General features: G+C 45.3%; 4 protein-coding genes across 12 annotated transcripts in view; 3 read left to right on the top strand and 1 right to left on the bottom strand.

Annotated features, from left to right (window-relative positions):
- LOC127585678 (cytidine deaminase-like) overlaps positions 1–1,055 on the top strand; it is a 19,031-nt gene extending 17,976 nt beyond the window's left edge. For all 6 annotated transcript variants that reach the window (XM_052043345.1, XM_052043344.1, XM_052043346.1 and 3 more), the window contains one exon: positions 1–1,055. This exon is cut by the window's left edge and continues 206 nt beyond it. The gene's annotated coding sequence lies outside the window, so the exon portion shown is untranslated.
- A 6,333-nt stretch (positions 1,056–7,388) lies between these two features.
- LOC127585673 (uncharacterized) lies at positions 7,389–44,997 on the top strand. Of its 4 annotated transcripts, XR_007958551.1 has the most exons (11): positions 7,389–7,643; positions 20,483–20,634; positions 22,006–22,116; positions 23,405–23,439; positions 26,208–26,322; positions 26,687–26,981; positions 30,713–30,874; positions 34,977–35,118; positions 36,539–36,634; positions 38,719–39,010; positions 44,898–44,997. XR_007958551.1 is itself a non-coding variant. In XM_052043326.1 (10 exons), exons 1-10 carry the CDS (start codon positions 7,588–7,590, stop codon positions 38,805–38,807), a joined length of 1,194 nt encoding a protein of 397 aa, XP_051899286.1. In that variant the 5' UTR covers positions 7,389–7,587; the 3' UTR covers positions 38,808–44,973. The 4 variants fall into 4 exon arrangements, 3 of the variants coding, with proteins under 3 accessions (XP_051899286.1, XP_051899285.1, XP_051899288.1); XM_052043326.1 differs by having other exon boundaries at positions 30,713–30,815; positions 38,719–44,973; XM_052043325.1 differs by having other exon boundaries at positions 38,719–44,973.
- A 26,039-nt stretch (positions 44,998–71,036) lies between these two features.
- LOC127585564 (branched-chain-amino-acid aminotransferase, cytosolic-like) lies at positions 71,037–100,523 on the bottom strand. Its single transcript, XM_052043129.1, is given in 14 exon segments — positions 71,037–73,268; positions 75,092–75,111; positions 75,114–75,165; positions 79,625–79,723; positions 79,725–79,766; positions 80,724–80,785; positions 80,788–80,808; positions 81,520–81,662; positions 82,415–82,578; positions 83,370–83,489; positions 84,024–84,134; positions 86,905–87,105; positions 88,894–88,968; positions 100,143–100,523. Coding segments are annotated over 14 exon segments (1,299 nt in total). The 5' UTR covers positions 100,290–100,523; the 3' UTR covers positions 71,037–73,226.
- Positions 100,524–112,507: 11,984 nt separating this feature from the next.
- Positions 112,508–142,749, top strand: LOC127585614 (sacsin-like). The gene is made up of 9 exons (XM_052043216.1): positions 112,508–112,716; positions 113,915–114,006; positions 115,483–115,518; positions 125,419–125,508; positions 130,784–130,871; positions 131,097–131,208; positions 132,959–133,105; positions 133,444–134,914; positions 141,982–142,749. The coding sequence occupies exons 3-9, from the start codon at positions 115,502–115,504 to the stop codon at positions 142,091–142,093; spliced, it is 2,037 nt and encodes a 678-aa protein (XP_051899176.1). The 5' UTR covers positions 112,508–112,716; positions 113,915–114,006; positions 115,483–115,501; the 3' UTR covers positions 142,094–142,749.
- The last annotated feature ends 1,430 nt before the right edge of the window (positions 142,750–144,179 follow it).

The following is a 144,179-nucleotide window of genomic DNA, read 5'->3' as shown; positions in this document are numbered from 1 at the left end:
TTTGTATAATTTTAAATTGCCATTTCTTACAGAATTAAATACAATGTATTTGTGAAATGAAAGTTGTATGAAGTTCTAGACACATAAAAGATGTTGAATTAATGTTATTTCATTTAATGTAATGAATAGATTTCACTAATGACTCAGTCTGATTTAGAGAACATTATGTCAACAGCTGGAGTGAAATCACTGCACCACACATGGTGCTTTTATGGAAACTTTACATATAATCCATGCCATGCCGACACTGGGAGGGTCTGATGGGGGAAGTGTTGAGGCACCTTTATTCTGTATTTAACCTGTGCAGTATGTACACCAGAAGTGCCTGATGTAGACAGTATAGGGGGAGCTTCACATTGTATTCAATATGTGCTGTACCTGCCCTGGGAGTTTAATGACCGTACAGAGTTCTTCTTACTCTATCTAATAATCTGAACTGGGAATGTCTGAGGAAATTTTGTTCTGTATCCGACCAGTGCTGTACCCACATTTGAAATGTCTGATGGGTTCATGTGGAGGAAGTGTTACTCTGTGCCTGTTTTCTTCCTGTCCACTTATTCTAGACTTCACGACCCTTGCTGTTCCTGCCTTGGGAATGTTTAATGGAAAAGAGAAGGAACTTTTTCTAACCTGTTTTATTTTCATGTGTGGGGAATAGTGTAGAGGGAGCCTCACTCTGTGTCTTCTGTCTGCACTGGGAGTATCTGATGGGGAGATGTACTAAATTGTTTTATGGCATAATGTAGTGGGAGCTCTCCTCTTTATCTAAGCTGTGCTATACCTGCCCTGGGAGTGTATCATCGGGACAGTGTGGAGGGAGCTTTACTCTGTGCCTGGTCTTCCTGTCCATTCATCTCCAGACCTCCAGGCTTTGATCCAAAGAAACTTAAAGCAAACTGAACTCTAGAGCAAGGTGACAGTCACTTTAGTCAAGGCAGCGTCTGACAGAGTGTGGCATCAAGGAAACTGAAGGGATGAGATTCAAGGGGAATCAGAATCAGGTTATTTATCACTGTCTTGAAATGTGTTTTTTAATGGCAGCAGGACAGTGCAAAGACATAAAATTACTAATAAATTACAAAATAAATAAATAGTGCAAAAAAAAAGGAACAACGAGGTGGTGTTCATGGGTTCATGGGCCGTTCAGAAATCTGATGGCGGAGGGGAAGAAGCTGTTCCTGGATCGTTGAGTGTGGGTCTTCAGGCTCCTGTACCTCCTCCCTGATGGTAGTAATGAGAAGAGGGCATGTCCCGGATAGCGAGGATCCTTTGTGACGGAGGCTGCCTTCTTGAGGCACCGCGTCTTGAAGATGTCCTCGATGGCGGGCAGGGTTGTGCCTGTGATGGAGCTGGCTGAGCCTACAACCCTCTGCAGCCTCTTGTGATCCTGTGCATTGGAGGCTCCATACCGGGCGGTGATGCAACCAGTCAGAATGCTCTCCACCGTACATCTATAGAAACTTGGTGACATACCAAATCTCCTCAAACTCCCAACGAAGTAGAGCCGCTGGTTTGCCTTATTCGTGATGGCATCAATGTGTTGGGCCCAGAATAGATTCTCTGAGATGTCGATGCCCAGGAACTTGAAGCTGCTCACCCTTTCCACTGCCGACCCCTCAATGAGGACTGGTGTGTGTTCTCCCAACTTCCCCTTCCTGAAGTCCACAATCAGTTCCTTGGTCTTGCTGACATTGAGTTGGAGTTTGTTGCGACACCACTCAACCAGCCGATCTATCTCACTCCTGGAAAAGTCTTCACTGACCAGATCACAACCGATGCAGGGGACGGAGGCTGTTATTGTTGGAGGTGAATTATCTCCAGGATTTTCAATCTCCTACACCCGAACATCTTCAGCTGCTCCATCAATGGCTTTCCTTTCAGGAAAAGAAAGGGATCTTCACTGGTGACTGCCCAATATCCCCTTCCATTCACAACTCCTTGGATGGCAATGCATCAGTCTCCATTGGCCAGGAACGTGCAGCTGCATAAATAATAGTCCCTTTGGCCCAACCCACCCGTGCCGACCTAGTTACCCACCTGAGCTAGTTAAACGTTGCAATTGTACCCACCTCTACAGCTTCCTCTGGCAGCTCGTTCCATGTACCCACCACCCTCTGTGTGAAAAACTTGCCCCGCAGGTCTCCTTTAAGTCTCTCCCCTCTCACCTTAAACCTATGCCCTCTGGTTTTAGACTCCCCTACCCTGGGGAAAAGACATCCACCTTATCTATGCCCCTCATGATTTTATAAACCTCTACAATGTCACCCCTCAGCCTCCGATGCTTCAGACTATAACAGTGGTTCAGAGAGGCAGACATCCCACAGCTAGCGTCTCCTCAATGTCATTCCAACATCTTTGAGGAACGTTAATATAACGAACAGATTTCACCAATCACTCTGGCTGATTTAGAGTACATTATGCCAACAGCAGGATTGAAATCAGTGCACCATACATGGTGTTTTTCTGGAAACTTGACATCTGAACCCATGCCGTGCCGACACTGGGAGGGTCTGATGGGGGAAATGCAGAGGGAACTTTACTCTGTACTTAACCTGTGTCCCTCAGGTCCCTCCTCTTCCCTTGCTGGATGAGTGAACAGCGGTCTAAATACTCAACACAACTGAAGACAAAACAGCTCAGAAGATTCACTCCCTGCACCACCAGAGAGTTGAGACGGAGTATGTGCCATCTCTGAAAAGTATTGCAACTATGGACCTAGGCTAATCCAACATCCTCTCACAAACCTGCAACTTATTCACCAAGATCGACAAAGGCAGCAGGCACAAGGGAACACCACCACCTGAATGCTTCCTTGGTCACGCGCCATCCTGGCTTGGAAACATTGCCGTGGCTCTGTAATTTCTGGATCTGAATCTGTTGATAGTTCTGTGGAGGTACCTTCACCAGGAGGGTAGCATGGGTTCAAGAATGTGGATCACTGGCACCACCTCATGGGCAGTTGGGGATGTGCAATCCCATTTCCAATACAGGCTGTCGTCGGGTTACGAACGCCTGACTTTTGGACACCTCTACATACGAACGAGCTCCCATAATATTATTAAATTCGAAAATACAACGTACGTAGTTACATTTATTCCTATGAATGACAGAATTAGTTTCCGGTCTCTCTCTACATTTAGTAATTGTTCTTTCTTATCAGTCTTCTGTGCTTTTGATGCCATTCAGTACAATATTCTGGAGGTACGGTTACCATACTGAGTGATTTTTGTGCATTTTCCGACTTACGGACAAGATCAACTTACGGACATCTGTACAAACGAACACGTCCATTACACAGTGATGGTCTGTAACTAAATAGTAGAAATAAAACCTGTTCTGTTCTCGGCCTGGAACTGTGAAATGGAAGCTGTACTTTGCATCGAACCCATGCAGGACCTGCCCTCAAAGGGCTCGGAATGGTTATGTTATAATTAGTTATTTAACATGATTAACACATCACACATTATGTACATATTGGATGTGTTTCCAAAGGGCAAGATAAAATATCATCTGAACAGCACGTGGATTTTGGGGCAGGGATGGTGCAGAAGCTCTCGTTAGTTTGGGTGTTGGACGCTACTCCAATTACAGCCTGTGCCCAGCTCATCAATCTGAGTGTGCATCATCTGAGAAAATATCAAGGGCAGAAGGTATCAGGTGGGGCATCAGATGAATCATTGGGTGGGCATCAAGTGAAGCATCAAATGGGGCATCATGTGAAGCAACAGGAGGGTATCAGGTGTGTTACGGACTCAGTGAAAGTCCCTTTAAGATAGAGAGTGTGTGTGTATGTGTGTGTGGGGCGTGCTTACGTCAATAGAAGATAAAGGACGTAATGACGTTGTTGAAGAGGTCAGAAGAAGAAGAAAGAAGGAGAGAGAGAGAGAAGGGAGAGAGACACCAGCCTGCTTGTTTTCTCTATCGATGGATGAGAAACAATAACTGTGTTTGCCATAGAAATCCATGTATGGAAGTTGGAAGTAATCCGGTGGAGTTCACTTTGTTGCTGACCTGTAGAAGGAAACAGGTATTTGTGTGTGGACGACCACGGTTCGGATGCTTTTCGGGGTGAGGAAGTCACTACCGAGTAAACACTGGTGTCGTTTGGGTTCCATCGTGGAACATTTGGATTTCGTATTTACTCTCTCTATGTTTCTCTACGTCTACGTCTTATCTTCAGACAACGGTGGTTGTTGAAGAAGCCCTTGCTCATGTTTCACCTTATGGCTTGCGGAACTGAACTTTAAGAACCATTCCGGAACTGGGAGTTTTGGACTTTGTCACACACACACACGACGAGTTTAGTTTTGGGGTTAACGTTCGAGGTTTAACATTTTTGAATTCTAACATACTACCATTTTTACTTTTATTTTACGTATTATCATAAGTAGTGATTAATAAAATAGTTTTTAACACTGAATCATGCTCAGTGTGTTTCTTTTGTTGCTGGTTCGTGACAGGTGGGCATCGTGGGCATCAGCTGAAGCATCAGGTGGGTATCATGGGGTATCAGATGGGTATCAGGCACATACGGAAAGAATAGAGAGGGAGTAAAACTGAAACAAGGGCAAAGAGCAAATATGCACGTTGGACACAGAAGGAGGGAATCCAGAGTCTTCTGTAGTTTACTTAAGCAATGAATGGCTGTACGAGGAACTGTGTGGCCAAATACGGACCCGAAAGAAAATCCAAGTATCTGTCTTTACCAAGGAGGAAGCTGCTTCCAAAGACCCTGTGGCTCCTTCAGATACCAGGTGGTTTAACATTGATACGGGGATAATAGAGAAGCTGGCTCTACTTCAGATAAATGTGACTAGGTCTGGTGGTGGGGGTGGGGGGGGTGGGGGAGGGTCAAATTTACACAACTACTGGCCATTATTTCCAATCCTCCTTGGACATGTTGGTAACCCAGATTTTACACCCTCATTCAAAAAGGAACAGAAACATGTTTAAAAACAAAGGAAAGGAAAAACCTATAAATAAACTCAAAAAGCTGAGAAAAGTTGGCAGTGGGAGACACAAGAGACTTCAGAGGCTGGAATCTGGAGCAACACACAAAACACTAGAGGAACTCAACAGGTCAGGCCGCATCTATGGAGGGAAATGGACAGTCGATGTTTTGGGTTGAGACCCTTCATCTGGACTGAAAGATTGAGGGAAGATAGCCAGTATAGAGGCGTGCCGACCCTCTCCCCTCACCTGGATCCACCAGCTTCATCCCTTGTCTCCAACATTTTATATTGGCTAGCTCCCCTCTATCTTTCAGACCAGGTGAAGACTGGCAGTGGTGTCGTTACTCGGAGCATGGTGTTTCCTGATCTGGTGCACTAGTTGCCATTTTAAAATTTGTGGAAACTTGTAACTGTGGCAATGACGAAGAGGATTGTGAAAGAGCTCGAGAGGACACATACAGGCTGTTGGATCGGGCACTTGCAACAAAGAACTGTGAAGGGATATGTTTTACTAGGAAGAACAAGGCAACAGGACATAAAGGGTAGAATTCTAAACAGGGTGCAGAAACAAAAATATTGTCCATGTGCACAAATTTTTCACAGTGGCAGAAGGGATTGAGAAAGTGTTTAAAAAACATGCAGGAGTAGCAGTCAGAGAGATATCAAGTATCCCATCAGGCTCTGAAAGGTCACTCAGCTGGTTAAAAAAAGAGGCTGGGAACCTGCCTTGGTGAAGCAGCCAGCGTAATCAAAGACCCCACCCACCTGGGTCATTCTCTCTTCTCTCCTCTTCCATCAGGTAGAAGATGCAGGAGCCTGAGGGCACGTACCACCAGGCTCAAGGACAGCTTCTATCCCACTGTGATAAGACTATTGAACCATTCCCTTATACGATGTGATGGACTCTGACCTCACGATCTACCTTGTGTGACTTTGCACCTTATTGCACTGCACTTTCTCTGTAGCTGTGACACTTTGCTCTGTACTGTTATTGTTTTTACCTGTACTACCTCAATGGACTCTGTACTAACGCAATGTAACTGCACTGTGTAATGAATTGACCTGTACGATCACTATGCAAGACAAGTTTTTCACTGTACCTCGGTACAAGTGACAATAATAAACCAATACCAATACCAAAGGGGGAAGGAAGATCACATGTTTGACACCTGGTCAGTATCAACGTGAGAACATGGGTGAGATAACATTGTGTCCCACTGTGAACCATCCGGAGAACAGAAGAAGCAAATGGGGATGTTTTGGGAACTGACATCTTGTGAAAGGGACTATCTGATAAACAGCAAATAGACAGTCTGATAAGGAACCAGTGGTTGAGGTAATTGTGGAATGATGCCAGCAGGGATTTGAAGGGGTTAAAAAAACACATACTGGTATGGATAAGGACTGGTCTTATAGCTGTGTAATTGGCACTAAAGAACTGAGCAATATCGCTAAGTTATGCAAAGAAATGTATAAAAAGGAGTCTTATGAGATAACTGACAGCAGGTGAGCAGCTTTAAGTTCCTGGGCATCAACATCTCAGGGGATCTAGCCTGGGCCTAACACATTGATGCAATCACGAAGAAGGCACGCCAGCAGCTCTACTTCATTAGGAGTTTGAGGAGATTTGGTACGTCACCAAAGACTCTTGCAAATTGTACAGTGGAGAGCATTCTGACTGGTTCAATCACCGCCTGGTATGGAGGCTCCAATGCACAGGATCGAAAGAGGCAGCAGAGGGTTGTAGATTCAGCCAGCTCCATCACGGGCACAACCCTCCCCACCACTGAGGACACCTTTAAGAGGCAGAGCCTTAAGATCCTTAATCTATCATTAAGCACCTTCATCATCCAGGACATGCCCTCTTCTCGTTATTACCATCGGGGAGGAGGTACAGGAGCCTGAAGACCCACACACAACGATTCAGGAACAGCTTCTTCCCCTCCACCATCAGATTTCTGAACAGTCCATGAACACTACCTCGTTATTCCTCTTTCGCACTATTTATTTATTTACTTTTGGGGTAACTTCTAGTAATTTTTATGTCTTGCACTGTCCTGTTACTGCAAAACAACAAATTTCACACATATCACGGGCACAGCCCTCCCCACCACTGACAGCATCTCCAGGAGGTGCTGCCTCAAAAAGGATCCCCAAAATACCCTCTTCTCAGTGCTACTGTCCAGGCAGGAGGTACAGAAGCCTGAAGTCCCACACCACCAGGTCCAGGAACAGCTACTTCCCTTCAACCATCAGGTTCTTGAACCAACCTGCAGAAACCCAACCCCACCTCAGCAACAGAACACTACGGCCCACCTCTTGCATTACCAATTTTTTTAATGCACTAAGGTCTTGAATTGCACGATCTTCCTCCTCTCTGCAGAATTGATGTTCCGTGTGTTTGAATCCATGATGCAGCTGCAAGGAGGTTTTTTATTTGCACCTGTACCTCACTGTACTTGTGCCCACGACAACAAACCTGACCAGGTCCCAGACTCTGTGAGGACTGAGGGAACAGGCGGGCACGTCCCTCAGAGAGGGGCATCTGCTGACGGGACCCCGCAGAGGAGGTTCACTGGGGGCAGTCAGGGCGCCGTCCCGTCCCGGGTAATGGGTGTGGCCGCCCGCGGGCCCGATGCCTGAGCTCCGCCCGCCGACTGTCCCAGGAGAAGGAGAAAGAAGCGGCGGAGGGTGAGTGGGGCTGCTCGGCGGGTCGGGGCCGGGGGGCCGAGGCCGAGGGAGCGGGAGGGGGGCCCCGGGGAGATTGAGCTGAGGCCCCCGGTTGCCAGGCCGGAGTCTCGGGCTTTCGGCGCCGGCGGTTCTGGCTTCTCGGTCGCTAATTGCCGGCGGGTTGCGGGACTTTAGCCCGCTGGAGAATAATGAGAGCGCTCCCCCAGGCCCGGGCGCCCCCTCCCCTCAGTACCCTGCACCTCTCTCACCCTCCCTATGCACTCTCCTCCTGACCCCTCACCGTCCTCTGCCTGCCCCCCTTCAGTACCCTTCGTCTTCCCCCTCTCCCCCCTTCCACTCCTCTGCCCCTCCCCTCTCCCCCGCCCCTCCCCCCTCCTCCTCCCCCCTCCCCTCCCCCCCTCCTCCTCCCCCTCCCCCTCCTCCCCCTCCCCCTCCCCCTCCCCCCCTCCTCCCCCTCCTCCCCCTCCCCCCTCCTCCCCCTCCCCCTCCCCCCCTCCCCCCCCTCCCCCCCTCCCCCCCCTCCCCCTCCCCCCCTCCCCCCCCTCCCCCTCCCCTCCCTCCCCCTCCCCTCCTCCCCCTCCCCCCCTCCTCCTCCCCCTCCCCCTCCCCCCCCTCCTCCCCCCCTCCCCCTCCCCCCCCTCCTCCCCCCCTCCCCCTCCCCCTCCTCCCCCCCTCCCCCTCCCCCTCCTCCCCCCCTCCCCCTCCCCCTCCCCCTCCTCCTCCCCCCCCTCCTCCCCCCCTCCCCCTCCCCCTCCTCCCCCCCTCCCCCTCCCCCTCCCCCTCCCCCTCCTCCCCCCTCCCCCTCCCCCTCCTCCCCCCTCCCCCTCCCCCTCCTCCCCCCTCCCCCTCCCCCTCCCCCTCCCCCTCCCTCCCCCTCCCCCTCCCCCTCCCCCTCCCCCTCTCCCCCCCCTCCCCCCCCTCCCCCCCCCCCCCCCCCCTCCCCCCCTCCTCCCCCCCTCCTTCCCCCCTCCTTCCCCCCTCCTTCCCCCCTCCTTCCCCCCTCCTTCCCCCCTCCACCCACCCTCTTCCTGACTCCTCAGCCTCCTCTGCCTGCCCCCCTTCCTCAACATCCTCATGCCCCTCCCTCAGTGCCCTTCACCTGTCCCCCTCAACACCCTTCGAATGCCCCTCCCTCAGCTCTGCACGTCCCCTTCCCTCAGCACAATGTGCCTGCCCTCCTCCCTCAGCACCCCCTGGTAACTCTCGAAGTGTTTGTCACTGGGTGTGACCTTTCCATTGCATGGTATAACAGTGCTTATGAGGTAAACTGGTGTAATTACCTGTTTACTGGAAATCCATAATTTATCTTTAGAGTGTAATCAAATATTTACTGTGCTCCCACCTTGTTTCAGGCACGGTGATAACCATGAACTCTGGATAGAGCACCTCAAGCCAGTGGGATTGGGGGGAAGTGGGAATCCCTGGTGAAATTGATCCCTCTGCGGAGAAGCCCACTTAACCAGTGGGACCATTTGTAAATAGTTCCCCATCTTCTGGACCTGTGTGGGGGGAGACTGGTGTCTCCCTGCCTCGAGGGCTCCACCTGGATTTCAGGTCAGGAATGGTGAGGCCGCCCTTTAGTCTGAAGCCTGGGATAAGGAGGGATTCTGGCCCATTGCCCGGATTCCTCAGTACAATTCCGGGTGGGCTTCTCTGCAATTGACCCTTGGGGTGGGAATGTGATGGAGATGGGGTCTGTTGGTGCATTTAGGACAATTGCCACACAATGTAGTGGGGGTGGGGGTGGGGGTGGGGGGAGGATGTGGACTGGTGGTAGTGATTATACAGAGGTGATGCGGTCAATATGGATTTAGAGACCCAATCAGTGGTAGATTCCACTGTGCACCCACTGAAATTCACCTTTTCCACACTGAAGAATTATAGGACCTGTTTGGGGGAATATATAAAAAAAATCAGGGGTTGCTGTAATAAAGTCCAGCTCGCTGTTGACCTGTGCTTGCAGCTGGTGCTGTTTGTGGGGCTATCCATGCTCTCAAGAAGACGGTGAACCATGCAGATGTGACCTCCAATTAAGCAGTGTTGGTTTAAGGTGTCCCTCACTGGGCTGATGAGTAACTCAGCTCTCTCCCCACAAAGGGGTGTTGGTGATGGGATTTAAGGTACTTTTTGACATGAAGGTAACCATCGCTAGCCTCAGCATTATCGATCCACAGGTTTAGCAATCTCTTGGCCCTCCAGGAAGGGAGATGTGCAGTGAGACTTCTGCAGGAGGCTGTCACTGTTCTGACACCAGACGGCTTCTGGTTAGGTGGGCTAATACATGGGTTATCTCAGCTTCCAGTTGGTGGCTGTTTTATTGACTCTGATTTTTCGGTTGGAGAGCAGAAAACTGCAGATGCTGGAATTCTGAAATCAAAATAAAGAGCTGGAAATACTCAGCAAGTTGAGCAGCCTCTGATGGTGACAGAAATTGTTAACATTTCAAATCTGATGAAAGGTCAGTGACTGAAATGTCATCTCTGTTTCTACTCCACAGATGCTGCCAGACCTGAATGTTTGGAGCATTTTCTGTTTTTATTTTTAGCTGGAGAGCCTGTGCCAGAACACTTGCACCACATAGTTTGCTTGGGTGATGTGCCTTTGCTGTTTGTGAATGTGTACACACCCAGATTTGGTATATCTACTATTGAATGGTTCCTTTATGCAATGAGATGGACTATGACCTCACGATCTACCTTGTTGTGACCTTGCACCTTATTGCATTGCACTGCACTTTCTCTGTAGCTGTGACTTTACTCTGTACTGTTATTGTTTTTGGCCGTACTAGGGCGGCACGGTAGTGTAGTGGTTAGCACGACACTATTACAGTGCCAGCGATCGGGGTTCGATTCCCGTCGCTGTTTGTAAGGAGTTTGTACGTTCTCCCATGTCTGCGTGGGTTTCCTCCGGGTGCTCCGGTTTCCTCCCACATTCCAAAGATGTACGGGTAGGTTAATTTGGGTTTAAAATGGGCGGCGCGGACTCACTGGGCCGGAAGGGCCTGTTACCACGCTGTAAGTAAAATTTAAATTTACATTAAGGCACTCTGTACTAAGTCAATGTAACTGCACTGTGTAATGAATTGACCTGTACGATCGGTTTGTAAGACAAGCTTTTCACTGTACCTCGGTACAAGTGACAATAATAAACCAATACCAATACCATATCTAAGCATGCTTTAACAAAGCGTCTGCTCTCCTGAGCTCCATCAATGGTAGAGGTGTGCATCTGGTATTACAGATCCATACCTTGGACCTTCAAGCTTTGGCTTCCCCTTCATGGATCTGAAGGGCCACACCTGACAAGGGGCTCTGTTCCCTCCGAATCCATCCAGTAAGAATGCATGGATATTTGTGGGAGGAATTACCAAAGGTTGGCCCATAGGTCCGTGGCCAGAGCTGACCAGTGCCCACCACTCACTCCCAGGATGAAAGTCCCCAGGGTTGGACTATGGAGTTCCTGGGATTTCTAGCACGTCCTGCCAGAAAATTATGGCTAGGTCCTAGGGAAAAGTCTGGAGACTGGGGACGTGTCCCTCTCATGGCAAGGAGTAGACAACATCTGCTGCCTGAAACAGGAACCCAGTCGCCCTCCTCAGCATAAGGATCATAAAATCTTTGCCATGGCCACATCCACCAACCTAGCCACATGATCCATCCCAACCAATCTTGTACTGTCCTGGGCCAGTCCATTCAGGGTCATATCCTATACTATCCAGGTGCAGGGCCTGATCCATCAATCCCAGAGGTCTTGGTCTTTCTGTCAACATTCTCCTCCTCTAGGACATGCTAGATAACAAATATATTTCTGGGCTGTGATCTGATTTTGACTTCAGTACTTTGGAGCAGTAGGTTTGGTTAAAGTTGATGACTCCCTTTATAGCGCCCACTTTGTTTGCACCAGGGATGTTCCCATATCTGCCATCTATATTCCATCTGCGTGCAGACACTGTTTGCCTTTGGAGAAACGGGTTGGTGAGTTTATATTGTTGAGACTCCAATCAGATCGGCTATGATCCTTGGAATGGCAGAGGAGGGTTAAGGGGTGAAATGACCTACCTGCTGTTCGTCCATATGTATGTGTGTTGGACTCTACATGGGCTAGGTATGGAGGTCATCTTCTCTGCTCCCACAGTTGGTGTGTTCTGCACGGTCACAGATCTCACTGACCTATGCAAGATGTATCTGTGCCAGCAAGTCTTTATTTTGTTCTGTCTTCTGCAAGGATCAACTATCTCACACTCTTGGTAGATTAGTGGCGGGTGGACTTGCTGCCAGAGGAGATGAGACTCTGGCAGCGAGTCCACCAGCCATTAATGGAGCATCATGATCTCTTTCTGGAGTTCTGCCTGCCAAAGAAGTATTGCGGTTATGTTTGTGCCTGGGTGTCCCTGGAGAGGGACCCGTGGTGTTTGCTGGCTTCCAGGACTGAGAACACTGCAGGGGCTGGAGTGTCTAGTCAAAGAAACGAAACCACACAAGATGGAGCCCTGGGGATAAGGGTAAAATTAATTTGGTATAGTGTTCCATATATACATTCCCATCAAATATTGCCAGAACAGGTAGTGCATGGTTGGATGCAGAGTAAAGTGCTCTGTCTTTCTCTGTTTCTTTCTGTCTGTTTCTGTTTCTCTGTGTTTTTCTCTCTCTGTTTTTCACTCTGTTTCTGTTTTTGTTTCTCTCTTTTTCTGTTTTCCTTTCTCTCTGTCTGTTTCTCTCTCTCCCTCTCTACTGTCTGATCAAACAGCTGCAAGATGGGTAGAGGTTGAGTTAGCTGGAGAACAAGTCACCAACAATACGTTAATGTAAACACCCATAACGATGCAGGCATTTCATTCTGAGGCCTTTTGCCTTCTGATTCCGATTTGTTCATCAGCTTGAGCTAAATAATTTCGACAACTTGCGGTGTATAAATGTATATTGAAGTTTCTGGGCAATGGTACAATGTTGTGTCAGTAGCACACCACCATTTCCTGCAGAATTAAATGCAATTGAAAAAAATCCCAAATGCCGTACTAAATTCCTTCTTATCCAGACGACGTTCCCGACCTAAACAAATCAACTCAGGATCCACTTGGCATTTGGTCCGCTATCTGGCGTTACTTCGCCACGCCTCCTGAAGACATCGGCAGGAGCTCGGCAATCGTCATGGTCTTGCGACTGCCATCCTGCATGGTCATGTGGATCTCAGTCTTGTCTCCAAACTGCCACAAGAGAGATAGAGAGGGTCAGCGAAAAGTAGTGTTGCATTCTCTGTCAAGCACTTGCATTCTCTATAGCAGGACTGTCACTATCCAATTCCCTCACTCAGGTGTAGGGAGCTGACCCCAGGCTTGGCTGGGGTGAGGAGAAGTTGCCTTCCTGGGGGTGGAGGGGTTTACCCCCTGTTGGGGGTGGAGGGTGACCCAGGGTGTCCCTGACCCATCACTGGCAGACCCAGAACAAAATTAGAGAATGCTGGAAGTGCTCAGTAGGTCAAGCAGCATCAAGTATGTAACAGTCAATAGAGGGGGGATCTGTGGATGTGGTATATTTAGATTTTCACAAGGCATATGACAAGGTGCCACATAAAAGGTTGGCGCACGATAGCTTATGGTAATGGCATGGATTGAAGATTGGTTATAGCTTAGAAAACAGAGTTGGAATTAACAGGTCTTTTTCAGACTGGGAAGATGTAACTAGAAGTGCTCCAAAGATCAGTTCTTGCCCTCAGTTGTTTATGATTTTATGCTAATGACCCGGAGAAAGGGGCGGATGTCAGGTATGCAAGTTTGCGAAGATCATTTGGGAGGTCATGTTGCAATGAGGATGTTTGGACTGTCCAACACGATATAGATAGGTTGAGTGAGTGAGTGTGAAGTCAGGCACTTTGGTAAGAGGAATCTGAAGGCAGACTGTGCTCTAACTGGAGAATGGTTGCGTGTGAGCGAGGTACAGAGGCATCTGTGTGTCCTTGTGCACGAATCACAAAGGGTTAGTGGGCCGATGCAGCCGGTGGTTGGAAAGGCAAGTGGCAGATTGGACCTTAGAACATAGAACAGTACAGCACAGTACGGGCCCTTCGGCCCACAATGTTGTGCCAACCTATATAAACCTACTCCATGATCAATCTAACCCTTCCCTCTTACACAGCCCATAACCCTCCATTTTTCTTACATCCATGTGCCTATCTAAGAGTCTCTTAAATGTCCCTTTTGTATCAGCCTCCTCCACAATCCCCAGCAGTGCGTTCCAGGCACCCACCACTCTCTGAAACCAAAACCTACCTCTGACATCTCCCCTTAACTTTCCTCTACTCACCTTAAACGGATGTCCTCTGGTATTGGCCATTGCCACCCTGGGGAAAAAGGTGCTGACTGTCCACACTATCTGTGCCTCTCATAATCTTGTACATCTCTATCAAGTCGCCTCCCATCCTCCATTGCTCCAAAGAGGAAAGCCCTAGCTCGCCAACCTTTCCTCATAAGACATGTTCTCTAATCCAGGCAGCATCCTTGTAAATCTCCTCTGGACCCTCTCTAAAGCTTCCACATCCTTCCTATAATGAGGCGACCAGAACTGAACACAATACTCTAAGTGTGGTCTGACCAGAGTTTTATAGAGCTTTATTGCAAGAGGGTTGGAATTAGAAATAATACAGTTGTGCAGGGTGTTGGTGAGGCCACACCCAGAGCACTGTGCACAACTCTGGTCCCCTTATTTAAGGAAGGATATACTAGCGTTTGAGTCAGTTCAAAAGAGATTCACTAGGAGAGGGTTTGTCCAATCACAAGCGGCTAAGAAATTAGGTCTATATTCATTGGAGTTTAAAAGAAGGAGGGGTGACCTTGCATCATCTAAAATCCTGAGGGGGTATGAGATGTTTCCACTAGTGGGAGAATCTTGAATGAGGAGACATAGTTACAAGATTAGAGGGTAGTTATTTATAGTTGAGGTGTGTAGGAACTTCCCTCAGGGCGGGGAGCGAATCTCTGGAATTCCTGGTCCCAGAGGGTTGTGGAGGCTGGACTATTGAGGGTATTTAAAGAGGAAATTATTGAAAGATCAGGGAATTGAGGGCGATGGGGAGCTGGCACAGAAGAGGAGATGCAGCCGGGGGAAGGTCAGCCATGGACATACTGAACGATGAGGCAGAGTGGCTGACTGGTCAAAGATAACACTTCAGGTGCAAGACCATTGTCGGTGGGTCTTTCTCCCTCTCTCCACAGATGCTGCCTGATCTGCTGAGTGTTTCCAGCATTTTCCATGTTTATTTCAGATTCCCAGCGTCTGCAGTTTATTGGTTTTCACTGGGATTCCGAGTTTTATACCGAGATTATCCAGCACATTAATGGAACCTGCCAATATATTCAAACTGTGGCCTTACCTCTCTCAGGACCTGCCGGCAACCACCACAGGGAGTGTAGTCCTTTTTATCGCTGCAAGGGAGCAGAATGTGGTCAGGATCTTGCTGTTAAAAGGCTGACTGTGTTAGTTTGTTTTCTGTGTGTGTGTGTGTATGTTGATTCCATGCCTTCTCTCTACTCGCACCACGCCCTGACTCCCAGCAAACATTCCTGTCACAGTATGCAGAATTCCCAAGGACTCTGATCCTCTTGCATTGAATTCCACTGGCTGTCCCATCCTGGTGCACAGAGTACCCTCTCCCCCCACTGCACCTCGCCTATCCTGGTGCATGGAGACCCCCCCCCAGTCCCCCTCTAAGCCAAACATTGCTCTGGGAGGCAGCACGTTCCAGACGGGAAAGCCGGAGAGTGGGGCAGTCTCCCCTGTCTCGATCGCCTGCTCCCTCCCTGTCTCTCCAAACCTCCCGCGGAGTCAGCACCCTGTGTATAAAGCACAGGAGTCTAATCTTCCTTCTGGAACCAGTGTTTGTTACTGCAGGAAGCTACAAGACTTGAAGATACCTTTATTAGTCACATGTACATCGAAACACACATCTTTTTGCGTAGAGTGTTCTGGGGGTAGCCCACAAGTGTCACCACACTTCTGGCGCCAACATATCATGCCCACAACTTCCTAACCTGTACGTCTTTGGAATGTGGGAGGAAGCCAGAGCGCCCGGAGGAAACCCACGCAGACACGGGGAGCACATACAAACTCCTTACAGACAGCGGCGGGAATTGAACCCGGGTCGCTGGTACTGTAATAGTGTTACGCTAACCACTACACTACCGTGCAGGTCCACATACAACTACAATATCACAGGATAGCAAACGCTGAGTTAGTACCTGCAGACCGCTAGCGACTTGAACTTGGTGCAGCCTTCGGAGACAGCTTTGTAAATGGCAACGCACTCGGCACATGCCGACAGACTCGGGCTGGAGTTCTCGATGCTGCAGCCTGGGGAGTGAGGACGAGGCAGGGGAATGTGTTAGAATTCTGCTTTGTGCCCCAGGATTTCCCCCCTCCCTCACCCACCGGGACCTTCCTTGGATTCTGCCCCTTCCTCACCCACGGGGACTGCTCCCCACTGAGGTTCAGCCCCTGGGAGGATGATCAGTGTCAGTTTTCTCGTGGGGTAACCGGCAGCCCGGTCTCCCAATGTTCATTCACAACCGCTCTCCCTCAGGAAGGGCTGGGGCCGGTACACCAGGGAGCAGGATCCCCAAATCATCCCCACCTTCACCCCTCCCATGGGACCTCCTGCCGGGAGCAAGCCACAGGGTTAGGCAAAGATGTTCCCCGTACTCACCACTCACCACTCACCAGTCATTGGGAATGAGCTCTATAACTAATGAAGGTTAGTGCCACACAGCCTGACCTTGCACACCTGTCACGCTGTTAAGCAGCAATAGACACGGACCTCTGTTCTGTTCCTCCTACAACCCCTGTGCATTTTCTTGCTAGGACCCTGCTCTTCCCTCCTCCCATTTATACCATGACTGTACGTCAGATGCACCAAATACTCATTGATTGCAAAGGGAGAGTCAAGGAGGGGTGAAAGAGACCAGAGGGGTGAAAGAGACCAGAGTGGTACAGGGCTGGAGGAAAGCATTGGGTGTAGAAATAAGAGCAGGTGTTCCACAATTCAATAAGATAATGGCTGATCCTTAACTCGTCCTCCCTGCACTATCCCCAAGTGCTTCAATTCCCAGTGCTCAAATATCAATCAGTCTCTGCTTTAGCAGGCAGTGGATACAACACAGGGCCATACAGGTTCTGTAACCCAAACAGTTCACAAGTCAGAAATAGGGCCGCAAACCGAGTGCCCACCGGGCAGAAGATGCCTTCAGTTCCGCAACAGCCGGCAAATCCACCCCCATCCTTCCCACTCGTCTCCCAGACACTTGTTCGTGTGTATGGGGTGTTCATAAGATGGGGAGGACCCGTATTGAGTTATTCAAGACAGAGATTTACAATCCATCTCAATCCCGTATGGTCAGGTCCTTATCCTGAGATTCCAGGTTCCAGACATTGCAGGTGGGGGAAACTGCCTCTCAGGATCTGCCCCAAAAGCCCTGTTAGAATTTTATTCACTTCAATAGACCATTCCCTGTTCTTCTAAACTCCAGAAGATATAAATCACTGGACTTAATCTACTAGTTAAACAACTCCCATGTCCCATGGTTCAACACAGTGAACATTTGCTGGCTCTCCCTAATGCTAGTAGGTAAGGAATCAAAACTGTACACTGTTCTCAAGGTATGGTTTTACGAAACTGACCCTAATGGGTCTATAATCTGTTTGCAGTCTCTTTGCAACCTTCACCCAACCTACCTACCCACCTGGTGAATTGTCTTGGCTCCATTACATTCAATCTCCTCTCCTGTCACTGGAGCTGGGTGCGCAGTGTGTGGGCTGTATTGAAGGTAAAGTGCTGGTCAGATTACTCACCTGTGAATGTCTTTCCATCCTCCGTCAGCAGAGCAACACCCACTGAACACTTGGTGTAAGGAGAATATGCACATCCCTTGGCCTCTTGGCTTTTCTTGATCAGTTTTTCTACCTCCTCTGATTTCTGGTCTGCGGGAGTACACATCTTGCTCTGTCTCACACACAAACGTCAGAGTCTTAGAAAGTGTTGATTTGGCCAAGGGAGCCCACTGCCACCATCGGGCTGGAGGCACAGAAGCCTGAAGTCCCACACCACCAGGTTCGGGAACAGCTACTTCCCTGCAACCATCAGGTTCTTGAACCGACCTGCACACCCCTAACCCTACCTCAGCAACAGAACACTACGGATCACCTCTTGCACTGCGGTGGACTTGTCTCTTTAGTGTTGTGTTTTGCACAGTCTTATTTCTTCACTGTCTTGTATACTTTAGGTGTAACTTATGTTCTGTGTGTTTTCTGAATCTATGTGTCTGTGATGCTGCTGCAAGTTTTTCACTGTACCCGTAACTCCCTGTACTTGTGCATATGACGATAAACTCGACTTGACTTGAGGATCTTAGAGTGACACTGCGGTTGTTGTGCTGGAAACAGCCGGCTTTACCTGTTTCTTATAATGTGGCTGCTTAACTGCTCTTTAAACAGGGCCCTCACCATCTTCATCAAGTAGGACCTGCACTGGGGGTGGCAGGAGAGGGGTGGGGAAGTGTTTGGTGGGGGTGGGGGGGTTGCTGCAATTTAGAGCCCACCTCCACCGCATCGCCGTCAGAAGAAAGAACCATATTGTGCGAGGGATCAGCACCATCCCAGACGCTAACTGTGACATCACAGAAGCTTTAGACCAGTGTCAGTCAAGCGAGAAAAAGGTCGGGTCTTGGGGTTCCCTGCATTGTTGGGGAGTGATGGGACACATTTGTCCATCAGTTATTGAGTATCATTAGACTATCACCTCCAGGGGAATCCAGATTTAGTTCTCCAACTCGCAGCCATTGATACTATCACACTTGAAATAAGATTGGCATTTGCTGCCAATATTTAACCATTAAAGTGTGGACCGTATGTGATTTTAGTTGAGTCACCCCTTTGAAGATTTTTCCAAATTCCACTTACAGTAAAGGTCCTGTTGAGTGATTCAAATCAAATCAGTGTTAACCTTTTCTGGGCCTGAGTCCAACTGACCCCAAGCAGTAGAACAATGATGATTTGGCTGTCAAGGCAACGGGTTCAATATGGAGAGGTTGACCATATAAGGAGGGCAAATAATTACGCGACAGAGGATGACTATATGTGGAGGCTGATGATGTATGACCACCAAATATGGCCATCCCCTCCATATATGAAGAGTATGCTTACAACTCCCACGAAGCAGTTGCTGATTGGACAGGAGCTGTGATGCCTTACCAATCACAATGCAGTCTTGATGAAGGTCTCAACCTAAAACTGTCCATTTCCCTCCACAGGTGCTGCCTGACCAGCTGAGTTCCTCCAACGTTTTGTTTGCTGCATTAATGGTCTTGTTCATCCACAGGGCTCTGTAATTTGGGAGAGACAAGCAATTTTAGGAGTACAAAATAAAATCACGAATATTCCTCTCTAATCTCGTTTAGTGGTCAGTACTGGTTCAGGATGTCACATCAGCTCTCGTTTATATTAAAGGAAAACAACTCCCCTGTTCCAGCTGATCTTTGCGGAGAAACAGGTCCGGTACTTGCCTGACTATCCCCACTGGTTTTTAGCCCGCACTCATTTTCTTGCACTCTGTGTTCTCTTGGAGGAGAGCCCTCCACAATATTTAACAGTTCAACCATATCCCATAATCTATTCATCTGAAATAATTCCTGCATCTTGGCACAATCCGATTCCTGAAACGGAATAACAAATGGTGCACCTTTTCCCGTCAGTTAAGACTGCCCTCTAATGGCACACGTTTTCCTCCAGCACTTTATAATGCAGGAGCCCAGAACTAGAGAGCTATTATCCACCACTTGCTGTACAAACAATGTACGGTTGTGATTGTGTGTTTTGATATCTGGTTTCAGCTGCCTTTAAGAGGCAGGAGATAGCAGCAGAGGGGGTCCAGAGAATATTCCCAGGATTGGAGAATGTTAGTTATGGGGTTAGGGTAGAGATCGATGAGTGATGTACTTGGGATTTATAATATTCTAAGAGAGCTGGCTAGAGTGATTTTGGGCCTTGAATTGTATTGAGGGACATAATTGTTTCAGTGGGGAATCAGATTTATTATCACTAACTTAAATGATGTGAAGTGATGTTGTTTTGCGGCAGCAGTACAGTGCAAAGACGTAAAATACCATGAAGTACAAAAATAAATAAAGAGTGCAAAAAGAAGGAATAACAAGGTCTTGTTCATGGACCTTTCAGAAATCTGATGGCGGAGGGGAAGAAGTTGTTCCTGAATCATTGAATGTGGGTCTTTGGGCTCCTGTACCTCCTCCCCGATGGTAGTAACAAGAGGGCATGTCCCAGATGGTAATGGATGCCGCCTTCTTGAGGCACCGCCTCTTGAAGATGTCCTCGATGGTGGGGAGTTAATAATTAGGGGATTACACTTAAAAATAGTAAGTCTTGCAGGCATACGAGGAGAGTGCTCAAAGAGTGTTAGAGCTCTGGAACTTAAGGCACTGGAGGCAGAAACCCTTGTCATGTTTACAACGGAGCCATGGGGCATTTGGATGAGTAGTGGGATGGGTGTGAGCTGCTCTTTTTTTATAACCAGTGTGACACAATGGGCTAAATGGCTTCCCCCTGTGACATTAATGTCTGTGATTCCATGTGTGGAGATAAAACCTGTGAGTCTGTATGTCACTTGTTCTTTATGAAAGTGACAGTCTGTAAGTATTCCAAATATATTGATTGGTGTGAATGGTTATAGAGTCACGGATCATACTGCACGCAAGCAGGCCCTTTAGCCCACCGTCAGTGCTGACCGTCAACTGCCTGTTTTTAACACTAACCCTACACTAATTCCACTTTATTCTTCTCCAGATTCTGCTACTCACCTACACCAGGGGCAACTCACAGCGGCCTCTCAGCTTTCCAACCTGCACGTCTTTGGGACGTGGGAGGAAACCGGAGCATCGGGAAGAAATCCACGGTTACTGGGAGAACGCGCAAACTCCACACAGACAGCACTGGAGGTGGGGATCGAACTTGGGTCATTGGAGCTGGGAGGCAGCAGCCCTACTCGCTGTGCCATTGTGCCATCCCTTTGTTGAGGGTGATGTCTGAGTCAGCCTCCCAACTGCTGGGCAACAGCTCATTTCTTTTCAGAAGGCCTAAGCCATACACTGCACACAGAGCAAGTGTGCATGTAAACCCTTCACACTTATCCTGCCTCTCCTCTTTGGAGCTTGTCGCTCACTCATCTTTGTCCTTGAGAATAAGCCACTGAATGCTCAGTTGCATCAGCTGGACTGGAATAAGAAGCCACTTCACAGCCCCTGATTCCACACTGAGGCAGTACCTCTGAATCCAATTTAATCTGTCACTAGGGGGAGAGAAAGAGAGAGCATTCAGCTCAGCTTCCTGCACAACTAACAATGAGATGATTGTTGCTGGGAACCAGTCACAAAAAGTGGGGCTGTCTATTCAGTCAGAGATTCACCAGTCAGGATGGCTTCAGAGTGAAACCCACCAGCTGGGGAGAGGGAGTGACCCACTGGTCAGAGGCTTCGGGGGAATTTACTGACGAGAAAGATCAAAGTCATATGTACAAGTACATGTATGCACAAGTGCAATGAAAAACACAGCGGCATCACAGGCACAGAACATAAGCAGCATTCACAAGAAAAACAAATTATACACAATTTTACAAGAAAGAACACAATCACAACAAAACAAAAGTCTATTGTAGTGCAAATTGATCATAGTGTTGCTCTACTGAGGTAGTGATTAGATTTGTGCAGGTTGGTTTAAGAACTGAATGGTTGAAGGGAAGTAGCTGTTCTTGAACCTGGTGGTGTGGGACTTCAGGCTTCTGTACCTCCTGCTGATTGGTAGTTGCAAGAAGATGGTGTGGGTTGGATGGTGGGAATCATTGATGACAGATGCTGCCTTCTTGAGGCAGCACCTCAAGTAGATACTACCGATAGTTGGGAGGTATGTGCCTATGATGTATTGGGCTGAGTCTACTACTCTCTGCAGCTTCAGTTGCGGCTTCTGCGCATTTGAATTGCCGTACCAGACCATGATGCAACCAGTCAGGATACTTTCAACAGTACATCTGTAGAAGATGTATAGAAAATCTGTATAGATGTAGCTAGCAGACATGAAATGATATACTGACTAGAGATGGATTCATTACAAATCCAAAGACTAGGTGGGTAGGGAGGCTTCAGAGAGAGCAATCCACTGATTGGAGAGAGGGGAATCTTATTTACAACTGGAGAGATCCATTGGACAGGGAAGAACCAGTAAGACACCCAATGGTAGATAGGTTAAATGAAAATGAAAGCCTTGTTGTTCTGTATGAGTTTAGGAGATTAACGTCGCCCATTTTATCCCAACAGGGGATCTCTCATACATGAAGATGGAGTGCCCACTCTGCGGCCATGAGTTTCCCATCACCTTAATTGATTACCATGCATGGCAGTGCAATGGACATAAAGTACCCAATGAAGGTAAGGATGAAAGGCAGTGAAACATGCAAACCACACAGTTACAGGACGCGATGGGTCCAAATAGTCTCTCTCTTAAGGTCAGACCATCTCCCTACAACCCTTTCCTTCCCAATCACAGTAGCCCACCCCAACCTTTCCCCCACTGCCCATCTGGGATCAGAGCAACCTCCCCTATCCATCCCTTTCTGGGATCAGAAACCCATCTTCACCCTTCCCATCCCAGAAACAGACCTACCCCATCCCTCCTCCCTGCATCAGACAACACTCCCTCCCCAAACTGTAAGAATATTGTTTTTCTATTCTTCCTGACAGGACCTTGCATCTTTCCACCTACCATCTTCTTGCCCATTCACTGTACCCGTCCACTCTCCTTTGCACTTTAGGTGCCCTCCTCACAACTGCGCTACTTGGCTTTGTGTCAGTAGCGGCCTCTACTGTCTTTGCATTGAGGTCGCCCTCCCTACCTGTTATTGGGATTGAGAGGGTGAAAGCCCACCTTATCTCTTGTTCCCCAGAATGAGAGGCTGTTCTTGCCCTACCCAGACCCCACCACCACCCTCTATGTCACTGGCATCAGAGGCACATCCACCATGTTGACTTACCAATTGCCAGTGGCAATATTCCTTCCAATACCAACATCGTGCACACAGCAAAACTACTCAGTAGTTTGTTGAACCTTGTTTTGCACCAAACGGCTCCTGATTGTGACTCAATAATGGAATAAATAGGAAATAATTGAATGATTAGTCTGTTCTTCTTAGAAGGTCCCTCGGGGTCAAGGATGACCTGTTCCCACTCTGTGGCTGATGAGTCCAATGTGGGACTCGCAGACTCTGCCATCGGTGAGGCAGAGGAAGCCTGACGGGGCAGGGGGTGGGGTGGGAGGGGTGGGATGGAGGGGGCTTGGGAGGTGGTGCACTCTGTCCACCATTTTATACTGGACGCTGTGTGCTCCCAACAAGCGGACATGAGGTTCTCAGTGCCATCCTGAAGGTCGTGGACCAGGGATTCCCAGGAGTCAGTCAGATGTTGCACTATTTTAAGGACACTTTGAGGATATCCTTGAGTCATTTCTTCCGTCCACCAGTGACGGGGCTCTGACTGCAGTGTCTGATTTGGGATGTCTGGCACACAAACGATGAATGATGAGGGCCTCACTGATGAGGCATTAACCTGGACAGGACACAGCTGTTGGTTTGCTCATCCTGTCAGTGTATTTGGAGGATTTTGTAGATGCAGGGTTGGTGGTAATTATGCTCCAATCATTGATTTTTGTTTTGTTTTTGAGGTGCATCAACCCAGGAAAAAGCAGCGTCAAGTGATGTAAGTTCATTTGATACACTTTCCTCCTTTGTTTTGTTAATGAGGCCTCTTGAAAATACAGGCTCTGGGGACTTGGAAGGTACCCCAAGGACCTCTTTATGCTGACAAATTCCACGGGGTGATGTGCCCATTCAATCAAACTTCACTTAACACACCTCTAATACAGTAAAGATGAACTCTTGATCTCTCCATTTACCTTGTCATGGCCCTTGCACCTTATTTGTTCACCCGCACTGCACTTTCCTTGCTGTGCTTCTAACTTCAACCTGATTAATGCTTGCAACTTACATTAAAAACTGAAGACTGGTTCTTGTTTGAATTAATGTCTGCTACCCACAATTTCAGAGAGTAGCCTGTACCCTTACTGGGTCAACAATAAAATGTCTAGGTAAATTGAATGTCAATTTGATTAGTCCAAGCTATGAGAATTTCACAGGATTACATAGGAAATATGGTTCCAAAACAGGCCATTCAGCCTGATCAGTCCATGCTGGCACTTATGCTCTACTCAAGCCTCCTCCTTGCTCTTAGCTAAATAAGATATCTTTATTAGTCACATGTACATTGAAACACACGATAAAATGCATCTTTTGTGTAGAGTGTTCTGGGGACAGCCCGCAAGTGTCGCCACGCTTCCGGCGCCAACGTAGCATGCCCACAACTTCCTAACCCGTACGTCTTTTGGAATGTGGGAGGAGCACCCGGAGGAAACCCACGCAGACACGGGGAGAACGTACAAGCTCCTTGCAGACAGCGGCCAGAATTGAACCTGGGTCGCTGGCGCTGTAATAGCGTTACGCTAATCACTACACTACCGTGCCTGCCTATCAGTGTCACCTCCTAATCTCTAATCTGTTCAACCACTCCCTGTGGGAGGGAGTTCCACAGTCACCCACTATTTCTTCGAAATTCCATATTGAATTTCTTTGTGGTTATCCTATAGCTTCTAGTTATGCTGTTTCCCATAAATGGAAACATTTGCTTGATTTCTACTTGAGTGAAACCTTTTGTAGTTGTAAAACCTTGAGTAAGTCCTCAGACTTCCTTTCTCTTGGATACAAGTGTAGCATAACTTAATTTTAATTCATTTCACTGAAAGTAAACTTGGTACTTGGGTTTTTCTTCTATATATTGACTTGCCAACCTGTGCTGCAACATTTAGTCATCAGAATATTTGTGCTCCAAGTTTGTAGCATTCACCTGGACTTCTGTCTTCTAAAAGGCACTACCTTGTACTTATCTGTGTTGTCCTTCATTTGCCAATTATTTGCACAATCAGTATTAAGTATTGACTAACCCTGACAGTTTGGCAAATTTAGATACAGTGTTTTTGATTCCAGAGTCTAAATTGTTAGTGTAAGTTGTGAAGAGCAATGGGGCCAGCATTGATTCTGGGTTGTTGAACACCTTCAGAACATTAGAACTCAAGAAAATAGGAGCAGTAGTAGGCCACTCGGCCCCTCAAGCCTGCGCCACCATTTAGTATGATCATGGATGATTTGCCCCATGACTCAACCATCTAGCCACCTTCATCCACTGTGAATAAGATAAGATTTCTTTATTAGTCACATGTACATCAAAACACACAGTGAAATGCTTCTTTTGTGTAGAGTGTTCTGGGGGACAGCCTGCAAGTGTCGCCACGCTTCCGGCGCCAACGTAGCATGCCCACAGCTTCCTAACCTGTACATCTTTGGAATGTGGGAGGAAACCGGAGCACCGGGAGGAAACCCACGCAGACACGGGGAGAACGTACAAACTCCCTACAGACAGCGGCAGGAGTTGAACCCGGGTCGCTGGCGCTGTAATACTGTTACGCTAACCACTACTCTACCAACCTTCCAACCTTTTACTCCTACCCTGCTCTCTATCCAACCAGCCAGCAATCCTTTCTCAGCACAACAAATAAAGCTGCCACTTCACAGCTCCAGTGACCCAGCTTCGATCGTGACCTCTTGGTGCTGTCTGTGTGGAGTTTGCACATTCTCCCTGTGTCTGCATGGGCTCTCCTGGGTGCTCCAGTTTCCTCCCACATCCCAAAGATGTGCAAATTGGCTACTCTAAATTGTCCTTAATGTGTAAATGAGTGGTAAATTCTGGGGGGGAGTTGATGGGAGTGTGGGGAGAATAAAACCAGGATTAGTGTAAATGGGTGCTTAATAGTCAAGCCAAAGGGCTTGTTTCTGTGCTGTACGATCCAGTGACTTTTCTGCTGTTTACCCTCAACTGTGATAAGATAAGATATCTTTATTAGTCATATGTACATTGAAACACACAGTGAAATACATCATTTTGCATAGTGTTCTGGGGGCAGCCAGTGCCAACATATTCCATACCCTGTGCATTCTGTTGTTTTTTCTCTCTGGTATTTGCTCAAAGAAATCAATTAAGTTTGGTCAAACAAGATCTTCATTTTTGAAATCCACATTGGATTTCTGATTTTTCACACACTATTGCCTTGACCTTTCCTTTTCAACTCTCAATTTCCCTCATTCCAAACCTTCTCCCCTCCCTCACAATCCACTGTCTGGTTTAAAGCACCACCGACTTACCACTCACATACGTGTCAGTAAAGTGGCTGCCGTACGTGAGCTGTCATGACTGAAACAATTCTAACCCAAATGATACTTCTGTGGTGGAGGCTTTCCCAGTGAATGCAAGTGACAGTAAAGTTGCCGGGTTTACTGTGCAGGCTGCTGAGGATTGCATCATGGGAAGAGTTTGTCTCCTGAAACATTATTTGAAGGTTAATGTTTCTTCTCTTTCAGCAAATCCAAGCTACTAATAATCAGCGGGCAGCCTGTACCCCCGACCTCTGGCACTCTGGTGAAGAAGGATCTGCTTTCTCATCAGAAACATCGGTAGTTCCATACTCTGGTACAGGTAACACCAGCAGCTGTTAGTTTTTCCCCTGATGTTCCATTGCCCAAGTCCCCCCTCCTGTCCTGAAGGTTCAGATAGTCACAAAGGAATAATTCAACAGGACTGCCCCTCACTGGGGTGCATATCTCCCACCGATAGTGGGTGTACATCTGTGCCAGCGCTGGGGCGCACGTCACCTGCTGACAGCGGGGCACGTTTCTCTGTCGACGGTGGGGCACATGTCCCAGCCAACGTTGAATCTCACTGGAGTGTGTGCTTCGTAGACCCCAAGGCTAATGGTTGCATTGATCCCAAGACTCGTAGGTGACCAAGATTGCCCAGTCCAAGCCATTAATGTTACTCTTATCTGTGTTTTTTAATTCAGAAAGGTCCCAGGAAGCAGAAGAGTGCCCCTTGTGCTTTTGTTCTTTCCCTGCTGATCTAATACTAGAACATGCAGCATTCTGCAATGGTCCCAGCTGCAGTGAGCCCTGGCGGCGAGGGATCTATGGATACACTGAGCCCCGGGAGCAAGGCATCTGCGGATACACTGAGCCCCGGGAGCGAGGGATCTGCGGATACACTGAGCCCCGGGAGAAAGCGATTCCTAGCTGCAGTCAAGATCAAGGCAGAGGTGTCCTGAGTGAGGTTACCAGCAACATCATGCAAGCATTTCATAGGTACAAATTGTTTATTCTTCCTTGCAGTTCCCAAACCATTTGCCACATCTGGCCTGCGATCTGCATCACACTCGTGCTGTTCCCTGTCTCTCTTCTGAAACAGTTTTAAGTCAAGTCGAGTTTATTTTCATATGCACAAGGACGGTGAGGTACAGGTACAATTTAAAATCTTGCTTATATCACAGGCATGTAGGTTCAGACAACATACAGAACATAAATTATACAAGATAGTGAAGACGAAAAAAAAGTGTGCAAAAACAAGACATTAGTGCAAGAAAACCATAATCAGAGACAAGTCCACGGCAGTGCAAGAGGTGGTCCGCAGTGTTCCGTTGCTGGGCTAGGGTTAGGGGTGTGCAGGTCGCTTCAAGAACCTGGTGGTTGTAGGAAAGTAGCTGTTCCTGGACCTGGTGGTGTGGAACTTCAGGCTTCTGTACTTCCTGCTTAACACTGGAGAGTCCCTGGGAGGGGGTTGGTATCTGGGGGGTGCACCCGAGAGTGGCTCAGTCTTTGCAGAGTGCTGCCCCGGGAGCATTATGAACCCACAGTTCCCAGGAGTACACATCCTCCAGAACCTGCCTCATCTTTTGACCTGATTGTAACCTCACTCTGCATTCCCAACTACCCTTAGTAACCTTTCACCCTTTGAATGGTAAAGAATCCATCTATCTCAGTCTTAAAAGTATTCCAAGGCTCTGCTTTCACAGCCCTTGAGGAAGAGAGATCCAAAGGCTCACATCAGTACACTGGGTGTCCTTGGGAATTCCTACAGTGATTCCCTGGTGTGTGTCTGTACTAGAAGGGGTTCCTGATGGTTTTCCAGTTTACGGGCTTCCCTAGGTGTGCTTCAGAATTTTTTCCTGGGATCCAGTGCAGTTTTTCTGGCACTTAGTGGGTTGGGAATGGATGATGGAGAGACATACAGATTGTTACAGAAAAAGTCACTTCAGGAAGTGGTGACCGGGTCACCGAGGAGAGTCCCAATATTCCCAGAATCAGAGAAAGTTTACAAAACAGAAGGAGGCCATTCGAGCCATCGTGTCTGGGCCAGTCCAAAAAGAGCCAAGCAACCTAATCCTGCCTTCTAGCACATCTCTCCCCCTCCACAGATCTCAGCTCTTCAAGTACACCCCAAGTTCTTTTTGGCAACAGGTTTCCAGTCAACCATCAACCATTACACTGAACCAACTTCGACAATATGCCCCTTTCCCTTGGATCACCTGAGCTTTTTTAACCAGGCAGCTGTGTGGGACTTCATTAAAAGCCTTGCTAAAATCTGTGTATACTACATCAAATACACCGCCCTGTGCACCCCTCTTTGTTTCCTGCTCAAACAAAATCAGTCATTTGTCAGACACATAACAAAGCCATGCTGACTAACCCTGATTAATCTTTGCCTTTCCAAATAAAGGTTAATTCTATTCTTTGGAATCTCATCCAGTAATTTTCCCAACACAAAGTTGAACAACTTGGCCAGTAATTGCTCAATTTGCCCCTTCCTGCCTTTCTAAAACAACGGCACAATGTTAGCAGTCCTCCAATCCTCTGGCAGTGCTCCTGCAGACAGGGAGGATTGAAAAATTGTAGCCAAAGTCTCTGCAAATCCACTCTCCCACTCCCCAGCCTCCACCAATTTGTTTCTGTTAAGAGCCGAGGATGTTTATCATATAAAACAGAAAAGGCTGGAAATACTCAACAGGTCAGGCAGCAGCTGTGGAAAGAGAAACAAGAATCGATGTCTCAGATTGGAGACCCTTCCTCAGAACTGTTGAAGGGTCTCTGACCTGAATCGTTAACTCTGTTCCTCTCACCACAGATGCTGCCTGACCTGCTAAGTATTTCTAGCATTTTCTGTTTTTATTTAAGGTTTCCAGAATCTGTGATTTTTTTCTTTTTGATTTTCATGAGATATATTTCATCCACAACGTATCCATTTTCACAGATGATAACCCCTTTAACATGTCCTTTTTAGTATGCTTATCCCATCTACTGTTTCACAATCTTGTGCCTTAACTACAGCATTATTGATAAATACAATCCCCATCTTTTGTGAAGACAGTTACAACATCCATCTCCTCACAGAGGTTACACTTTGGTTCCCAATAGGCCCTACTCTTCCCCATCTTCTTGCTTTTCATGTGCTTACAAATATCTTTGGATTTTCTTTGATTTTACTTTTTTTTAAACTCTGTCTTTGCCTCCTTTAATACCACTCGTACACTCTTTAGACCTTGCCTGCCGTATTAGTCTCTCAGTGTCCAATATAGTTTCTCTTTTTTGCATATCCTGCCCTCTGTAAACCTTGTCCTCCATGTTTCTCTGGATATAACAGTCCCACACTCTGCTCTGTAGGAATATTTACTCTGAGCTCCTTTATGCTTCTGCTTAAATACCTCTGATCATTTTGAGGCTAATTTAACTGCACAGCTGTTTCCAATCTCTTCTCTGTAGAAAAAAGTAGGCCTCACCCTAATTTAGGATCTTTTCTCCTATTTAATGTTTGTCCTGTTCCAAAACTGCGCTAAGATTAACTAAATTGTAGAGAAACAAAGGACTGCAGATGCTGGAATCTAGACGAAAAACACGATGACGCTGGAGGAACTCAGCAGGCCAGGCAGCATCCGTGGAGAAAAGCAGGCGGTCAACGTTTCGGGTCAGGGCCCTTCTTCAGGACTGAAGATAGGAAAAGGGGAAGCCTGATATATAGGAGGGAAAAGCAGAGCAGTGATAGGTGGACAAAAGAGGGGAGGCGGGGTGGGCATAAGGTGGTGGTATGTTGATGCAGATAAGAGATAGTGATGGGCAGGCGCTGGGGAGGAGGGGAGAGCAGATCCACCGGGGGATGGGGCAAAGGTAAGGAGAGAGAGGAACAAAAAAGGTAGAAAAAAAGAGATGGGCTGGGAAAGGGAAGAAGAGAAGAAGCGTGCTTTCCTACCGATTCTCCCTCCCCTGCCCTGCCTCATTCCCCAAAACTAAACATAAGATTTGCCCCACTTATGGGGCCTGCTGTAAACAAAGTTCTCCTGAATGCAGTCAGGGAATTCCATTGTCTTTACACTGGATCCCTGTTGGCCTCAGTAACTGAAATCTCCCACTATTAATGTCCTAGCAATTCTGCACTTGTCAAAGAACTGTAATAGATTTGTTATTCCATCACTCATGGAGTGTTTGGAAGGCTGTAGGTATAGAAATGCTTCTGTCAGTGTTTACAAGTGGGTCTAGTGGGGGGAAGGCTGGAGCACAGAGAATTTACAGGAGGCTTTCCCAATCTGACATATTGTCCACACCACCCACGCTCTTGAGGACTCCAACCTTCGACAGAACGTAAATGAAAATAAAAACAGAACTGCAGATGCTAGAAATCCAACTTGAAGGCAGAAAATGCTGGAAAACCTCAGCAGGTCAGGCAGCATCTTGGGAAAGAGAAACAGAGTTAACATTTTGGTGAGCTGAAATGTTAACTGTGTTTCGCTTCCCAGTGATGCTTGCTGCCTTAGTGTTTTCATGTGTCAACTAGTGAATTAAAGGCAGCTTAGTGCTTTAGACCCCATGAGAAGTGGACAAGTGACCCTCAGCCGGACTACCATCCACCTTCTGGGGTAAAAGGCAAGTGTTCAACCCATTGTCCTAGGCAGTTCATGAATCAGTAGTGTGACAGTGAAATTCATCGCGTGGAAAGAGCACATCTGGTTCCATAAATCATTGTAAATCCCCATCATTCTCCTTCTCAGCTACATCGATGGAAAAGACTCAGTGGTTCCGAGAGCAGCGACTTGTAGTGTGGAGTCCGGGAGCAGACGGGAAGAGAATGAAACTTCACAGAACGTACAAAAGGTGTTACAATATTTTAAGACAGTGGAGAAGCAGTTAGACAAGGATGCTGAATTTAATAAGTAAGTTAATGGACATCAGTAGTACAAAAGCATAGCCATTCCTTTTTGTTTCTTTTTGAACTTCCTTCACTGAGGTCACACCCAATGGTGTGCGCCTCCCTCCCAAGCCAAGAGTTCCAGGTAGGTTTATGGTGATGGGCAAAGGAAATAACATCCGGCATTTGCATTCTTTTTAGTCTGTGAGAGCAGCAACTCCTGTCATCAGGGCTCATTTTAAATTGAAAAATATTCAAAATTTGCAAACAGATGAACAAGCCAATTAATAATCCAAAAGCAAAAAAAAAACTGCAGTTGAATGAAATCTGAAATAAGAACAGAAAATATTAAAAATAGCGTATGTTAAAAGGCTGTCGACATGAAATGTTTTTGTTTCTCTCCCCACAGACGCTGCCTGGTGTTTCAAGCATTTTTACATCAAGCTAACAATTTAGAGGCCAGAAATCTGAAATAAGTCAGTGTTCTGTGACGTGTCCTCTGTGACATGACATTTATTTTTTCTGTCCTTCCTCTTCTAGTGTCGTCCCGAAATCAATTTTCCCCTTCTGTCCGCTATAAGTAACACAGTGCTACGAGGTCAATTCGAACAACTACCTTTATTAGCAGTGCACTGCTAGGAGAATTCTCTTCAGCACTCACTGAGAGTCGCTTCCTGAGTTCTCCCCACACAAAGGGCAGACAGACATTTATACAGGAATTGTCACGCACATCCCATGCAAACGGCGCCACGAGTTTCGGTCAAGCTATAGAGATCCCGAGACAGCTAACACACCTCTTGTCTTAGTATAATTGAGTTATAATCAAGGCTTTCAAAGGCAGGTATCACCCTTCATTGTTCAGACCAAGCCTTCACCTCCGATGTTAATTACACTCAGTATCGCCACCGTCTGACATATCGGACTGGTCCGTTACCCGAAACAAAGGCAGTTAACATACTTAACATTCCAACCTAACTAGTGGGTCAGCAGCTTGCTAGTCCTTGCTAAAGAAGTATAAATGCATATATATATATATATTTTTTTGTTTACCAGTTATAGGTATGGTTGCAATTCTTAACCCTTCACTTCCTCACTAGTACTTTAGGTTTAATTTGTCCCCACCTACCTGCCCCTCCTCAGACACTTTCAGTTACTCACCACCCTCTTTCATTTACGTTGTCTCATTCCCTCTCTCCCGGTCTCCCTCCTATCTCGTGTTTTCTTCCACCATTTTCTCTGCAGCATAGCTTATTTCCCACTTCTGCTGAAAGATCATTAATTCAAAATGTTAACCCTGTCTCTCACTCCACAGATCCTGCCTGGCTGGCTGAGTATTGACTGCATGTTCTGCATTTGGTTAAGCAAATAAATAACAATGTTTACATTTAAACATTTACAGAAAATGTAATTTTTCCAACTCTTTGAAGTCAAAACTCTTTATTTGTTAACAATGTATCACCGCTGAATCAGCATATGGAATCTCTGCCCCCTTGCCTTCTTGTGTCTGAATCTCTGGTAAAAAAAAACACTTTTATTTTACGTGCTGTGAAAGTTCAAGAGAAAGCCTCTTACCCTTGAATACAAATTGAATCAATTATTTAGCACTGTTGAAAAACCTTTCTCCGGCTTTTAAGTAGGACTATTTTTAAATAGCTTGCACAATGTGACTAAACTAAACAGAACAGCAGCTAAGTCAAATCTAGACATGTATCCTGTATGTTATATGGATATATGTTGTTGTCATACTTGAATCTCATTCACGACATCAATGCCATCTATGTAGGACGACGTTTTTTGCATCCTACTGTTAAGGTTGGTGATGGAGAAGAGAGAATCTGGGCGAGGAGGGGATCAGGCTAAGATTGGCAAGTAAAAGTGTGATAGAGTAATGTGAGATCTTTAAAGAGATGTTTGAAGTGTGCTCTGAGGAGAAGATAGGGGGTCCAAAGGCAGCACTCCCTGGATGATAAAGGATGTAGAGATGTGGTTAAGGCACAAAATGGGGTGTGTGATGCATGTCAGATGAACCATTGAAGAACCAGGCTAAGTTCTATAACCTGGGAGGGGAGGTGAAAAGGAAAATAAATCAGGCGAAGGAAGAGTAAGAGAAAAGAAAGGCAGTGAACGCATAAAAGCACCCTCAGATCCTGTACAGGCACACGAGTAGTAAGCAGAGGGCTGATTTGGGACCAAAAATGGAGGGCAGGACCATAACATTAGATTGGTAAATTGGTTTATTATTATCATATGGACCAAGCTACAGTGAAGACTTTGTTTTGCATAACGTCCATACAGATCATTTCATCAGATCAGTACATTGAAGAAGTAATGGATAGATCTGCAGACAGCAGCTTGCAATGAGTCGCTACACTCTGGCACCAGTAATAAAGTATAACAGCACAGAAACGGGCCCTTCAGCCCATCACGTCCGTGCCGACCTTTTTTGCTCATCTTCACAAATGCCATTTGCCTGCATTAAACCCAATCCTTCTATTGCTTATTTAAGTGTCTGGACTATTTCTCCGCTCTTTGTCTTTCATAATCTTATATGCTTCTATCAGCTTCCTTCACTACATGGAAAACAAGCTCACCCTCTCCAATCTCTCCCCATAACTGAAGTCCTTTAATCCTGGCAGCTTCCTGGAGAACCTCCTCTGCATTCTTTCTCACACAACTGCAAGCTTCCTATGGAACGTTGAGCACCTTTACCAGTCCTTTCCAAGAAAGCGGATGCAGCTAACATCTGGGCAAAATTGAAGATAATGGATTGTGCAAAGATAGACAAGAAAGAACAGGGTTCGCTTTAAGTAAATAAGTTGCCTGGCCTGGGTGGGTTGTGTCCTGGGTGGCTGAGGAAAGGTGGAGACTTCACAAGGGTTTGCCCACCTCCGGAGGTACAGTGGAGATGCCAGAGGACTAGAAGTTGTCAGAAGGTTCAAAAAGGATGTAAGGACATGTTGGGAATTAAAGGCCGGTTCGTTTATGATGGGGAAGAATTTTGAAACAGGGTAAAAAATGGTGCCTAGAAAAGTTTGCATCTCAGAAAACGAAGCAGTTCGTGCTTGAAGGCAGCAGGATGTAGACAAATTCAGGTATGGAATAATAAGTAGGAAGTTATCTTCAAGTCCCATAGAGATCAAGCATTAAGAGGCTCCAACAAGAGAGAGAGTCTAACTACCCTAGACATTCAACTACAACCCTCGTTATCATCAGAGAGATGCCTACCATCCATAGCAGCATCCAATTTGGGAGCAAGAGTAGGCCATTCAAGCCTGCTCCACCATTCAATAAGATTGTGGCTGATCTGATTTTTGGGCTCAACTCCACTTTCCTACCTGTTCCTCAGAACTCTCAACTTCCCTGTAGTCCTGGAATATGTCCACCACAGCCTTGAATCCACTCAATGACTCAACCTCCACAACCCTCAGAGGCGGACAATTCCAAAGATTCATGACCCTCTGATGGAAGAAATTCTTCTGTTTGGTGACTTCTCATTCCAAAATTCTGCCTTGTAATTCTAGCTTCCTCCACAAATGGATGCAGCCTGTCAAGCCTCCTCATAACCTAGCATTTCCCTCCATCAATGCTGGCTGACCCGCTGAGTTCCTCCATCTTTTTGTGTGTTGCTCCAAATTTCCAGCATCTGCAGTCTCTTGTGTCTCCTCATAATCTTGTATTTAAATAAGACCACCTCTCATTCTTCTAAATTCCATTCAGTTCGGGTCCGGTCTGGTCAAATCATTCCTCATAAGGCAACCGCTACAACTCTGGAATTCACCTCATGGACCTTCTCTGAATTGCCTCCAATGCAAGTACACCCTCGGATAAGGAAACTAAAACTACGCAAAACTCTATTGTCATCACTCCATCACCCTGAACAAATGTAGGAAGCCTACCGTCTTTTTTTGTGACAAAGACCAACATTTCATTTGCTTTCCTACTTGGTGTACCTGCATTCTAACTTTCTGTTCCAAGTACAAGGACCCTCAGATCTTTCGGTACAGTAGTGGTCCAGGAAATGCATGGTGTGGTTACCTCATCCTTCTATTTGCCATGTGCCAGAATAAAGAGCTGACTAATGTGATCCTTGGAGGTAGAGATCTCATTGTTTCTTTGTTATTTTTCAGATTGTTACTCCCTCTCCTAAAGGACAGCAAGCCGCTGGAAATTCTGCAGTCGTTGGTGAAAGGCTTATTCAGCAAAGAAAACCTCACAGGCGTTACCCCATTCGCCCTTTTCTTCTACCTGTCAAAACTATTTTTGCCGAGAGTGAGTACTCATATCATTAAGTCATCAACTCTGCCTTGAGAAATGGGTGGATGTCATTCCCAAGGTAGTGGCTTGGGAGCACTGGGAGTCAGTATAGAAAGATAATGCCAAAGGAAGGAAGTTAGGACGTTGTGGGCATGCTATGTCGGCGCCGGAAGCGTGGCGACACGTGCGGGCATCCCCCAGAACACTCTACACAAAAGGTGCATTTCACTGTGTGTTTCGATGTACATGTGACTAATAAAGAGATCTTATCTTAAATGTGGATCTAACTTTTGCTGCGTCTGCCCTGGAGATTTTTGATGGCACGGTTCAGAGGCAGCTTTACCCAACTTGCCCAATATTTGATGGGACACTACAGAGGGAGTGGACGATCAGAGAAACTAAAGGGAGCTCTGTTGTTGTTGGACTAGTGGTAGACCATGTGTTGCTGCACAAAGAGGCAGACATCCAGAAGTAAAGGTATGATGGGGTTGAAAGAACGCTGCAGGATTCGATGTGGAGACGGTGATTGGTGGAGGAAGGTGATGGATGGCTGATGCTGAGGAGGTGGAAGCAGGCAGGATATGTGGTTGGAATCTCCTTCTTAGATGTTCCCATGGGATTGAGGTTGACTTGCATCCACTCCAGTTCTGTGAAGTTCTGAGGTCACTGATGGGGCTAATTTAAGGCACAGACGGGGGGAATGTGGAGGGAGGTTGTTTGGGTCATGGTGCACTCCTTCCACTGTTTGTGCTGGACTTCTGTGTGCTGCCAACACATGGGCTCAAGGTTGTCAATCACATCCCAACAATACCTTCTCCGTTTTGAGCGATCACATTCCCTGGAGCTGGAATCTAAGCTCAGAGTCAAGTAAAACGCCAAACAGCAAAGATTCTGATTCAGCCTGGGACCAGCCCAGTTTCGGGGAATCCTAATTTCCAGCAAGGATATGTAATGGGGCCAAATGTAATGGTTTTTGTCTTCTCAACATTGGAGAAAACTGTGGCGCATGGTTGTTGGGCAAGTAGTCTGACGAATCGGACAACAAAGAGTATACAGTAAGTGGCAGGACTCTTAGGGACACTAATGTACAGAGGGATCTTGGGGTGCAAGTTCATAGCTCCTTGAAAGTGGCAACACAAGGAGGTAGGGTGGTAAAGAAGGCAAACGACATACTTGCCTTTATTGATCGGGGTGTTGAGTATAAAAGTCGGGAAGTCATGTTGCAGCTTTATAAAACTTTTTTTAGGCCACATCTGTAGAGTAGAGACATCGAGGATGGAGGGAAGACCCAGCACTTCACAAGGAGGGTGGCACTTGTAACTTTGGTTAAATCTCCTTCAGTGTCTCAACAGGCCGTGAATTTAATTCTGGAGATAGAAACAAGCAGCCACAATATTGTCCACAGCAGACTAATTGGTCTAGTTCTGTTTTTAAGATCTTGGAAGTGGAATCTTTGGCTGCTTTAATGAAATGGTTGGAAGTATTTATCCCCGAGGTGGTGGTTCCATGGATCTCCAAGATGGGCGGTTGGGTGAGTAACTGTGCCGGGCCTTTGGCTGGTGGTCAGATGTTAACTTGCTTTGATCTGCAAACACTTGAGGCGTATTCCAAAGCTGTAGATATATCTTATGTGTCACGTTCATCATTCTTTAATGGTTTGGTGTCTCAATACAGAGACACCCACCTCCTCTCCTGAAAGTGTTGCCTCTTGCTGAGGTACATGTGCAAGGGCACTGCCCCTTGCTAGGGTACAGTTCCACGGGACTGCCCCTTGCTGGGGTACAGTTCCACAGGACTACCCCTTGCCGCGGTACAGTTCCATGGGCACTGCCCCTTGCTGGGGTACAGTTCCATGGGCACTGCCCCTTGCTGGGGTACAGTTCCATGGGCACTGCCCCTTGCTGGGGTACAGTTCCACAGGACTGCCCCTTGCTGGGGTACAGTTCCATGGGACTGCCCCTTGATGGGGTACAGTTCCATAGGCACTGCCCCTTGCTGGGGTACAGTTCCATAGGCACTGCTCCTTGCTGGGGTACAGCCCCATGGGCACTGCCCCTTGCTGGGGTACAGTTCCACAGGACTGCCCCTTGCTGGGGTACAGTTCCATGGGCACTGCCCCTTGCTGGGGTACAGTCCCATGTGCACTGATCCTCTCCAGTAATGCACTCCTGGCCTTTCTTTCTGTGAGATCTTAGAAGAGGAAGCATTCAATGTGCTCCAAATGGGTGGCAGCTCAGCCAAGCAAGTGGTCTTTGGACTCCATCCTGAGGAAAAAATGGCATTGAACTTGAATGGATCTGTGTCACTTAAATGTTCTTGGCATGCATGTTCCCCTTTTCTGGAGGTGGAAAAATTTCAACTATTCACATTTTGAGAGAAGAAATTCCTCCTCATCTCAGTCCATTATCCCGTGGATATGCCCACTAGTTCTCAGTTCCCTCACTGTGGTAACATCCTCACTGATACCCAACAAGACCTTCTATGTTTTAATAAGGTCATCCCCCATTTTTCTAAACTCCATGGTGATAGAGACCAGTCCGTTAATCTATCCTCCTATAACGATATTTCGACTCAATCTAGCTCCCTTAAATAAGGAGATCACAATTATACATAGTAGCCCAGGTATTGTACTCCAAACCCCAGTACTATGGCAGTAAGTCTTCCCAATTTTTGTGCCCCATATCCCTTGCGGTAAATAATTACTTACTGTAGGTGATCCTAATTCTGTGTTTCTTGTACGAGGACACCGGGATTTTCTGATCACCAGCATTCGATAATCTCACACCATTTAAACTCCCAAGAGTAGACCTGGTTCAGCCGGGCAGCCTGCTTGCCATCTTAGAGGTGGGAGTTGAGATTCAGCCTTGATATCATGACAATCCCAATGTCAGATACTGGCTACCTGTTAGTTAGATACATAATGTGAGTTGGATTTCTTCCTCAAGGTCTCAGCAAGTTATAGAACCATGGAACGGTGCAGTACACTAGAGCAAGGAGCAACCTTCACTGCATATCCATAAGTCACAGGTATTCCTTGAATTCAGGTGCTGAATCCTTATCCCAGGAAGCTTTGTTAAAATGTAGCTGCTACACCTGTACCAAATCAGGGTGTACTGGGGCTTAAATGAAGCCTTGTGATTATGCCCTTGGTTCTCCCAGTCACAAGTGCATGTACACAAGGGCCATACAGTGGCAGCCAGCCTGAACAATGGACTGTGCCACTGGGGGCTGAGGTGCAAGGCACTCTTCCAAATTTCCTTAAAATTTTCCAATTTCATCTTCAAAGAAAGTAGATTCCTTCAAGTGAAGGACACATAAAGCAGTGCACAGCCAAGGACCTAGATACAGGGTAAACTCACGTGAATTGGACCTCAGCAATTCCAGATTAGGCTGACAGACATTGATGGTATGGTGTACAGGAAGTTTATCCTGTACCTACCCCGTCCTGTGTGTTCGGTAGGACTCTGTAGAGGGAGCTTTTGTCTAAGCCATGTTGTACTTGCCCTGAGAGTGTTTGGTGGGACTGTGTAGAAGGAGCTTTACTGTATTTTACAGTACCTGTCCTGCAGTACAAACTCCTGAGAGTAATGGTGACGTGTCTTTTACTGTTCACAGGGAGTTGTACTTTGTGCTCTTGGTGCTCTCCTAGCGAGTGGTCTGCTGGTGGGTTTCACAATGCTACTTATGAAATCCAAATCAAATAAATAAATGAGCCCCCATGAACATCCCCGAGCCATTGATGACTGATGCCCAGTCCAACACCCAAAGTTCAGAAACGACTTTCAAGGAAATCTTCATCAGGAAGGATTCTCGATGGCCATCGTCTGTGCAATGGACAACAGATTTTCAGATGTAGGCCACCAAGTGATACTTCCGCACGTCTGCTGGTCAGAATACTTTCCAACTTGTGAGGAACTAGCTTGTTTTTTCCCGTCGTGGTCAGTAAGAACTCTGCAGATAAAATGGTTGGGGTGGGGGAGACGGTAATGGGTTAGAGCTGGGATGTAGGATGGGCGAGGGAGGAGGGAAAAGGCTGGGGCAGAAATGAGCAGGAGAAAGGAAAGAGATGGAGGGGGGGGGGTCAGTGTTGAGTGGGGGTTGAGGTGAAGGTGAGGAGGAAGAGCAGGAACAGCCAGTGGATGCTGCTCTGCCACTATACCGATCCATTTGTCAGCCTCAAACCCCTCTTCCCTCCAATCTCCATGATCCCCAATTCCGCTATCATCCAGGAACATCTCACACAGAGCGTACCCACAGTGCCCGGTGTCCCTGGCTCTCTGGACCACAGCATTCCAAATATTAAAGTGCCTGCAGACTCCTGACCCCCTATTCTGAGATTCTGCCCCTTATTTCTAGATTCCCCACCAGGGGAAATATCAGCCCAACAGCTCCCATGTCAAACCCCTCAGCGTCTGGTCTTGTCACCTCCTGTTCTAAACTGCAGAGAGTGCAAGCCCTGTTTACTCGATCCATCCTCGTGAGACAATCCCTTCGTGACAGGACTCAACATAGTGAACCTTCAGAGAGCAAAACCAAGTGTAGTCTCACTAAAGTGGTAACAATATTCCCCTACTTTTGTGCTCCATCCTTTACCCAGCGAAGGCTAACTTTCCGCTTGCCTTACCGATTACTTGCTGCATCTACGTTCTTTCACAATTTCTTATACACAGACTTCCAGATCTCTCTGGGCACATCATTTATTAGTCCCACACCCTTTAAGTGGCATTAAGTGACTCACTCAACCTGTCTGCCTGCTTTTGCAGAATCCTTGCATTGTCATCTCAATTTAACTTTCCAGCTGTCTGTGTATCCTCTGTGACTTCGGATGCAATGTACTCAGTCCCTTTAGATAAGCTGCTAAGATAAACCATAAGTAGCTGAGATTGCATCACTATCATATCACACTTTACCAGTCTAAAAATGACCCATTTATCCCTATCTTCTGTTAGTGAGCCAATCCTCTATATACTCGAATATTAGCCTCAATATGATGAGCCCCTATCATGTGGAGGAATCTTTTATCAAATCCTGTTTGGAAATCCAAATAGGAAGCATCACTGATGACACAAAAGTGATGAATGATGGCAGTTTCTTAGGTATGAAGAGAGATTAGCTAACATGGGTTGTGAAATTAGGTTAACAGATATAACAGTAGGTAAAACAGTGGCTGATAATTAAGAAAATACTTCATTATTAAATGACACATGCCATTGCGGGATAAAGACTCCACAGGAACATGGATCTGTCGGTCTCTAACTAAAGCAGTTAATGAAGATTGATAAAAGGATAAAGGTTCCTATTTTCTCCATCTTTATCATTTTATTTTGCTGATTTCCAAGATTCTCCCAGTCCTCAGGCCTATCACTGTTCTTCATAACATAGCATTCATTTCTTACCATCTAACACCACTGCACCCTAAGTTAAGAAGAGACATAATTGGATTGATGGGATTGCTGTGAGAGCTGGCATAGACTCAATGAGTGGAATGTTTTCCTTCTACGTCACAAGAAACTACGAGAAAATAACTGCTTTAGTTAACCATTGATAGATCCACTTCCGCATGAAGTTTTTATTCCTCAATGGTATGCCTTTCTCGGGAATAATAAAACATTTATTTAATTCTTCACAAGTAATAAATTGCCCTTATCTTTGTTATAATGCTCCTTGATTACACTCTCTACAACAGTAGAGATGCTATTGGTCGGCTGATAGCCAGCTTCCACCAATGATTTATTTGTTGTTCTCTATCTCCTCTTGAACTAATTCTGCTTTCTGAACCAAGATCATTTGCCACTACTGTCCTAACATCATCCTTTATAATCAGGGCACTTTTCGATTCTGCATATCCCCGGAATGTCCTAACATTGGTCACTTTGCAACCGTGTCTCTGTGATGGTTGCCTCTTCTACCTCTGCTTACACAACCAATTCACCTATCTTGTTATGAATGCTTCATACACTTATATAAAGAACTTTTACTTCTGACTTTTACCACCTTGGCTGCCTTGGGTTACAAATCATATGCTCCAACCTTTCCTGTAACTCTGTGCTTATCATTAGCCCTAATGCCATACTGCACTGTCACTTCTCTTTAACTCTCCCCTTGCCCGAATCCTTCCTTCCCACCTCCCCATTATTTAGTTTAATACTCCATGTGTGGCCACTTTGCTAGGACATTGATCACAGCATGATCCAGTAGAACAGCTCCCTCTTTCCCCAGTGTGACTACCAATGAATTAGGCAACTAACTCCCTCAGCAGTCTTTGAATCAGGGACTAAACCCTCTATTTAACCCTCTGCCAGTTTACAAGTGGCTCATCCTTGTGGTTTTGCTTGTTAATTTAACCTTAGCAGACCTTCTTCCTTAATCCTACCTAATGAGGACCACGTCAGCTCAATCCTTCCCCTGCTTCCTCTCCAGTCCTGAGACGATGTCTTTAACCTTGTCACAGGGCAGGCAAAACAGCCTACAGGGCTTACATTTCCATTGCAGAGATCTATCCCCCTGAGTATATTGTCCTGTGGTGTCTTGATTCGTCAATGGTACGTGCCTTATTACTTCTTTCATAGGATGGCCCCCGTGCTGTAATCACTTCGCTCTCTCTGTTCTCATTCACACGAGAGCCTCATACCTATTCAACAAGTACACAGGCTAAGGCTCCTCCAACACCATCTGCTGGGTCCCCATTCTGACCCTTCCAGATCCTCCTGCCTCTGACCACTGCCCAACTGCTACCTAACCCACGGAAGGTGATTCAGGACTTTCCAACACCTGAAGCACCACAAAACCCACGACTCAAGACTCCAGCTCAACGACCCTGAGCCAAAGATGCCGATACTCACTAATCATGTCAATGGGATTAGTGGAGATGGGTGCAACAGTCAGTACGGACTTGATGGGCCGAAGGGCCTGTTTCTGTGCTGAACAATTCTGCTGAGGAACTCTTTGATCTCCATCAACTCCCACAGGTTGGAGCGACATCGGCTGCCCTGCGCTCCGCATCCTGATGTACATATTCAATCGGCTTTCATTTACTTGATATCCAGTTTGTTTCACAGCTAATTAAACAACATTAAATAATTCACTCCACGTTTATCTACCTCTAGGTAAAACACCTTGCCTTATATCATGCCCTGGAGAAAATTTAAATACTTTCTGCCTTAAATTGATGTGAAACACTACAAGCAAAGCAATAGCACCCTCCCACCACCACTTCACCAATATTCCTGTGCTCCTTAGGTTCTGTTGCCAAGATGGTATTCCAACGACAGGGGACGGGTTATGGATGGTCCTTGCTGCAGGCAGTGTCTTTGTGTGGAGGTTGTGACCAGGACCACCATATGGCCTCCTGTACAACAGGAGGTCCCGGGAGCAGCACATGGCCAACTTGGACAATCTGTCTCTTGTAATGGTGGACATTCATAAAGTCATTCAGCCCTTCGGCCCATTGGCTCTGTGTTCACCATCAACATCTATCTACACTAATCCTCTGGTAATCCCAGTTTTGTTTTATTTTCTCCTTACATTCTCATCAACTCCCCCTCCGATTCTACCACTCACCAACAGACTAGGGTCAGTTTACAGCAGCCAGTTAACCTGCCAGCCTGCACACCTTTGGGATGTGGGAGGAAACTGGAGCACCTGGGGGAAACCCACGCAGCCACAGGGAGAACAGACCGCACCGGAGGTCAGGATTGAACCCAGGTCTCTGGGACTGCAAGGCAGTGGCTCTGCCACTATGCTGCCTGTCGTATGAAGTGAAGTTCGCTGGTGAAAGCAGTACATAAAATACATGCGCTCTGGCAATGACCCATTCCTGAAACCTGGTTCATGTTTGAAAGCACCGTCCTCAAAGTGTGTTTGGAAGTAATTCTGAAGATTGCACTTAAGGTCACTCAGACAAATCAATCAGAGATAAAGTTTGTTTTTACAAAGCTAGCTGATCACATTTTCTTCTTGGAGAATAAGCATTTCCCATTCCTGTAGGTCAGGAAGCAGAGCACGTTCCTTCCTTGTCCACCCTCGATGACCATGGGGGAACCCCTCAAGCTCACGTGCACCCACTTCCATCTCCCAAACAAGAATAAGGAGGGCAGTTCAACGAATTTTCCCCTTGTGGCTGCATCAGGTCCGTAAAAGAGTTCTGAAATTGCAGTCGGTGTCAGCAGGAGCCCCATCCTCACCAGCAGCATATCCACGTTGCATTGTAAAACAAACTGTACAGTGACAACCCCACCAAAACTGTACCCCACTGATATAGCAGCAGAGCTGTGCTCACTCCATGCTACTGCCCATCTGAATGTGGACATGGATCTGAAGTCTGGGAAATCAGTTCAACTCAGGCCTGATACAGTCCTTTGGGTGTCAGGTCCAGTTTGATTCCTGTCCTGATGCAGGGTTTTGACCCGAAATGTTGACGGTTCCTTCCCCCTGCACCCCCCAACACACACACACACATTGTTCGTTCCTCCAGCAGATTGTCTGTTGTTGTTCTATCCGGTTGTAGTTGTTCACATAATTAACTGTCAATTGATAGGCAGATGGTTTACAATAGATTTCAACTGCTAGATTCTTTTCTAGTATTAGTTTAGTTCTAAATATGAATTTAAGTCGTTTTGGAATGGGATCAGTTCCTCACTAATTTTCCCGCATTCTTCAAACTCCTGCCTCTGTTGAATTTGCACATCTTCGAGTAAGTGGCAGAACATTTGTTCTGCAGAAGTATCAGGCAGTGACTATCTCCAACCACCTACCCTTGGCGTTACCATCACCAAGCCCCCCACCACCAACCCCGTCAGAAATTCAACTTGAACCAACTACAGGAGCAGGCCAGAGGCTGGGTGTCCTGCAGCTGGCGACTCTTCTCTTAACACCCCAAAGGCTTTCCCCTATCTACAAGGCACAGGAGGATGTCGGAACATTCTCCACCTGCGTGGATAACGAGCAAGATTACGCCCTTGTGTAGGAACAATGGAGACCATATTGTGGTGGTGGTGGGAGGGAAATGGGGGTGAGGTGGACAAGAGCCAGGGAGGGCGAGTAGAATCGCGAGGAGGGACAAAGACTCTGGTCTCGAACTTTCCCTCTAATAATGATTGATTGTAAACTGAGTGATTATAGTTCTCATTCTTGGGAATTAATTTAAAAATGTGTAATTTTGATGTCTGGTGAATATTTATGAAATTTCTGGAAATGTAGCTTCAGGATGATCCTGTATTTAATTATTTAATTTCTGGGATGTGGGCAGTACTGGCAGGTTCCCATCCCCACTTCGATAGAACCAGTTGGGCAGACAGGTTGTTCCAGACTCTAGTGGGTCTGGAGTCACATATTGTCTGGGCAAGGGGAGGAAGGGAGGGTTCCCTCCCACAACAGGATGTTGGTGATAATCCGATGGCCTCGCCTCTACTGAGACCAGCTTTCTCTTTCCAGTCTTACTTTGAAACCAAATTCAAGTTCAAGGTAGAATCCTGGACTGTGGTTCTGATGCCTGGATTACCCACCTACGACATCATTACTGTACCTGTACTACTGTACCAGTGCTGCCAGGAACAGAATACCAGGGAGGGTGTCTCTGTGTACGAGGCTGTGGGAGCAGCATGGATGAGAAATATCTAATGTTTTATTGAGAGCACTTCACCTGCCCAAGGTTTGTGGCAGGTTTGTTGGGCAGTGAGGAATGCAGGGTCCATACATAACTGTGCAACTTCACTGGTGAGTTAGTGAAGGACGGTATTGGCCACCCCCAGGTAACACCACTGTGCCAAAACAAGTGTTTCTTTCTCTTCCACAAGGGCCAGCATTAACCGTAGTGTTGGAGCCTCTGGTATCTTCATAAAGACTGGAACACGAAAGTGCCTTGTCTAGGACTGTGGAAACAGCTGTCTGTTAAAATAATTCCATGATTAATAAATCCTGTCTTGGGTTTAATATTTTACTTACTTGTTTGGTTTCTCTGCTGATGGTGGAGTCTGATGATGCAATGGGATTTAACAAACAGGATGATTTGCTGGGACACTGTACAGGAAATGTGATCTGTACATTGTTTCCACAAACAGGTGAGGCACACACACACACACACACACACACCAGGGGAGCGGCACAGACTGGACCTTCACACGGAGACGATGGGAACCACACCAACAGGACAAGGGAATATGAAACACATTAAGTTAAGGGGTAGAGCACCGAGCACCTCATTATTATCAAACCCGCTGTGATGGACCGGGCAAGAATAACATCAGATGGCCCATCACCCCTCAACCCAAGCACCAGATTTATACAGGCAATGGTACCTCCAGCCCAATCCCCGCCACATAAGCCTGTGAGTAACTTTGCCAAGACGAGACGGACATCCCGTGGATGAGGCAGGCAACAGCCCTTTCACAGGGTCCTGCAGTCCAGTCTCCAATGTCACCACCCCTGATGATGTTCAATCCAACTGGCAGGATAGACCCACCAGAGGTGGTGCCACCGTGATATCCAGGTGGGAGACAGTAGCCCTGGGATTCCTGGACATCGTCACACACCAATTCCCTCCAGCTCCTGAAGACCAGATGATGGGTCGATTGGTCCTGGATAGACTTCCTGTTTATGTCCCAAGCACTCGGAGCCCTTCTCTGACCACTGCCTCCTGCTTGCCCAGTGTCACCTAGCAGGGGGCATGATACGTGAGACTGGTGCCCCCAGTGAGGGGCTTAAAAGGGATTTCACAGGTTACATGATGACGAAACCCCTTTTTGATTCCATGATGTACTAGTGGGAACTGATCAAGGGAACATCGAGAGATTCTTCATCCTCAGGGGTGGTTCAGGAAGCAAAGGAGAGTGGGGGAAATGTTCCAACTCCAGGACAACAGACAGGATCTGCTCCTGCTGGGGGTGATGGAGATCCAGAAGCCAGCAAGCCTCACTCTGCACCTCAGAATCCTCCCAGCTGCAGCCTGGATGAGGTGCCCTTGCGTTTCTTCTTCCAGGAGGTTCACACGGGGATCTGTGACGGTGCTTCAAGAAACAGGACGGTTCGGTAATGCCCTCATGGCTGGGCATACTAATGATCGACAAATATTACTGGGCTACACAATACAAAGGCTGCAGACAGCACTGCCTCCCAGAACTTCCTGTCCTCTATCTCAGAGGTTTTAGATCACAGCAAGCAGGAGAGTCTGGACCAGCTACTGACTCTGGAGGAGCTGACTATGTCTAACCATTCCTTTGAGATGAATAAAACTCCTGAAAGTGACGGCTTAAGATATTTATTTATTAGTCACATGTACATCAAAACACACAGTGAAATGCGTCTTTTTGTGTTACTGAGAATGTGCTGGGGGCAGCCCGCAAGTGTCGCCACGCTTCTGGTGCCAACACAGCATGCCCACAGCTCCTAACCTGTACATCTTTGGAATATGGGAGGAAACCGGAGCACCCGGAGGAAACCCACGCAGACATGGGGAGAACGTACAAATTCCTTACAGAGAGCAGCCGGAATTGAACCCGGGTCGCTGGCGCTGTAATAGTGTCACACTAACTGCCACACTACCAGGTGAGGTACTCAGCTCTGTGGGACTGGATGGGTCGAGACCTGCTGGAAGTGCTCAATGCTGTGCTTTTAGCTGGTAGCAAGTCAGAATCCATGAGGAAGGGCAGGAGAGGGAGGACATCAGGAATTGGTGAGGCACCTCACTGTAGATTACAGATTGCAACGTGTTGTCTGAGGCTATCAAGCCGTCTGCTCTGGGACAGGTGTTCCACCCAGACCAAACCTGCATTGTTCCCTTCAGGAAAATCTCTAACAGTCTCACATGGGTCAGGGTGGAGAGTGGACACCTGCCTGGTCAGCTTGAACCAGGAGAAGACCTTCAGGACAGAACATCAGGCGCGTGCATGATGGACGTGCTCTCCAAAATGGGCTTTGGGAAGGGAATCAGGAATTGGATGCAGCTGCTCTACACAGACACCGGTGGTGCAGTTCAAATTAACAGGTCAGAAACAGGAAGCTTCCCCATCGAACTGAGTCGGCAGCTGCCTACTCACCTCCGTCTCATTTGCATCTTATATCGAAGCTTTTGCCAAATCCATCAGGAAGGAAGTGTGCATTGGAGGGCTGGTGATTCCAGGCAATGGGAGTATTCCGATCAAAGCCAGCTGACACACGGATGAGGGCACTGTCTCCTAGCGCAAGAAACAAAATGCCGGAGAGACTCAGTGGGTCAGGCAGCATCCGTGGAGAGAAATGGAGAGTCGATGTTTCAGGTCAACCCCCTTTTTCAGACTGAAAGACAACAGGGGAGCTGGCCAGTATAGAGAGGAGGGGGAAGGGGTGGAGCAAGAGCTGGCAGGTGATGGGTGGATCCAGGTGAGGAGGGGGGCGATAGGTAGGTGGAGGAGGGGAGAGTGGAGACAGTGACAGAGGCCGGGAGGTGAGAGGTGGAGGCAACAAAGGGCCGCAGGGGCAGGCATGCTAGTGCAGCGGTTAGCATGACGCTATTACTGCACCAGTGACCCAGGTTCAATTTCGGCTGCTGTCTGTAAGGAGTTTGTACGCTCTCCCCGTCTCTGCGCGGGTTTCCTCCGGGTGCTCCGGTTTCCTCCCACATTCCAAAGACGTACGGGTTCGGAAGTTGTGGGTGTGCTATGTTGGCGACGGAAGTGTGGCGACACTTGCGGTCTGCCCCCAGAACACTCTACGCAAAAAGATGCATTTCACTGTGTGTTTCGATGTACGTGTGACTAATAAAGATATCTTAGATAGTGGAATCAGATAGGAGAGGAAGGCGGAGCCTGGAACCAAATAAGGGAGGTGGGGAGGGCAGATGGGAAGAGGGAGGGGAGGGGAGGGGAGGGGACCCAGTGGGAGGAGTGTCTGGGTGATGGGCAGACAGAGTGAGTCCACTGCCCGTCCGCGGAATGATCAGCAGCCGCAAGCAGTTAGAATTGGCCTCGGGGGCCAGAGTCAGTCGCAGCAAGAGCGAAGCTGTTGGCAACTGGCCCGACCAATCCTCTGTTCCCTTCGCCAGTGGGTCGGATCGCCTGAAGGTGCTGGGAATGCGGGTAGGAGGAACCGAGGCTTGTGGCAACAATTAGCCAGAGCTGACAGCCTAGGGAATGAGAAGTTGGGAACAGCGTGGAACTCAAAGTCAAGTTTACTGTCACATGCACAAGTACATGTAGGCACGGGTGCAATGAAAAACTTACTTGCAGCAGCATCACAGGCACATAGCATCAAATAAGCAGCATTCACAAGAAAAATATAAACCTAAATTATACACAAATTTTACAAGAAAGAACACAATTATAACAAAAAAACCTCCCTTTTAGGACCCAGTCATCAGATGCTGGGTGCTCTCAGTGGGCTTTTGTTCTTTTTCAAGAAAGGTTTATTAATATATTTACACTCTCAGGTCATATTTACAACGCGTACATCAAATTAAAACCTTGCCATCCTTGTCCAAGATGCACTCCAGCCCCCTCGGTGCCCACCAGTCCCAGAAGGCCTCCAAAGAGCCAACAAGAACTTGAGGAGCAGCCCCTTCACACTCAATGTGTGCATGGAACAGACTCCTCCAGGCTGCAGAGATGGCAGATGGCCTGGGAATGTGCTTTCGGTGTTGCTGTAGTTGGTGCATGCGTGGCCCTACACCTCTCTGCAATGCAGCAGTCACCCGAACTGTCTTCCAGTCCATTGGAAGATCCAAAAGGACTGTGTCTGAAAGGATGTGATGTACAGGACTCCAGAGAAAGGGTAACACCATACACAATGTAGCCCTCAACCTGATGGCCACCTCTGCATCCAGCTGTGCGTAGAGCCTGAAAATGCAAACACCTTGTGCTGAGGTTCTGGACGTCCCTGGTGTTACGAAGGACGATTGCTGCACAATGGTCCATTCAGTTGGATCCTGACACACGCCTGTCCCTCCCAGAGATGTTTATTCAGAAAAAGACCTTTGACCACAAGTCCATCAGGCAGTGGTCACAAGTAGTGCCCTGCCAGCCCTGTGGGAGAAGGACACGGTGCTTTCTGTGGGATGGTTCCCGAGCAGGATGTTGGGAGAAAGCCTCACCACCAGAACCCTCAAACAAGCACCAAGACCCCGTTTGGGTGGCGATGAGGGGCCCTCCCTCCCTCTTGGGTCCTTCATGCTCAATCCCATCACATGCCTGCCCTCGAGGTGACTGCAGTGCAGATGAGATGGTTGTCGACCTTCTTCGGGTCTCTTGTTTTTGCCAAGTACAGAGATGCGGTGGCCTTTGATAAGGTTTATCCCAAGGAGCCGCGTAACACAGGACTCTGAGATCTATGAGCTGTTCCTGGGGATGCAGACTGAGACAAACATCGACCGCTACTGGAAGATCGTCAACGCGGCGCACTATGGTCCGCCCAAAACTCGTTGGTCTTCCAGTGTAAGATGATGTCCATAAGTGAATGCTGCTGACTGGCACGTTGCAGTGCGCAGGAGGACGTGTTGATGGCTGTGCTGAAGCTCAGTGCGGCCAATACAAGAGCTCTGTGAATCAGAAACAGGCCCTTCGGCCTAACGTGTCCATGCCGACCAAGCTCATCCCATTTGCCCGCATTTGGCCCATATCCCTCTAAACCTTTCCCATCCATGTGCCTATCCAAGTGTCTTTTAAATGTAATTGTACCTGCCTCAACCACTTCCTCGACCCATATACGCACCACCCTCTGCGTGAAGAAGTTGCCCCTCAGCTCCCTCTTAATTCTTTTCCCTCTCACCTTAAACCTGTGCTCCCTAGTTTCCCTTTCCCTGTGAAGACAACTGTGTGCATTCTCCCTATCTATGCCTCTGTCAGGTCACCCCTTCAGTCCCCTGTGCTCCAAGGAATAGAGTCCAAGCCTGCCCAACCTCTCCTTACAACTCAGGCCCTCAAGTCCTGGCAACATTCTCATAAATCTTCTCTGCATCCTTTCCAGCTCAATGACGTCTTCCCTATAACAGGGTAACCAAAACTGTACACAATACGCCAGCTGTGGTCTCACCAATATCTTGTAAAGCTGCAACATAATGTCTCAGTTCTTATACTCAATGCCCGAACTGATGAAGGCCAGCTTGCCAAACACCTTCCTCACCACCCCATCTACCTGTGGAGAAGAACAGTCTAAGGTCCTGTCTCCACTGGACACTATGGGCCCCGTGTATCAGCCTCTCAAACATCTCCAAGATGTTGAACGACACAACACAGCAAGGGCAGGATGCACTCTGGGAGGGGACTTCAATGTCCACAATCAAGGGTGCCTCAGTACTAAGGCCACAGACCGAGTTGGCCCAGTCCTAAAGGTGCCAGACTGGGTCTGTGTGTGGAGGGGACGGGGAGAGCCAAAACAACATCTCATGAAGACATCCTCACCACACCACATGTTCCAGTCTAGGTGACAGTACCACACAGTCCTTGTGGAGAGAAGTTCAGTGTTCACACCAATCCACTGTTATGCCGTACGGCACGACTATGGTCATAAGACCATAAGACATAGGAGCAGAATTAGGCCATTCAGCCCATCGAGTCTGATCCAGCATTCGATCATGGCTGATTTGTTTTCCCCTCTCAATCCCATTCTCCTGCCTTCTCCCCATAACCTTACTGATCAAGAAGCTATCAACCTCAGTTTTAAATACACCCAATGACTTGGCCTCCACAGCCGTCTGTGGCAATGAATTCCACAGATTCACCACCCTCTGGCTGAAGAAATTCCTCCTCATCTCTGTTCTAAAGGGACGTCCTTTTATTCTGAGGCTGTGCCCTCTGGTCCAAGACTCTCCCACTACTGGAAACATCTTCTCCACGTCCACTCTATCCAGGCCTTTCAATATTCGGTAGGTTTCAATAAGATCCCCCCTCATCCTTCTAAACTCCATCGAGTACAGGCCCAGAGCCATCAAATGGTCCTCATGTTAACCTTTCATGCCCAGGATCATTCTTATAAATCTCCTCTGGACGCTCTCCAATGCCAGCACATCCTTCCTTAGACATGGGGCCCAAAAACACTCACAATACTCCATAAGATAGTCAAAAATGGGAGGTCAAAGCCATCCAGCTTTTAAGATTTAAGATCTCTTTATTAGTCACATGTACATCGAAACACACAGTGAAATGCATCTTTTGCTTAGAGTGTTCTGGGGGCAGCCCGCAAGTGTCACCACACTTCCGGTGCCAACATAGCATGCCCACAACTTCCTAACCCGTATGTCTTTGGAATGTGGGAGGAAACCGGAGCACCCGGAGGAAACCCACGCAGACACGGGGAGAACGTACAAACTCCTTACAGACAGCGGCCAGAATTGAACCTGGGTCGCTGGCACCGTAAAGCGTTATGCTAACCGCCACACTACCGTGCCTGCCATGCGTGCTTGAGTGATAAGGAGAGGCTGGATAGGCTGGGACTGATTTCCCTGGAGCAAGGGAGGTTGAGGGGTGACCTTATAGAGGTTTATAAAATCACGAGGGGCATTGATAGGGTAGGTTGTCACAGTCTTATTCCCAGGATAGGGGAGTCTAAAACTAGAAGGCATAGGTTTAAGATGAGAGGGGAAAGATTTAAAGGGTACCCGAGATGATTTTTCACACAGAGAGTGGTGTGTATATGGAATGAACTGCCCGAGGAAGTGGTAGAGGTGGCTACAATAACAACATTTAAAAGACATTTGAACAGGCACAAGGATAGAAAAGGGGTCCGAGATACATTTTATCCAAGCCATTCATCCACTTCTAACTATGCTAGATGGGGTAATAGTTCCTCTTTATTGCCGGGAGTACCTCGTACCCGTCTTCCGTAACATCTCACGCAAGGGCAGATGAAGAATAGTCATTGAAAATCATAGTGATGGCTTCTCTTTGTGATTCCCCTCTCCCCTGGGACTGAGGTGTGAACGGTGGATGTAAGACGGGAGCCGAGCTGATGTGTGGCTGCAGAAATACCGAGACGAGGGTGGGTCACTGGCTGAAGAGTAGGCCTTTGGAAGTTAGTGACACAGGGATGACACCCCAGGAAATGTCCTGGGGTTTCAGGATCAGCGTGTGCACCAATACAATCAACTGACATGTCATAGAGAGTCACAGAATTGTACAGCACAGAAGCAGGCCCTTCGGCCCACTGCGTCCATGATGACCCTTTTGTCCATCCACACAAATCCCATTTGCCTGCATTAGGACAGTATCCTTCTATTCCTCACCTATTCAAGTATCTGTCTCAATGTCTGTAAAACGTGGAGCTTCTATCTGATTCCACAACCTCCTCTGGCAGCACATTCCGGGTATCAACCCCTCTCCGCCCCCTCTGTTCCCCTGTAAATCTCCTCCCTCTCACTTTAAACCAATGCCATCTTGTTTTTGACACACTCTATCATGAGAAAAAGATTCTGGCTATCTGCCCTATCTATAATTTTATGTACATCTGTCAGGATACCCCTCAGCCTTCTAAGATCCAGCAAAAACAGCCTGTCCAATCTCTCCTGATAACGAATCCATGCAACGTCCTGGTGTATCTCCTCGGTACCAGTGCAATCGCATCCTTCCGAGAGTGTGGCGACCAGAACTGCACACGGTACTCCAGGTGCGGTATAACCAGTGGTTTGTAAAGTTGCAACATGATGTCCCAACTCTTATAGTCTATACCTTGAAGGCAATACTTCTCGATAAAGGCGAGCAGGCCATGTGCCTTCTTCACCACCCTATCTATCTGTGAAACCACTTTCAGTGAACTATGGACTTGCACCCCAAGGTGCAACATTCTTGATGGCTTTACTATTTGCTGTATACGTCCTATCCTTACTTGACTTCCCAAAGTGCATCACCTTGCACTAGTCAGGATTCCACTCAAGTTCCTATCTGATCCATACCCTGCGGCAGCCTTAGACAACCTTCCTCACTGTCCACAACACCACCGCGTCATCTGCCAACTTACTAAACATACGTCCTGCATTCACATCCAAGTTAATATACCTCACAAACAACAGAGGGCCCAGCACCCATCCCCGCAGTACATCACCGGTCCAGTCAGAATAACGTGAAATGAATCACGAGTTTAATATAATCATCACATACTCCAGTTAGAACGTGTGATGATTATATTAAACTGACCATTCATTTCGGAGACTATATTATCTACATTTTTAGTGAGGAGAATTGAGATTCAGTGCCCAGTGTGAACAAGCATTGGTGGAATTTTACCATGGGACAAGGCAAGAGATCAGAACCGGTGCTTGTCTGCAGCATAGCAACCGGTCCTTTTGCCCACTGCGTCCGTGCCAATCAACAGCAGTCACTCGGTTCGCACTAATCCCATTTCATTTCCTCCACATTCCCATCAACTCTCCCCAGACTCTATCGCTCACCCACTCACTGGGGACAATTTAAAGTAGCCAATTAACTTACCATGTCTTTGGGACGTGGGAGGAAACCGGAGCACCTGGAGGAAATGCATGCGGTTACAGGGAGAATATGCAAGCTTCAGACCGACAGCAGCCGAGGTCGGGAACAAAGCCAGGCTACCAGAGACCTGAGGCAGCTGCTGCACTGACTGCACCGCCCGTCTCAAATTAATGCAAGGAAATTGGTGATTATAACTTATCTAAATAATGTAACAAATGAATTCATCTTTCCACAGAAAAGTTACGTTATTTTATGACATAAAAAACATTAAGTAATCTGTTATTGAGAAACAGCAAGGAAGGCAGGTCAAGATATCACTTGTTTACTGAATCAACCATCTACCAATCCCTCACTGAGTTCCCTTATTTGCATAAAGTGATTGGGTGCCTTTGTTAAACAGAATTGAGAGGAGTGCTGAAGATATTGAGGAAGTCATATACACGGGAAGGGTTATCATTGCTGATCTTGGCAACATTATGAAATGCATGTTAATAAATAAGTGTGTGTTTGTCTCCATCTCACTGACACCATTTATGTTTGAAACTGATTAATGCTAATATTTATAGAGTCATGGATCAATACAGCATGGATACAGGCCCTTCGGCCCAACCAGTCCATGCCGACCATGTCGTCCACACGGCTAGTCCCAGTGAGGATGTGTTAGCATCTGTGAGTGTATGCACACCTCTATTGAAAGCTTATGAGTGAGAGACACACACAGAAGACTAATATGCATGAAAGTCACAAAAACACAAGAATCCAGTGCAGAATTTCCTCAGCTGCCGGATGTGTGTAGAGGTTCTAGGAAGGAGAGAACTGACAGAGAAATAAGCTACCGAGAAATAGCCTACAGACAGGTATTGAGGAGTTTACCTGTAATGATCTCACGGGAAGTGGAAAATTACACATCTTTAAAGCTAACATCAGGCCAGTTAATCATATTAAACGGAGAGTTTGCTCTCTGAAGCGATAAGATGTACATTAACAGGATGTAGAAGGGAGATTCATAATTTCAGAATATCCCAGGGTGGTTCATATTGAATTGTACTTCAAATGCTGTTACTATGGTAAGAAAACACAGAAGGAAACTCCCGAAGAGTGAGGTCCCACAATTAGCAAATGGCCGACTAATCTGTTTGTGTTGTGAGGGGATGTTAGCCAAGTCGCCAGAGAAGTGTCCTTTTCTTCCAGTCGTGAGACAGAACTACATTGGACCAAACAACAATGGCTTAGATTAATTCCCTCTTCAAGGGACAGCATTTCCAACAATGCATTGCTCTAGTGTCAGCCCAGATCATGTAAGCCAGGCCAGAGAAACCAATTAATCAAAGAGGATAAAAAATTGGTTAAGGATCTAACAGCAGAACAGCCATAAGGTCATGCAGCATAGAAACAGGCCCTTTGGCCCACTGTATCTACGCCAACCATCATACCATCAGCCATTTATACTAATCTCATTTACCAGCACATGGTCTGTCCCCTTCTATACCTTGTGATTCAAGTGCACGTCTAGATACTTCATAATAGGGTCGACTTAAATAGAAACTTCTCCCTTTAAAACCAGGGTAAGTTCTTCAGAAAAATGCAGTGAGTGGAGAATAGTTACCCAGACGCTGGGGCTTATCTTGAAGTGGCCCACCAGCACTTATTCCTGTTACAGCTATTGTCATCAGAAGAAAGACGAACGAATGTGGGTGTCCCAACAAGCTCTTGCAAAACACATGTCAGCAGAGGCCAACCATCCAACACTGGCCTCACTAACCTCCTTACTGTTAAGGATAGGCAGCACACCTGTACCATCTGGTCATCGGACACAGGCTTTCCCCAGAGTCCAGTAATCAGCTACAAGAGCAGTTACAGAGTCATAGAGTCATACAGCACAGAAACAGGCCCTTCAGACCAATTGATCCTTGTCAACCAAGATGCCCATCTAAGCTAGCCTCATTTGTCCATATCCCTCTAAACCTTTCCTATCCATGTACCTGTCCAAGGACCTTTTAAACATTGTTAATGTACCTGCCTCGACCACTTCCTTTGGCAGCTCATTCCATATACTGACCACCCTCTGGCTGAAAAAGTTGCCCCTCAGGTTCATATTAAATCTCTCCCGTCTCACCTTAAACCTACGCCCTCTAATTCTTGATTCACCAACCCTGGGAAAAAGACTCACCCTGCGTATTCACCCTATCGATGCACCTCATGGTTTTATACACCTCTATAAGATCACCCCTCATTCTCCTACGCTCCAATGAAAACTGTCCCAACCTGCCCAACCTCTCTCCATGGCACACCAAGTGCCACACTGCACCACATTGGGACATTACGGGCTAACTCGGAGCAGATTGGGACTCACCATGGGCCACAAGCAGGTCAGACCTGAAAGCAGTTGGAGAGATCCCAGACCGTGTGGTTAACTGAGTACAAACCATGCAGGCTTTACACACCAACTACAAGTTCAAACATTATTGCAGGAGGTTCAATCAATAAAAACTGATTTGTGAAGAAGAGTCAGGCGGAGTGATTGGATGGAGCAGTCTACCCAACAGCCAAAGAACTGGAAGAGGGGGCGAGCCCTCCTCTTTAAAGCCATTAAGGGGCAGGGCTCACCAGCTATAGAGCCACACAGTACAGAAATAGGCCCTTCAGCCCACCATGTCGATGCCATCAAATACCTACCTATATTAATCACATTTACTAGCACTTGGTCTGGTCAAGTCCTGGGAAGATTTGCACCGTGTTAAATTCAACTCACAGTGGTTTGGGCACCCAGCTTGATTGACAGGAGAATGGCCCAATCACCTCCACCCAACCACCATTCGCTGCCCCTAATTGGTTGGGTGATTGAATTTACCCTGTCCAGTTTGTATGCTGGGATTTGAATTCTTATCTTCTGATTGGGGTTGCCAATCCTCCCAGATTGCCTGCTGCACCCCAGGAATTAAAAGGGAGATGTAACCAAGCACTGATTACACATGTAGCAGTGAAGCTAGATGTTGCCTGTGTGCGGTGAACTTTGACCCGAAGTGAAGCACCACAATGGTCCGTATGGAGACTGAGTTGCAACTCCTCGTGCTCCAGAGTATGGCGGTTCCTGTTCCTTCCTCTTCCTCGTGGTTACGCAGTGAATTGAAGCAGAGCCAAGGCAAGGATTGTAGCAACAACACAAAGCTTCGGTGCAGGGTGGGGGGTTGGTGAAGCCACCACTGAGTGTGGCCGATCACACCATCGATCTGAAGTTAGTCCAGGGACAGCGGCTTCAGCTCCCACCCCCTGCCACAGAGTATGGAGACGGGCCATTTGACCCACCGAGTCCGCACCAACCACCAAACATTAGATGGATTAAGTAAATAGGTCAGTGCGCCGAATGGCCTGTTTCCATTCTGTATCTGTCCATAACTATCTCCAACAGAGGTTGGGCACTGCAGTGAATGATGAGTGCCTTCAACTCTAAGAAGGGCTTCGGCAACAGGACCTCCCAGGAAGTATTCCCAAAACGTAGGAGTATTTCTTTCCATGGTCATTCTTCCCACCACCCTCCCATCTTCCCTCTGAGAGCAATAGTTGCCCCAGTCTTCCAATGGTGCCAAACAACGTCTATCTTAGCTCCCAGTCCTGATGCAGGGTTTCGACCTGAAATGTCGATAATTCCTTTCCCCCCCACAGATGCTGCTCGACCCGCTGAGTTCCCCCAGCAGATTGTTTGATGCTACCTTAGCTGCCTGGTTGAGAACCTACACTGGAGAATTGGGCCAGGGTCATCAGCAAGCGACTTAGTAGGTACATGAAGTTAGGCACCATTTTGCTGGCATCTGAAAACTGTGGCTTATGACATCATTTAAAAGAGGGCAGCCATTGCATAACAATAGGAATATGAAAGGATATGAAGACATTGCAGGTAAACATCACATCCCGATCAAGAATGAAACCTTTGGGGTGTAATTACTTCCTCCTAATCCATAAATATCATCTGTAATTCCACTGCATTTATTCAATGTCTTTATAATACTGCAAATGATTTTAATGCATGACAGCTATATAATTTATCTTTTAGCATATTTTACATTTTCGGATCTTCTCCAGAATTATTGCACTTAATAATTCCTTGTAATTGGTTCTATTTAATGTTACATTTATTTTATCAATTGATTTACTATAATTTGTTAGTTTATCTTTATTATACATGTTCTGTTCACACTTGTAAAATCAATTTAGATTATGGCGTAGAAAGATGTAGATAAGATAACATCTTAATTTTTATTGATGGGGAGGGTTGCGGTCTGGATGCAATATAAAGCACACCACCATCTGACCAGCTTCAGATCTTTGAAAGGAAGATTGAAGGCTTCAACAGACAGAAGGTCCTGCGTAGCATTCCTGGTCAGTCTATGATTTACGCTCCATGTCTGTTTTAAATGTCGTATTACCGTTTGCTTTGAGGTTCCAGCAGTCGCTCTGTATTTATATGTATTTTGGGGATATATGATCACTGCATTATTAGAAATGTAATTCAATGCTGAAATTTCTTTTGAAATAGTGGGAGTGAAGTTACTGTTGACTTTACTTGACCAATGCTCAGAAGAAGCAAGTTACTTAGCTATTTGCTTTAAGCTGCAAGATTTTCCACACTTCCAAAAGCGGATGGTGAATTCAAAAGAAAGTGTTAGATCTACTCCACAGGCTAGTCAGCATCTGTGGAGAAAGTAGCCGAGTTAATATTTCAGGTCCCTTTATCAGATCCGGAAAAGTGAGACGTGCGTTTTAAGTTGCAGAGAAGAGGAAGGATGGAAAGAACTGAGGGGATGCCTGTGATAGGATGGAGGTGAAGGTGTCCAGGCGACACAATGTTCTCAGTAGCTGCTGGTTAATGGAGGGTAGTTTGAGAGAAAACTGCCTACTAGAACTGTGAGATGTAGAAGAACAGTTGTTGGGAAGTTAAAACAAAACAGAATGCTGGAAATACTCAGCGGGTCAGTCAGCATCTGTGGAAGGAGAATGTTACTGAGTTAATGTTGCAGATTATTGCAGATATGTTATGTTGGTGCCAGAAACGTGGCGACACTTGTGGGCTGCCCCCAGAACACTACGCAAAAGATGCATTTCTCTGTGTGTTTTGATGTACATGTGACTAATAAAGATATCTTATCTCATCTTATAAAAAAACTGGCCAGTTCTGGCACAAACAGGCAAGGCAGGTAATTTGAAATTGATGAATTAAATACTGAGTCCCAAGGGCTGCGACATACTCAGACAGAAGATGAGGTGCTGCTCCTCGAGCTCATCTTCCATTCAGGTACTGAGAAATATAGAAGACAGAATGACCTTAGCAGAGAGTTCAGTAACCAGAGATATAGATATTAGTTACCTGTAAAGGATTAGAGGGAAATTGAGGAAAGGATTTTCACCCAAGGGCATTGGTATTGGTTTATTATTGTCACTTGTACCGAGGTACAGTGATAAACTTGTCTTGCATACCGATAGTACAGGTCAATTCATTACACAGTGCAGTTACATTGAGTTAGCACAGAGTGCATTGAGGAATTAGTACAGAGTGCATTGAGGTGCTGGTTGCAGGAAAGGATGTCATAGAGTCAGGAGCACAGAAGCAGGCACTTCGGCCTACAAGTGTGTCTGCTGACCACCAAGTACTTGTTAAATAGTGGTGAACACTTAGTCCACTACGGGGCAATGAACTAGGAGATGAAGTGTGGTAAAGGTCTTGGCAGTTGTGCTGTGGCTGGCTTGGACTTGAGCCAAATGGCCTCCTTCCTCACAGTGATTCTGTTTCTCAGAGACAATTTAAATCCCAACGTTAATAACTTTTTGTTTCGAACAGATACGTCTGCCATGTCCCACTTCACATCTCCCTGGGCCTTCTGCTAATTCTGGCATTGTCCTCGACAAGACTGATTGAGGCAAGACCAGTGGAGCGGTCCCACCAGGGCAATCACGGCCGAGGACCCATCCCCAACCCTGGCCAAGGGCACGAGCACCGACCCTCGCATCGGCATGCCATCCTGTACGTACAGATCAGTGACGACGGGCAAGTCAGCAAGTCAGAGCATCGGAATGATTACAGTAAGGGAACGATCCTTCCAACTCTTCCGCGAAGCTTGGTTGTTTTGTTGTTGATTGATTGCCTATGTTAGAACACAGGAAAATCAGAAATAGAAGCAGATGTAGGCCATTCGGCCCTTAGTGCCTGATCAGACACTCATGGCAGATCATAGCTGACCTTTAACCTCATTGCTACCTTCCCCCACTGACCCCATATCCATGAATTACCTCGATATCCAAAAAAACCTCTCGATCCCTGTCTTGAATATACGCAATGATCGACTCTTGAACCGAGAATTCCAAAGATTGACTACCTCGCTGTGAAGAAATTTCTTCTCATCTCTGTCCTGAATGACCAATTTTGAAGGAATGACCCCTGGTTCTAGTCACCCATGACGGGGGAAACATCCTCCCTGTATCCACCCTGGTGAGCCCAGGAGAAGTCTGTATGCTTCTATGAGATCACCTCCTAACCTTCAAAACTCTTCTCTCCTCAGTTGTTGGTTGAGTGGAGTTTCAGCTGGGTGGATCTGGGAAGTCTGAGGTTTTGTTCCCAAGTCTAATGATGCAGCGGATAGTAGGCAAGCATTCATTAGGCAGCCTGTGGGTAGTACTACTGCCTCACAGCTCCAACAACCCCAGTTCGATCCTGGTCTCCTGTGCTGCCCGTGGCTTTCTCCCAGGTGCTCTGGTTTCTTCCCACATCCCAAAGACATGTGGGTCGGTAGATTAGTCCAGTCGCCCTGCTATGGGAAGGATGTCATTGAAGTGAAAGGGGTACAAGTGAGGTTTACAAGGATGTTACCAGGACTGGAGGGTTTGAGTTATAAGGAGAGGCTGGGACTTTGTCCCCTGGAGTGAAGGAGGCTTGAGGGGTGAGGTATATAAGATCAAGAGGGGCATAGATTAGGTGGATGGTCACAATTTTTTTCCCAGGGTAGGGGAGTCTAAAACTAGATGACATTGGTTTAAGGTGAGAGGGGAAAGATTTAAAGGGGACCTGAGGGGTGTGTGGAACAAGCTGCCAGAGGAAGTGGTAGAGGCATGTAAAATTGCAGCATTTAAAAGACACTTGGACAGGTACGTGGCTAGGATAGGTTTAGAGGGAGATGGGCCAAATGCGGGCAAATGGGACCGGCTCAGTTAGGCAACTAGGTCGGCAGGGATGAATTGAGCCGAAGTGTCTGTTTTCCATGCTGTTTAGCTCTATGACTCTAATTGCCCCTAGTGTAGGTAGTGGCAGGACAGTGTGTGTGTGTGTGTGTGTGTGTGTGTGTGTGTGGTGGGGGGGGTGGTTGGGGGTGGGGGGAGGTTGCTGATGGGCATGTTAGAGAGAACAGGTGAGAATAGGTTTCGGGGAAACAAGCGGGGGACTGGGGCTGATGGGATTGCTCTGTGAGCTAGCATAGACACAGTGAACCGAATGGCCTCCTATGCTGTAAGGAAATGTACTGAAAAAGTGACATGTGCTGCACCAAACCTTGCACACCCATTGTGTCAGGATTCCTGCAGCTCATCACTGCCCAGTAACTGCCCAATAACTCCTACAGAGAAAAACCTTCATCACAGTTCTCTGGGATTCCATCCAAATTTAAATGAGCCTCTGGTATTCACCCTCTCGTATTTCACCGAGCTGACTAGTTAAAGAGAGGTGAAATATGCAGCAGCTTCAGGAAACCATTGGCCAGATTTGCTCCTATTTCCCCAGACCTTCCTTTTGATCAACTGGAAAGTCAGATGCAGATCGTGAACCACTTAAATGTGGTGTCTGCGAAGGAGAAAGGTTGTGAGCCCAGCCTGAAATGGAGGCTCATGAACCAACCAACATGTCATTGGGATGTGGGAGGAAGACAGAGCACCCAAAGGAAACCCACGTGATCACAGGAAGAACATGCAAACTCCACACATACAGTGCTGTAGGTCAGAATCAAATCCAGATCTCTGGAGCTGTGAGGCAACTGTTGTACCACAGTGCTACACTTAAAACAGACTCCATGCTCCAGAAGTCCTACATTAGTACTTTGGAATCTCCTGAAGTTGCCAAAAGTGCCTTCTGTTGTGTAGGATTGGACTGGGATTGGAAACATAGAATCTTTTCACTTCTCTTCTGCAGAAAGAAAAGTAGAACTACCAAAACAGGGAATTTATTTTGACTTTAACTATTAATTAGAAATAAAGTAAGAATAGGTTTATGAGACACAGGCCTTGTGTTGAGAAGTTTCCGTCGAGGCCCCATTCTGGGATTGACTCACCTCAGTAATTCAACTGAAATAGTATCACGTTGTGGGGGGAAGGCTGAAGCAATTTGCCATGAGCTCTTTGCTCCCCTCCTTGATGACTTGCCATAGATACTTTCTGGTTGTAGGCTGTGAAGTCAGTGTGATGGAGAATGTTACTAACGCTCCCTGTTGCTTGCAGCTCTGATGGATATTCAGTTCACCAACACCGGCATCCTGATTAAAGGAAGAAAGAGTGCCCGGTATCTATGCTCACACACCAACAGCACCCTGTACAGCACGGTGAGTGACAGGTCATGCAAATCACCCTTCTTTTGGGGAACTGGAGAATCTCATTGGCTCTTGTTTGATGGTCATATTATGCCCGGTCCTATTATATGAAAATAATCTAACCTAAGTCTATTAATACATGGTTAACCAGCAGTCTGGTTAAATATGTCTGGTTAACCAGTCCTATTAACTAAGTATTAATTGGTTTGATTGGAACATTGGATCCTCAAGCTTCAATCCATGACAGCACCTGTTTCCACGCTCACTATGCTGATACCCATCTTTCCAGCCCATCACCATCTCTCAGATTTGCCTCTACTTCCTCAGGAGGCTAAAGCAATTCGGCGTGTCCCCGTTGACCCTCAACAATTTTTTATCGATGCACTGTAGAAAGCATCCTATCCTGAGGCGTCACAGCTTGGTATAGCAACCGCTCTGCCCGAGACCACAAGAAACTGCAGAGTGTTGTGGACCCAGTTCAGCACATCACAGAAACCAGCTTCCCCTCCATGGACTCTGTCTACACTTCTCGCTGCCTCGGTAAATCAGCAAACATAATCAAAGACCCCACTCCCCCTGAACATTCTCTCTTCTCCCCCCTCCCATCAGGCAGAAGATACAAATGCCTGAAAGCACGTACCACCAGGCTCAAGGACAGCTTCTATCCTGCTATTATAAGACTATTGAACAATAAGATGGACTCTTGACCTCACAATCTACCTCAATATGGCCTTGCACCTTATTGTCTGTCTGCAGTGCACTTTCTCTGTAACTGTAACACTTTATTCTGCACTCTGTTATTGTTTTCCCTTGTACTATCTTAATGCACTGTTGTAATGAAATGATCTGTATGGATGGAGAATCAGGTTTATTACCACTGACATACGTTGTGAAATGTGTAGGTTTGCAGCAGCAGTGCAGTGCAAAACAGAAAAATTACTATAAGTTACAATAAATAAATAAATAGATAGAAAGTGCGAAAGAGAAATAAAGAGGTAGTGTTCACTGGTTCGTGGACCATTCGGAAATCTGATGGCGGAGGGGAAGAAGCTGTTCCTGAATCGTTGAGTGTGGGTCTTCAGGCTCCTGCACCTCCAACAATAATAAACCAATTTACCAGTTTACCATATTCCATTTCCTCAGGGTTTCAATGGCAATGGATGGGTAGAAATTTCTTCCAACTAAACCATTGTCTTTGGTTCCCACGACATGCTCCATTCCCCAACCACTGTCTCCACCCTTCTCTTAGCCTAGGCATCCCACCTCTGACCTCTGACCCACTCCATCATCAAGGTGAGCTACTGTACTTTAACCTGCAGGTAGTAGAGTCACTGCCTCATCGCTCCAGAGACCCGGGTTTAATCCTGACCTCAGACGCTGTCTGCGTGGAGTTTGCACATTCTCCCTGTGACAACTCGTTTTCCCCCAGGTGCTCCGGTTTCCTTCCACATCCCAAAGTTGTGCGGGTTGGTAGGCTAAATCGCTGCCGTAAATTACCCATAGTGTTTAGGTGAGTGGTAGAATCTGGGGGGAAAGTTGATGAAAATTAGTGTAGGATCAGTGTAAATGCATTGATGGTCGGCACAGACCTTATGGGCTGAAGGGTCTGTTTCTGTGCTGTATCTCTCTATGACCCTCCAGTCTTTTCAGTACAGTGGCTTCTGAAGCCTTGATTCATGCTCTTGATCTGTTCAGATTGGTATTGGTATTGGTTTATTATTGTCACTTGTACCAAGGTACAGTGAAAAACTTGTCTTGCATACCGATCGTACAGATCAATTCATTACACAGTGCACTGAGGTTGTACAGGGTAAAAACAATAACAGAATACAGAGTAAAGTGTCACAGCTACAGGGAAGTGCATTGCAGGTAGACAATAAGGTGCAAGGTCATAACAAGGTAGATTGTGGGGTCAAGAGTCCATCTCATCGTATAAGGGAACTGTTCAATAGTCCTATCACCGTGGGATAGAAGCTGTTCTTGAGCCTGGTGGTACAGGATACGGGTGCCCTCAGGCTCCTGTATCTTCTGCCTGATGGGAGATGGGAGAAGAGAGAATGACCCAGGTGGGTGGGGTCTTTTATTATGTTGGCTGCTTCACCAAGGCAGCGAGAGGTATGGACATAGTTCATGGAGGGGAGGCAGGTTTCCGTGATGTGCTGGGCTGTGTCCACAACTCTCTGCGGTTACTTGCTGATGTGACATCTCCAATGATCTCCTGGCTGGCATCACACTTTCCGTTGGAAGGTCATCCAAAATCCTGCTGTCCACCCTCAGAGTGGCACCAAGCCCCATTTACCTTTCACTCCTGTGTTAGGGTCCTTCAAATTCTTGGATTTAAGATTCCAATCGCTTCAAATCTCCATGGGCCTCTCTATAACCGAACCTTTCACCCAACAGGATCCACCTGCTTTCCCGATTCAATTCTCTTGATCTCCACAAATCAGCGTCAGTCTAGACCCCAAGCTCGGAAGTTCCTGCTCTGAACCTCTCCGCCTTTAAGGGGCCCCAACAAACCTTATTTTATCCAAACTTCGGTCACTTGTCCAACTGTTTCGTTTCTGTGTTAGTTAATTTTTGTCTCATTTCACTCCTGTAGAATGCTTAAGGAATGTTTTCTGCATTAAAGGCACAATTGGAATGCAAGTGGTGATGTTACCGTTAAATATAAAACAAAATACGTTTCCTAGCTTATGCTGGTGACTCAGCATTACCAGAGGCAGGAGTCATGGAAAATCGAAACAGAATCCAGATTATTTAGCTGAGGAGTTCCACAGTATCATAGGGGAGCTGTGTGAGAGCCCTAAGTTTAATATTTCTAAGACTAAAACCTGTTTTTTTCCTCAGTTTTTTGTGTGGAAAGCAAAGTGACATTTCAGAAGGTCCGACAGAAGGGACACTGATCAGATTTTTGCCAGTGGTTAGGGATTGGGAAGTATTGTCGGTTTAATATACAGGCACAGTGATGCAGCTGGTAGTCCAACAACGCCAGTTCAATCCTGACCTTGGGTGCTGGCTATGTGGAGTTTGCACATTCTCCCAGTGAGCGTGTGGGTTTCTCCTGGGTGCTTCCAATTTTCCTTTCACATCCTGAAAACGCACGGGTTGTGGTTAATTGGCTGCTGTAAGTTGGCCCTCATGTAGCTAGGTAGTGGGAGAATCAGGGGTGTGTTAATGGGCACGTGAGAGGGAATAGCTTGCAGGGAATGGAGTGGGGGCACAGACTCAGTGGGTCTCCTGAGGTAAGGAGAAATGTGAAGGAGGTGAGAGACGGCTTTGGAGATCAGAACTGATAACAAGACATGGAAGCAAAGTTTTTGATCCTGAGCAACACACAAAACACTGGAGGAATTCAGCGGCTCAGCCAGCATCTGTGGAGGAAAATGGGCAGTCGACACCTTGGGTCGAGATCCTTCATCTGGACTGGACAGAAAGAGGGGAGATAGCCGGTATAAAAAGGTGGGGGGAAGGGGTGGAGCAAGGGCTAGCAGGTGATGGGTGGATCCGGGTGAAGGGGGGGGGAGGAGGAGAGTGGGAATGACGTCAGAAGCTGGGAGGTGATAGGTGTGAGTGACAAAGGGCCGAAGATGATGGAATCTGATAGGAGAGGAAGGCAGATCATGGAATGGAGGGAGGTGGGGAGGGGAACCAGTGGGAGAAGGGTGGGGAGGGGAAAGAGATGGGGTGATGGGGGTAAGTTGGATCAGGAGGAGGGAGAGAAAAGGAGAAAAGGGGAAAGATGGGGGGTGGTTACCAGAAGTTTGAGAATTCCAGGTTGGACAGCTGAGCATTTATAAGAGTTCTACCCATCTTCACAACTCTCTGAACCCCATGTTGCTTCAGTTCCAGTTAACAGATAACTGCAAATTTAAGGAAGGCACCGCCAGTAACCCACTGAGTAACAATGGAAACCTCGAACAAGCAGCTCCTCTGCTGCAGGGATGGACACCGCATGTCCCCAGTCAGGCCGGATCGATCCCAATTTAGCAGATCCACTGGGAATGATTGAATGTTGAGACATATACCATAGCTCAGGAGTTCAGCAATAGTAATGCCCTCAGATATATATTTATTTAAACAGTTAATCATCAATATTAAGGAATTGTTTTATTTATACATTGTCTACATGATGTGAAAGGCTGAAACGCTTTATTTTGCTAACCTTTTATATAAATGGTTTGTTCAGTATTTGCGAGGCCTCACAATATTTCTTCTTGCACTGGTTGGAACAACTCCCCATATGATTGGTTCAGTCACCTGTGAGGAAGTGTAGGACTGGGCTCCTGGTTAGCCTGACAGCTAAACCAGGGCTACTCAGCCTCGCCACTGTGAGGGGCGTGGAGTAAGCTGGTAATCCAGAACCCCTGGACTGACAATCCCCAGAAATAAGGGTTCGAGTCCCACCACAGCCTCTATAGAATTTAAATTAACAAAATAACCTGGAATTTTTCTAACAAAATACTTGTCACAGTAATGATGACCACAAACTGCTCCATTTTTGGCTCTAATGTCCTTTAGAGAAGACCTGGTTTAGCCTACACAAGTGGTTTACCCTTAACTGTCCTTGAAATGGCTCAACAAAGCATTCAGGGTCTTAACCTGAAACGTCGACCATCCCTTTGCTTCCACAGATGCTGCCTGACCCGCTGAGTTCTTCTAGCAGTTTGTTTTTTACTTGAGATTCCAGCATCTGCAGTCTCCTGTGTCTCCACAGGATGACTTACTCTTGCATTACTTCCATCTGTTCAAGAGGTGATGGTGACAAGGAAAATGCCACTGTTTTCAAATAACTTTGTCAAGAGGCAGCACTGACATTAAAAATAAAAACTAGTCCATAAGGAGACCAGTATACACCAGAAACGAAGGGTCTGCCTGTACCCAGCTAGCTTGCACCTCTACCCAGTTGTACACACAGACAGTTACAATCCCTAAACCCGCCATCAATAAGCAAAGCACAGAACACCTTTTAATACTTTTATTTCAATGTGAAGGAATATGGTGATGTGATAATGGTGCGCAGGGTGCATGACAACCTTTGTAAAGAATTTAAAAGACAGATTTATAAACAGCATTTGGGGGCAAAAGGCAAAATTCAAAGAAGTGTACAAGTATACTCTCAGATGAACAAACATGCAACATACAGGTAAAGTTCAGACCCAAATGAACACCGCCAGTCACATTAAGTAGAAAGGGATGTTGGCCACTTGCAACAAACCAGGATAACACTGGGTGTAGCTTGACAAGAGTTTACTGGAAGCCATACAGCTTTTAAATGGCTGCATTTCTAATTAAGTTCCCACAGTTGCATGTTTTGGAGATGGGGATCTTTGTGATTTACTGACATTCTGTTGACAGTTGGGGCTCAGCCTGATCAGCTCCAATTCAAGAGCAGCCAGCTTATCTATCACAGCAATGACTAGACTTTTCATGAATCTGAGGTAATGAAAGGGCACTGTAAAAGCCCTTGGGAAGGACAAACACAATGTCAAGATCTTTGAAGCAGCACTGATGGTCATATCAGAACGGGTAAAGACCTTGAACTTTGGATGAGATGAGCCCCAATAACCAGCACTGGCAACAAGTAAAACAGCATCCTGGGCTAATGCCCCATTTTAGCTGGATGCTTTACCTCAGAACAGGGCAGCAGAGACACAGGCTGGGCACAGCCTTTCCAGAAGGACAGTGATTTTATCAATGGATCTTCTCCGGGATTCAAATGTAAGCCTGTGTTACCAACACTTCCCTGCAATGCAGACCATGCACCATTCCTCCACTCAACACCAAGTCACTCCATGTAATGCCCTCTGATGGCTCCCAGTCCTCCTCACACACCAAACACCCCCAGTCCCATCCCCCACACACCAAACACCCCTGTCCCGTCCCCCACACACACCCCCAGTCCCGCCCCCCACACACCAAACACCCCCAGTCCCATCCCCCACACACCAAACAATCCCAGACCCATTCCCCACACAAACACCACCAGTCCCGTCCCCCACACACCAATCCTAGACCATCTCCCACCAACCAACCACCCCAGTCCCATCCCCCACGCACCAAATACCCCACTCGTCCCGCCCCCACACACCAAACACCACCAGTCCCATCCCCCACACACCAAACAATCCCAGACCCATTCCCCACACAAACACCACCAGTCCCGTCCCCCACACACCAATCCTAGACCCATCTCCCACGCACCAACCACCCCCAGTCCCATCCCCCACGCACCAAATACCCCACTCGTCCCGTCCCCCACGCACCAAATACCCCCAGTCCCGTCCCCATGCACCAAACACCCCGAGACCCGTCCCCCATGCACCAAACACTCCCAGTCCCGTCCCCCACGCACCAAACACCCCGAGACCCGTCCCCCACACACCAAACACCCCCAGTCCCGTCCCCCACACACCAAACACCCCCTCGTCCCGTCCCCCACACACCAACCACCCCCCTCGTCCCGTCCCCCACACACCAAACAATCCCAGACCCATCCCCCTCACACCAAACACCCCCAGTCCCATCCTCCCCCCACCCCCAGAGCCCCTCCCTCACACACCAAACACGCCCAGTCCCATCCCCCACACACCAAACCCCCTGTCCCATGCCCCACATATCAACCCCCCCCTCCCATCCCATCTCCCCACACCCCCACAGCCTCCCTCACACACCAACCTGCTCCTAGAGCTTCTTCTTGCCCACAAACCCAGTGTCACCCCAAAACACTCCCCCACATCCACGTTCCTTTCCTACAATTCACCCGTCGCCCCTCCAGTCATTGACCAACTCCCCCCTCACTGACCCTATCACCCCCTTCCTCCACACACACACATTAACCCACACCAGTCCCTAACCCACCACTCCACCCCCACCCCCACTCTCTACCTTTCACCCCCAGGACTCCTTCTCCAAACCCTCCCTTTTAAAAGATAATTATTTTCCTATCCATTTATCAAAAACCACTGGAAGTTATTTCTGCTCCCTTGTTTAACCTGGAAGGGGGAAGCCCTCCCTTGAGCATGTTGGTCGAGGGGATCCCCCCAGCTCCTGGCGCCCGTGCACCATTCCATTCAATCACACTGACCTGTCACCTAACTCTCCTTCCTGCCCTGTGCTCCTCGTTAACCTCCAGAGTTAAAATCTGAAAGGATCCAACTCTGAACCAGAATGAAAAGACCATTAATAATCATCAAAATAAGAAGCAAGCACTGGACGGGACATGTGGCTTGACCGGTGTCGCTCCCTCATCAGCACAGAACCATGAGCACAGAGCAAAACTATCAGTTTCTTTAGTGGAGTTCAGTTCCTATCTCCTGCGACAGCTGCATGTGGATTTCTGGGATCGGCCTTGCTCTCAAAAGGATGGAATGGATTTTATTTCTGCTTCGGTGCAGCTGTTCCTCTGACGGGAGCATTCCTTGCGGCTCTGTACCCGCCTCCTGGACTTCAAGTGGAATGTACCGTCTTCTATCTAGACGCTATGTAGTGATGGAGTTGTATAGAACATAAGCTGGCACTTTGGCTCACGGAGTCTGTGCCATGAAGCGTTGCTTTAGACCAATCCAACACTAACCACATTTCATTCTGCCCACATGGTCCCATCAACTCTTCCCCCGATTCTACCACTCACCCACACACTAGAGGCAATTTACAGTGGATCAATTAGACAGGTCCTTCAGCCCATCAGGTTCATGTTGACCATCAACCATCCATTTACACTAATCCCCCAGCACTGTTTATGGCTCCAGATTCCAGCATCTGCAGAATTTCTTGCGTCTCCTACACTAACCCCATTTTTTATTCTCCCCACATTCTCATCAACTCGCCCCCCAGACTCTACCATTCACCCACACACCAGGGGCAATTTACTGTGGCCAATTAACCTACCGACCCGCAGGGCGTCTGGGATGTGGGAGGAAACCGGAGCACCCGGAGGAAGCCCACACAGTCACAGGGAGAATGTGCAAACTCCACACAGTCAGCACGAGACGCCAGGATTGAACGCGGGTCACTGGAGCTGTGAGGCAGCAGCTCAACCAGCTTTGCTGCCCCTCTGTGCACACCAATTACCCCAGAAGGTCATCAGAACAACAGGGTTGTGGGGGTTTGGTGAAACAGTGTTCACCTCTTGACAATTATCACTGGGTTAGATCGCGCTGAAGATTAATTAAGGGATGGGTTTATAAAGCAGCTTGTAGATGACATAACTGGGACAGTTATTTCTGAGTTGGCCCAATTCGATATTGAAGGAACTCCTTCATTTACAAACCCAATTGAAACTGGAACACCAAGTTGACTCACTGACAGGGAGCAGTTCAAGTTTGTTAAACCATCACATCCCACATCCAAGGATTAAATGAAAATGCAACGCTGCTACATGGTCTCTGGGATCAGCTTGATGTAATACAATTGTTAATCAAAACCCAGACAGGCACACAAACCCATAACCATTTGAATGGAGAAGTACATTGATACATCCTGTTTCAGATGCACGGATTCACAAGTTTCACAGTGGACACATGGAAATTCCTGAACACACAGGCAGAGGGAATGCAATGAAATGTAGACAAACATCGATTTACTAAAATGTTTGTGTGCACAAATGGATATGCAGTGATGTAATTGATTAATACAAATTTTCTCAATAAACTAAATGCCTGCACAGAAAACAGGCCATGAACCGCGAAGGTGAGGTAGACTGCAAAGGTGACTATTGCAGAATGAGGTTGAGGAAGGATAAATTTGATACAGGGCTTCTGGATGGAGCTAGCTGCGTTTGATACAGGGCTTCTGGATGGAGCTAGCTGCGTTTGATACAGGGCTTCTGGGCGGAGCTAGCTGCGTTTGATACAGGGCTTCTGGGCGGAGCTAGCTGCGTTGATACAGGGCTTTCTGGGCGGAGCTAGCTGGCGTTTTGATACAGGGCTTCTGGGCGGAGCTAGCTGCGTTTGATACAGGGCTTTCGGGCGGAGCTAGCTGCGTTTTGATACAGGGCTTTCTGGGCGGAGCTAGCTGCATTACATCACGAGGCAATGTCTCAGTAACTACTGCTGCTCGTCAGTATGGGCACCGTGGCTTCAGTCCTATTCTTCTCAAACAATGGACGATGCTCAACCATAAAACAAACAACGGGGAAAGCACGGAGAGTGGCATTGGAACAAAAAGTCCAGATTCTTGACTGGGGGGTGGGGGGGGGGGGAGAGAGACTCCACACTGAACATGAACATTTCTGCCATCATTAACCCACTGCCTCCTTCAGCACTGACTGAGTGGTTAAGAACTTCCAGCTGTTGTGCGTTTTTCTTATCCCTAACCTCTGTCCATGGAGCAGTCACTGCACTGGTTCTGAGGACAGGGATATTGTCAAGTTATTACAGGCTGCAACTTTAACAGGTTTGGCATGCAGAGGAGGACTGTCCTTCTGTACACTGGAAGCAGTTTTGAGGTAAAAGTTACAATGGGAATCTATGGGGAGATGTAGTGTCGATCTACTTGTACCTTTAAGCTGTATCAACAAGCCATTAGCACTGCCACAAGTCACAGTTATACATGCAAATGTGCAGCATTAAAAGAAATGCCTTAAATTTAAAAAAAACTATATAATGCAGCATGACTTCCATTGTGCGCATGATACTGATTTGCTCCAATTCTTTATCATTCAGAACAAACACACTTGTTTTGTGCATTCAGACAGCCATTATGAACACGTACGGAACACATTGATTAGAACAATGGTTAAATGACCTGGACTGGTAAACCAGAGGTCTGGACCAACCCGAGAGAGACCCAAGTTCAAATCCCACCCGGTGGAATTTAAGTTCTTTGTAATGATGACCACATAGCTATTGGACTGTTGTAGAAACCAATTGGGTTCAATAATGGCCTTCAAGGAAGGGAATCCATCGCCAATAGCCAGTCTGGTCTGTATGTGACTCCAGACCAGAGTAATGTAGCTGACTCGGAAATGACCTAACAAGCCACTTTGTTCGACATCCCATAAATGGATACATTTTTAAAAAATCAATTTGTCACAATGACATTCTGGCAATGCTGATCTTTGAGGCAATGGGACTTTAGTGAAATGCAGTTAGGCTGACTGATTCAGCTGAGCCGGGAGAATGAACCATCACTATGCTACGCCTATCCCCAAACCCCCTAGGACTCTGACCCAGCACAGCCCAGAGATTCATAGTCAAAGCATTATACTGCATGGAATCTTCGTCCCATCAGGTCCATGCCCACCACCAACCATCCATTTACACTAATACTACATTAATCCCATTTTATTCTCCCCACATTCTCATCAACTTCCCCCTAGATTCTACCAGTCACCTACACATTAGGGGCAATTTACTGTGACAATTAACCTACCAACCCACATTTCTTTGGGATGTTGGAGGAAAATGGGGCACCCAGGGGTAACCCAGGTGGTCACAGGGAGAACATGCAAGCTCCACGCAGACAGCATCTGAGGTTAGGATTGAACCCGGGTCTCTGGTTTGTGAGGCAGCGGCTCTGCCAGCAGTGCCACTGTGCCGCCCCTTCAGAGTCAGACAGCTCCAGTTGATGTAGTCAGTGAGAAGTAAAATGAGAAACTGCAATGTTTCAACAATGCAGAAAATGCTCAGCAGTTGACAGGTGCCTGAAGGAAAGACAACGTTAACCAATCAGTTCAACAGCACAGACCAAAGCCATTAATTCATCGTTTCCAGGCAAATCTGCTGTGGGTTCCCAGCATTTTCTGTTTCCACTTACGATCATTATAACCAGCAGACAGGAGCTGAGGACTAAACACTCTCATTCTTCCTGCGTGACCGATTTCCTCCAACATCATCAGCTTCTCAGTTCAAAGCAACAATCATCTCCAAGGACTATGGGTCTCAAGAGCATTTGGAGAGTCATTGATATCAATTACTATTTAAGTTGCAGCAAGGAACATCCATAAAGAGCAGCAACCTACTTGATATGAAAATAAAGGCTACTTAGGCAGACCAAAGAATCTAAGATAAGATAGCACCACTGAATCCACTTTCTGGACTAATTCTACAACCATACAAGATTAATAAAGTTTCCAAGATACTCCCTTGAGAAGCAACACAAAGAATTGAAAGCATCCCCAGTGCAGACTGAGTTGTTTCTGGCTCAGGGCTGTGTGGACTGGGAACCAGATTTCCATTGTTCAGATGACCAGCTTTGTCCACTCACTGGATGTCCGACCGTACTGAAATGAGAACAGAATCACACCTTTATCACGCCTTTTAGTGTTAGAACACACCCTCAGCCTCTATAGCTCTCCTCATTAATATTGCTAACACAGGGAAACAAACAGTAAAGGACTGCACTGTATTGAAATCCCATTTTCTCACAGTGCACATGAACTGATCCACTGATATCCAGGACCACAGACACCAGAAGTCTCTCTGGTTATAGAGTCACATAGTCATATAGCATGGAAACAGTCCATGCTAACCAAGATGCCCATCTAAGCTAGTCCCGTTTGCCTGTGTTTGGCCCATTTCCCTCTAAACCTTTCCTATCCATGTACTTGTCCAAATGTCTTTCAAACTTTGTCAATGTACCTGCCTCAACCACTTCCTCTGGCAGCTCATTCCATATACTGACCACCCTCTGGGTGAAAAAGTTACCCCCCAGGTTCCTACTAAGTCTCTCCCCTCTCACCCTAAACCCATATCCTCTAGTTCTTGATTCCCTTACTTAGGATATAAAGACTGTGCACATTCACCCTATCTATGATCTTTTACACTCTATAAGATCATCCCCTCATTCTCCTATGCTCCAATGAATAAAGTCCCACCCTGCTCAACCTCTCTCCATGTCAGTTCCTTGAGCCCTGGCAACATCCTTGTAAATCCTCTGCGCACTCTTTCCAGCTTAGTGGCATCCTTCATATACCAGGGTGACCAAAACTGAACACAATCATATTGCTGTTCTAAGCATGGGTAACAGGTTGCTGTGTATCCTACATTACAATGGTGACTGCACATCAAAAAAAATATTTCATCTGCTGTAAAACACTTCCAGAACATCCTGAGGTTGTGAAGGATACCGTGGCGTTCAGGTCTTAATTAGATGGAGTTAGAGAAAGGAAAAAAATACCATCTCCATGAAGAACATGTTTTCCTTCTGTACAGAATTCCAAAGAGATTAAAATCTCCAGTTATTAATCCCAGAACCTCCTCATCCACATTTTCTTCCCCATACCACCCACTGCAAACTCCCCTCTGTCTACCAGCAGAGGACTGACTGCCCAAGCCTAGCAAAGTAAATCTCACGCTGAATATTTTGTCCTTCATGCCTCCTTATTAAAGACTCCACGGTTCTAGAACTGAGATCCTGCCCCTCGCCTTGACACAGCTTGCCTTGTGTAACTTGAAATCAGGACCACCTGGTAGCACTCAGCTGCGATCCTCAACCACTTCACAAGCTCTGAATTGTCCATTTAGTCTGAATCTGAATGAAAGAATGTTCTAATCCCACAGCACTCTGTACGAACATTCCAAACACAGAGTCCTTAATTCTATATTCAAAGTGAAACTTTAGACATACAGAGTAAAAAAACAATGGTTCACTGCTATCTTTTCAAGAAATAAGCCTCAAGTCACTAAAAAAATAAACAGTTTGAAAACCAGCTTTGACTTGTTTCCAGTCTTCAGCTCAGTATGTCCATGAGACAGCTGCATAGGATCAGGACATGTAGAAATAACTTCCAGGCTGGTACATTGTCACTTTTACAGCTGATCTGGAACGTCTCACAGAGGAGTGTTAGCCACTCCCTAGGCAAATAATTGAGGATACACGACCATATATAAATTTTTAAAATAATAGATATTTATAGAATATACTTTGAAATAAAATATTGCCTAATCTTCTCTTCTTTCAGGGAACATTTTATAAAATGCTGTGGTGTACGACAGGAGATTGTATGAAGGTATGTGCAGTCATTAGCTTCAGGTTACATGTGCCAGCATGATCCATTACAAGCTACTGCACATTTAATGGTCCTTTAATACCCCAAAACTTTACCTGAATATCCGTCAATTCTTCAGGAACCTTTTAGCTAGCTCTGGGCCATTTTCCATGGTGGGGATGTGGTAGTTCTGAAGAAAGAAAAAAGGTCAGTTTTAGAACTGCTTTTTCCACAACATTCCACTACAAGTTGTTTGCAGCATGAGAACTACTTCAGCCATGTTCGGTACTGTGACTCTCAAACTTCTAATGCTTGGTTTTTTTCATTCCATGTATTTGACCCCAAGTCATTGTCATTTGGTTCTTTGACTTCCTAGTACCTTTTGCTTAATTTTTGAGCCTTTTTTTAAGAACACGATGACAAATCTACTGTAAGGATAAGCCAACTAATGTCAGTCTACTCCACCCAGCAATGAGGCTCTAATTGCATTCAATCATCTGCATTGGGCAGGTCATATCATTCACATGTTCGACACGAGACTCCTGAAATAGAGACACCATTCCAAGCTCTGTTCAAGCAAAATGAGGAAAAGGTTCAAAGTCACCACAAAGAAATGCAACGTCCACACCGACTGCTGGGAATCCCTGGCCCATGACTGCTCAAAATGGAGAGGGAACGATTGGGATGGCACTGTGAACCTCGAGTTTACATATCGGGAGCATGCAGAAGTCATGTGTTAATGACTCACAATCCGTTACACAATACCCACCCATCTGTTCCATCAGGCACCTCCTGCCCCATCGATGGAAGTGTCTGTGGTTCCCACATTAGCCTCATCAGTCACCACAGAACTGGAGTGGAATCAAGCCATCCTTGATCCTGTGGGACTGTCTCTAAGAACATGGCCATGAAACTATAAATGGCACCAAGTCTGAGAGTGAAGGAGACTCATTTCATACATAAGTACATTGAGGTAGCACAAAAGCTGAAGCAACTTTACACCAACAACCAGTAATTAACATTGTCCTTTTGTCATTAACGTGAGATTTCCACTTGCCAGATGAACATATACTTTAGCTTTCATGTTGTAAATTACATGGTTATGTTGTAAATCATGTTGTATGATGGTTGAGAGCTTCAAGTTCCTTGGTGTAAATATCACCAATAGCCTGTCCTGGTCCAACCATGTAGGTGCTATGGCCAAGAAAGTGCACCAGCGCTTCTACTTCCTCAAAAGGCTAAGGAAATTCAGCAGTCCCCAGTGACCAATTTTTATGGATGCACCATAGAAAGCATTCTATCCGGCTGCATTACAGTTTGGTATGGCAAGTGCTCTGCCTAAGGCTGCAAGAAATTGCAGAGTTGCGACCACAGTCTACACTGTCATGAAAATCAGCCTCCCCTCCATAGACTGTCTACACTTCCCGCTGCCTCAGAAAAGCAGCCAACATAATCAAAGACCCCTCCCACCCTGGTCATTCTCTCTTCTCCCCGCTTCCCTCAGGCAGAAGATACAAAAGCTTGAAAACACATACCACCAGGCTCAAGGACAGCTTTTATAAGACTCTTGAACAGACTCCTTCTAAGATAAAGATGAACTCTGGATCTCTCAATCTACCTCATCATGGCCCTCGCACCTCATTTGTTTACCTATATTGCACTTTTTCTCTGTAACTGTAACACTATATTCTGCATTCTATTATTGCTTTTCCTTTTGTGCTACCTCAATGTACTTATGTATGAAATGATCTGTCTGGATGGCATGCAAAACAAAGCTTTTCACTGTATCTCGGTACATGTGACAATAATAAACGAATTACCAATTACTACAGACCTTTTGGATACACGAGGTGCAATTTGTGTGGGTCACTATGATCCACATCTGGGATAGCTCATCTTAGAACCATAGAACACTACAGCACAGAAAATAGGCCATTCAGCCCTTCTAGTCCTTGCTGAAACATTATTCCGCTAGTCCCATTGACCAGCACCCAGTCCATAACCCTCCAGACCTCTCCCATCCATGTATCTATCCAATTTATTCTTAAAACTTAAGAGTGAGACCGCATTTACCACGTCAGATGGCAGCTCCCACCACTCTCTGAGTGAAGAAATTCCACCTAATGTTCTCTCTAAACCTTTCCCCTTTCACCCTAAAGCCATGTCCTCTCGTACTTATCTCTCCTAATCTAAGTGGAAAAAGCCTAATTGCATTTACTCTGTCTATACCCCTCATAATTTTGTAAACCTCTATCTTCTTCTCTCACATTAAACCTCTGACGTGTCAGTTCACCTTCCTAAAGCAGAATCATTTGAGCAACCCAATTGGTTCTCACAACCATGAAACATTTCATGCAGTTGAGCCCCATTGTGTGAAATTCAGCTCTGCCCTACGGTCTTGCATTTATCGTTGACTTTCTAAACCCAGTTCAGGTGGGAAAGTGACAGGGAGGAATGAGAGGGTGAGATCACCTCTGACAATCTCTTGTCGGCACCTTGGAGTAACAGTTCACCCAGTGAAAAGAGAAAAGGGGATTGTTTTTCATTGGTTTTCTGAATATTGAAAAAGTCGCAATTTAGTTTCTAAGACTGCAGAGGACCCTGAAATATCCATTCATTAGACAGGAGGTCAGGCAGCATCTGGGAGAGAGAAACATAGTCAATGTTTCAGGTCAAAGGCCTTCCATCAGTTCTGTGGAAGGGACGTCATCCTGAAACATCGACTCTGTTTCTCTCTCCACACATGCTGCCGGACTTTTTGAGTATTCCCACTATTCTCTGTCATTATTTCAGATATCCAGTATCCGCAGATTTTTTTGCTTTTCTATTGAATAGAGCGTTCTCCGTGTGGGAATAGTAGTGAGGCAAACACTGAAATTCCTGAAGGAACATTTGGATACCACAACATGGGGCTGACAGATCGGCTGACCTACCTTGCCTATCCTAGTCTATAGGTCCTCATTATCCATGAGGGATAAGGGCAACAGACATAGATACCACTACCACCCTCTCCTTTGTACCCAGCACAGCCCCAAATAAACATAAATATTCCCTCATTAACATGCATTTAAAATGTTTAACGATCTAAAAGAAAATAATATTAGCTAACAAACTACCCCCATTGATCGGTTTTGACATCACAAGGTGAAGCTGTGTGAACTGAGACATTTCTCTACTTGAACATCATTGAGCAGGGAGCCACTTGACACAAGTGGTCTGGAAGCTGATTACCATATTTATATAGACAGTGACTGGTTCATCAAGATGTATGTGCATAAAGATCTACTTGTTAGAAAAACTGAGCTGGAGAGTTGGACCTACATCTTGAGTGTGCGGATTCAATGATAGAAAATCCATGGATAACAACTAAATGTAATGAAAATGGGCTCATAATCTGATTCCAATCTGACAGCTATGGAGTGACAAAACCATTGGCACAGGGATCAGTATAACACAAACACCACTGAATTTAATCCTTCCTGGGCTGCAGACCTCACTTATATCATGCAAGGGCTTGGCATTAAGGGGTTGTGCAACAGGGCAACACTTTGTCAAGGCTTCAGCCAACAGAAACCCTGGAAGACAGTGGAAGCCAAATACAGCTGGAGTACTTTCATTGGCTCCACCTCTCCCTTTCTTATCAATCATAATTATCCACATGCTCGCTGTGATAAGTAATCCTCGCAGCAAGAAGTGCTGACATGGAGGGCCAGCCAATTGTCAGTGTCTTTTCAACTGCTTATTTCATTTCAGTTCATAACTTTCCTTACTGATAAGAGACACAAAGAAGAGACAGAGATAGACAGAAGAGAATGAGCTGGAGGGAAAGGAAGGAGCTAACAGAGGGAGAAAGAACCAGGAATATACAAATACAAAGTCAAAGCAAGAGAGACACGAACTAAGTCTAGGAAGAAATGGAACTCAGAAAATGGTTCATCAGTGAAAGCAACTGCCCGACTGAACCAAAAGTATAAGGCCCTTAAGTCTATCATGCTAGCACAGGTTGGGATACTTTGCCTTGTTGCATTAGGAGAAGTTCACTATTTGACAATCCCTACTGATAGTATCTACATTCACACACAAAAAAAAATCTCAAGTAGTTTGTGATGACATCTACAGTTTAATATTTTTGCAATCGCTCATTAGGCTCACAATTAACGAGCAACTACTTGGATAAAGGTTACTGACACATATGGAACCCTATTTTAGCATCCTCAACAGAGGAGGGGACCAATCTCCTCACAGCCACTCCCAACCACACACAAATGTGACGTTAGTGTGTGTAAAGCATGTAAGCGAGGGGAAATATTTAGTGATAACATGGGTATATCATAATGATTAGGACCTTGTGGGGAAGAGAATACCAGGGTTGGTCATTCTCCACACCAGAAAAGAAGATTAATGAAGCATTATCACAAAGCAGAGCTTCTGTTGGGACCAATGTTTGAGTGGCCTACCCTTGCTCAGTTCCACATCTGGCTTAAGATGTTGTTGTGTATTCATCATCTCCTGGAGCACTGGAACCAGCTGAACAATGGAGTGCTGGTCAGAGTTTCAGTTTCTTACTCTGCTTTGCAACCTGTTACCTTTAATAATGTCTGCGAAAACCACAATAAATTCAGAGAATGGGATTCATCAAATGGACTCACCTGGTCCAGATAAAGGATTCGATTGACCGGACACACGACGCAGGCTGTACCGGCACCAAAGACTTCCTTTACTCGATTCTCTCGCAGTCCTTCGACTAGTTTCAGGCATTGTTATCCCTCGCTCTGAAACTTTAAACTCACCCTGGAAATAAACAGTATTTAATAATGCAGGCTGCCTCATGACTGCTTGTTAACCTGCACTTATCCCCCTCTGTCAGCACAATGGAAATCACAGAATTTCATTGTGGTAGCTTCCTCACCCAAAAACCCCACCAGCACTGTCTCAGGTTAAGCAGGGTTGGCAGTAACTCCGATAACCATAACTTAAGTCAAAGCCTCCTTTCTAACACATCCTCGAAAGGAGATTACTGCTATCTTATCATCTACAGAGAGCTGATAGAGGGAAGGAGCAGGATTTTTATTTCCCCTCTCCCTGGCTAGGAAATAAAGTGTTCAAAAGGTCTTAGTTTGCAACAGTAAAGACACCGGTCTGTTCCAGTCAGTGCCACAATATTAATGTAAAGTCAGTAACTGCTATTCTGAACATCTCTCTTCTTGCGAAGCTGTTGCTATTCACTGATATTTCCGACAAAATAAACCGGTTTGGTGAGTTACAGCTGCTCGCAATGCCTCACTAAAATGTTTATCAGAAGATGGGAAGCATGCAGGAGTTGGCAGTATCCAGTGTGTAACATGATGCCCAGATTGCAACATAGCACCCAGTGCACAACTGAATACCCAGTGCACTACATGACGCCCAGTGCAGAACCAGGCATTCAGTCCTCACAGGAGATCTCACTCTTAGGGACTGACTGGTGACGTTTGATTAGAAAGAATATCTAACGCACACTGATTAGTAATTCAATTCTACCAGCTCATGACACAGATAGCTTAAATCCAGCTGGCAGCAACTCGCTTATCCAATCTGTCAGGCTGTAAGTGACAGAGAAGTGGAACTTAGAACCGCACAGAACTAGCTCACTTGGGACAGTGAAAGTCTGTTATTAAAAGAATCCCACCCAATGTGGAGGCAGATGAGAATGCATAATGGCACAGCGAAGGCATCACATGAAGATTTATAGCTGAAATGCCAACGTACCCACTGTCGAGCCAGGTCCAGCAAGCTCTGCCTAGTGACGCCCGGAAGGATCGTACCGTCAGTGGAGGAGTGAGCAATTCCGTCTCTAAAGGAGAAAATGTAGGATTACTCAACAAGCATCAGAACCTGAATACCAGCATCTCCAGCTAGGCAGTCCCCTCTGACCAATCATCTTAGCATGGGTTAGAGGTTTGGGACTTCTCCTTCACTAAAATCCACAACCCGTTGTCAACAAGTGCAGGTGAAAAGGCAGGGCCAGTATGGAAGAGATGGGTAGACCAGGTCAAACCTCACTATGAGGGACAGGTAGGCAGGCCAGGCCTCACAGGGCTAGAAAGGGCGAGAGAGGGAGAGAGAGACGAGAGAGGGAGAGAGAGAGGGCGGGAGAGCGGGAGAGAGAGAGCAGGAGAGAGAGAGAGAGAGAGAGAGAGCGGGATGAGAGCAAGCAAGAAAGAAAGAGAGAGAAAGAGAGAGCAAGAGAGAGGCCAGGCCAGGTCCCACAGAGCAGGAGAGGGAGACAGGCCAGGCATCACAGGGCTGGAGAGATGGACAGGCCAGGCTAGGCTCACAGTGAGGAGCAGCAGGCAGGCCAGACAGGGGAAGACAGGCCAAGCCCCACAAGGCAGGGCATGAAGAAGTGCAGCAGGAGGAAGACAAGATGAAGAGAATCTTAAACTGTGGTCATTAGACGTTGCAAACCTTGGGCTTGGAAAAAGTACAAAAGGCAGCTTTGTGGGTGGATTGGACATGGAGCCAGCGAGCTGGGTGTGGTGCTGGTGTTGCCCATGACACGTACCGCCTTGCTTGTTCTTCCAGTAGATGAAGATGTTCATGGTCCCCACTTCTGTGATCTCATGCTTGTCTCCATAGAGCCACAGCACCTGCTGGCAGCCTTGTTTCAGAGCCTCCTTCTGAACGTAAATCGTGGGGCCGTAATTACTACACAGTGAGGAAGGGAGAGGAGAACTCTGTCAGATATTGTACAACATAACCTGGTGATTCTGTATGTCCGTTCATCCTGCACTTCAGACATGGCACCACAAGAGCCTTTCACTGGAGAATTACAAACTGGAATCATTTAAACCTAAGCACGTTAATAATTCAAGTTAACCTTGTGTTAACCTTGGGATTGCCTCCCCTCAGCACGTCAATCTGGCCCAACAATAACCTTACGTTCTGGACCTGCTACTCTCCGTGCTGGAAACAACAGCACGGGTTTGAAAGATTGTGAATATAGTTTCCAAGTTGGCAACTGGATGTAACAAGTAAGGCTAGTTGAATTTTAATCCTCTCCCAGCACCAACAGTTCTTTGAAATATGATCCCATGGGCATGCATCTCTGACCCATTGTCCACACACAAGTCCAGTATGTTATAATGAAAAGGTTATTTGACCAAAGTAGGATGCATATCAATCAGCAATGGGAGAATGGGCTAACATTCACACTCCGAGTCTGTGGGAGGCTGATAGGACCAAAGACCAGCGCCAGGAGCTCCTGGTCTCCGCGGCCCAGCACCGGGGGCTCCTGGTCTCCGCGGCCCAGCGCCGGGAGCTCCTGGTCTCCGCGGCCCAGCGCCGGGAGCTCCTGGTCTCCGCGGCCGGGAACTATTGACTTTGATGTTCTCTCCACTAAGTCATATTTTTAAAACTAGTATCTGAGTGTCTACTTCATTCTTTTCGTGCTCACTTACCCTCCCATTTTGCAGTCACCCACACCTCCCTTCCAAGCACGCACAAACTTGGGATCAGCAAGCAATGAGACAGGGTTGAAGCTTCCAGTGGCAAAATAGGGTCCAACAGGCCCAATGATAACAAAGAGTAGGGCGTGATTAGCTGGAGACACCCCAAGGCAAGGCTGGGGAGAGAAAATAAATGTACAAGATAAGCGTGTGCTCCACTCCAGTTGCTTCTTATAAAACATTTAACTGGTGCTGCATTCTGAGAAGCAAACTGTCCCACCCCACAAAGGAAAGCAAAATAGCCGAGTGACCAGCATAATATCTGGGATGAAAGTCTCAGCAGCTGTGCAGCACAGAGAGTTGATGGTTTGAGAAGTGTGGAGCATGGGATCACAGCTAATGCATCAGTAACAAAAGAACATGTCTTTAAAGTTAATATTAAAAGCATAAGAGTCAAAGTGAAAGAAAACTAGCTTCACACAAAGAAATCATTTTATGAAGCTGTGTGAGTCACAACATTGAAGAACAATTTGGATTTATTTTAAGCAGCTCCAGATGCTTCACATTTGATAAGACCATGAGACATAGGAGCAGAATTAGGCCATTCGGCCCTTCAAGTCCGCTCCGCCATTCGGTCATGGCTGATTTACTTTTCCCTCTCAACCCCATTCTCCTGCCTTCTCCCCAGAATCTAATCAAGAACCTATCAACCCCACTTTAAATATACCCAATGACTTGGCCTCCACAGCCGTCTGTGGCAATGAATTCCACAGATTCACCACGCTTTGGCTAAAGAAATTCCTCTAATGACACTGTGGAAGAATGTGGACAGGGCCTGAAAATGTGCTCAAAAAGGTGCATTTTTTTCTGCATATATTTTCCCTTCAATTTGTGCTTAATTAAGCAACTCTGGCAGGTAAATCCGTTAAAACCCACAGCACTAACCAGCAAAGCAAAGGCCTCATACCTCTGTGCCAATGAAGGTGGGTCGGATGTAGAGACTTGCTGTATCAGAATATGGGACCCATTCTTTGTCAACTTCAATTAGTTTCCGAATACACTCCACCAGCTCTTCCTTGTCAAATTCCTAAAAGTACAGAGAGCCAGTAATCCTCGGAAGCTCTGGTAAAGGAAGTTTCAATTTCCAAAGGGCAGCATGCAGAAAGGGTGTTACATTGCAATAATATGTACAATTATTACACTAACAGCATCAAACGTGTAACGTCAACGAGGTCACAAGGACACAGTGTGCTGGGAATGGAAATTCAAAGCAGGTGGGGTAGAGGTATGATGCTGAGATTAGAATTAAGAGGCATTGTCACATCGGACTTTGTGTAGTTGATCCAGGTTGGACTTGGCTTGGGATACCAAACAAACAAGCAGGACTTTAACTTAACGTTTTATTCAAACAGCGACATCCCTCAGTACTGCACTGAATGTCTGCAAGTCCTGGTGTGGAATCTGAACATTGGAAAATGGCTGTCCACCTCTGGGAATGTAACAGACATTGTCACCCTTGTGAGCACTTTGAGTCGTCTCTTTCTTTTGCTCTTGTTAACGTATCTTCCTTTCGCTCTCTTTAATGCATTCAGTGGAGAATGTAAACAAGTGTCTTACGTACTGGCAGACAGGCTCTGACTGCTGACCGGTGCATCCTCACCATGTTCAAGTCAGGTCGGAACATGCGAATCTTGTTGTCTATGCCACGAAAAGCCTTCATTCCTTCAAACAGCTGTTGGTGAAAACAGGGAGGAAAAAACATTTGACTTCAAATTGTCCTATGGATTCGAGGACAAAAAGACACTTCCATCAACTATAACTTTCATCCTCAGCACACCTCCCTCCAGCACCAACATCCTCAATGGGGTTTGACTGTAAGAGGTTTAATAGAGCTGATGTCAGGACATTTGACATTTGTATACAAAGGTTTACAGGCTAGCGGTGTGTCTTGTGCCAAATTTTTATCAGGTATATAATTATTTCACCAGAATTAATTGTCAACACATCTGGCTTAATCAACAAAACATGGTCTCACAGAATTCCGAGAAATTCCATTGGAGCTGTTACACTGTCCATTTATTTCAAAGGCAAACCTAGTTCTGATAGTGACACCAGAAGGATCCGCCAATAATGTGTTTCTTTCTGTACTCTGGGATCAGATATTTTCACTGTGTCTCTAGCCACACCCAAGCATGGACACTGATAGAGGCAGCACTGTCACTGTTTAAATAAAATATCCATGTCCTTATTCCTTCTGTTACATAGAATTTCTAGCAGAGGAACTCAGTCCAAGTGGTCCATGCAGATTTTATGCTCCAGAGAAACCTCCTCCCAACTTCCATCTCATCCTGTCAACATATCCTCATTTTCAAATTTATGTTTTACAAGTTTTCTTACAACACTTCTTCTAAGGCTATTCAGTCCATCGAGTTTAGGCCAACTCTCAGAGCATTCCCATCAAGCCCAACCCTCCACTTAATTTCCTGTAACCTATTCCCTCACATGTGCTCATTAACACCCCCGTTTCTCCCACCGGCCACCTGCACTAGGGGTAATTTACAATACCCATTTAACCTTACAACCAGAATGTCTTTGGGATGTGGGAGGAAACAGGAGCACCCGGGGGACACCCAGTAGATCCAGGGAGAATGTGCAAACTCTGCACAGACAGCACAGGTGGTCAGGATCAAACCTGGGTGACTGGCGCTGTGAGGTAGCAGCACCACCTGCAGTTCCAACGTGAGGTCCATGATTTGTCCCTCAACTACATCTAACTTCACCTTAAATACACCCCAGCGGTTCAAGTTCCACATTGTAACCACTCCCTGAGTAAAGAATTGTTCCTTGATCTCCCTGTTCACTAAGTAGGATTGATGAAGTTCTCAGTTATAGAGTCACAGAGTTGTACAACACAGAAACGGACCCTTCAGTCCACCATGTACATCCCAACCTTTTTGCCCATCTGCAGTAATCCCATTTTCCCACACCAGGTCCGTATCCTTCTCTGCCTTGCCTATTAAAGTGCCTGTCTAAATGTCTCTTAAACAATAGTGATTGTATCTGACTCCACCACCTCCTCTGTGTAAAATACTTGCCCCTCAGATCCCCTTTAAAATTCCTTCCTCTCACCTTAAACCTATGCCCTCTTGTTTTTGATACCCCTAATACAGGAAAATATTCTGATTATTTACCCTATCTATGCCTCATATAATTTTATAAACATCCATCAGGTCACCCCTCAGCCTCCTTCACTCCAGGGTAAACAAACTCAGCCTATTCAATCTCTCCCCATAACTAAAGTCCTGCAATCCAGGCAACATCCCAGTGAAGCTCCTCTGCACTCTCTCCAGCACAACCGCACTCTTCCTATAGTACGGTGACCAGGAATGCAAACGGTACTCCAAGTATGAAGGATTATTGACCAGAAACATTAACTCTGTTTCTCTCTCTGCAGGTGCTGCTTCTGTAGAGTAGCACAGTGGTGTAGGTAGTAGACCTCACAGCTCCAGTGACCTGGGTTCAATCTGGACCTCAGGTCTGCCTGTGTGGAGTTTGCACATCACCCTGTGACCACATAGGTTCCCTCCGGGTGCTCTCTGTTTCTTCCCACATCCTCAAGACATACAGGTTGTTAGGTTAATTGGCCACTGTAAATTATCTCCATGGCGTAGGTGAGGAGTAGAATCTGGGGCAAGGTGAGGAGAATGTGCGGCAAATAAAATACAGCGTAGAATTCACATAACGGTGGGCAAACAGACTTTGTCTCTGTGCTGCATGAATCTGAGTACCTCCAGCATTTTCCCTTTTTCCACAATTAAAAAGGCAGAAGGGGACATTCAGTGAAAACCAATTACAAGTTAAAAGCAGAAACTACAGTGATGAAGCCAGAAAGAAAGCACAGAGTGTCTCAATTTTACACTCTGATCCAAATGGCTAACAGACTATTTAAAATGGCTCAAAAGCAGTAACACTGCAGAATACTTAACAGCTCAGTGTTCTGAAACAGAAACAGGTTTAATGTTCTTCATGTAAACCTTTGTCAAACCAGAGGGATAAAAAAGGTTCCAAATTAAGAAAACGAAACAAGGGGAATGCTAACAGAGTATTATAAAGAGCTAGGAGGTGCACTACTAGCATCAGTTATGTGGTCTAATAATCTACAAATATCTTTACCAAAAATAAAAACTACAAGAAGTGAAGCATTCATTAGATAACACTGAAAATTCAACTTGATCAGGCTGTGAAAAGGATGTCAGAAATGGATTAAAAACTTCCAACAAGAAAGGAATGGATGGTTGAGGATAGGGAAATGAGGAAAACAGAGTGGTTCATATCAGACAACTGCACGACGCCAAGAGAAGGGTGAGGTATTGCCGCTGATGTTTAAAAGTATTACTTCTTGGATCGTGTAAGGAAATCAAGTCGAGTTCATTGTCATATGCACAAGTTCAGTGAAGTACAGGTACAATGAAAAACTTGCTTTACCTCTAGAAATCGGTTACCTCTATAGAATAATGCAGAACTGAAGACGCTGGATGAAATGAGAAGTTCTGCAAAGGTTTAATGTGGGGTTTGCTCCAGCCTTTCTCCAGGTCCCATTCCACTGTTAACATGTGATCTGAAAACGACTTGCCGAACACCAGGCTGTTGCTGTCGGGCTTCTCCTTGGGCTGTTTAGTGAGTTCAATCTGCAAATCAGCCGCCTGTTCAAAGCAGGGAGACAAAGAGTCTGAGTGCTGTGTTCTTGAAGACAACCGCACGTCATCATGACTAGTGCAGCACCAACTCTGCCTGACATCCTGTGGTTCCCTTTTGTCTGCTGATGAATGATCATTGACACTGTCTGACCTGCTGAGTATTTTCTGTTTATATTCCCAGCATTGCAGTGCTTGGTTTTGTATGATATTTGTTGCTTGGTAAACATCTTCTGTGCCATCCTACCTCACATGCTCTTCTGTGAATGACATTATGGACCAGCATCTTCTGAAATGTTTTCATTTTTCTACCAGTTTCCTTCTCCACTTCCATAAACACCTCTGACCGTTCTTCACACTCATTCCGTTCCAGTGTGAGGAAACTGTGAAATTTGCACCTCGGTCTTCGGTGCTTCCCAAAAGTTTCTAGATACATTAATCACTCCTTACTGACTTGTTGCCTCTCCTATGGACCTGTGACCAGCCGCTGATTTCTCGCATTCTTTCTCTTGCTGTTACATTCCCTATCTCTCCAGAGGCACTGAGGCCAACTGTAGCTCGCCAATGAATCACAACCTCCTCCATCTGTTCTACATCCATCCTGGTGATCCTACAATCATAATGTCTACATCCTGTGTGAGAAGTGAGACCCATGGTGATTAACAGCACGGACCCTGGGCGATCGGGAGCACGGACCCCTGAGCGATCAACAGCACGGGCCCCGGGCAACCGGGAGCATGGACCCTGAGCAATCGGGTGCACGGACCCTAGGCGATCGGGTGCACGGACCCTGGGTGATCGGGAGCACGGACCTCGGGTGGTCAACAGCACGGACCCTGAGCGATCGGGAGCACGGACCCTGGGCAATCAACAGCACGGACCCCGGGCGATCGGGAGCACGGACTCCGGGCAATTGGGAGCACGGACCCTGGGTGATCAACAGCACAGACCCTGGGTGATCCAGAGCACGGACCTCGGATGATCAACAGCACGGACCCTGGGCGATCAACAGCACAGACCCTGGGTGATCCAGAGCACGGACCTCGGATGATCAACAGCACGGACCCTGGGCGATCAACAGCACAGACCCTGGGTGATCCGGAGCACGGACCTCGGATGATCAACAGCACGGACCCTGGGCGATCAACAGCACGGACCCTGGGCGATTGGGAGCACGGACCTCGGATGATCAACAGCACGGACCCTGGGCGATCGGGAGCACGGACCCCGGGCGATCAGGAGCACGGACCCTGAGTGATCAACAGCACGAACCCCGGGCAACCGGGAGCACGGACCCTGAGCAATCGGGTGCACGGACCTCAGGTGGTCAACAGCACGGACCCTAGGCAATCGGGAGCACGGACCCTGGGCAATCAACAGCACGGACCCCAGGCGATCGGGAGCACGGACCCTGGGCAATTGGGAGCACGGACCCTGGGTGATCAACAGCACAGACCTCGGATGATCAACAGCACGGACCCTGGGTGATCAGGAGCACGGACCCTGGGTGATCAACAGCAAGGACTCCGGGCGATCACACTACGCCAAGATCCTTGTTGCTGCCCAGGATGACATTAGGAAACACGACATCAAGCAGGACCAAAACCTGGGTGTGTTGCTCTTACGAGGTGAATTATTGGGAGACTTCAGCACTGTGGTACATTACTGTATAGTTAGCCTATATGACAGCCATGTGCTCATATCTGTTGCTACAGTAAAAAATGACCTGCAAGTGCAGCCAAGCTACACGAACCTGTCACAAAGAACTGCAGAACTCAATACCAAATGTTAGGTCACCTTAAATGCTGTGCAAACAGATCTCCAGGGTCCATTGGAAAAGCCATGAGGTTGGATCAACTGCCTCAGTAAAACCTGCAAAATAGAAAATTAGCATTAGATGAAATTACCACTGAAGATAAAACTCCACTGACAGCAGGGGTTCTTTGGCACAAATGTCAGGCATTATAGGCAACCTCTAATTGCTATTAAAACAACCACCACCAAAGAACTAATAATTTTGAGAGCGGTGTTTTAACCCAAGCTCATTTCCGCTCTGCAACAGAGGCTTGACAGGAAATGACCAACAAGAAACCATCTTCTTGGGGAGGTCACTTGGGGGAAAGAGGTGTATAGAGTCCTTTAATTCAGATTAGCTCCAAGAGGTGCACCACAAAATGGGAGATTGCAATCATGTTACTAGTATATGACAGACTTGGCAAAGCAAGTGCAGCTGATGACTGTGCATTTAGTCTGGCCAGTGTCATCTGTGGCTGGGTTTCCGATTTACATTTTACAAATGGTGATTAAAACAAGGAATGTTCTGCACTGTATTACTGAACAAGGTCATAAAATAAATTAGAAGAGAATATTAGAGGTAATTGAAGAGTAGGAGCAATAACAAGGAAGAGGATTAGACAAGATGGCTTACTTGGAGAAAAACACTGACTTAAGGGAAGACATAGTGCCTCACCTCATTCAGGAAATATTCCAGGATTATTCTGAAGGACACAATGATCCTCATTAGCTAAGTAGTGAGAATCTGCACTCGGTGCTGAATTATTGATTGTGAAATACAGGTGGCACTGCCAAAACCAATATCTAATGCCCTTCCTTTAATGAGTCAGGAGGATAGTCATTCACTGCTGGACGCAGAGAGCTGTGGACACAGCCCCAGCATGTCACGGAAACCAGCCTCCCCTCCATGGACTCTGTCTTTACCTCTCGCTGCCTTGGTGAAGCAGCCAGCAGAATCAAAGACCCCACCCACCCGGGCCATTCTCTCTTCTCCCATCAGGCAGAAGATACAGGAGCCTGAGGGCACGTACCACCAGGCTCAAAGACAGCTTCTATCCCACTGTGATAAGATTATTGAACGGTTCCCTTATACGATGAGATGGACTCTTGACCTCACAATCTACCTTGTTATGACGTTGCACATTATTGTCTACCTGCACAGCACTTCCTCTGTAGCTGTGACACTTTACTCTGTACTGTTATTGTTTTTTAAACTGTACTACCTCAAAGCACTCTATACTACCTCAATGCACTTTGTACTAACTCAATGTAACTACACTGTGTAATGAATTGACCTGTACAATCGGTATGCAAGACAAGTTTTTCACTGTACCTTGGTACAAGTGACAATAATAAACCAATACCAATGCCCAGCCTCTAACCCCATTGTGTAGCCACGGTACTTACATGGTTGTTCTGATGAAGCCTCTGGTCAGCTGTAACCCCAGGATATTGATAGTGAGAAACCGAGTGATAGTAATACCAATGGAAGTTGACAGTGGGGTGGCAAGAATGTCTCCTATTGGAGATAGTTGTTACCTGCTGTTTTCTTAGTGCCAATGTTACTTGCAAGTTATCATCTTGGGTCTGGCTGCTGTTTAGCTCTTGCTGCATGCAGACATGGAACGTTCATTTTCTAAGAAGTTGCAAATGGAACTGAACATTGTGCAATCGTAAGCAAACATTCCCACTTCTGACTTTATGACCAGGGGAAGGAATGCGGGTGGACTGTGCCTTTTTCTTCCTCAGGCACTCCCTGAGATTGAGAATGACTTGCTTCAAGTCCTGCTCAGGGTGACTGATGAGGCCAATGTGCGACGGGGCAGGAAGTGCCTCTTGGGACAGGTGGGTGAATGTTGTCTTGCCAATATTTATGCAGGGTCTCTGTGTGCTCCCAGTGCATGGACTCACGTTTCTCTCAGTGCCAATCCAAATGCTTTTCTCCACGTCAAGTGGTCAAGAGCAAGGGATCCCCTTTGCATTCATAAGATGAATATTCAAGTAAGCGTCTCTCATGTTGACAGGGCATTGTGCTTACATTATATCAGAATGTAATCATGAACATAAAAACCAAAAGTAAAATGCAAATGCTGGAAATCTGAAATAAAAACAGAAAATGCCAAAAACAGGTCTAGCAGCATCTGTAGAAACAACATTTCATGTCAGGATCGGAACTGGGAAAGAGAGAAGGTAGCTGAGAAGGTGTGGTAGGGATGGGGTAGAACAAAGGGAATATCTCTGATAGGATGAGAATAGGTGACCATGTGGTAGTAAATAGCTGTTAAGAACAGGTTAGCTTCTTTGTGTGTGAGGTAAGGCTGTGGGACTTGCCCAGAATATATAAAAAGGGAAAAAGAAAAACTAAGCCAAAATGATGACAGACAGAAGTGGCTAGTCTGGATACAGAGAGAGAAAGAGAGTTCTGAAGATTGAAGAATTCTATCTGGAATCCCGAAGACTGCAACGTGTTCAGACAGAAGATGTTCTACAAACTTGTATTGGGCACCACTGTAGCAGTGCAGCAGACCACAGACAGAACTGTCAGAATGGAAGTGGTGAATTAAAGCAGCAGTCAACAGGAAGCTCAAGGTCACTCCTCTGGACTGAGCTCATGGGCTCTGCAAACTGCATCTAGCTTCTCCTTTGTAGAGGAGGGCACATTGTGACCACAAGCAGTACAATAGATCAGAAAAAGTGCAAGTGAATCACGACTTCACCTGGAAAGACAGCTTGGGTCCATGGATGGTGGGTAAAGAAGAGGTGAAATGACTTGAATGGGCAAGTGTCATTAGGTGGCGAGTGGTAGGGCAGGGCCTGAAGAGAAGACCAGGGAGCGGCGAAGGCAGCTTTAGGTAACTCGCTTCTTTCTTTGTCTGTATCAGAAATGCCTATTCTGCATGACATCATTTGAGGAGCTTTTTCTTTTTCTTTTCTAGTCTGGCCTGCTGGACATACCCCACACTTCTACAATTAGCCACACACTACACAGATAATGAAGCTTAATCTGATCTTAACTGCTACCTGTCACATTAATCATCTGGTTTGACCATATCAGAGATACTCCCCTTTGTTCTACCCATCCTCTCCCACCTGCTCTGCGGCCTAAACCAACTTGTTTTCTCTCTTTCCCAGTTCTGATGGAGTGTCCCCGGACATGAAGCATGAACTGTTTCTCTTTTCCACAGATGCTGCCTGACCTGCTGAATGAATGCTGGAAGTATCTCTACCATGAGCACATCTGGAACTAACTCCAACCGGACAGGTGAAGAAGAAACAAGTCAACAAGCAAGTGGGTGAGCAGGCTTCCAGAACATTAACTGTTGCTCCGTTCACCTCCACTACAGTGCAGATGCCAGACTCAGATTCAACGTGATACACACTCCACTAGAGTTTATTATTCATTTTGAAAACACGATGATGCTGGAGGAACTCAGAAGGCCAGGCAGCATCCGTGGAGAAAAGCAGGTGTCAACGTTTCGGGTCAGGACCCTTCCTCAGGACCCTTATTCATTTTTCAGGATATGCGTGTCACTGTGAAACACAATGTAATCTATTGTACTTTTCTTTAATTTCTCCAGGAAATATGATGAAATCCTAGTGAACAGACTTGAGTTGCCTGTGGGTCCACCCACAGTGCCACTGATTCACTTACATAAAAGCCCCAGAAACAGGAAGACATGCTCTCTGAACAAAGGGTCTTCAACCTGAAATGTTAACTCTGTATCTCTTCCCACAGATATGGTCTGACCTGCTGAATATTTCCAGAATTTTCTACTTTTATTTAAGATACACTCTCTGTTTTGTACTGTACAAAACTTAAATGAATCGATGTGTCATTCACATCAAGTATTGTTATCCATGCACTATATACATCTGGTGACGACACTTCAGTTGCCAAATATTTAGCTGCATTCTTAAAATCAAAAGCTAAAGGTCAACTTGAAGAGCTGTCCTGGTGACCAGGATCCCAGTCAACATTTCTCCTTCACTTATTTTCTACTTTTCCTTTAATCTTTTCTGGGACATCACTGGGATATGACTGCAGCTCCCACATTTATCCACACAACAGCAGTAATCGAACTTAAAAGAAATTCATTCGTAAGCACTGTGGGACAATTTCTGAGCACAACATCAGGTTTTTTTTAAAAAGAATCTTGACAGAGTGCAGAAGTTTCAGAACCGTGCACAATCCGAACACTGAAGAAGTGAACCAACAGGCATCCCGATTACAGTCAACAGTGCAAATCATCTGTGAATGAGCAGAAAATACCAAAGAAATGAATCCTATAGACCGACCTTTGAACAAACAAGTGAAATTAATCACTCGGGCAGGACATTGCTGGTTAAAGCAGAATGCATTAATTCAAATTCCAACCTCCACACATGCAAGCTTCAACAATCATTTATTGCTCAGGCACATTTGCATTTTGTCCAGCTCAGCTATTCAAAGGTTAGAAGAAGGGATCTTTTCTGATATAACCTCCCTGGCTGGTTCAAAGTACATTGCTCTGCCTTTGATTACATTAAATAGAGAATGAAACACTCACACGAAGCTTCGACAGAAAGCGGAACTAGACTGAACTCGCACCGGTTTAAAGCTGCGTTAAGTTCTACATTTTTGCCTTGGGAATACTTCTGAAAAATCAAGGTAAGAAAATGAATGTGAAAGAAACATTTTTTTCATAGTGTCACAAAATGGAGGTTTCAGTGTAGGGGCTGGTCTATCAGAGAAGGAAACATGATCAATCTGCTCAGTTTAGAGGTTGTTGTGTATTGATGTGGTGAGCAGGGAAATCTGAAGCCATGCCCGCTGTCTCCACACACGTCCAGCACGTGTCCCTGGTCAACAATCAGAGGCCCAACAAGGCTGTCTCAAACATTTCCATCAAGCATTTCTGTGCTCTTCTCCGTCTGCTGATTCTTTTATCGCCATAGAAAAAGTCCATCCGTCCCTCATTAACGGGAAAGACCTTGGACCAAGTTTACATGCACAATCATTCAACCTTTCAGAGTTACGTAGGCAAGTCAATTGATATCCTAGGAAGACCCATAGGGAACACAAATCACTTCACTGGGATTTCAACATATTTTCTGAAGCAATTAAAGAAAAGTACTGGAGGGAATGCAATGAAGGTTCACTAGACAGATCGCTGGGACTGACATACGAGGAGAGATTGGGTTGACTAGGCCCTATACTCACAAGAATTGTACCACAGCTAGTAGAGCCACTGGCTCACAACACCAGAGGCCCAAGATCCACCCTGACCTCAGGTGCTGTCTGTGCAGAGTTTGCACATTCTTTCCATGTCCACGTGGGTTTCTTCTAGATGCTTCGTTTTTATCCTCATTCCAAAGACATGCAGTTTGGTGGTGTTAATTGGCCACTGTAATATGCCTCTAGTGTGTAGGTGAGGGGTAGGACCTGGAGGCACTTTGTGGGGAGATTAAAAAATGGGATTAATGTAGGATTAGTGTAAATGGGGTGGTTGATGACCAACATAAATTCAATGGGCCTGTTTCCGTGGCTGTATCTCTCTATGACTCTCCTTAGAATACAAGATTCTGACAGACTGGATGCAGGAAGGACGTTTCCCCTAGCTGGGGTTGAGGGGAGTGGGTGTGGTTTCTAGCACAGTCACAGTCACAGGTACGGGGTAAAGCATCTAGGACCGAGGTGAGAAGAAATTTCTTCACTCAGAGGGAGGTTAACATGTGGAATTCAGGACTATAGTAGAAGCCAAGTGGTTGAATATATTTGAGAAGGAGATAGATACATTTCTAGAAGAAAAAGGCATCAAGGGATGTGGGGATGAGAGCAGGAATATAGTATTGAGTTAGAGGATCAGCCATGGTTGTACTGAGTGGCAGAGCAGCCTCAACGATCGGTATAGCCTACTTGTACTCTTGGTACGTTTCAATGTTCTAAAACACAGTAATTGGTGACACCTTGCCTGTCAATGTGCAGATTAAAGATAAATACCAAATAAAGACCAAAAAGGAGATTGATGAGAAAATCTATGTAAAGGCAGTAGTCAGTTCTGCACTGTCTGTAACTACGGTCTCATGTATTCAGTGTGATGTCAAAAACAGGCTGCAATCTAAGCCCAAGAAATCCATGCTCCAATTATCATCATGCAAGTAAAGATCTTGCTAATACAGCTGGTGAAGTCAGTGAATGCTAAATACAATACTAAACTGGCCAATCTCACCACAGTAACTGGTAATCATGCCCCCAAAAATGCATGGGAATATAATAAATAACCCATAGTCCTGATGAAGGGTCTCGACCCAAAATGTTGACTGCTTATTTCTCTCCATAGATGCTGCCTGACCTACTGAGTTCCTCCAGCATTGTGTGTGTGTGTGTTGTGAAAAAAAACCAGTATTTTTTAACAAGAGGTTGGCTGTTGCTAGTCGGACTGGTAAGGCAGGCTTTTATTTCCCATCCCCAATTATTCTCAAACAGAATGTTTTGCTGGGCAACTTCAGATGGTAGATAAGATCTGACCATTTTGATGGGTCTGGAGCGATACTTTGACCAGACCATGTTGGAGTGGCGGATATCATTTCCTGAAGAACACTAGTGAAGTAGACAGGATTTTCTGACAACCCAGTAGTTCTGTGGCTCCTGATACTAGCTTTTTATTTATTTCGGCTGACTTAATCACATAATTAACCTGTCTCCAGGCCAATAGTCCAAGCTTCCACAGAACAGCACATGATTGGACAGGCAGCAAATTTCTCAGTGAGTTAAACATTTATGAGAGATACATTTCCCAAAAACTCTAAGCAAGAAACTAGAGTATTAGAGCTAAGAGTCCCAACAACCCTCAGAGAAAACCCAACTGGGATATGCAGGGTCAAGTCTTGGGTCTTACTGGTTAGTGCTACATGAGTTAACTGAGCTCTTGTGGTGATTGTTAGGAATAACACCCAAGTTCAGTATGTTGCTCCCAATTGAGGAGGAGGAAGGAGGTAGTGAGTCTGAATTAGCTGCCACAGGTAAATATTTTGTACATGAAGATATCAAGAAACATTTGGATCAAATAAATTCATAGTCATACAGCACGGATACAGACCACTTGGCCCACCGGGCTCTTTGGCCGACCACTAAGCATCCACTTACACCATTCCACTAACACACTAATATGTATGATGTAATCCTATCTCATCCCACAAATTCCGGCTCCAATTCCTTTTGGTCATATTTCAACTGGAATGAAGAAAGGGTTTGGTGCTTGTGGAATTGGATTTCAATAACATTTAACTCTCAGAAGAAGAGCAGAGATATCAGTGATTTATGCTTCAGCAGTCTAGGCCTGGGCTTCACCACATGTTAACAGGTATTTCTGGCAACAGTCACAACAGTTTCTTTAAACACACCATAGCAGAAACATTCCACACCAGAATAAAAGTCACCAATCAAGATATTGCTTTAGCAGTAAATTCCACAGATAGGTTATCTGTAACCCACATTTCAGGATTCTTACAATCACAGAACTGTTTCTAAAGTTGTACCAACACACTTATTTTCACATTGTACACACTGTCCCAGTGCGCTGCACCAAGTGCCAGCAAGCAGACAGGAAAGTCTCGGGTAATTTGAAGGACCTGGGTAAAAGGTGGAAACTGTAAAAAGTTTTTTCTCCCAAGTAGGAAAGAAAGGTCTGAAGTTGTTTCAGAATCCAAACTTGGGAAGTCCCATATTCACAACCACCATTAGTGAGATGCACTGGAAACCAAAGTGAGGAATGCAAACCAACTGCAGGACAATGAAATCTGAAGGCACAATAAAACTCCAATAATCCAGCACCCTTGGGACTTTGATGGTGCTGGACTGATTTGCTGGCTGGTGGATGTTAAACCTATTAATGCCCAAACACACTTTTATTTCACTTTTTTAAAAAAATATGTATTATATGTGATACATTTTCCAATGAACCAGGTGACCTTAAAGGGAGTGAAATATATGCAAGTGCTCTGGACCCCAACCCTGGCTGCAAACCTACCATGTTCCTGACCCCTGGTGTTCTGGACTCCAACCACACACCTGACCCACAGTCCAGACCACTGGCTCTGGCCACACACCCCGCCTGCACTCTGGACCTCCAGCTCACATTCTGGACAAATGAATGAACCAGATGCTGGACTATCAGGATTTCAGAAATATTGGATGGCAGATTATAGGAATTTTTCTGTAGTTGTATAAGCAGCTTGCAGCCGTACCTTGATGGCAAAGATAAAAATTTAGAATTTGTGTTGCATAGAGTGTAGCCCAAAAGGATAGGTCTCTTGTGCAAGATATGACCGGGCTGAAATCAGACGCTTCAGAGTTTACAGAGTGTGAATAAAGAAGATAAATAGAGTAAGGAATAATTTTGTCTGGTACCAACAAAATAGGGCTTGGTGGTTTGGGGTACAGAGGTGGACAATGTTACAGGGTGGGAATAAGAAGAAAGTGGTGGAGAAAATACACAAGTGGGGCTGTTGTCCTTTGGGTAGTGAAGGTTAAAGGGAAATTTGATCGATAGCAGTTCAAGGTCATGACATGATTTGATAAAATAAGGAAAATCTATTTCCAGTTGCAATAACCGCATGACACAGATTGAAGTTCAACAACAGTTTCTTCCCCACCGCCATCAGGTTCTTGAACCCACCTGAAAAACCCTAACACTACCTCAGACTATATTTCTTTCTCTCTCTCTCAACTTGTACTATTGTCATCATGCTTTTTTGTCGTGTAAGTTATGTATAATTTATGTTAATTTAGGTTTATGTTAACTTATGATTGTCACGTCTGTAATGCACTGTGCTGCTGCTTCCAAAAGCTAATTTTCATGGAGTTTACCTCTCGTGTATGCATGCCTATGACAATAAACTTGAACTTGAACCTTAAGTAACTGGCAACATTACACAGTGATGTGGTGCTGCCTGAAAGGATGGTTTATAAAAGGGAACTGGATAAAGAACAGCAGACCACAGAAAAGACTATGGGGAATACTAGATCACAGGGAATACAAGGTAAAACTTCTGGAGAAAATGTGTCAAGGACAAACTCTTGGCTCCAAATTAACAAAGAGAAAATATACAAATCAAAGCTGATTCTTTTGACAGCAAGCATTTTAAATGAAGTTTTCCATCATGAGGAAGAAATAACAGTTCAACGTGCAAAGGTATTTTAAGCATAAAAGCAATGGTTTTACCATTGCCTTTTCAAAGCAATGATGTTTGTAACAAAAACAGTGAGAAGAAAGATTTCAAGGCAAACAACGTTTCACTTTGTAGTTCAATAGAGTTCTGCTTGAAGAAAAGTCCAAATTAGCTCAGCAGAAAGAGCTCCATGAGAGCACTTGAATAAATTCAAGCTCAACAGAGATGATGCCAATGAAACTTCAACGAAGAGCAATTATGGAAGAGGGAAAATGAGAAACAGCAATAGTGAGAGAGGGAGAGATTGATTGATTATGTGCAGGGAGGGATGTTGGAAAACAATTGATTAACATAGGTTAAAATAGAAAGCTTATAATAGTTGCCTATACAGGGGGATAACAAATGGCAGAGAAATTAAACAAATATATTATGTCTATTTCCTATTTAAAAAAGGAAGACAGAAAATGGGGAACTACAGGTCGGTTGTCTGATATCAGTAGTACAGGAAGTGCTAGAAACTATTAAGAAAGTAGTAGTAGCAGGGGCACTTAGTAAATAAAAATATGATTGGCAGAGTCAACGTAGATTTATGAAGGGAAAACTATGCTGGCTAAATTGTTTCCAGAGTTTTTGGGATCATAAATTAACAAATAGATTTAGCACAGGTGATGTGGTGTATCTGGCCAAAGTAACCATGTCACCTTTAGTTTGGTGAACCATGTCTAGCAATGCTGAAGCCTCAATTGTTCACAATCAATGATTTGGATGAGGCGAACAATAATAATCTATCCAAGTCCGTTGATAATACTGAACTGATTGGCAGTGTGGTTTGTGAGGATGATGCAGAGAGGCTTCAAGGGGATAAGATCAAGGGGATAAGACCAAGCTAAACAAGAATAGGTCAAATAGAATATAATGTAAAAAAAACTGCTAAATCATTTAGTCTGGCTGAAAACAAAATAGGAAAAAAAGCAAAGTACTTTTTAAATGATGAGAGATTTTAGAGTGTTGGTGTTTAGAAGACTTGGGTGCCCTTGTACATGAACTACTGCAATGTAACCTGCAGGTACAGCAAGAAAGCAAAAAGGCAAATGAAATATAGGCTTTTATTGCAAGAGGATCTGAGATTCCCAGCATCTGTGGGTTGTTTTTTATTTCCATTTTGTGACCAACTTAAATTCTTCAAAGACTATAATAATGCAATACAACAAATGCCAGTATTATCATGCTGTCAACACAAAGGAATTGACTGACTTAATGATCTAGTATAACATCCGTTGGGGAAAAGGAAATGGAAAGAGGTAAAACACACAAACTACTGCATAGAAATGCTACCCAAAGGACTTTACCCTTGCAGCATTCATGAATTATACAAGCTTCAGTTTTACGTTGAAACCATCCCAAAAGCAGATTGCCAAAGCTTGGTGTTGAAGTCAACATTATTCATGAGCTGTAAATTCCCATGTTTGGTTTGACGCAGAATGAGTTGCAAAGTTAATGGTAATTCCATCAGGCCTTGTTGCCCTAACCCAAGGAGGGGAAACACAATCTATCCACAGCCAGTGATCTCTGGGCAAAATGAAGCCTTGTGAAGGGAGAGAGGGCGAGGGGGGAGAGGGAAGAAGAGAACAAAGGGGGAAAGGAAAGACAGAGGGGAAGAGAGGGCAGTGGAGGGGAAGAGAGGGCAGTGGAGGGGAAGAGAGGGCAGTGGAGGGGAAGAGAGGGCAGTGGAGGGGAAGAGAGGGCAGTGGAGGGGAAGAGAGGGCAGTGGAGGGGAAGAGGGGGCAGTGGAGGGGAAGAGGGGGCAGTGGAGGGGAAGAGGGGGATGGGGTATAATACATTTGTCAGCTCCGGTTGACCCTCAGATCTCCATTCATGCACCCTCCATCCCTCTCCAATGCCTCAGAACTCTCTCCTCATTGTCTCAGATCTCCCTCCCTCTCCAGAGCCTCAGATCTCCCTGTCTCCTTTCCTCCCCAGTGTCCTGGATACCCCTCCTTCTCCCGTGTTTCGGATTTCAATCCTCCCCTACTCTCTCGGATCTTCCCTCCTTCCCCGCCCTCCAATGCCTCAGATCTCCCTTCATTCATTCACTCACTCACCCTCAGCTGTCCCGCTGCAGCTACCCTCACCGCCGCCATCACTCTGACTCGTTGGGAAAGCGGACTGTCTGCCCCCGCAGCCCTGAAGAAAGGTTCCGCCTTCGGAGCCTGAGCAGGTTCGACCACCCCCTCCGACCGGCAGCACATCGGGGCGGTGAAGCGACACGGGAAGGGCTGCAGACAGGGAGACACCCGCCAGGGAAAGGGATGCTGACAGGGGGAATTCAGCCAGGGAAGTTAGTGCCAACAGGGTGGATTAACCAGGGCAATTATACTGGAGGTTGTGTAGGGAGAGGAGCTGCAATTCAATGTGTGGTGACTTTACATTTCGTTTTGTGAGCTGGTTTATTCAGCTGGAGTATGAGAAGTTAGTTGACTCCAGTATTCTTAAATCATCACGCTTTATTTTCTGGTTGTGTCTAGGTAATGGTTAAATTCTGGAGGTTCCTACTCTGGGCTTGGAAGGAAATTTACCCACAGCTGCTAAAATCCATGCCCTAAACCATATAAAAAACATTCCTTTATCATCCCAGACTATTCTCGGCATGCACTGACGTGGCATAATTTAGTGTTAGAAGATACCACATCTGTGTTCCAGGAGTTCTGCAATAAATCAGCAACAAAGTTTGTTTCAGTTTTTGAGCTGTTCCCTCTCAGGGCAAAACTTCCTCCCACAGGTTGGTCAGCTGACCGGTTGTGCCGCATGATGTGTGACTGTGGAAACACTCTTACGACGGGTGACATTCCACACGTAACAAAACCACCTTCTGGCTGAAGGCCGGAGTGCAAGGTCATTGAAGTTAAATAGCTGGTGTGAGCTGAGATTTTTAGTTTTGATACGCAGTTTGTTGCTACTGTGTGTGCTGTGAGTTAAAAATCGCCACTGTAATTCTAAAATCACTCTCTATACACTTGGGTGTTTGACTGTTAGCAGTTGGGAGAAGACCTTGGAGTTCCTAGAACCTTGTCGATGAAGATGGAGGTGTCACTGATCTGGATGGTGAGCCACTCAATACCACTGTCATCTACTGAATAAGCAACTTGGCATCAATTTTGTTACAAAGATTGAGAGGCCATGGATGATGTTCAGGGACAGGGCTACCAGATTAAACCCTTGTATAATGGTGACTGGCCGTGTGTCTCCTGTGGGAGGATGGTTGTGTTTGGGATAGTTATGCTGATTCCTTTGATACAGAGATACTTTGCCTCGAGGGTGTCTCACCTGTTAGATCTGAAGATGATGTTGTCTAGAAGGTTCTTCGGAAGTCAAGAATGAGGTGAAAATCTTATGATTACAGCCATTTTATTAGGTGTTCATAGTACAGGACAGACAGGGTCATCCTGTATCAGCAAGCAAGGCAAGTAAGGAAGTAACGTAACAGTAACAAATGAACTCAAGCACGTGCTTTGGTCAGACCACATTTGGAGTATTATGAGCTGTTTTGGGCCCCATATCTAAGGAAGGATGTGCTGGCATTGGAGAGGGTCCAGAAGAGGTTTACAAGAATGATCCTGGAATGAAAGGGTTAACATATGAGGAGTGTTTGATGGCTCTTAGCCTGTGCTCGCTGGAGTTTAGAAGGGGAGGGGGTAAATCTCTTTGAAACCTACTGAATACTGAAAAGCCGGGACAGAGTGGATGTGGAGAGGATGTTTCCAGTAGTGGGAGAGTCTAGGACCAGAGGGCACAACCTTAGAATAGAAGGACTTTCCTTTAGAACAGAGATGAGGAGGAATTTCTTTAGCCAGAGGGTGGTAAATCTATGGAATTCATTGCCACAGACGGCTGTGGAGGCCAATTCTTTGGTATATTTAAAGCAGGAGGTTGATAGGTTCTTGATTAGTGAGGGTATCAAAGGTTATGGGGAGAAGGCAGGAGAATGGGATTGGAGGGGAAAAATAAATCAGCCACGATTGAATGGCGGAGCAGACTCGATGGGCTGGAATGGCCTAATTTTGCTCCTGTGTCTTATGGTTTTTACCTTTTATACTGCAAACCGGTCTGGACTGGTTTAGATAAGAAACCTGTTTAACAGGTACTGACTGAATCACACTTCAGCTTTGCAGACAAAGGAAAAAATAGAACCAAATGTACTAAAGGATTACAAACAGGTGATTATACACACATACAAGAGCTAAAGCAAGCTAAAACTACCAGGAAAAACACAATAAAAACGTCAGTATACTCTAAGTATACACACCCTAAGAAGAACAAAATGCTTGGCATGCGACCCCAGTTCACATGCTGCTCAGCTGGAGGCATTCCAGAGTGGGGTAGGGTGGTGTGAGGTGGGGGGACGGTATGGTGTGTGAGGTGATGATACATCAATAAATGAGCCACATCCACGACCAACCCAATCCCACGTGTCCACAGCCGTCTCAGGAGCAGGCTGCTTTCAGATTTGGAAAGGTAGTAGTGGGGCATGTGTGCTGACTCAAGATATGAAAGAAGACTGTGAGGATGGGGAAAGGTCAGTACTGCATTCATGGATCTTCAGCTTCACCTAACAGGGTCTGACTCTGCGGCTTTCCACTGCAAGTTCCCCTGTGGTGAGCAACAGAACAAACAGAAGCTTCCGAACCACAGCTGCATTCACAGGATCCTGGTAGACAGGTGTCCAGCCTATTGGCCTAGAAGGTTTGGTAATTTTCCCAATTCTTTTCAATACATAACATTTCCAAACTGCTCCTTGCACTATCCGAGGTGTTTGGCTGTGCTGATGGGCTGCAACATCAAACAAGCAATGGGAAACCATTCCGACATCACTGTCAATGATTACTTCCATACATGGAACCTCCAGCTCAGCAGTAAAGCAGGGGCTATAATTTTCCACCTACATAAAATTGAACAAAAATAGAAGTAAAATTTTCGTCAGCATTGCCCAGCTGGGTGTCAAATTGGATGATCCCCTGACCACTGTTGGCATTTGGAAGAGGTTCAGGTAAGGCTCATAGAGACTCACACAGCATGGGAATACTGTAGAGTCAGGGCCGACATCAAGCATCCATCTCCACTAATGCCATTTTATTCTCCACATATGCTCCTCAGCTCCCCCAAGGTTCTATTACCTATCTGCACACTGAGAACAATGTACAACAGTCAATTCACTATAACCACCACATCCTTGGGATTTGGGAGGAACCTTGTGCAGTCACGGAGAAGGTGCAACCTCCACATGGATAGATTTGGAGGTCAGGATTGATCCTGGGTCTCTAGTGCTGTGAAGCATTGGCTCAACTACCTGCTCCAAAGGAAACTGTTAGAGGTTCTGGTACCACCTGGGGCACTGCTTCCACCACCACCACCACTGACTATATGTTCTGGGCCTCTCACAGCTGTCTTAGAAAGGCCGCAATATGTTTTCAGAGGTCCATAAACTACTGTGGTTACTCCAAAGTCTGGCTGCAGCTGCGATGCTCAAGACATACTCTGGACAATCGGTCATGAGAATATTCAAGACTAAGATTGACAGATTTTTGGACACTAAGGGAATTAGGATCAAGGAGGAAGGAGATGTTGATTGAGCTGTGCCATTATTAAATGGTGGAACAAACTCATAGGAATCTATGGCTACCTCTGTTCCAATTATATACGTCACTGCAGAGAGAGATATGAGGGTGGTTTTTAGCAGGAGAATCACATAAAATACACAGATATACAGCACAGTAACAGGCTGTGTAGCCCAATTTGTGAATGCTGGTGTCTAACTTCTCGATTTTTTTTCAGCATTTCTTCCTCATCTAGCATCTCATCAGGGAAGGCAGTTTGGGAATCCAATGCAATATATTGGCAAGCAGATGTGTACAGTGTTCACCAACAATAATGCATCAAATTAAGGGAGATCAGGAAGTACTCAGATGGTGTGATTGTGGGAAGGGGACCTGTTCAACTTACAAACCATGAGAATTTATTTGAATTATGAGAATTGTAAAGACATTATTTATAAATACATTGAAAAAGCATGTTATACATTGCAGACATGGAACATGGTGTTAATTCAATTCTTACATATCTGTGCAAAATTTGCTTTTCATTGACAGTAACCTTGCAGATGCAGAAACAGGCCACTGCAGACAGTTAAATGAATCAATATGCAAATTTAAAAAAACCTGCAGAGGCTAGAAATCTGAAACAAAAAAGAAAACACTGAAAAAGTTCCGATCAGGCAGCATGTAGAAACAACATTCTGGGTCTGACGAAAGGCCACAGACCCGAAACGTTGATTCTTTTTTTCCACAGATGCTGCCTGATCGGCTGAAATAAATCAAAAACTGCTATTTCAGTTTAATCTTGTCCTTTCTTCTTTTGCCATGCATTCGTTTAAGAACAAGGCCCTTCGTTCACAATGAACCATGTCCATAATGGAGAATAAAAATAAACCTCAATGAATGTGCTTCTACCAGAAACTAATTTTAATGGTAAAATAAGGCTGATCAATCTCTTGCTTTTAGCTGTTTTCTTGTTTGACTGGATTTGCTTTCTATCTGCTACTTGCTAGTAATGATCCATACTCTGGACAAGTGTTTTCTCCCCATAATCTGTATTATATCTTTGTTTAATTCCTCTACTTAACATTCTGATTTCTGAAGGACAAAACGGTATTAACTCATGGACTGAGAATTTGTATAATATCTTGCAGCCTCATGACTGTCTACTGATCTTTTGGACTGGTTTACAAAGTCAGTTCTTTCCTGTACTGTCCATTTCTTTGTTTATTTTAGTATCTGTGTCTATATAAAGCAGGTTACCATGCTTCACAAGATTAAATCATTAGGTGAAATTCTTTTTGTTCCTGGTGAAATTGGTGAGCCTGCTTCCAAATATGTGCTGATAATATCAGGAGGTTTTGGACTGTGTACAAAACTTGTGAGCAGCAATGGATTCAGTGGGAGGAAGTGTGTCCTTCCAGTTTATTGGTTCAGCAAGGGGTGGTGAGGGTGGAAATGGAGGGGTTGCAGCTGATTGGCTGAGGGCTAGGAGTGGCGATGTGGGTTCTGACAGAGGATGAAAGTGTCCCAATTGACGTAAAGCCAGTATGAGGAAAGGAGGAGAGGCTAAATTAGGAACATGAAAAGCCAAATCTGTGATCAGATTTTCACTTTAACCCTTTTGTTACTCATACTGAAGTTTAACAAATCATTATCAAAATTCAATGAAATTGAACAAGTTACAGTAATAGCATTTTAGGTTCTTTAAATACCCCAGCTTTTTCTGTTTTTATTTCAGATTTCCAGCATTCACAGTTTTTTCTGAGTTTCTCAAGGTCATGAGATGCTGGAAACAAAAGAACACAAGAAGTAGAAGGTGATTCTTCCCTTGTGTCTCCTCTGTCATTCAGTAAATATCATGGTTAATCTTTTAATTTAGTGCCACTTTCCTGTACTAACCACCTTTCCATTGATTCCCTTTATGTCTAAAAATCCATTGATCTCTGTTCTGAATATATTCAGCAACTGAGTACTCTCTGGGTGTAGACATTTCTCCTCACACCTCTCCTGAATAGACTGAGACTGTGACACCAGGATCTAGAAATCCCAGCCAGAGGAAGCATTAACCCTGTCCAGCCTTGTAAAAATTTCAATAAGATGACCATTCATTCTTCTAGATTCACAAGAGTATAGGTCCAATCTGTCTAATCCTTCTGGATATGAGAAACCATCCCAGGAATCAATCTGGCAAACCTTTGCTGCATTCCCTCTATAGCAAATATATCCTTCCTTCGGAAGGGAGAATAGACCCATGCACAGATGCAGACTCACCAGCGACCTAAATAACTGCACAAAGATACCTCTGCTTTTGTACTCAATTTATGTATAATTTATGGTTTTCTTGTGAAAGTTCTGTATCTAATGCTATGTGCCTGTGATGCTGCTGCAAGTAAAATTTTCATTGCACTATGCATATAACAATACATTCGACTTTGAGAAATCCTTGTGCAATAAGGGTTAATACACCCAGGTCTCTCTGAACACCAACACCTTTAAATCTTCACTACTTAACAAAATATTTCACCCTCCTATCTTTCTACCAGAGTGGATAAACTCACAGTTTCCCACTCGGGCCATATTCTTGCCCGTTCACTTAACCTGCCTTTCCCCACCCCCACTCCCGAAATCTCTCTGCATCCTTCTCACAGCCCACACTACCGACCAGCTTTGTGTTATCATTAGGTTTGGATCAATTACACTTAATCACTCACCAAAATTATTAAAAATAAATTGCAAACAGCTGAAACCCAAGCACAGATCCTGCAGTACCCTGTCCTAGTCTCTCAATTTGAAAATGATTTGTTAATTCCCACTCTCTATTTTCTGTCCATTAACCAATCCTCGGTCCAGTATAATACCCCCAATACTGCTCTCTAATTCTGTTTAAAAATCTACTTTGTGGAACATTAAAACATAAGAAAATGGGAGCAGGAGTAGGCCATTTGGTCTCTCGAGCCAGCCCTGTCACTCAGTATCGTTATGGATGATTTGCCCCAGGCCTTGCCACTTCTTCCATGTCATTTCCTCATAGCCATCAATTCCCCAATCTTTAAAACTTTACCAACTTTTTCCCCCAATGATCTAACTTAAAATTCTGCAAGTAATATAACCTATTTAGCTGTATCAAGAGTATTCACCACCCTCTGCGAGGTCTTCTGAAAGCCCAATACACATATCAACTGTTCTTATCAGCTACAACCGCAACAACTGTGAATTATGATTTCCTTTTAATAAGTTTGTTAACATGTCCCAATCCTATTAGTATTTCAGAATCAGCCTGTAACAACTTCCTTAATATTAGATTACAACATTTCCTCTATCACTGATGCCAAGATAAATGGTTTATAGTACATTGTTTTTTCTCTACCACCATTCTGAAATACTACTTTCTCTTTGCTGCTCTTCTGTCTGTTGAAAATATTCGAGAAGCTGTGGTATTTTGGAAGAGCATCCACTATCTTTATAACAACCTTGTTCAAAACATTGGGATTTAAGCCATCAAGTTCTGCGAATCTATTGCCTTTCCATCTCACTAATTTTTTTACTAATGTTAGTTTCACTTCTGGCTTGTAGGTTCCCCACTATTTCTGGGAAGTTTTTGGTGTCTTTTTCTGTGGAGACAGACTGAAAATATTTTTTTATCTGCCATGACCTTATTCCCCACTATGACTTCTCCTGTCTATAAGGGACTTTAGCTGATTATATTCTTTTTAGGTAGATATAGAAGCTCTTAAAATCTGTATTTATGTTTCTCACATCCTACTCTCATGTTCCACTTTCTTATCCACACTTTATCCCCCTTTGCTGAATTTCTTTTAGAACATTGGTATTGGTTTAACATAGAACAGTACTGCACAATACAGGCCCTTCAGCCCACAATGTTGCGCTGACCTTTAAACCTCGCCTAAGACTATCTAACCCCTTCCTCCCACATATCCCCTATTTTAAATTCCGCCATATGCTTATCTAGTAATCTCTTGAATTTGACCAATGTACTTGCCTCCACCACCACTACCCCAGGCAGTGCATTCCATGCCCCAACCACTCTCTGGGTAAAAACCCTTCCTCTGATATCTCCCTTGAACTTCCCACCCATTACTTTAAAGCCATGCCCTCTTGTATTGGACATTGGTGCCCTGGGAAAGAGGCACTGGCTGTCCACTCTGTCTATTCCTCTTAATATTTTGTACACCTCTATCATGTCTCCTCTCATCTTCCTTCTCTCCAAAGAGTAAAGCCCTAGCTCCCTTAGTCTCTCCTCATAATGCATACTCTCCAAGCCAGGCAGCATCCTGGTAAATCTCCCCTGCACCCTTTCCAATGCTTCCACATCCTTCCTGTAATGAGGCGACCAGAACTGAAGCTATTTCCTTCCCTGTGTGTAGGAATCACTGCCACATTTGTAAAAATTATACTGCTCAAAATGTCATATTGCTCTCAGGATTTTTAGTGTTCCTTTGTAATGGAATGCTGTACTTTTCCCAATCACTTGTACTGAACTGTGAGCATCCCAATTTCCAGTTCTGGCACAGGATCTGCAACCTCTTTTCTCATTACACACATCAGCAGACCTGTTGTATGACTCTGGCAATTTAATTTAACCTCATTAATACTCATGATTCTTACAGCAGAACATCAAAGCCACCTACCTTCACTTGGTCACATATCAGAAAAGTCTAGAGGTTTGAGACTCTGTACCATTCAATAATATCTACAGGAGGTGCTGCCTTAAGAAGGCAACATCCATCATCAAAGATCCCCATCATCTGATCACTTTGATCACTTTGCATTAAAATGGACTTTTTTTTTGTTCTAATTGTGTTCTTCCTTGTAAAAATTGTGTTTAATTTACATTTTTCTTGTAAATGCTGCATATATGATGCTATGTACCTGTGATGCTGTTGCAAGCAAGTTTTACATTGCATCTGTGCATATATGAACTTCATATGACAATAAACTTGACTTTGACTTTGAAATAACCTTGAAGTTCCTAGGTTACAGTTGACTACAACTCCTCCCACCTCTTTGCTAAGCCAGAAGAACTCATATAATTTAAGGCCAGAACTGAGACTACATTATACAATTCATTATTATTTATAAGACATTAGATTTTGCAGGTTGGAGCTGTGGAAATATTAAAGGGCGTTGTTTTCTCAGCCTGGATGATTCAAAAGCAAAGCTACATTTCCTTTAGCTACATTTACAGTGTGGCAGGAAATACTGTGGCTGAGAAATTGTTCCACCATATGGTGTGTGGGCCACAGTAACACTATTTGCTAAAGTCATTAGCGTTGTTAGGGTTTACTTTTGCAATAACATGATGAAGTTTCAGTCTGCATTTCCATAATGAAGTAAGGCAAGTTCTCACAGATATTAGAGGAAGGGAGTTTTGAAGCAAGATTTGGTACATGTGGTACTGTTTTGGACATTGGAGTTCATGGAGAACAGAGATTGAGAGGCTGGTAATGAGGACTTTGAAAATTTAAAAACTAAAGCCGTGGGTCTCCAATCTGAAATGTGAATGCTCTTTTTTCTCTCACAAGATCACAAGATAAGGGAGCAGAAGCAGGCCATTCGGCCCATCGAGTCTGCTCCAAGGAAAAGGGAAAAGAAATGGGGTGGGAAAAAAAGAAGAAAAAAAAAACTATTCTAATCCCATTTGCCAGCCTTATCCCCATATCCCTTGATACCCTGACTATTTAGATATCTGTCTATCTCCTCCTTGAATACCCCCACTGATCTGGCCTCCACTGCTGTGCGTGGCAAGGAGTTCCACAATTTCACCACCCTCTGGGTAAAGAAACTTCTCCTCATCTCTGTCTTGAAACTGTACCCTCTAATTCTAAGATTGTGCCCTCTGGTCCTGGACACGCCCACCAAGGGAAACAGCCTAGCCACATCTACTCTATCCTTACCTGTCAACATTTTAAATGTCGCTACGAGATGCTGCCTGACCTGCTATGTGTTTCCAATATTTTCTATTTTTATTAAATTACAAACAGATGGCATTCCCTTTTGTAATAATTTGGTGGGACCTTTCCAGGAGCCGCTTAAAGGAACATGCCACTATGCAACCATTGTTTCCAGCTAGAGGGAGTGTTGCCAATGAATTAAAGGATACTGCAATGATGGGGAGAAGAGGAGGATGGGGAGAAGAGGAGGATGGTTCGAAATATCTCCCAGTGGGATCACAGGAACCTGGAAAAGCTGGTGAAGAGCACTGCTCACGGGAAGCATGTTTATGTGAGGAGCCATGGAGAGTATCTATGGCCACAGCACTTCTCTTTCAGGACATAAGTACAGTCTGTGAATGCCTGCGCTTTGGCAAATGTTTATGCCCACTCTGCCTGCTCTTGAAGGGAAAACGGATGAAGTCTCTTCCTGGAGTAAAGAGTTTGGAGAACCTTCCAAAATGCAGCAGTAAGCTTGAATGATCTTAAGGCTAGGAAGCCGAGTGTGACGTGACCCAGATGTCCATGGGCAAAATAGTCAAGTGTAGCAGTTAACGTAACACTATTATGAGATAAGATATCTTTTATTAGTCACATGTACATTGAAACACACAGTGAAATACATCTTTTGAGTAGAGTGTTCTGCGGGCAGCCCGCAAGTGTCGCCACACTTCCAGCGCCAACAGTAGCATGCCCACAACTTCATTATATTACAGCACCAGCGACCTGGGTTCAATTCTGACCACTGTCTGTAAGGAATTTGTACGTTCTCCCTGTGTCTGCATGGGTTTCCTCTGAGTGCTCCGCTTTCCTCCCAGATTCCAAAGATGTGCGGATTAAGAAGTTGTGGGCATGCTATGTTGGCGCCCAGAAAGTGTGACACTTGCTGGCTGCTTCCATTACATTCTACGCAAAGAAGCATTTTACTGTGTGTTTCGATGTACGTATGACTAATGTAGATATCTTATATTTGAAGTCATAGGAGGTCATATGACTGAGAGGAGAAAGAATGCAATTTGAGTAATAGGCTTTTTAAGTAACATGGTTTCATGGGAAAGATGACTAGTAGAAATACTCATTGTCCTATGAGTTAATAAAACTCTTGTTTTTCACACCAGTGGAGTTAAATTCTCATTGCAGGCAAATTTGCACTACTATTTGGGGAAGCTTCTCACAGGAAATGCTGTAAAATGAAGAGGCAAATTTCCCAAATGGTGATAAAGTACTGAAAACCTTGTCCTCAAAAATTGATCTACTTTGGTTATTTTCAACCGGAGAGCATCTTATATTTGGAAACAGAAAATGATGAAAATAATCAGCAGGTCAGGCAGCATCTTTGCAAAGAGATTCCACAAATGCTGCCTGACTTGCTGAGTGTTTCCAACATTTCCTGTTTTTATTTCAGATTTCTGGCATCTGTAATTTTCTTGGTTTTTGCCTTATTTCTGGGAGTTGTCTGAATGAATTACTAGCCCCACTTCTAGACTGAGAAGGTGTTGAATGGAAGTGGAAGGTTTCATTTGATTACAGGTAAATCTTTTAAGAGTATCACTCTATCATGTAACTGTTCAAGTCAATAAGTAGAGAGAGATAGAGAGAGAAAGGTTAGAGTTCAACCATTATGTAAACTATGTTCAGGTTTGGAAAGCTGATGCTTGAAGAGGCAAGGAATACCATCACCATCACTATGTTCAAGGATGAAACAGAATCACCCATATCTATTGCAACTGACTCAATGAAGATGAAATTGTGCAAGATCAAGAAATAACATTGTCAATAGGCTGAAGTAGGCATTGTGATCAAAGTAAAATAGTCTCTGACCCTGTAAATCTTAGGTGTGTGTAACTTAAATAAAAACTGACCATGCAATGATTAAAACTGTCAATTAAGAAATACTGTTTTTATTATCATTATTCACATTATCATAGATGAGTTAATAACTTGAATACTAAACCAGTGCATTGACTTAAATTTTGATGTTTCTGGAAAGAGAATGTCATCTAATTTTCATTTTTAGTTGCTCAGCAATAAATTTCCTTCTTCACTAGGCCATGAGAGGGAGAGTTTACTGACTATTCGTGATGTTCAAGTTCATTCATAACTTCTTCAAAAGTCATTGTCATGGATAATGCCTGTCTCCGGCAGCACTTGGCAACTTCAGGAGTTGGGCTGACAAGTCATCACTTAGGCCAGTATAATGATCACCAACTTTGCATTCAGCAGTACCATCATTGACAAGATGTCCACCATCACACTTTGGGGTTACCAGTTGGAAGCTTTGAGATATTAAACAGACCAACACATTCCCTACACTACTGATACAAATTGACTGCAGTAATATATATAGAGTGCACTGCAATGATTTAGCTCCTCAACAATACTTCCCAGCCATGTGATCTTTAACACTAAAAGTGTCATGGGTATATGCTTGCCTTCACATGATGTACAATCAGAACTTGGACCTACAGAATAGAAATTGTTATTGTCATATGCCATCAATTTCCCTCTTACTCACAATGAGCACTGGAAAGCATAGTGATGGGACACATGTTAGTCCTTTAAAATCACTGGGTCAGAGCCTTGGAAATGTCTGCCTTCTACTTTAGTGCACAATTATCTAGAGTTTAGCTTGTGAAAGCCACACAATTTACTTGCACTGATTACTGATTGGTTTCTAGCTGCTTTAATACAGGGTTATCAGGAACCTAGTAAGAATCTCAAACCTAGTCAGGTGCACCCTCCAGTTTCTATTCTTAATCCAAGACTACTGGTCAATCATTAACAATCCTGAATTTAATTTGTAAAATCAAAAATCAAAGTGTTTATTGACCACTAATAAGTCTCTGAGATTATTGACAGCTATAATTACATCATGTGATTGTGATGACACAGCAAGTTTTATGATTCAAGCAGTGCGTGATAAGCGACCACTTGCCTGCAGCTTGGTCCAGTAGACTGCTGGTGACTTTGAACTCAGTTGATTTGTTCCATTCAAACCAATTTTATTCAGAATTGTTAAGCAAAAGCAGAGTCTTATCATTATATTAATTTGACCTGGATTTCATCAGAGGTTACAGAATTGTATGCATATTGTTCCATCTAGTTATCTTCTTCATCTGGCTTCTATTCTTTTGGTAAGTTGATTTTCTATATTCATTCTCCAATCCTGATCCTGCATTGCTTAGTATCAGCCGCCACCTACAGTAGAAAAATGTGAAATGCTGCCAGATCTCAAGCTCATTCTAGCCAGAACGATTGAGTATACAGTTTCCACATGCTGCTGAGGAAGGTATTAGATCACCCGCACTAGATGCTTCAGCAAGGCATACTAAGAGCATTAAGGCACTATATCGAGAAGGCGGATAAAATTACTGTTCTAAAATTCTGTGGCAGGTCATACCACCAAATAGTAGTCAATGTTTAAACTACTTTTTGTAAAGGTAGATTATTCTTATAAGAAAAAGACAGAAACTTCTTTCTAATGGCAACTGGCTTGAAAAATTTGACAAATCTAGCCCAAAATAAAGTCTTTGCTTCTTACTGCAGAGATCCAATGAAAAATAAGAGCATTCCAAACTAGCTCTGATAAGTGCAGCCACTATTCAAGAAAAGACCCAAATATCAAATTAAAAGTCCAAGGATGAATGTTGTGGAGGTGCAATATGGGACTAAAAATTGGGGACTCTATGGGGTAAACTATAGATCTTACTGAATAATGGAACAGGCTCAAGAGGCTGATGGTCTTGCCCTCTTTCTCTGTCACAATGAGAGTACAGCACTTTGGCTAATTGCAACGTTAATAGCATAAGCATTGGGAGGTGAGGGGCAGTATTATCATGTAATAGTCATTAACAACCACATATCTTCTTTCACAATTTACTACCTTTTTCACAGATGGCTTCATTATTTAGCCCTAGTATGTAGTTCCTACTAATCTTTGCATATCACACTCTGCCCCATCCATTAAACACTCTTGATCTAGGTAAGATTATAATTACTTTCCTATTAATCCTCCTACTCTGGAACCACTGTTGGAGAGGAACCTAGTTTAACAGCAACAGTCGTCCATCAGTGATCTGGAAAGAACCACATACACTCAGTAAAAATGGTGATCTGCATTTTCTCCCAAATATACATCCTGTAAACTCCTCTGTATCTAATTCCACAAAATGCACATCCACTGGGAAGGGCCCTCAGTAATAAGTTATTCACCTTTTTTGTATTGAAAAAAAAACACAGCAGCCCTAATACCATATGAGAAGTCACAAAAAATATTGAACTGGGACATTCTCTTTCCAAGAAACTGCCATTGTAAATTTCTCCCATTTATAGGCATTGGAAGCTGGTTTACACATTCACAGAGTGTAGCTGTTGCCTGAGCCCTCGGCTACCACCTCACTTGTACTTTGCCTGTTGGGAAGCAGGTAAGTCTGTAAAAGTCAAGAGAATGGAAAGGATAGTGAGGGAGTGCAGAAAATATAAAGGGAGGGGAGAAATTGGATCTACTGTTAAAAGGTGCAATGTAAGATAAGATTTATTAGTCACATGTACATAGAAACACACAGAAAAATGCATCTTTTTGGGTAGTGTTCTGGAGGCAGCCCGCAAGTGTGGCCACGCTTCCAGCGCCAACATAGCATGCCCACAACTTCCTAACCCATACATTTTTGGAATGTGGCTATGAGCCCCAATACAACGGAACAGACCATTCCACTATCAAACTTCTGGTGTACTCTTGATCAATATTGCCTGTCTGCAAAAAGGTAACATGGCAGACCTGGTGAAGCTGAGTTTTAATTCAAATATGGTTCCCAACTTACTGTCTTAGTTTACTGTGAATGGAGAAACAAAGGTTGAAGTTCACAAACTGTTGATCCAATTTCCAAGTGACGAATGTACATTGTGCACATTGATGATGTCATCACTTACACAAAATGGGGAAATAATGCCTGCACTTGGGTGAGGCCCGACAGCAAGTGCAATTTCCGATGGGTAGGAATAGAAACTGGATGACAATTTACAGTTATCTAATCCTCCAGTGGTCAATGCTTTACCATCATGTTACTACTTTCTGAGCTGCAATGCCCCTGATTCAGTCCAAACAGACTCTCTTCCAGTCATATAGATTCAAAAAAGCCTACAGTTTCTGCTACTTTACGACATTCAGCTGGAGTTCCATAATAGTTTTGCTACCTATCTCCTGATCATCACCCAATTACCCCTGCCATAGAAGATTGTTGCAGACAGTTTTGGGCTTGAAAGTGATGATTCCTAGATCAAATAATAATTGGTATCTAAGCTTGTGTGGAGAATTGGAATGTGTTATGTTAACCGACAAGGCATCAGCAGGAAGGAGAAAATTGGCAACAACAGATAAAAGACAAAGCATGATAATTTTTCTTCCATACCTTCCTCTGGACTCTACCTGTGCAGTCTTAACAAGGTCCTCTAATTCCATCTTCCATAACCTGAAAACCATCCAAAACCCTGCTGCCCTGTCTGAAATGACATCTTCCAATTAATCCATCACTCCTGTGCCCAGTGGCCAACACAGGGTCCTTTTTCAACACTGCTTTTATTTAATATTATTTTCAAATCTCACTACAGTCCCACTCCTTTACCTTACCAGTCTCCTCCAGCCCTATAGCCATCCAAGATATCTGTGCTCCTCTAATTCTCGTTTCCCACTACTGTTTGCCATGCCTTTACCAACTGATGCCTCAAACTCTGGAATTCTTTCCTTAAATCTCATCATTTCCTCATCTTTCTTTGCTCCTTTGAGGTACTCCTTAAGTAGGTGGTTATCGATCCATGTTTGAAAAATATTACTGTAAAGCACATTGGAGGTGGTGTATAGCTTTGTTTGAACGTATTTGCTGAAGGTGTTTTCTTCTTGACAGACAGTGGGTGCCCAAGAAAATGCAACCATCTAAAAGGTACTGCCAATGAAAGATTTAAGGATAAACAACAGATGATATGATTGCCAAAACAAATTATCATATTGCAGGGCAACTGACAGCTTAAATTTTTTGCAATGTCATACTAGATCCAATGGAAAAAGGAGTCCAAATGGTTTCACAACTGATTTTAGTAACGGCAGGCTGGTCAAAGAAGAAATTGATGAAAATGACTGGAAATTATTTAATTATTGATAGGATCCATCATTTAGAAAAATGTTATGGCAGATTCTGGTCACAGCAACCAAGTTGAGACATCCACACAGAAGTTAGTAAAGACTCTGTCACATAGAAAAAGTTTGGTCGAAATAACCACCAGGTCCATAGCCAAATTGCACACTCTGGATAATATAGTCATAGAACATGGATGAGCCACTAAGCCCACATCAAGCATCCATCTACACCAATCCCGTTTTAATATCACCATGTTCCCATCAACTCCCTTGAGATCCTGCCACTTTCCTATTCTCCCCACTTCCTGTCATACTATTCCCTACTCCCTCCCTCTCACTAGCCTTCTCCCTCCATCTTCCACCCCCTCCATCTCCTGCCAACCCTCTCCTAACCTTCGCCCCTCCCTTACCCCTCCCCTCCTCCTTCTTCACCACTCCCTTCCCCTGCTCCTCCCTCTTTCCTCCTCCCTCCCTCCATCCCTCCCCTCCTTCCCTGCCCATCCCGCAATCCTTCCCTCCCTCCACCCCTCCTTCCCCTCACTCCTTCCTCCCGCTCCTTCCCTCCCTCTCCCCCATCCACTAACCCCCCTTCTCTTTCCCTCCCCTCTCCTCCTTCCCTTCCCTCCCCCTCTCCTTCTTCCCCTTCCCTCCCCCTCCTCTCCTCCCTCCCTCCCCTTCCCTCCTCCCTTCCCACCCCCTCCCTTCCTCCCTCTCTTCTCCTCCCTCTGCCCCCCACTAACCCCCCTTCTCTTTCCCTCCCCTCTCCTCCTTCCCTTCCCTCCCCCTCTCCTCCTTCCCTTCCCTCCCTCCCCTCCTTCCCTTCCCTCCCCCTCTCCTCCTTCCCTTCCCTCCCCCTCTCCCCCAGTCCCTTCCCTCCCCCTCCTCTCCTCCCTCCCTCCCCTTCCCTCCTCCCTACCCACCCCCTCCCTTCCTCCCTCTCTTCTCCTCCCTCTGCCCCCCACTAACCCCCCTTCTCTTTCCCTCCCCTCTCCTCCTTCCCTTCCCACCCCCTCCCTTCCTCCCTCTCTTCTCCCTCTGCCCCCCCTTCCCTCCCCCCCTCACTCTCTCCCGCCCTCCACTCCTCCCTCCCTGCCCTCCCATCTCCTTCCTCCACTCCCCCTCCCTCCCACCTCCTCCCTCCCTCCTCTCCTCACTCCCTCCCTCCTCTCCCCTCTCCACCTCTCCCCTCCTCTCGCCCTCCCTCCCCTAACCCCTCCCCTCTCCTCCCTCCTCTCCCCCTCCCCCCCTATACCCCCCTCCCTCCCCCCTCACCCCACTCCTCCCTCTCCCCCTACCCCCCTCACCCCACCCCCCTCCTCTCCCGGCTCCCCCCTCCCCTTCTCTCCCTCTGACCCTCCCTCCTCCACCCCCTCCCCTCCTCTCCCCACTCCTCTCCTCCCCCTCCTCCCTCCCACGCTCCTCCATCCTCCCTCCTACTCCTCCCACTCTCCCCCATTCCCTCCCCCTCACCTCCTCTCCCCCCAAAATCTCACCCCACCCCCCTCACCCTCTCCCCCTCCTATTCCTGCTCCCCCCTCTCCCCCTCCCCACCCCTCTCCCTGCTCCCCTCCCCTCCCCACTCCCCTCCTCCCCCTCCCTCCCTCCCCCTCCTCCCCCTCCCTCCCTCCCCCCCTCTCCCTCCTCCCCTCCCTCCCACTCCCTCCCTCCTCTTCCCTCCTACTCCCTCCGCCTCCCCCACCTCTCCCCCTCCCCTCCTCTCCCCCTCCCCTCCTCTCCCCCCTCCCCTCCTCTCCCCCCTCCCCTCCTCTCCCCCCTCCCCCTCCCTCCCTCCTCCCTTCTCCCCCCACCTTCCCTCCCCCCTCTCCTCCCCCCTCCCCCTCCCCTCCCTCCCCTCCACCTCCCTCTCCCCCCTCCCCTCCCTCCCCCCTCCCCTCCCTCTCCCCCCTCCCCTCCCTCCCTTCTCCCCCCCTCCCCCTCCCTCCCTTCTCCCCCCCTCCCCTCCCTCCCTTCTCCCCCCCTCCCCTCCCCTCCCCCGTCCCCTCCTCCCCCTCCCCTCCCTCCTCCCCCTCCCTTCCCTCCCCTCCTCCCCCTCCCCCTCCTCCCCTCCCTTCCCTCCCCCTCCTCCCCTCCCTCCCCTCTCCTCCCCTCCCCCTCCCCTCCGTCCCCTCTCCTCCCCCTCCCCTCCCTCCCCTCTCCTCCCCCTCCCCTCTCCTCCCCCCTCCCCTCTCTCCCTTTCCCCTCCCCTCCCCTCACCTCTCCTCCCTCCCTCTCCTCCCCCTCCCCTCCCTCCCCTCGCCTCCCCTCCCTCCCCTCTCCTCCCCCTCCCTCCCCTCTCCTCCCTCCCCTCTCCTCCCTCCCCTCTCCTCCCCCTCCCCTCCCTCCCCTCGCCTCCCCCTGCCCTCCCTCCCCTCTCCCTCCCCTCTCCTCCCCTCCCCTCCCTCCCCTCTCCTCCCCCTCCCATCCCTCCCCTCTCCTCCCCCTCCCATCCCTCCCCTCTCCTCCCCCTCCCATCCCTCCCCTCCCCTCCCTCCCCTCTCCTCCCCTTCCCCTCCCTCCCCTCTCCTCCTCCCCTCCCCTCTCCTCCTCCCCTCCCTCCCCTCCTCCCCCTCCCCTCTTCCCCCTCCCCTCTTCCCCCTCCCCTCTTCCCCCTCCCCTCCTCCCCTCCCCTCCTCCCCCTCCCCTCCCTCCCCTCTCCTCCTCCCTCCCCCACCCTCCCTCTCCTCCTCCCTCCCCCCCACCCTCCCCCCTCCCCTCCCCCCCTCCCCTCCCGCCTCCCCTCCCTCCCCTCCCTCCCCTCCCTCCCCTCCATCCCTCCCCTCCCTCCCCTCCCCTCCCTCCCCTCCATCCCCTCCCCTCCCTCCCCTCCATCCCTCCCCTCCCTGCCCTCTCCTCTCCCTGCCCTCTCCTCTCCCTCCCCTCTCCTCTCCCTCCCCTCTCCTCTCCTCCCCTCCCTCCCCTCTCCCTCCCCTCCCTCCCCTCCCTCCCCTCTCCCTCCCCTCTCCTCCCCCTCCCCTCCCTCCCCTCCTCCCCCTCCCCTCCTCCCCCTCCCCTCCTCCCCCTCCCCTCTCCTCCTCCCCTCCCCTCCTCCCCCTCTCCTCCTTCCCCTCCCCTCTCCTCCTCCCCCTCCCTCCCTCCACTCTCCTCCCACCTCCCCTCCCTCCCCTCTCCTCCTCCCCTCCCCTCCCTCCCCTCTCCTCCCCCTCCCCCCCTCCCCCTCCCTCCCCCTCCCCCCCTCCCCCTCCCCCCCTCCCCCTCCCTCCCCCTCCCCCCCTCCCCCCTCCCCTCCTCCCCCTCCCCCCCTCCCTCCCCCTCCCCCCCTCCCCCTCCCTCCCCTCACCCTCCTCCCCCTCCCTCCCCTCACCCTCCCCTCACCCTCCCTCCCCTCACCCTCCTCACCCTCCCTCCCCTCACCCTCCCCCCCTCCCCTCCCCCCCTCCCCCCCCTCCCCTCCCCCCCTCCCCCCCTCCCCTCCCCCCCCTCTCCTCCCCCTCCCTCCCTCCCCCCCTCCCCTCCCCCCCTCTCCTCCCCCTCCCTCCCCTCCCCTCCCCTCCCCCTCCCTCCCCTCCCCTCCCCTCCCCTCCCCCTCCCTCCCCTCCCCCTCCCTCCCTCCCCCCCTCCCCCCCTCCCCTCCCCCCCTCCCCCCCTCCCCTCCCCCCCTCCCCCCCCTCCCCTCCCCCCCTCTCCCCCCCTCTCCTCCCCCCCTCTCCTCCCCTCCCCCCTCCCCTCTCCTCCCCTCCCCCCCTCCCCTCTCCTCCCCCCCTCCCCTCTCCTCCCCTCCCTCCCCTCTCCTCCCCTCCCTCCCCTCTCCTCCCCTCCCTCCCCTCCCCCCCCTCCATCCCTCCCCTCCATCCCCTCCCCCCCTCCCCTCCCCTCCCCTCCCCTCCTCTCCCCTCCTCTCCCCTCCTCCCTCCTCTCCCCTCCTCCCTCCTCCTCCCTCCTCGGACTCGCTCTCGCGCGGCGCGCGCCCATTCAAACGCTAACGGCGGCCGCGCGCCCATTCAAACGCTAACGGCGGCCGCGCGCGCTCGCCCCGCGCCGAACGGTCGCCGCTCCGGGAGGTGCCGGGTGGCCATGAACCCCGGGAAAAGGTAAAACCCCGAGAAACCGCAGCTCCTCGGCGCTAAAGGAGCAGGGAGCCCGATTAATGGGGGATCAATCGGGGGAAGGGGGAATGGAGTGAAGGTGGGTGCTTAGGGAGCGGGGAGGGTGAATAAATGAGATAGGAGATGAGGATGGGCAGAGTGGTTGGATAAGGTGAGGATGGGGTGAGCAAGGCAAAGTGAGTGACGGTGGATGGCATGGGGTGAGTGAGGTGAGGGGGTGGGTAAAGCAAGATGAATGTTGGTGGGCAGGGCAAGGTCAGGGTTGGGCAGGTGGAAGAGGTGAAGTTGGGTGGGATGTGATGGGGCAAGATCAGGTCAGATGGGATGGGTGAGGTTGAGGGTGTATGGGACCATGTGGGGTCAGGTATGGTGGACAGGTTACACCTGGGCGTGGCCAGGATCACTGCCCTGAAGGGTAGGGGTGTTTGTGGTCCAGGAGTGTTTAAATTAGAATGGCAATGGAGGGGAACAGATTAGTGAGGAGTCAAATGAAAGACAGAATAGGAAAAGCAAAGTGGAAGGCAGAGAAAATAGGGTAATAGCAAATTGAGCCTTTGTGCAAATAAAAACCCAAGACGGCTAATGTTAAAAAGAGAAGGCTAAAGGAATTGCACCTTAATGCATGGAGCCTTCACAAACTAGATGAATTAATGGTGCACACAGTTATGATATTGTTGCTATTACAGAGATATGGCCAAGGACGATCAAACGTTGGAAGTAAACATAGGGATTATTCAAAGTTTAGAAAGGAGGGGCAAAAAGGGAGAAGATGTGGGATAGTGTTATGAGTAAAGATGGAAATCAATGTTACGGTGAGGATAGATATTGGCTCGGAAGATCATGATGTGCAATCAGTATGGGTGAAGCTAAAGAACACCAAGGGGCAGAAAACATCGGGGGGGATTGTAGATCCCTGACAAGTAGTGGTGACATAAATAATGGAATTAAATAGGAAATTAGAAACTCGTGCAAGGAGAGTACAATTGTAATCATGGGTAACTTCAATTGACTTATTGGTCAAACAAAATTCAGATTCAGAGTAGTTTATTGTCATATATACAACAGGGTGCAATGAAATTCCTAGCTCATGTGAAGCCCACAGAGTAAACAATATACATGATATTAATAAATACAACAATAAATACAGTGACGAGTGCAAAAACAGAATGGTGCAAACGTAGTAATGCAATCTTGTAGTGCAAAAAGAAATGCTAAAGTGATAACAATGGAATAATCAAGAGAGGTGGAATTAAGAGTTTGGGAATGTGGCAGCCCCACTGGGAAGGAGATGTAAAAGAGTTTATTGGTTCAGAAGTCTGATAGCAGTGGAGAAGAAGCCATTGAGTCCGGTCATCTGGGTTTTCAAGTTCCTGTACCTTCTCCTAGAAAATAGAAGAGAGAAAAGGGAATGGCCAGGGTGGCATGCATCCTTGATGATACTGTTAGCCTTCCTGAAGCAAGTTAATTAGCAATAGTACTGTGAAGAAGGAATTCCTGAAGTATGTATGCAATGTTGTTTTTTTAGACCAATACAGTTGAGGATCATACTAGGGAAGAGACAATCCTAGACTGGGCATAGTGCAATAATAAAAGGAATAATTAACAATCTTGTTGAATGTGGTCCTTAAGATGGAGAGTGAAATAGCAGAATCAGAGACTAGCTTCCTGAATCCAGACAAAGGGAACTACAAGAGTTTGAGGCACGAATTGCCTATGACTGGGGAACTTTACTAAATGGGTCGACGATGGACAAAATTTATGAAATGTGTGCATGAACTAAAATAATTGTTCATTCATGTCTGGCACAAAATAATTCAGGAAAGAAGACTCAACCGTGGCTTCTGAAGGAGATTGGGGATAGTATTAAATCCAAAAAGAAGGCATATAAAATTGCCAGGAAAAAAAAGACCTGAGAATTAGGAGCAGTTTCGAATTCAGCAAAGGAGAACAACAAAATTGATAAAGAGGGGGAACTAGAGTATGAGAGTAAGTTTGCAGGGAACATTAAAAAAAAATGATTATAAGATCTTCAATAATATGTGAAGAGAATAAGGTTAGTGAAACCACATGTAGATCCCCTACAATTAAAAATGAGGCAAATTATAATTGGGAACAAAGAAATAGCAGAATATTTAAATATATAAAAGCAGGGAGGTTATATACAGTGCTATGAAACTTTGGTTAGGCTGGCGTACAGTGTGCAGTTCTGGTCACCATGATATAGGAATGATGTGATTGCATTGGAGAGGTTACAGAGGAGGTTCACTGGGATGTTGCCTGGGATAGTGTGTTTCAGTTATGAGGAGAGATTGCATCGGCTGAGTTTGTTTTGCTTGGAGCAGAGAAGATGAGGGGAGACCTGATAGCATATACAAAATAATGAGAGGCATAAGCAAGGTAGACATAGGAAACTTTTCTCTATAGCAGAGATGTCAAAAATTAGAGGACCTGTGTTTAGGGAAAAGGGTAAGAGATTAGGAGACAATCCGAGGAAGATTTTTTTCACCCAATTTGGCATGCACTGCCTGAAGGGTGGTGGAAGTGATATTTAAGAGGTATCTAGATGAGCATTTGCCAAGGGAAAGGAGGCTGCAGTCCAAAGCTGGTAAGTGGGATTAGTGTGGATGGGTAGTCGATGGTTGGCCTGGATCTGGTGGGCCAAAGGGTGCTTATACGCTGTCTGACTCTATGAATATGGGGAGAAGGTGGGAACAGTAAACCAAAGTGGATGATCAGCTGCAACCATGTTGAATAGTGGAGCAGGGCCAAATGGTCTACTCCCTGCTCCCATTTTCTACATTTCTATGTGAGGTGAGGGTGGCTGAGGGATTTGGGTAGTGGATGGGTTGAGGGTAAACTGGATGGGTAAGATGAGGTAGCTGAGGTGAATGTGCTGAGCACAGGTCAGATGGAGGGTGGATGGGCTAGGTCAGAGGGTGGGGTGAGGGTGGATGGGCTAGGTCAGAGGGTGGGGTGAGGGTGGATGGGCTAGGTCAGAGGGTGGGGTGAGGATGGATGGGCCAGATAAGAGGGTTGGGGTGGGTGGATGGGGCGGGTGGGAAGTTGGTGGATGGGAGGGATGTTTGGGTGGGGTGAGGGTGGATGGGAGGGTGGTTTGAGGGTGGATGGGAGTGGGTGCAGCGATGGCTGGTAAAATGAGGTGAGAATGGATGGGGTGAGTGATGAGTAAGGCAAAATGAGAAGGGGAGGGGTGATGGGTGGAGATCAAGTTGGGTGGCTTAGGATGGTGGGTTCTGATTGCTATTGTGGGAACTCAAAGGTGGAAAAGGCGAGGGTTGGTTTGGTTGAAGCTGGAGTGTAATCACTGGAGAGGGGTGAGTGACAGAAGGGTTGGAACTACTGTGGTTATCTTTGCCTCGGGCAGTTAATGAAGGGAGGGAGGGTGGGTGAAAGGATGGTGTGTCATGGTAAGTGAGTGATCTAGTGAAAGGTGGTTTAGAGTGCTGTCATTGTGGCTGGAATGGAATGATGAATGATTTGGGGTTAGATGGGTATGTGTGGATGGGGTGCAGTGGGATAGTGAGTGAGGGGAGGATGTGGGAATCTCTTGCCGAGGGTGGGTGAAAGTGTTGAAAGGCAAATTGTGGCAATTCAGATACTTAATGGTTTTCAAAGTTAAAGGGGAACCCTATTTTTTAATTACAGTAAGACTCTGATAATCCAGCACCCTCTGGACTTCAGTTGTGCTGGATTGGCAGATTTTTCAGATTATTGGCTAATAACTCCTACTAATACCTGAACCCACTTTTGAGTCGCCTTTTATTTAATATCACACAGGAGTATAATAACTTTTTCAGTGAACCAGGTATGTTTAAAGAGAATGCAGGGAATGGGGCCCCGATGAGTTTAAAAGGAGCATGGGAATGGGACCCAGTGAGTATAAAAGGAGCATGGGAAGATGGCCCCAGTGTTTAAAGGAGTACTGGAAACTAGGCCCTGGTCAGTTTTTAAGAGTGTGGAATGGGGCCCCATTGAGTTTAAGGAGTGCAGGAAAGATCACCCAGTGAACCAGATGCCAAACCATCAGGATTTCCGAATAATTGGATAGCACGTTATCAGAGTTTTACTGCATGTCAATGTCGCCTGGGAAATTTTGGATGGAACTTGTGAACAGTCCCAATTCTGCTCTGTAGTGCAGTCAAGGTCACAAAGCATTTGTTGAAATTTCGTAAGTTCCTTTTAAAAAAAAGAGCAGCCTAATCAACATGCAATCTGTGCGGCTGAAGTGGGAAACTGTTGTTAACCACAGTACAGACTCCAGATTTATATACACAATAAGTAGCCTGGAGGATCAGGAAAAGGCATTTCTGACCACGAGCTGAAGTTGTATACCAGAATGTAATATGTGTTTTGCTTTGCTCATGTTTTATGGTAGCTATATAAATTTTATATATTTTAAATTTAATACTTAAGCTGAGCATACTAATTAATTTAATGTAATTTAGATGTACACTGAGTTACTTATTTGTGTTTGTATGTTCTAGACATAGCTCTAAATCTGACAATTATTTTATTTACTGTAACTTCTGATGCAAATACTTATGTGATTTTTATATATATAGCAAAACTTATATAGTCAAGTTTTCTCACTGAACACCTTCCCATCAAGAGCTGGCTTATTGCTTACTAATTGTGCATGTGCAGACATGGCAATCCCAAAAGTTATACTTTTTAATTACTAATAATTGATAGGTTTTCTTTTGATCTGATCTTCAGGAATTCTGGATTAAATACAACACTGAAAATTCACTAGTGTTTGTATGGGTATGTGTGAGGTAGGTGACCAGGTTTTAGAGTCATAAATAGATGTTGCACAGAAACAGGCCCTTCAGATCACCATGTTCATGCTGACCATCAACTACCCATTTACACTAATCCTGCATTATTCCCAGTCTTCCTACATTCTATCAACTCCCCACAGATTTTACCATTTACTTCCACACTGGGAGCAACCTGCAGTGTTCATTTAACCTACTGATCTGCACTTCTTTGGGATGTGGGAGGAAATTGGAGCACCTAGAGGAAACGCAAATGGTCACACAGAGAATGTAGACTCCACAGAGACAGCCCTGGAGGCCAGGGTTAAACTTGGGTCTCTGTGCTGTGAGGCAGCAACTCTACTAGCTGTGCCACTGTGCACTTTTGAAGGTCTTAAGGTTGTTCCACTGTAGACTCCACAGAGACAGCCCTGGGGGCCAGGGTTAAACTTGGGTCTCTGGTGCTGTGAGGCAGCAACTCTACTAGCTGTGCCACTGTGCACTTTTGAAGGTCTTAAGGTTGTTCCACTGCAGGACGTAGGCTAAAGATACATGTAGATAGCTCTCTTTCAGATAATAAGCAATCTGGATAGAACAATCCATAAAAAAGAAGGAAAGCAGTCCTTCAGTGGCTTTCATCATTTAAGGGCAGTTGAGCATTTTATAGCCAACAAAGTACATACAAGAGCATTTTCTTTACCACTATTGGTAAATAGTGGTAAAGAAAATTCTTTAGGAATTCTTAATGCATATTCTTTACTAGCTATTGAAAATGTGCATCTAGGAAAATTAAAATATGTTGATGGCTCAAGTTTCTTGATATTCCACAGTCACAAGTGATGAATGTTTTTTACTTCCATGAAGGTATACAGCAGCATCTCTTATGATGGCTTCCTTGCTGCATCATGAAAGTCGGGCTGGTGGCAGCATCAACAGCAGTAACAAAAATATCAGGTATAATGAAGAATATGTGGAAGCAACAATTATATTGAGAAGGTTTCATGTATTTGTTCAGTGGAAAATCAGACTAACTAACTTGGCTAATGTTCAGGGATAAACTTGGAACAATAAACAGTTGTTGTGTAAAAGACTAATAAATTGCCAGTCAAATTTCTGATATTTTTGAAACTTTGATTCACATTTCTTTACACAGCCCTATTTGGATTTAACCTTTGTAACTAACAAGTCTAATCAGACTAATTGGATCAATTCTTCTGGTCTTTATATATTGTACATTAGGACAGAAGAAAATTCAACTATGCAAGGAATAAGGTTTATTCTGCTGGGCATGCTACTCCTTTATTTTGATGTCGTTCTTTCTCAATGCACTCTATTTCTAGCTTTACTAATTAGCATAGAAGATAATTCCTGGCACATATTTGGGTTCATCTGCTCTTTCTTGTATCTATTTTAACTTTGGGCCTAGAAATTCTTCAGCACAATGCCCAAAAAACTGGATTGCACAGATGAAAACATATTAGTGTGGTGTTAACCATTTTTGTGTATCTTTTCTATTGAATTAACGCCAGTCTAAGGCCATACCTAAATTGTAGGATGAAGTTCAAAAAGATGCAGCTAAGTTGAGGACAAGGCAAACAAAACAGGTGGAAAGTAGGAAAATTTTACTACCTTTGCCACCAATTTCCATCCTGCCTTCAAATTCACCTGGACTATTTCTGACACTTCTGTTTTCTGGATCTCTCTGTCTCAAGAGATCAACTATACAGCAAAATCCATCATAAGCCTAAGACTCCCACAGCTACCTTGACTACACCTCCTTCCACCTTGTCTCCTGTAAAGATGCCATCCTGTCCTCTCAATTTCTCCATCTCCATTGCATCTGTTCTCAAGATGAGGATTTGCACTCTAGGACTTTCTAAATATCTTCTTCCTTCAGGAAACATGGCTCTCCTTCTGCCATAGTTGATGGAGCCCTCGCATGCATTTCTTTGTTTCCCGCATGTCTCCTCTCAACCCCCCCCCCCACCCCTCTTCCCAGACAGAACAGAGATAAGAGTTCCCCTGCTCCTCACCTTTTGCCCTACTAGCATCAGCATCCAGCATATCAAACTTCAAACCGCCAGCTCTAATAAGATCCCACCCACCAGCCACAGCTTCCACTCTCCATCCCCTCCCCTTTCTGCTTTCCTCAGGGACCTCCTGGTTAGCTCATGCCATCCAACCAATCCCTTGCTGTCCCTGGCACTTTCCCCTGTAACTGTAGGAGGTGCAGCACTTGTCCCTACACCTCCCCCCTCCCATCTAGTGACTTAAGTAGTCCTTTCAGATTCATGTGCACCTCTTCCAACCTGGTCTATTGCACTTGATGCTCGCAATGTGGCCGCCTCTACATTGGCAAGACCAAGCATAGACTAGGCAATTGTTATGGATAGAGTTCAGGTGTTCTGCAAAATGACCACCTTGAGCTTTTGGTTGCATGTGATTTCTTATGTTTCTGCTTTGCAACCATTCCTACTCTAACATCAGCCTGCCATCCTTGGCTTCTCTATTGCCATGGTGAAGCTAAACACAAAGAAGAAGAACGACACCTTGTATTCCACTTGGCTAGCCTAATGTTAGGAACATAGGATTTTCCATTTTCAGGTAACTCACTCTCCCTCCCTCCCACACCCCCCACACCCCGTGTTCCTTTCCCACTCCCACCAGTCCACCCAGGGTCTCTCTCACTTTGTTCACCTTTTTAAATCCCTCCCGCCCTCGTTACCTAGACTCATCACACTCCCCCACCTCATTCCATTTCCCATTACCAACATACCGACCCAACTGGTTTTCTTCTCCCCTTCCCCTCCTGGTTCCATCTGCCCATCATCCCCCCTTCATATGGTTCCATCTATCATCTACCAGCCTTTGTCTTAACCCTTCCCCTCACTTCTATATGCTGGCTTGCTTTCTTCTACACTCTCAGTCCTGATGCAGGGTCTCAATCTGAAATGTCAACCATCTCTTTGCCACACAGATGCAGATGACCTAATGAGATCTTTCAGCAGTTTATTTTTAGTAGTACTGAAATTTCATTGGTAATGACGAAAGTTGTTTGGCATATTTATTTCTGGGGAGAAAATAGCTTAAATTATATAAACACTTTTTAATAACAATTTATACATGTTAATAATGGATTGTGAGGTTTCTGTTGAGAACTGGGTACCCAAATGTCATCCTTCATTTTCCAGCAAAGACTAGGGAGTGTGGAGTAATGATCATTCCTTATGGCCTGGAAGTTTGAAGTGGATAGGTTAGGGGGGTTGGGAGGTGTATTTGGTGGGCTTGGTGTGACTTTACTCCCTCTGGTATCTAGGCTGGGTGAATGGCAACAACAGTTGGCCTGTTCTAAACCCTAGAGCAGCTACCGTGGCTTGCCAACTGCCCCTCACCATCAGAGCAGGCTGACTTCACAAGACCTCACAGACAAAACCATTTGCCCTGTGTCTCTTTCCTCCTTGCACCTTGACCTCCACCAAATTCTGCTGCCACTAAAGTTTCTCCACTTCTCTGTCCTCTCTTCCAAACACCTTGAACAGAGAGAGTCAGTGCATGTGTTTGAGCAGGGTGGCACTCTGCACTAATGACCCAGGCCAAAAGACTGCAAGCTAGGCCTAATATTGCATAATCTACATCACAGTTTAGGTAGGGCTTTATGCCAAACATTAATAAGGTATGGACATTTTGGTGTGGAATTTTGTTTACTTGCTTTCATAGTCATACAACATGGAAACAGGCCCCTTATGTCACTGTGTCCATGCCAATCATAAAGCACCAATTACTCTAATCCCACTTTATTCTCCCCACATTCCCCTAAACTACCCCCTGCCCCCACCTCCAAGATTCTACCACTTGCCAACACACTCAGGACAATTTACTATGGTTAATTAACCTACCGACCTGCGCAACTTTGGAATGTAGGAGGAAACCGGAGAATAAACCACACAGTCACAGGGAAAATGTGCAAACTCCACACAGACAGCTCCAGAGGTCAGGATTGAACCTAGATTGCTGGGGTAGTGAGGCAGCAGTTCTACTAACAGCGGCACTGTGCTTCTGACAAATTCATTTCACTCAAATGATGTTGACAGTAGTGTTTCTGGTGACACCAAAATTTGTTTCTGGGGACACCTACAATCACATTGGTCTGACTCATGAGTACTGTCACATATGTATCTCCAGTAGTCATAGGAAGGGTACTGCACAACCCTCTGTCAAACTTTCTTTAAGCACACTGATCCAAACTCAGTTCCTAGTCACCACATCCTTGTGTGGTTTCATCAGGCTCGCCCTCAAAGTTGCCACATGAACTCCTGCAGAAACAGAAGTTGTTCCATGTTATCAGATCGGAATTAAGTTCAAAAACTGGATAAAGGTATCTGACAAATGACGAGACACTCATGGAAGGCAAATGGAAGAGAGGCATGTGTTCCCTCTATAAACGACTGCTCATTTGGAAGCCTTGAACAAGAACCCCTTCCATTTGTACATGCAAATGTAGAGTTTAGCAAAAAATGGGAAGTTCCCCACTTTGCCACTGGACTGTTCTTGATGATGCAGCAGTGAGCAGTATAGTATCATTTGTGGCATACCTGAGTTTAGAAGCTTCTAGGAATCCTGAGATAAGGTTTCTGAGAGTGTGGCTGACCCTGATTTTGAGAACAGTGCTGGACGTGTTTGTTTGCTGGCCAAACCTCAAGTAGCAAGTAGCCCATATTTCTCAAAAAAGTTAGGTTCACATTTTAATCTCAGAAATTTGCCTCTATATCCTTGCATCATTTTCCAGGCAGTTTTCAGTTATTTAAACTTAAGGGCCTGGTCCTATTTCTCTACTTAGGTATTTCCAGTTTCCTTAATTCCACTATTCCTTTCAATTTCTGTTTTTTATGAATTACGGTAGATTGATTAGAATCAGGAAAAGTGCTTTAGAAAATTGAATGATCAAGGTTAATCATGGACCATATTAGATCACGCAGAAGGTGACAAAGTTGTTGAAAATAATATCTTGGTTTAGAATTAAAGATGAGCAAAAGATGATAAAAAATGTTGTAAAGAGGGAATAACATAATATGAGAGTAAAACGGCAAGAAATATAAAGATTGTAGGGAAAATTTTTAAAAATGGGATTAGTGTAAATGGGTGCTTGACGCAGACTCAGTGGGCTGAAATGCCTATTGTGTATCTCATCGATTTTATGATTCTATACTTTAGTAAAAGGGAAGAGATTAGCTGAGGTAGGAAAAATTTTAATGAGGCTTAAATGTGTGTGGTGTCTCCATTGCGGAAGACACCACATCATGAGCACTACCTCTTCCAATTTAATGTATAGGATCAGTGCTTACAGTGCAATCTTCTCTACATTGTGGAATCCAAACACAAATTTGGTGAGCATTTTGCAGAACACCTTCATTCAGTCCTCAAGGGCAACCCTAAGCTATAGTTCCCCCTCACTTTAATTTCACCATCCCATTTCTACTTTGGCCTGTCTGTTATACACATCGAAAATTTTTACATTGAAAAGCTCAATGTAAGCTCAAAGAATAGAATCTCATCTTTTAATATGGCATATTACAGCCCTCTAACAAAACCATTAATCCCTGCCTTTCTAAGTGTAGATTAAGCCCATCCCTCAGAATTTTTTCCATTTGTTATATGGTGCCACCATCATACTAAATTGGATAGATTCAGAACATGTTTAGCATCTCAAAACTCAGCGTCAGTGAGGGTCATCAAGAGCAATAGAATTGTATTCCACATAAGTTATAACTTTGTGGTCCATATCACTACCTATCATTATTTCCATTGGTCCAGGTGAGCAACTCTGGTTCAATTGGGAAGGTAAAAGAGCATGCCTGGAGCTGCACTGGATGCATCTAGAAAATGAGATGCTGCTAAAATTACAAAGCAGGACCATATGTATGCCAAAAAGCAAACACAACTAACAGATCAAATTAAAGCTCCATAAGCCTGCTACATCTAATTTTGAATGTGGCAGACCACTAACAGGGAGGTTCCTTGAACACGCTTAGCCTGAGTGATGACAGAGCCCAGCACACGAATGCCAAAGTCAAGACTGCACTGCTTACAACCAATATTTTGTTTGTTTTTATACTGAGCAGCCTCTGAGGTAAAAGAAAATAATCGGATGCAGCAAAAATAGAAAGAAGCCATGATACAATATTCATATGGGATTAAGGTTCAAGTCATAAATTACTTTTTATTAATATAGGAAGAAATTTGGTGCAACTGCTCCACCATTTATTGATTATCTGAAAGAGATACTACGTCGATACCCTGATGGAGGCCAGATTCTTAAGGTAAATGCTCTTCATATTTTATTCTGTCCAGTAATATACTATTAACAATTCATAAAACATTCATCTTTCACATGTGACTGTTGCCTTGAACCATGATTCTCATGTCTCATTGTCATTACTGTAATTAAACATCATTAATTAATTGGAGACAATCGACTGGAGCATTGAAGGGATGGGATTGCTTATCCACGCAGTTAATGTTATTATTTTTAATTTATTTCTGAGGAATTACTTCAAAATGCAGATGATGCAGAAGCCAATGAGGTGGTGTTTATATTTGACGAAAGAACTTATGGGTCCACATCTTTGTTTATGAAGGATCTTAAAAAGTTTCAAGGTATGTGAATTCCAGAGGTTAAATTAATAAAAAAACAAGAAATATTCTAAAGCGGATTTTGAAATTTTTCTCAAGATAACTGATGTTCAAACCAAATAATGTTTAAAAGGTATGGTCCAACCCACATGTTGAGTAGCATGTTCATTTTGGTAGATTTCTAATCCATCCTGTTGCACTTCTCCTTTTCATTCTGCAGTATTTTTCCTTGATTTAATAGACCCAATTAATCAGTCACTTTGCTATTGCGTTCTTAGTAAGAAAGCCCAACAGCTTGGAATTTCACAACTCTTATCCTTATTGTCTATGCTGGAATCTCCTCGAGTGTAGCTGGAGGCAAAATATCTACATTCCCCAAAATCATGTTTCTTAACTGTGTCAGATTATTCTCACAGCAGTACGAAAATAATCTTCTTCCAATAGATGTAAGAATAGAATGCCATTAATAGCACTAGCAACATTCTGTTATTTGTTGAATTAGCTGGAAAAGACTCAATAGGCTGAATGGTCTTCAATGTTGTAAGTTCCTGTCATAAACCTAATTTGATAGCTGTACTCTTCTGGCCTTTGCATGCTTGATTAATGGTGTGGGGAAAAGCTATTCACTTTGATGGATGTTGAAGTACCCTACATTCAGTTCCCTTGTTGCTCCTGTCATTTCTTCCATTATTGTTCAATAGTGAGGAGTATTGTTTCATTAGCTATGGCAGGATGTAGATGGTAATTAGCAGTATGTTTTCATGTCAGCATTTGCCTGATGCCCTGAGCCTTGATGTATTCTAGAATCAAAGTTGTTGACCCCATAATGACTGCATTCCATTGATCCGCTACCTCTGGGAATTCCTTGGCCATGGGACAAGATGTGTACAGGGACGTTGTCTGAGACATTGGTTAATAAGTATGTTCCTGCGACTATGAATCTCAGACTTTTGCTTGGCTGGTGTGAGGGTCAGTACTCTAGTTAAGCTACCAGTCCTTGGATAATAAAAACAGAAAATGTTGGAAAGAGAAACAGTTAATGGTTCAGGTCAAAGGAGAGAAAACAAGTTAGGTTTGAGTTGCAGAGGAGGTCAGGTAGGGATTGTTATGACAAAAGGGAAAGTCTATGATAGTCTGAGGCCAGGGCTGCCTGGGAATAAGTAGTAGAGGTCATCCAGAAGATGGGTTAATGAGTGATTCCAGTGTTTTCTGTTCTTATTTCAGATTTCCAACATTTCAAGTTTTTGATTTTTACCAGTCATTGGATGTTTGCAAGGAAGAATTTATCAAGCTAAGTGTGCTGTGGTCATTGCATTTGTTATCTGGATCGATTCCAGGGAAGCTCTCTCATTTTATTCTTGCATTTAGGCTTAGCTGTTTGGTATAGCTGAATGGCTATCTTGGCTATTTCAGTTAAGAGTCAGCCATTGTTTTGAGAGTGTGCAGTCCACTCAAACTTGATAAGGGCAGCACATTTCCATTCCTGAAGGATATTAGTGAATCAGGAGGATTTTTTTCTGGGTAAACCTTAGTTTCATGGTCAATATTAATGAGGTCAGCTAATTCCAGATTATTTAATTAACTATTTAAATTTTGTAATTCCTGGGATGGAATTTGAACTCATGTCCCTGAATCTTTAATTCAGGCTCTGGATCACTGGTACAGTGACTTAACCACAAAGTTTCCCAAATGAGTATGTTGAATTGCTTTTCCAAAACATCTGCATAAGCTAATGTTACATTTGCCTTCTTTATGTTGTGTTTTCCTCCATTAGGTCCAGCTCTCATTGTGTATAATGATTCAGTGTTCTCAGAAGAGGATTGGCATTGCATTCAAACCACAGGAATCAGTAATAAACGTAATGATCCCAGCAAAGTTGGCCAATTTGGCCTTGGATTCAATACTATTTATCATATCACAGGTGCAAGATTTATTTTGAACTTTAACGAATAGTATAAAATTGTGATATAACTAGCTAAGTTCCATTTAGAATATTTTCTTTATAAAAATTAACTATTTCAATATATTATCTGTGCAATACCTTTGAGTACAACATCAAGAAAATTATATTTACATTTGCTGAAGAGCCAAACAACTTTGTTATTTGCTGCTTTATTGATCTGGTATGTTCAAGGTAGCCATTTGTTTTAGTTAAATCTAAAATTTGTGTGCTGTTTATTTTTGGGAATTGAAAGTTAAATTGACAACTGAGTTTAGACAAGAGACATTATGATCTCTTAAAAATATTTTTTTTTAAAGATGTACCAAGCATATTCAGTGGAAAATATATTGGCATACTTGACCCACAAGAAAAACTGTTTGGAGAAGAGGAAGCAGGATATATATGGTCCCTTGACGACCCAGAGGACAGAAAGGTTCTCGAACTCTCCAGAGATCAGTTCAGACCATTCAAATATGCCATGGAAGCGATTGGGACAACAACATGGACTAATGCATTGAAAGAGAATTATTTCAAAGGAACATTGTTTAGGTTTCCTTTGAGAACTGAACCTTCAGAGATATTAGCTAGCTTGTATGATAGAGATAAAATCTTTGATCTCTTTGACTCCTTCAGAGCAGATGAAGATATGAATCTCTTGTTTCTAAGAAATGTTGCATCTGTCTCAATTAAGCATATTGACACCAGTGGAAATGTGAAGGTCCTTTCAAAAATAGCAGCTTTGCAGCCTGAACACTTTACCAATTTTAATCGGAACCTCAATGTTCAAAGCCAAGAACAGGTCTCCAAGGTTAAAACTTCTACCTGTATCAGAGCTATTTCTCAATACTTTGTAAATGAAAAGCATCACAATCACTGGTTAATAACAAATTGCACAGGCATTGCAGGTGAATGGGGTAAATTAGATGATTTGGCTGAGAAGTTGAGCTATACACCTTGTGTTGGACTGGCTTTTCCATTGAATAAAGTAGAAACGTCAGAAACTAGCACAAGAACAGACTTTGAAGGGCGTCTTCATTTCTTTCTACCACTTCCAAATAACGAGGCCAATAAGACAGGATTGCCAGTCCATATAAATGCCTTCTTTGGACTTTCAGACAACCGGAGACATATCAAATGGATCGAATCAGACCAAAGATATGATGAGGCAGCCCAGTGGAATGAACTCCTGATAGAGAAGATTCTTCCTTATGCATATTGCCAACTCATTCTGGATGCTATTACTCTGGCTAAAACCTCAGTGCTAAAACCTTTATCAGTGTATCAAATCTGGCCAGACCTTGAGAAAATGAATCATAAGGAGCGTTGGGTTAAGGTATCTAAAGAAACCATTAAATGTTTGATGAAACATAGTACTCTGTGCTTGGCTGCCAACGAAGATAACTGGATAACTGCTGGCAAAGCTATCTTCTTACTGTGCTATGATCAGCTTGATATGAAGCAGGCAATTGAGAATGTTTTGATAAAAGAGGCTCAACCTTTGGTTAGAGTCCCAGTTCATGTATTTAAGGCCTTGGAATTTGCTTTAGAAAATCAAAGTGACTTAAATGTAATCACTCCAGCATCCCTTCGAAACATTCTTCAACGTTGTGATTTGTATACTTTCCCATATGAACAAAAATTACTACTTCTAGAGTATGTTTTAAGTGATGAGCAATACAGTTCCCTCAACAACCTTCCACTGCTGCCACTCACCAATGGATCCTTCGTAAAGTTCCAAATCAGTTCATGTGATGAGCCTGTATTTACCGACTCAACAAAATTTCCAAGGTAAGCCACTTCTTTTCATATTTCCTTATGACTAGGCCATTTCCCCACTAATTCTCCCTGTAACCTATTTTCCCCCCAGATTCTCCCACTCACCTACACACTGGAACCAATGTTCAGTGACAAATTAATCAACCAACCCTCGTGCCTTTGGGAGGTGGGAGGAAACCATTGTACTCGGGGGAAACTCATGTAGTAAGAGGGAGAACATGCAAACTCCATACAGACAGCATCAGAGTAGCACAGCTAGTTTAAGAACAAGAATGTCAATAGCTGCACTCAGGATTAGTTGTGTTATTCCTATTTTTAAAATATAATTTAGCTCAATATCTTGTTGACAAATTTTTAATTTAGTAGAAGAGAAATATCGACCAGAGTCTCTTTTGTTATTTATTGTCTTACACTGGAAAAGAAATACAAGTAAATATCAAAAGAAGACAGCATTCTGCTCATCTTTGATGTTTGCCACCATGCTTATTCTTTGTGAACAACTCCTTGGGTGATGTTGAAGAATGTAGTTATTCTGCTTTTAGAGAAGGAAACATTTATTTGTTGGGAAGTGATGTTTTTCAAGATCAGGATTTATGAGCCTCAAAAAAAAGTTTTTTTTACGACCTTTATTTAAATGTTAGGGAATTTCTGCATTTTTCCTTCAAGGGCAGTACCAATTAGTTAGGGAAAGCAAAGTCAAAAGCAGGAAAATCAGGGCCGCTAGTGAAGCTTTGAAGATGACCTGTCAGAGCTGTGTTATTCTAATAACAGCAATAAACACAAGCATGTGAGGGATCTTGACAGGGTGGACTTGGATTCTGGATTTGGTGTTGTGCAATGAACCAGATCTGATTAGGGAGCTTAAAGTAAAGGAACCCTTAGGAGGCAGTGATCAAATATGATAGAATTCATCCTGCAGTTAGATAGGGAGAAGCTGAAATCAGATGTATCGGTATTACAGTTGAATAAAGGTAACTACAGAGGCATGAGAGAGGAACTGGCTAGAGCTGATTGGAAGGGGACCCTAGCAGGGATGATGGTAGAGTAGCAATGGCAGGAGTTTCTGGGAGTAATTAGGAAGACGCAGGATCAGTTCATCCCAAAGAAGAGGCATTCTAAAGGGAGGTTGAGGCAACCGTGGCTGACAAAACCAGCATAAAAGCAAAAGAGAGGGCAGACAATATTGCAAAAATTAGTGGGAAGCTAGAGGATTGGGAAGCTTTTAAAAACCAACAGAAGGTAATTAAAAAAACAATAAGGGGAGAAAAAAATGAAATATGAGGGTAAGCTAGCCAATAATATAAAAGAGGATACCAACAATTTTTTTCAGATATATAAAGAGTATAAGAGAGACAAGAGTGGTCTTTGGACCGCTGAAAAATGGTGCTGGAGAGATAGTAATGGGGAACAAAGAAATGGCGGACGAACTGAATAAGTACTTTGCGTCAGTCTTCACTGTAGAAGTCACCAGCAACAAGCTAGAAATTCGAGAGAGTCAGGGGGCAGAAGTGAGTGTAATCGCTATTACTAAGGAGAAGTTGCTTGGGAAACTGAAAGGTGTGAAAGCAGGTAAGTCACCTGGACCGGATGGACTACACCCCAGGGTTCTGAATGAGGTAGCTGAAGAAATTGTGGAGGCATTAGTAGTGATCTTTTAAGAATCACTAGAGTCAGGAATGGTTCTGGAGGACTGGAAAATCACTAATGTCACTCCACTCTTTAAGAAGGGAGGGAAGCAAAAGACAGGAAATTATAGGCCAGTTATCCTGACTTCAGTGGTTGGTAAGATGTTAGAGTCCATTATTAAGGATGAGGTTTCGGAGTACTTGGAAGCTCATGGTAAAATAGGCCGAAGTCAGCATGGTTTTCTTAAGAGGAAGTCTTGCTTGACAAACCTTTTGGAATTCTTTGAGGAAGTAACAGGCAGGATAGACAAAGGAGAGTCAGTGGATATTGTTTTCTTGGACCTTCAGAAGGCCTTTGACAAGGTGCCGCACATGAGGCTGCTAAACAAGGTAGGAGCCCATGGTATTACAGGCAAGGTATTAGCATAGATAGAAAATTGGCTGACTGGCAGAAGGCAGAGTGGGAATAAAGGGGGCCTTTTCTGGTTGGCTGCCAGTGACTAGTGGTGTTCCACAGGGGTCGGTGTTGGGTCTGCTATTTTTCATGTTATATGTTAATGATCTGGATGACGGAATTGATGGCTTTTTGGCTGTTTGCGGATGATACAAAGATAGGTAGAGGGGCAGGTAGTGCTGAGGAAATAGGGAGTCTGTAGAAGGACTTGGACAGGTTGGGAGAATGGGCAAAGAAGTGGCAGATGGAATACAGTGTAGGGAAGTGTATGGTGATGCACTTTGGTAGAAGGAATAAAGGCATAGACTATTTTCTAAACGGGGAGTGAATTCAGAAGTCAGAGGTGCAAAGGGACTTGGGAGTCCTAGTGCAGGATTCCCTAAAGGTTAACTTGCAGGTTGAGTTGGTAGTAAGGAAGGCAAGTGCAAAGTTAGCATTTATTTCAAGGGGACTAGAATGTAAAAGCAAGGATGTAATGCCAAGGCTTTATAAGGCATTGGTCAGAGCACATTTAGAGTATTGTGAGTGTTTTTGGGCCCCATATCTAAGGAAAGATGTGCTGGCATTGGAGAGGGTCCAGAGGAGGTTTACAAGAATGATCCTCGGAATGAAAGGGTTAACATGTGAGGAGTGTTTAATGGTTCTGGGCCTGTACTCGTTGGAGTTTAGAAGGATGAGGGGGGGGGAATCTCATTGAAACCTACCGAATATTGAAAGGCCTGGATAGAGTGGACATGGAGAGGATGTTTCACAAGATCACAAGACAAGGGAGCAGAAGCAGGCCATTCAGCCCATCGAGTCTGCTCCAAGGAAAGGGAAAACAGAAATGAGAAATGGGGGATGGGGGAAAGAAGAAAAAAACTATTCTAATCCCAATTTCCGGCCTTATCCCCATATCCCTTGATATCCTGACTATTTAGATATCTATCTCCTCCTTGAACGCCCCCACTGATCTGGCCTCCACTGCTGTACGTGGCAAGGAGTTCCACAAATTCACCACCCTCTGGCTAAAGAAATTTTTCCTCATCTCTGTTTTGAAACTGTACCCTCTAATTCTAAGATTGTGCCCTCTGGTCCAGTAGTAGGTCTAGGACCAGAGGGCACAGCCTCAGAATAGAAGGACATCCCTTTAGAACAGAGATGAGGAGGAATTTCTTTAACCAGCAGGTGGTGAATCTGTGGAATTTATTGCCACAGATGGCTGTGGAGACCAAGTCATTGGGTATATTTAAAGCAGAGGTTAATAAGTTCTTGAGTAGTAAGGGCTTCAAAGGTTACGGGGAGAAGGCAGGAGAAAGGGGTTGAGAGGTAAAAATGGTGGAGTAGGCTTGAAGGGCCGAGTGACCTAATTCTGCTCCTATGTCTTATGGGTAGATATAGAGAGAATCTAGAACTAGGGGCATTGTTCAAAAATAAAGGGTAGACATTTAAGGAAGATGAAGTGATTTTTTTTTACTTTAGAGGGTTGTGAGTCTTCCCTAATAGGGAATAGAAGCAGAACTTTTGAATGCTATTAAGGCAGTGGGAGATAAGGGTGAAAGTTTACCAGGACATGAACAGGAAATTAGAATTGAGATTACAGTGAGATCAGCTATAATCTCCCCCCTCACTTCATCACTCATCTGTCAGTCCTCGGCCTCCTCCACTGCCGGGTGAAGTCCAAACACAAACTGAAGGAACAACACCTCATTTTCTGTCTTGGGACCTTACAGCCTAACAGGATGAACATCAAACTCTCCCACTTTAAGTAAACCAAACACCCCCCACCCCCCACCTTGCCTCTTCTTTTCTTCCCTTTCCCAGCCTCTGTCTCTATTTTCTCCTTGCCTTTTTTTCTCTCTCCTTTTCCTCTCTTCCCCTCCCCCCATGTTGCCTGCCTCCATACCTTTGACCCATCCCCTGGTGGATCTGCTCTCCCCTTCTCCCCCACATCTGCCTATCCTTATCTCTTACCTGCATCTACCTATCATCTCCTTGTCCCCACCCCGCCTCCCCTCTTTTGTCCACCTATCACTGCTCTGCTTCCCCCCCATATATTGGGCTTCCCTTTTCCGATCTTCAGTCCTGAAGAAGGGTCCTGACGCGAAACATTGACCGTCTGCTTTTCTCCATGGATGCTGCCTGACCTGCCGAGTTCCTCCAGCATTTTGTTTTTTTCATCTCGATTCCAGCATCTGCAGTCCTTTGTTTCTCAGCTATAACCTTATTGAATGGTGAAGCAGGCTTGAGGGATCAAGTGACCTACTCCTGCTCCTAATTCATGTATGTAAAAAAAAAGTAAAGTGCTGTGGGTTGATTGAGAAAATAGCCAGGATTATGGAGCAATTTAACAGTGGATTCAACTGCACATACTGCAAGAAGAATATTTTTTGTTGTGTTCTCGCTCTTTTTTCCCATTCCATTTGATATTGTTTCTTTAATCAGGAGGGGATTTGCATTTCTATAGCATTTTTCCCAACTCATGATGTCCCAGAAAAGATTTAAAACACAATTAAATGGTGGCTACTGATGTAATATAGGGATCACAACAGCCAATTTTATGCTAAGGAAGTTCCCACGAGCAAGTGGAATCTAGAACTGTAGGCATGCGATGTAAGCAGAGAACTTGTATTTAGTAATGTTTCTGCAGACATTTCATTCAATCTATCTAATAATATTGTTTGTCACTATTGAACAATTTACTAATAAGCAGAATGGTGGGCCATAAACAAGCTTTATTTTAAAATAATTTTTCTAAAACATAAAATGTATTCAGTACATAGAGTAATAAAATTATACAGCATGGAAACAGGCCTTTCGACCCAACTCATCCATGCTGACCAAGACTAGCGAGTCTTCCTGAGCGAGTTCCATTTGCTTGCATTTGGCCCATATCCCTCTAAACCTTTCCCACTGATGTACCTGTCCAAAAGACTATTAACTGATGTAATTGTACCCGCCTCTACCACTTCCTCTGACAGCTTCTTCCATATACCCACCATCCTGTCTGTGAAAAACTTGCTTCTCAGGCCCTCTTGCCTCTTCCCCTCACGCCTTAAACCTATGTTTTCTAAGACTCTACTACGCTGGGAAAAATACTGTGACAATCTTATCTCTGCCTCTCATGATTTTATAAACTTCGAACGCCTTTGAATGAATCTGCAAATGATCAGATGCCATCAGTGAAATCGGAGAATACCCATATGCTGTTAGATGTGCAGGAAGTCACTTTTAGTTTCAAGAACTTGCTGGGAATTGTAAGGATCACAAAATACTGAAAATCCAAAAGACTGCAGATGCTGGAAATGTGAAATAGAAAAAATGATGGAAACAGTGAGCAGGTCACGTGGCATCAAAAGAGGAGAAATTCTTCAGGATTGGCCTTATTAGAAGAGAAGTGATAGTGAATTAAATAGTAAGATCAATCAAAGAACTGCAGATGCTGGAAATACGAAATAAAAATAGAAAATGCTAGAAGCTCTCAGCTGCCTGATCTGCTGAGTGTTTCCAGTATTTTCTGTTTTTATCACAGAATTAGTAATTGGTGGCAGGGCTAGGAAATGAAACAACTTCTTGTTTTAAAAATATTTGGTGCTACCAAGGTTGCCCAGCAAATACATGTGATGTACAATGTGGGATTGAACAATAAGTCATGTTGGAAAGTCTGCAGCAGTGGCTGTCAATAGAGAGAGCATTGTTGGGCTTTGAACATAGTAAGATGTATTGAATATAAAGTAAAAACTGCATGATATTTACATTACGGTAACAAAAAGTTGAGACTATTTAAATTGCTTTTGAATCTCTTTGGGACATCGTGAGATCATGAAAGCTCTCAAAATGCAAATCTTCCTTATGATTAAAGTAGCAGCTGTTGGGTGGAATGGAAAGGGAATAAAGTGAGTAAGAAAGAACATAGCCAGAAGTATTCTTGCAGTATGTGTGGTTTAAAACACTATCATATTGCTCCATAATCCTGGTTATTTTCCTCGTTAACTTGAAGCACTTTACCTTTACAAGCTGCTGTGTTCACATTTATTCCAATACAAAGCTTACTTCATTAAACATTACTCTGATAATTTCTGTCTCCTCGTTGTAATAGGCATATTGCTAAAATGTCTTTCTTTTTCAATCTTTTAATTAGTTTTCAAATTAATATAGATTGATATATAGCATCAATGTTTATACATGTAAGGCAAAGAGATCAAGATAACAACCATGGCATAGATAATCATAAAGAACAATAAAATATAAAAAAATCGATCCAACGATCTCTTAGTAAATGAATATAATATAAAAGAAAGAAAAAGATTTATTATATAAATTTAAAAAAAGAAAGAAAAAAAGACCCAAATCAATAAGAAAAATTATAAACAATATAAATTAAACTAAACAGAAAAATTTCAAAAAAAAACAAACAACAAAAAAATAGAAAAAAAAGACTGGGCTAAAATTTCTCAGTAGAAACAGAGCAATATTATGTTGTCAACTCCGTTCCTCTAAGTTGGAAAGTTATTGAAAGGGATCTACATCATGTGAAAATATTGAATAAATGGACTCCAAATATCTTCAAATTTAAGCGAAGGATCAACAGTACCACTCCTAATTTTTTCCAAGTTTAAACATGATATAGTTTGAGAAAACCATTGAAAAGTAGTAGGGGGTATTGGATCCTTCCATTTCAGCAAAATGGATCGTTTGGCCATTAATGTAACAAAAGCAATCATACGGTTAGTGGAAGCAGATAAATGGCCAGACTCTACCCTTGGTAATCCAAAAATTGCAGTGATAGGGTGAGGTTGTAAATCAATCTTCAATACGCTTGAAATAATGTTAAAAATGTCTTTCCAATATTTTTCCAGAAGAGGACAGGACCAAAACATATGTGTCAAAGAAGCCACATTCGATTGACATCTATCACATATAGGATTTATATGGTTATAAAAACGAGCTAACTTATCTTTGGACATATGGATCCTGTGAGCTAAAGTGTATGAACTAATCACTTTTTTTTATGTTTATAGGATTTTACTTCCAGGACTTGAGGAGAAATTTTTGCCAGAAGATCTTAGTGATACATTGCTGGACCATCTAAAGAAGATTGCTTACAGTCGTAAGATATTTGCTTCTGCTTGAGCTTTGATCAGTAAACTTATGGACAAGTAATCTTTGACAGCATAATGATAGCTTAGATTTTTGTATTTTGGGTTGAAAACAAAAGGAGAGAAATCTGAGCTATTGGGATGACATTGGTCTCCAATGATAGCATCATATTGGCAATAGTTAATCATCAGCCTGTTTATGGCCCAAGTATAAGATGGACGGTTGAACTGCTATTATAAGGAGAAGCAGCAGTTCAGTTTACATTCGTACCAAAAATCAAATTCAGCCTTTGAGAGTCCTTGAAGATGCATTTTAACTTTTTTTGTTTGATATATAATTGTTATTGATGCATTTTAATTTTTTTTTGTTTGATATATAATTGTTATTGCAAATCATGTCTTTATTGTTTTAGAGTCAAAGGTCTACTTTTTTAAACTATTTGCCATATCTATTGAAATATCCATGTTTAAAACAATGTCATGAATAAGCCAAAATGCATTAAAACCACTTTAAACTTTCAATATATAACTACCTTTTTAATACTAGTTCTTGGCATCATTTTTGCATGTAATCATTTAATGTGGTTCAGAATTTACAATGCAGCAAAATGTGTGTTTTGATTGCTTTACCCCAAAATGAGGCACGTGGTCTGGTGGTATAATGAGAGCAGGTAAGCCTTTATAATATAATCAGACATCATAACATGAAAATGTTTAAAAAAATGAAAGCATTATAGTAGGATAATACAGTAAGGATGCAGGCCATTCAGCCTATTATGTCTGTGCTGGCTTTTTGGTTGGTTCATCCAATTTGTCGGCATCCTTGTTTTTTTCTCCGTGGCCCTGTAATTATTTTCTCTTCAGCTATTTATTCAATTCCCTTTTGAGACTAATTAGATTGCTTCCACCACCTTTTCAGGCAGTGTGTTCCAGATTACAACAGCCACTGCATAAACAAATGTTTCTTTATGACCGTTTCTAGCTCTTTTCCCAGTCAAGTAACATCTGTATAATCCCAGCTGCCAGCCATTCAGCCCACCAAACCAGTCATTGAGATTGTGGTTGATCTGACCTAACTTCACATACTTGCCATTAGTCTAAATCCCTCAGAACTTTTAGTTGTCAAAAATAAATAATCCATCTAAGAATTAAAATTAACAAATGACCTAGTTAAGTTGTTATTAGCAGAAGAATTCTAAATTTCTTTCACCCTGCGCATGCTAACTTCATGTTATGGTGATAGCTAACTTCACTTCTAAAAGGCCTGGCTCTAACTTTAAATCCATGCCCTATAATTTCCAACTAGCTGAAATAGTTCCTCTTCTAGCTTATCAATGTCTAGAAAACTTCAATGAAATCATCAATTAATTTCATAAACTCTGGGGAATATAATGGTAGTTTATGTAACTGCTCCTTGTAATGTAACCCTTGGAGTTTGTGTAAATATTTGCTGCATGCCATCCAAGGCAAATGCATCCATTTGAAGGAATGGTGCCCAGAACAGGCAATGCTGTTTGAGATGTGGTTTAACCAGGACTTTGCATAGCTGTTGCATAACTTCTATTCCTTTGCAGTCTGGTCCTCCAGGTATAAAGGATATCATTCCATTAGCATTCTTAATCATTTTCTGTACTTCTCCATAATGACTTACATAGTTGAGAAAAAACCTTTTAACTGAATGGGTATTAACTTCTGAAATTTGCACGACAGGGTGGTTATGACAGTTTAAATTATGGATTTCAAATACTTGAGAAGAAAAGTACAGGGCTATGGGGAAAAGGTTGTTTGGAGAGCAGGTTAGATAGATTTCAGTGCTGAGAGCCGGTATGGACTTGAAAACCTATGGTCTCCTTTTTTCCTGTACAATGGTATGATTACATACATGTAGACTTCCACTCCTTAAAGCTTTTCACCGTTTAGAAAGCACTCTGGTCTATACTATTTAGCGCCAATGTGGATAACTTTGCACTTTAGAATTGACTTGCTTTTTTTTGCCTATTTGTTCAATCCATTAACATTTCTTTTATAATTTAAGCTTCCATCTAGCCTTGCCCAAACTTGTCAACCCCTACTCACACCTAAGGGATGCAAGAGCTTTCAACCCTTAAGATGTTCAGTTA

Source organism: Pristis pectinata, chromosome 33 (genome assembly GCF_009764475.1).
Source record: "Pristis pectinata isolate sPriPec2 chromosome 33, sPriPec2.1.pri, whole genome shotgun sequence".
Taxonomy (NCBI): domain Eukaryota; kingdom Metazoa; phylum Chordata; class Chondrichthyes; order Rhinopristiformes; family Pristidae; genus Pristis; species Pristis pectinata.
Note: the sequence above shows the minus strand (reverse complement) of the source record. Positions and strands in the feature narration are given on the sequence as shown.

Excerpts from the sequence above, each read along its gene's own strand:
- LOC127585673 (XM_052043325.1), top strand. The coding sequence starts at position 7,588 with ATGCCTGAGCTCCGCCCGCCGACTGTCCCAGGAGAAGGAGAAAGAAGC. Across the intron at positions 23,440-26,207 it reads AAAAAGCAGCGTCAAGTGAT|CAAATCCAAGCTACTAATAA; the intron begins GTAAGTTCATTT and ends CTTCTCTTTCAG. Across the intron at positions 26,323-26,686 it reads AGTTCCATACTCTGGTACAG|AAAGGTCCCAGGAAGCAGAA; the intron begins GTAACACCAGCA and ends TTTTTAATTCAG.
- LOC127585614 (XM_052043216.1), top strand. Across the intron at positions 130,872-131,096 it reads ATGGAGGCCAGATTCTTAAG|GAATTACTTCAAAATGCAGA; the intron begins GTAAATGCTCTT and ends TTTATTTCTGAG. Across the intron at positions 134,915-141,981 it reads GACTCAACAAAATTTCCAAG|GATTTTACTTCCAGGACTTG; the intron begins GTAAGCCACTTC and ends TTATGTTTATAG.